Below are 144,179 nucleotides of genomic sequence, written 5' to 3' on the forward strand. Positions count from 1 at the left end.
TTTGAAACTGTGAATATGAAGAAGTGGCTGAGTTAGGGTAGGACAAGATCCTTGGAGAAGAAGTCAAGGAACTGAGAGGTTGGAGTAATGAGAAAATCATCTAAGTACACACTGTAACCACCTAGGATTGGGACAGAAGTGGTATTGGAGTGACTGATAGGAGCCAACGGTGAAAAAATGAAGGGGAATGACAGCAAGATGAGGAGCATGGGGTAACGAGATTTAAAGCTTTGGGTTAGGAGGGAGGAGAGAGGGGGATGATCAGGAAGCAATGTTGAGGAGCACGGAGGACACCCACACACCTAGGCACGGTCTAAGGGGCTGTGGTTAAAAATACAAGTTGCCACTACTTGAGAGGAAGAAGGGGAAGCAGTGTCCCTGGTGTAAGTCGGGTTTCCTTTAGCAAGAAGGTGAAGGGAACCTGAGGCAAAATTCTGAGGTGAAGCTCACAGGGACTGTCATTTGCATAAACAAATAGCTGTGGTGGATAGACTCTAATGTGGCCCTCTTTGATCCCCACCTCCTGTTCATGCCCTCGTGTAGTTTTCCTTGAGTAAGGGTGGGACTTACGATTTGCTTCTGGCCAGCAGAGTACACAAAGGTGACAGGATGTATGTGATTATGTGTAGGTGATTATGTCACATAAGGCTGTAACCAATGTCTTATACTGAGACTCTCCCCATCTGTGGCTTTGAAGAAGCCAGCTGCTGTATTGTGAGCTTCCCTACGGAGAGGGTCACATGTCACAGAACTGAAGGAGCCAACAGTCATCTCGCGACTAAGGCCCTTGGCTCCTGCAGCCTGCAGGGACCTGGATGCTGCTAACAACCACAGAAGCTTGGAAGCAGATCCTTCCCCAGTCAGGCATCCCCTGTGACCTTGCAGGGGACCCGGCTAAGCCATGGGTGGACTCCTGACCCACAGAAACTGTGAGCCAGTCGATGTTGTTTTAAGCTACTGTGGTAATACTGATACGTAGTAATAGATTAACTAATATAGATGGAAATGACGAAATTTCATTGTAGCAATGTTATTCAATATTTTTAACCCCAACTGAGGTTTGTAAGAATCATGTTGTTTTATTATCAAATCACCTACTTAGATCTTCCTTCAAATTTGTTAATAGCAAAGAACTGGAAACCACCTGACTTGCAAAAGAATTTATAACCATTTAATTCAGGTAGTTTACTTTCTTGGCACAGACACCAGCTTCTGAATTGTCCCTTTGAATTTCCCTTGAGGTCTTTACATGTTGGGTCCATGCACCTTAATAATGGGTGAGAATTTTGACTTTTTTCTAAGGTGGGAGAAGGTCAGTATTGAAAGGGGATGCTGTGTCTTCAGGTGCTTTCTTAAGCTGAGATATTTTAGAAAATAGTACAGATAGCAATGGGAGATCTAGAAATGGATTCCCTTAAAACTAGTCTTGGAAAGGCTTCCTGAACCCCAGGGGTAAGGGAACACCAGTGAAGATGAAAGTTTTAGAGGATTCCTGGTAGAAGAGGGACGAGCCCAGGCTATGATGGCAAGGACAGCATGAGGCGAGGGGTGAGGCACTGTGTGAAAAAGGGGGGGACTTGAGAGTTTCTGGGCCATAAGGCATAAGAAGTAACTTTAACAAGCTATTAACAGTTGAATCTAAAAAACAAAATAAACATTCAAGCAGAACAGAAACAGAATCATAGATACAGAGAACATTTTGATGGTTGTTAGATGGGGGCACAGGGAGGATGGGCCAAAAAGGTGAAGGGGTTAAGATGTAAAAATTGGTAGTGACAGAATAGTCATGGGAATATAAAGTACAGAATAGGGAACAGAGTAGCCTGAGGGAGTGGGGGCCCCTGACTGGAGGGGGGCAAAGGGAGAAAAACTGGGACACCTGTAATAGTATAAACAATGAAATATAATTTTAAAAAGTTACTCTTTTTTTTTTCTTTAGGGAGTAAAGTTTTCATTCACTCTCCAAGAGAGGAGAGGGGTATGATGTGGAGAGATACACCAGCACTGAGGGGATGGGGGCTTTGAGCTTTTATTGGATTATAACTGGATTATAGAAGAGTGGGGAGGGGTTGCTGATGTGTGGCCCTTGGGCTACTGGGGGCATTGCAACACAGGAGGTTTTGGGTGGTTTTGTATAAGATGCAGTTTGCTCCAATGTTATCTCTTGCCTGTGCCTATGGTGGGACAGTTAGCTACGTTCTGTTCTTGCTTTCCAGTAATTTCTAGTCCTGGGGACATAAGCTCAGAAGAGTAAAATGGAAGTCATATTTAACAAGGTCATAGGCCTGCTCTGCAAATGGTGCCACAATAGCAAATGGGTCTGGATTTATCCTTTCATTCCCTACTTTGGTTTTAAAATGGATTTATTCTTAATGACTTGGGCCAGTTTTGGTTTTGGGGAGTAGGGATGAAGATCTCTTCTTCTGTAACTACTTCAGGCAGGCTAGGGATGTAGAGCTGTTCCTGCCTGTGGGTCAGAGTATGGGTCATTAAGGGGAAAAAGGTGAAATAGGACAGCCCAGAAAGCAAGACTGTAGCTGGATACAGTTTGTGGAGGGAATCTCCCAGAGCGTGGATGCTCCTTTGAATGAAGAATATGAGATATTTGAGGAGATGTGGCCTAAAAATAAAAATAAAGAAAAAGTCAGCTATAGATTGTCCTAGGAAGGGAGTTAGCCAGGAAGACCAGGACCAGATATTGGCCTTAAGATCCCAGAAAGGGAGAGGCAGAATAGTAGGTAAATTCTGTATGGCTGACATTGCATGAGTAGTTCTCAATAATTCCAAGTCAAAGGATGAAAGAAAAAAAATGAAACATTAGCTTGGAAGAAAACTAGAAAAATTAGGATTTAGTTTGTGGGTGACAACTGAACATTGTAATTTCCATTGGAACACAGTTTCTCTCCCTAAAATCACCTTCATTTTATCAAAGAGACTACATTAAGTCCAGTTTCAATTTGGCCAGATTATTTGCATGAACACAACAAGAATATTAATTGCTCATATAGGCTCTTTCAAATCTGCTTTGCTGGAATTTTCACAAAGAACCTTCATATTGAGCTTTAGTCAGCCCTTCAGGGCACACAAGTCAAGCTACACAGTTGCCATTTGGCTTTGCCTGCAATACCTATAGGTTTGGGTGGATTCCTCAAGTTCTTGAGGTCTCCAAAATGTCTTTAGATTCTTTTCTTGCCATCTTTCAGGAATGTAGCCTTCATTCCTTACATGCAAAGACTGCCATGAACTACGTGACAAAGCAAGGTATAAGGCCATTTCTCTAAGGGGCTCTTATTGGCTTCAAAATTCAATCTTAATTCCTTAAAGCTTTCTGGTGATATCCAGAGTCCAGGCATGATGCTTTTGATCATGACATGCAGACAAAGACTTGGTTAATAAAACCACATTTGGAAACTGGTGCTATTATAAAGAGTACAGATTCATATTGGGTTTGTGCAAATAAATATGTTGTCATGAAAATAATACTCACTCATTAAAAGTTGCCAAATTCTGAAGGAGTTTGGTAGGAAGAAAAAAATATAAATGTTTCAATATTGCTTATGAGCATAAAATTTGCAAATGGTCCTAGGGGAAAAAAACAAGTTTCTTTATATCTGAAAAACAAAAAGATTTAAAATTAGTATATTTTGAACAAAGTCATAAGAATAACAATTATCTTTAGTTCATTTAGTCCCATTCAACCAATTTTGTTTTTCTTGATTATTTGCCAGTATTTTCATGAATCCAGTTATTTCTTAGGATTTTATAAATCTTTACTTTAAAGATATGACCTGCTTAGATACCTGTAATTTAGACCAAGTCAGAGTCCTTTTCATGAACCTATCCAAAGATGTACTTCCAAATGCATTAGAGTAAAATGACTGTTTATAAATGACCAAATTTAAAATAACATGGTTGTAGATTTGATTAAAATGCAATTGACAAGTTTGCTTTTTTGTAAGATATAATATTTCAAGATAACAATATCTTGATAATTATTATGAAATAACATAAAAGAAAAATATAAAGCCCATATTTTTAGATTTAACACACAATCTTAGTATATATAAAGACCAAATAGTATGCAAGGTTTTAAAATGTTGTATAGGACTTATTGGAAGTGTGCATTGAGCATTGGAAACAATTCATAAATTCCCAATGTGTGGGTTAAAAATACCCAGAGTAACACTGCTTGAAGTCCTCAGAGGGATCTATCAATCTTGACTTCTCCAGTGTCATTGACAGGACACCTGTTACCCCTGAGAGCTGCCTGTTTGAACTTGACTCTGAATCTTTGCAAGTTCCTTCCTGGGGCAGATTGAAATTTCTAGAAAAACTATTTTGATAAAAATATGTGTATACAAGCCCTGGCTGGTGTAGCTCAGTGGATTGAGCGCGGGCTGGGAACCAAAGTGTCCCAGGTTCGATTCCCAGCCAGGGTACATTCCTGGGTTGCAAGTCATAACCCCCAGCAACCACACATTGATGTCTCTCTCTCTCTCTCTCTCTCTCTCTCTCTCTCCCCCTTCCCTCTCTAAAAAATAAATAAATAAAATATTTAAAAAAAATATGTGTATACAAATAAAATAGTTATTATTTTGTTTAGAAAAGTTCTCCATCTAATTTCAAGCATATTAAATAGGCCTAATTAGTTAGAAAATTTCTCTTTTTTAAGGAGAGAGAACAAATCTTGAGGTATTCCAGGGGCCCATTGGAATAACTCAAAGTCATTTCTCAGTTTTTAAAACTTAAACTTTGGGAAGGTTGTTAAATATACTTAACCAAAAGATTATAATATAAATTTTTGTAAAAACAATACATTTTTGGTAATAACCTTAAAAGACATTACTCAAAGTTAAAACTGGTTTTAATATTAAAAAATTTTGCCTATAACATAGGATCCTGCTTATTTTATATAAGTGCTTAATATCTTCAGGTCCATAAATATTACACACTAATTATGCCATCTGGAGGCAGGAAACGCACCACATGTAATACACAAACACATATCAAGTAAAGACCACACACATGAAGACTGAACACAAAAAGATTATACACATAATTTGGATTACTAATTATTGTAGAGAAAGCATAAGATTTCCCTAATTTGCTTTTGACAACTTCTAAGAAGACAGGAAAGAAGATGGAAGGTTCTAAATGCCAAGTAAGAAGACCTGTTGAGACTCTCCTTAAAAGCTTTAGAGACCGTTAATGAGTAGTGAAAAGGAAATAGAAGTTTTGGCTCCAAAAAACTTAGCAGCAAGAAAGAACCTGGGCAGGGCTGCTTTGGCCCCCTGAAAGGTCAGAAACCTGGTAACAGTAGTTATATTCTCCAGATGGAAGAGAAATGACTTTAGAACAGCGTATTTTCTGGTTGGTGGAAATTATATATATATTTAGTATGTATTTTCTGAAACTTTTTAAATATAAAAGAAGTACATGCTTCTTGTAAAAATTTCAAATAGAAGTATAAAGTCAACAGCAGAGTTTACACCTTTCCCTACCCAACAGGTACCTAGTTAACAGCTGTGTGGTAGATCCTCAAATGTCCCTTCCAACTCTGCCTAAATCTCTTCCAACAAGAACCACTTTTATAAATACTTAGCCAGTCTCTCAAATGTGATTCCTTGACTATCCTGTGCATCTCTTTAACCCAAGGGGGAGTCTCCCGAATTCAAAAACCTTTGAATCTAGTGATCCAGGGTTGGCAGAAAGGAAGGAAGGAACAGTCATGGCCAGTTTCTTCTCAAAGTAAACCGCTAGCTGTTAGAATTTAATTTTTGTGCCTACAGAGGTCCTCAAAAACAAGGCCCGGCTTATCGCTATTTATAAACTCTTACTGGCAGTCCGTTTTATGCCGAGGTCTCCCGCGCTGCTTGCGTACATTTTTTTTTTGCAAAGGGATGCCCATTTCTCTTGAGACCATATCCTCCAAGCGGCTTTGTGGAGCCTTGCGGAACCCCAAGCCGGGACTCAGGGCGGCGCACCTACCGCTGCTTCTCCGCTGGCGCCTGCGCACAGCGACCCTCCCGTCACTCAGGGGTAGGAGGCGGGGGCAGCCGGGAGAAAGGAAAACTGCGGGGGAAACAGGGCCAAACCCTGAAATTACCCGGATGTGGTCTCCGAGCGCGCATGCTCAGTGTCCTCTCGACAAGTTGGCAGCAACACCTCGGCCCTGGTCGTCGTCGCCGCTGCGGTAACGGAGCGGCTCGGGTGGCGGAGCCCGCGTTCGCACCCTCCTGCTCTCCTCCGGAGCCCCTTCCTGTCTTCCGCTCGGCTCCGCGGCCGCCCAGGGGACTGGAGCGGGTGAGGGGAGCCGGGCGCCCCGCGAGAGAGGCGCCCCCGCGGTGGGGCGGTCCGGGAGCTCGAGGCGGCCCGGCCCGCGCGGGCAGCGGCGCGGCGCCGAGGAAGGGCGGCCTGGCCCGGACGCCTTGGGGCGGGGGCCGAGGAGCGCTCCGGGCCGCCGGGGGAGCGACAGGCCGGGTGCCCTCGCGGAGTAACCCCGGCGGGAGAGCGAACTCCCCTCGCCAACGCCCGCGCCCAGGTAACGAGCCACGTCCCCTCCCCTTCCCTTGGCCGGGCCCGCGAACCCCTCCCGCGGCTTCCCCGCCCCGGGGCGGGCTCCCCGCGGCGGCGGCGGCGGGGAGCGCACGGGAGGCCAGCGGTCCGCGCGGAGAGCCAGCGTGGTCCCTTGTCGGGCCGCTGTGCTTTGCGTCCCTCGGCTCGGAGGTTGGTCCTCCGGTCCCGAGCTCCCGTCACAGTTTGTTTCAGAATGGAGTTAAACTCGAAGAGGGACTCCCGCCGCGGCCGCCGCTCCTCTTTGTTGTTCTTGAGTAGTTTCACTGTCCGCTGGGGCCGACTCCCTGGGTCGGCTGCAGAGGCTGCCTTAGGTGGCTAAACGCAAGTTGTAAGTGGTTTGTGTTCATTTCTTTTCTCAAGCAAATTTTTGTTTACTCTTTGTCCCTTATTTTCTTTTCTTGGTTGTGTCATTCTAGTTTATGTTCTGGCTTTGATTTGTTTACTTGCATTTGAATACTGTGGTTGATGGTGGCATGCAGGAAACGATCTTAGCACCTGACCATACCTCCCCCAGTCCCTAATAAAAAATAAAAGACATAGTGTACCTTATTGCTCAGGACTCCAAATACTGGGTGTGAAATTGGTGGAGGATGGAGGGCTGTGGCCCCACCCCTTCCCCAAGCTAGATTTTCAAAGAAATGGGTGTGTTTAGTTAACATGAACGTTTCTTTGTGGGTTTTAAAAACGCTGTTGAAGGTTGGTAGTTATTTTTCCCTTGAAAACCCAGTAAATTTTTTAAGCGAATAATTTGTTATTTATTTATTTTCAATTTAGTTTCTTAATTCCTTCCGTTTTTGCACCATAGTTTCAGGTGAAACTGCTGGCGACATTTAGGAATAATAAATATGAGATAATGTGGAATCAACTTAATTACTCCGAATTGCCTTTGTGAAGGCTTGTAGTCTTGGTTAATTTTTGTTTAACAACCTTTGTCTTTTGACAGAATTAGCATCCTTTTAGTCTCAGTAGCAGTTTGTCCGGGTGTTTAAAAAGTAGGTTGAGTACTTTTCTTAATAGAAAATACATACGTTCATAAAGTAATATTATTTGGAACATTGCATTTGAACTATTTTTATTGTGGATTTTATAAATTGCCTTTGCCATGTTGCAAAAAACTAAATATATTTCAGTTGAAACATAGCATACAAAGTTCTAGCATGTACCTTTTCTGCCAAGGATTTACTCTTTTGGAAAGTTAGTACATGACACGTCAAGTTGTAAATGATTGCTATAATTAACATTTAAAAGTATGGTTTCTTATGATACCATAATGTCCCTTTGATAACGTCATGATTTTTGTTTTTTGTTATTTGGGTTTACTACAGAACAGATGTAATTCATTCAGGCCAAACCTTTAAGATTTGGAGTATTTTTAGGTCTAAAAGTGGTGATGAATTATGTAGGTTTAAGTTGGAGTTAAAACTAAAAGCTTTCTAGACAAAATTGATATGCCATTTTGTGAGTCTGTTAATAGAAGTGGCCTTTTCTTTGCTTTCCAGGTTTTTGGGAAGGTTGCTTTAAAGAGGTATTGCATCTTGTTTTATTTTTGAAGTGGGAGTGCCCAAGTAGAAACTTCTGTTTAGCTAAGTGCCTTCATTGTAAATCTTGGGCTTGGGGTGTGTGTGTGAGGGCGGGGGGGCGGGGGGGGGGGGGACGACGACGACGACGACGATAAACCTTCAAATCAGTTTCAGGTTTAATGAAAATTTGTGCTGCGAAAGTACCTTTGAAATTTTTCATGATAAGTTTAATGTGGATCATTGGCCTTTTTTGATGGCTTTGCAGCTTGAAGCAATTCTGCTTATACTAGGAAATAGCAAATCTTTGTAAAAACCTATGCTTCACTTTCTTAAACTACATTTTAGTTGAGCTATTTTTTTCATTTGTGTGTGAATTCTCATGCTCACGTGCACGATCCCCCCCCCCACCCCCTTCTCTCTCTCTCTCTGGCATATCCCTTCAGATTCCAAACCCCCAATTAAAGAACAAGTATAAAACTAATTTATGTTGCCCAGTCACACTCCAGCTCTCTGGCTTGAAAGCTGTTTTTTCCTGAGTGAGTTGGTGTTATAGTAACATCATTAGGCACTATTCTAATTGAGCTCTAAATTGCTGAGGCTTCTTCTAGGGCAGTTAACCTTACAGATCAGCTTTGTTCATTATATTTAAAATGTATATTTAGTGTTGCCTAAAATTTTGCCTCTTTTGGTGAGAATATGCATTATTTTTCTTATGTTGAAACATTTCAATTTTATTTCGTTCTCTTCAGCTCATTACTTTTTTCATTTTCATTCAGTGATTTTAGAGTGATTTTTTAAAAATATTAATCATTTGAGGGCTCATTGTTTGGATATCCTTCTCTTTCTTCCCCCTAAAAGATTGTGTAGTGAGGCAGCGTTTTTTTGCTTAAGTGATGATTAAAGGTGACTCTCACGTTTAATCATGTATAAAATTAGTCAGTTTCAGTAGTTTCATTATTTTCTACATTAAATGAAAGTTAAAGGAGTTAGGTTAGCATACACAATTTAATTTTTGTTAAATTATCAAATTCTGGTCTTTTTGCTCAACAGTTAATGAAGATTCAATTTAAAAAGAAATTCAAACAGTTAACAAGTATGTCTAGATTGTCATTTGAATGGCTTTCAGTGTATACTATTTGCATTATAATATGCCAAAACATATGCTTGATAATGGGTCAGATTTGGAATTTTTAGATTTTTTAAAATTCTAAAATGTGTAATTCTGGTGATGGGAAATATGGCTGAATTTCTGTTTCTCAGGAACAAGGTATTTTGGGTTGTGTCACTTTCACACTGTTACGTGGTGTGATTGGCATCCAGGAAAATTTATTTTAATCATGAGAGTGGTTAAAAATGAGGGTAGTGCTTACCTATGTAAAACCAGGATAATAGGTGGTCAGGATCTTATAATTTAAGTCTTGATTATTTGCTACTGCAAATTATATCATAGGTAAGATAGAAAGCTACCAGAGGCCGATTATAGCTAGTTTCTATTACTGCATCTTAAAATTTTTTTATATATTGATTTGAGAGAGAAAGATAGAGACAGAGACATCAGTTTGCAGTTCCACCTATTTATGCAGTGTTTTGTGTATATACTCTGACCAGAGATCGAACTTGCATCCTTGGTGTATTAGGATAATGCTCTAACCAATTACTATCTGGCCAGGGACTTAATTTCAAGTTGGTGATAATTGTAAATGCCTTAGGATCAAGAACTATACTTCAGTGATTACATTTTATTTTATTTTTAAAATGATTTTATTTGTGTATTTTTAGAGACAGGAAGGGAGGGAGAAAGAGGGAGAGACACATCAATGTGTGGCTGCTTCTCATGCGCCTCCCACTGGGGACCTGGCCCACAAGTCTGGCATGTGCCCTGACTGGGAATTGAACTAGCGACCCTTTGGTTTGCAGGCTGGTGCTCAATCCACCGAGCCACACCAGCCAGGGCTTAGTATTTACATTTTAAATGAAAATTGTTTTCAATCTGGAGGATTTATAATTGTGTTGGGTTCATCTTTTTAATAGTTATTTATGTTTTTATTCATAGGTTTAGGGCAGTGGTTCTCAACCTTGGATGCACTTTGAAATTCGTTGGGGAGCTTTATGAAACTCTAATGGCTGGATCCCACCCCCAGAAATAGTGATTCACTTGGCTTGGGGTATAGCCACATCAGAGTTCCAAAGTGGTTGAGCTATTAGGGTCCTCTAACTTTTTAAAATTTCACTTGTGTCGGCTTTACAGTTTTTTTGGTAAGATTTTTATTTATTTATTTTTAGAGAGGGAAGGGAGGGAGAAAGAGAGAGAGAGAAACATCAATGTGCGGTTGCTGGGGGCCGTGGCCTGCAACCCAGGCATGTGCCCTTACTGGGAATTGAACCTGTGACACTTTGGTTCGCAGCCCACGCTCAATCTACAGAGCTACGCCAGCCAGGAGCTTTACAGTTTTTAATACAGTGATATACATATACACAATATAATCATCTCACATCTAACTTAATGAGTCCCTGGAAGATATTGTCATATATGTTTTGCTTCCAGGTCTGTCCCTTCTTCTCTCCTTCTCTCCCTCATTTTCTCCTTTTCATTTTTCAATTTGTTTGAACTGTCTGATGGCAAGTTTTAGGAAGCTATTGGTATACTAGTATCATCACTATCCTAACTAGAACATTGATCTCTTAAAGTACTCTCTAAAATAAAATGCTTACTTGGGCTTCTTTTAGAGGAGCTTACTTTGGCAATTTATTTAGGTGCCAAAATTAACGTGTAAATTCCCAAAGGAACTTGGTTTTCATAGGGGATAGTTTCTTTGGAAACAATAAAATATTCTAGGTACCAATTAACTGGCCACTTCATTGGTTCGTGAGATGCAAGTTACATTGATCTAGCTTTTTTTGAAAAAGTATTTTATTTATTCAACTTTAGAGAGGGGGGAAATGAGGGGAAAGAGAGGGAGAGAAACATCGATGTGAGAAATACCATTGGTTGGCTCTAGCATGCCTCCAACTGGGGACTTGGCATGAAACTCAGGCATGTGCTCTGACTGGGAATCGAACTGGTGAACCAACTCTTGGTTTTCTGGACAATGCCTAACCCACTGAGCCACACCAGTCAGGGTCACATGGATTTAGCTTTTGCTGTCAGGGTTTAACTTAAATACTGTGAGAAAGTTGCTCAACGAGCCCAACTAGTTGGTAGTTCTTTAGAGATCACTTATGCTTGTAGCTTCAGTTCTCCATCTATATTTCCTGAAGTGCCAGTTTAAGTACAGTTGCATCTCTGTCTCTGGAAGAGCTATTTAAAAAAAAATAGAACAAAATATTATTTTTTTCCTTCCCATGCCCCATCCCAACACACATAGATTCAGAATTGGGAATAGAGTAAAGGGGGCATGGGAATCTGTATATAAAAAAAGTACCTTTTTATTTTAAAGGCTTTGGATATTTTAGTATACTTATACTACTGCTTCATTTGTTTTAATACAGTACAGGGCTTTATTTTACAATCATTGGTATACTGGAGTAATTTACTTAAAATTCATCAAACCTTAATTTGCATGTTTAAAATGTAAATCTTATTTATGATTTGAATAAAAAGATTGTTATTGAATACTGGTTTTTGTAGAAAGGTATGTATGTCTTCTGTATCTTAATGTGGATGAATGTATATGCAATTCATTTCTTTTTCAAGTCAAAATATGTTCATAAATGTAAAACTGCATTAAGGATATATATTTAAGGATACTACTGGTGAATTCTAGAGTATTTGATATCAGTAGATGGCAGTCATTGTAGTTCAGTCATCTAGAGGAATGATGATCAGAAGTAGTACTTAATGGAGTAAGATAAACCAGGAGACACACACACACACACACACACACACACACACCCCACCCCACCCCCCCCACCCCACCCCCGATGTGAGAGAAACATCAATTGGTTGCCTCCCATAGGTGCCCCAGCTGGGATTGGTTTTGGTTTATAGAACCATGCTCCAACCAACTGAGCCACTCAAGCCAGGGCTAAACTAGCTGCTTTTTAAATGGAACGCTATTTTTATTTTTACATAAAAGAATGACTGATAAACCATAGTTACGCAGATATGGATATTTGGCAGGTGTGTCCTTGGAAATGAGTGAAGAGATTAGTGGTGATATTAAGGTATGTGATTTAAATCATATATATCATATAAAATCTTATTTTATGTATATAAAATAAGAAAATGTTTCAACATTCGGAAGATCTGTATAACTCATTAAACTAAGGTTTTTCCAAATGACCAATGCATGATGTTATAAAATCATACATAGGTAGGAGATCCATTCAAAATATAATATAGATCAATGGATTTTTAAAAAGCACAGCCAAAAAGTTCACTGATAGGGATTCAGATTTCATTTTGCAACTAACCTTTAAGAATTGCCCTTTGTTGCATTTGGTGTTAAATAAACGCTGAATACCTAGTATGTTAAAAGGTCATTAAAATATTCCAATTACTTATTTGTCTGAGGCACATTTTCTTTCTTTTTTAATATATTTTTTACTTTTAGGTTTTCATTTAGCAATAGGCCTTTAAAAAAAAAATCCTCACCTGAGGACATGCTTATTGATTTTAGAGTGAAGGGGAGAGAGGGAGAGAAACATAGATGTGAGAGACAGACACACACACCTCAATTGGCTGCCTCTCATATGTACCCCAAGAAGGGACTGAACCCACAACCCAGGCATGAGCCCTGACTAGGAATCAAACCTGTGACCTCCAGCCAACTGAGCCACACTGGCCAGGGCCATACTTTCTTCATATACTCTAACCAAAACAACATATCACAGCAGATTGAATGCAGAAGCAGATGACAGTCCAGCTATCTTCTCTTAAGCTAGACATTAGAGAAATTTGAAAAAATGGAAAACAAAAATCACTCTGAATACTGACTTCTTTGTGTGTTTTGGAACATAGTTGTTTTTCATAAGACATATTAATACATAATTGGCTTATTATTTTAAATTGATTTAATTAATATTTAAACATTTTTTAGTTTTAATTAGTAATATGCTTAGTGTCAATAGATGTAACTCACATAAACATAGGCTGTTTGGAATTCTCAATAATTAGGAATGTAAATAAGGGGACCTGAGACCAGGTAGTTGGACAACTTCTATTTTAAAGTAACAAGTTATGGCCCCTTAAAACAGAATAGGCACACTGAGACAAAGAAATATGGCCCAAATAAAAGAACACATCAGAACTCCAGAAAAAGAACTAAGTGACAAGGAGATAGACAACCTGTCAGATGCAGAGGTCAAAACACTGGTGATCAGGATGCTCACAGAACTTACTGAGTTTAGTCTCAAAATGAAGGAAGAAATGAAGGCTATATAAAGTGAAATAAAGGAAAATATACAGGGAATCAACAGTGAAGAGAAGGAAACCAGGACTTAAACAGTTTGGAGCAGAAGGAAGAAATAGACATCCAACTAGAACGGAATGAAGAAATAATTATTCCAAAAATGAGGAGAGGCTGAGAAATCCCTGGGACAATTTTAAATGTTCCAACATCCAAATCATAGGGGTGCCAGATGGAGAAGAACAAGAACAAGAAGCTGGAAACTTATTTAAAAACATAATGAAAGAAAACTTCCCCAGTCTGGCAAAGGAAATATACTGCCAGGAAGTCAAGGAATCCCAGAGAGTCCCAAAGAAATTGGCCCAAAAAGGAACACACCAAAGCACATCATCATCCAGTTACCCAAGATTAAAGGTAGGAGAGAATCTTAAAAGCAGCAAGAGAAAAGGAGACAGTTACCTACAAAGGAATTCCCATAAGACTATCAGCTGAATTCTCAAAAGAAACCTTATGGGCAAGAAGGGGCTGGAAAGAAGTATTTGAAGTCATGAAAGGCAGGGACCTACATCCAAGAGTACTCAATCCAACAAAGCTATCATTTAGAATGGAGGGGCAGATAAAGTGCTTCCCAGATAAGGTCGAGTTAAAGGAGTTCATAATTACCAAGAACTTATTATATGAAATGTTAAAGAGATTTACCTAAGAAAAAGAAGATCAAAAACTATGAACAATAAAATGACACCAAACTCACAACTATCAACAAGTGAACCCACAAAAATGAAAAACAAAAAACTAAGCAAACAACTAGAACAGGAACAGGAACAGAATCAGAGAAATGGAGATCATGTGGAGGGTTATCAGTGGGGAGGGGGAGAATGGGGGAGAAGGCACAGAGAATGAGAAACGTAATTGGTAGGCAGGAAACAGACAGGGGGAGGTTAAGAATAGTATAGGAAACAGAGAAGTCAAAGAACTTATGTGTACAGCCCATGGACATGAACTAGTAGGGTGGGAATGCTGGAGGGTGGGATGGCGCAGGGAGAAGGGGGAGAAAGGGGAGAAAAAGTTAGAACAACTGTAATAGCATAATCAGTAAAATATACTTTAAAGAAAGTAAGTAGTCATTGGCCTGGCTGGGTAGCTTAGTTTGGCTAGAGCATTGTCCTGATATGCCAAGTTGCAGGTTTGATCTCTGGTCAGGGCACATACAAGAAGCAACCAATGAATGCATAAATAATTAGAACAACAAATCGATGTTTCTGTCTCTGTTTCTAAATTGATAAAGAAAAGTAACTAGTTACATAGTTGTTTGTATTATTGACTAGATTCCTGCTTGGTTCCATTGTTTATGTGGTTTGTATTATATTCCATTTCTGAGAATGTCATTAATTTTTGTTCAGTTATTACATACTGGGAAACATTTAGAAGTCAAATTTAAGAAAAGAGAAATTTCACTGGCTTGGTCTGGAAATACGGCTGGCCTCAGAGTGCTGGATCAGCGTCACAACCAGCCAGGATCATCAGGACTCTCTCTTGGCTTTGGTTTTATTTCTTTTAGTTTTAGTCTTAGTAAGGCTCCTGTGTAACTCCTCCCAGCTTCAGGTCCAGCAGAGAACCTTTTTTTTTTCTTTCTTTCTGCAGTTCCATCATAAGTCCTTGAGCTGTGTCATTGGCCTGTCTTGGGTCCTGTCCTATCTTTGAAACAACTGATGTGGCAAGGTGGTGACTTTGGTTAGTCAGGCTGGGGATTGTTCCACCTGCCCAGATGGGGAGGTTCTCCTTAGAAGATCAGATTACTGTTACAGAAGGGGGAATACATGCTGGCAGGACAAAAACAGATGGACTTGGTTGATTCTTCTTTTAACAATCTCTGTAACATATTAAGAGCATGGTAATTTTTAAATAAGATTATTTAAGGTGAAGCTGCTGTACTATTACATTTATTAATTTTAATTTTTATTGAACTTATTGGGGTGACAATACTTAATAAAATTATAGGTTTCAGGTGTACAGTTGTGTAATACACCATCTGTATATTGTGTGTTCAGCACCCAAAGCTGTCACTGTCTATTGCCCCTTCGCTCTTTTCTATGTCCTCCTAATCCCTTTCCATCTGGCAGTCACCACACTCTTGTAATACGACATTTAAATCTAAGACCTATGGGTAAACAAGCACATCTCTAAATTTGTTCTGTGTAGTTCATCTTAAAAATCATCACAAAAGCATTCTGATTGTATTATTCCCATCTCAGGTTTTTATAATTATTAATACCTGTGTATATAATCCTTTGTGTTTTGGAGGTTCCCTCCAGCTGCCCTCAGTGTGATGAACCTCAACTTTTGGATGTTCCTGTTCAGGATCTAGGCTACAGCCTTTTGAACTAAGCCTGCACACCCTTTTCCTCCTGCCTGTAAGCCTGTGATTAGAATTTCTTCCTAGTGCTACTTCACCAGGTCAAGCTTTTAAAAATTAACTTAAGCGCTTTTCTCAAATATTCCCATATTAATAGTTTATTAATCATGAATCAAGAAACTTCTAAAAAATACCTGTAACTTCTAGAAAATGTACATGTTTGTTTCATGTATAATACAGGCTGTAATTCAAAAGCAAACAAACATCTGAGAAGTAAAAACATGTAAACATTGATTAACTAAAGTTTATGAATTCCATGAGAGCCCTTTAGGCTGGCACTCAGACTTTTTAGTATTAGAGGGTAACTTAATTAGCTTGGTTATCTGGCTTTGTAGTCCATAGAGTAGCTGTTAGACCTGTGGTCAACATCAGGTGACAGTAGTATTAAAACACGGTTAGAGACAAACACATGATTGATAGATGATAGATAAAAGAAGAATGCTTTGTCCCTTTCACTGACTTTCTGCCTCCCATTGCCCTTGTCACCATGGGATTATTTATTCTGTCACAGTGACTTTATCTAATACCTGTATGTTAGAGACTTGCAGATAGGCTTTTCTCTACTGAGCGCTTTAAAACACAGCATGCGTCTTAAATTTTATTTTGTCATCATTGAATTAACTTATCCAGGAAAGGGGATATCTTTTGAGTGGCCCTTCTTTTCATCCCTTATAACTTAGTTGATTAAAATCTAGTATGTTCTACCTAGAAATATTTCATTGGTTCCTCCTTTGTTTTCATTGCCCATGCCTCTAATCTAGGCCCTATCACTCTTCTGATTACTGTCTCCTAACTTTTCTGTTTCGCTTTCAAAAGCTATTCTTTATCTTCTCACTATAGTTTTTCTAATGGATATCTAACGCTGTTTCTCCCCCCTTTCCTATCATAAATTTACTGTAGACAAAACATCTATACTCTTGCCTCTCTGCTTTTCCTTGTTATTTTCCTTTAATCTGGCAAATTCTTAATCACATGTGGTAGTCATTGGTACAGTTCCACCAATAATCTGATGGCTCTCTTTTGGCACATAGTAATATTGCACTTCTCTGTCTCCCTCCCCCACTTGAAAATAGGCATGGTCCAGGGTTTCTCAAACTTGGCACTACTGACATTTTGGGCTGGATAAATTTTTGTTGTGGGAAACTGTCCTCTGCATTGAAGGATGTTTGGCAGCAGCCCTGGCCTTTACCCACTAGATGCCAGTAGTGCTCTGCCTCCCACTTCCCCATTCAATTGTGAAAATCAAAAATTTCTTTAGACATTGCCAAATGTCCCCTGCTGGACAAAATTGCTCTGGTTAAGAACCACTGACATGGCCATATGACTTTGGCCAATCAAATGTGAGCAGAAGGGATGGTCAACCTTTAAAACATAGTACAACCTTTAAAACATAGTACATAGTACATAAAACATAGTACATAGTACATGAAAACCCACCATTTAAAGACATATGTGGAGATGGAGTCTTTGTTGGCCTAATCTTTGAGAGGTAACAGTGAGCAGTGCTCCCAGTTTATGCAGAAAATACACCTGTGACTTATGTTATTGATATTTTGGGGTTGATTGTCACCGCTACATCATGCTATGATTTAGTTTACCTGTGAACTTTCCATGCTTTCTCATTTATAGTCCCAAATCACTTTAACAACTACCTATATAGCATCTATTACTTAGTGTAATGTATTTGGATCTTCTAGATCAGTGCTTCTCAGAGGATTAAGTACTGCTCCTTGAGGGATGTTGTGAAAATTAGTTGGAGGAGTTTTGGTGGAGATAACTTTGAAGAATTATCTTGCATCCCACCACACTTTCAGATGCCCCAGAAATTCATGTAGGAGGAAACATACAATTAACCTAGAGCCCAATTCCATTTAATATGTACTCATTTTTTCAGAAATGAAATAATTTGGGTTTGTAATTGAAGTTGTTTTGTTTGGAACTTTATCAGGAATTCATCATTTTGGAAAATCTATGTCACCAATTGCAGTGCCATTGTGCTATTTGAATTGCCAAAACAACACACCTGTATTGGAAGGTTTGAATTTGTAGCTGTCATATTTATGGTGATTCTACACATAAGTGCAGGCATCTATCATTTTTTCTAAATTTGTTAATATGCCAGGGCATTTTTATTAAAATACATGTTTTATAAATCTTTTCCTTTGTATAACAATTAGGGTATTGTTGAAATTTTAAAAATAGGTGTAAATAGGTTTTTGTTTCAAGACACCTAACAGGGTGATAGAAATTATTTGTTACAAAATGTGATGTTTGATAGAGTTGAGAACCACTTTCTAATTATGCACTACTTGTTTTGTGTCTGTAGTGATTTGCACAGGGTAGATACAGTGTTTGTTGGATTGGTCAATTTGTGGTTCCACATTGCTTTTTTGTACTCTGTTGCATTTGATTACCACAGCAAGTCTGTAAAGTTGGCAAGGCATGTATTGCTCCCATTTTATAGATGAAAAAATTGAAAGATGTTAATTTACTTCAGTCATGTTGCTAGAGCTTTAATTAGAACATAAATAAATTTTATTTGCACCAGTCTGGTGCCCTTATCTACTATCATTACATACAACTCTTTTTAAAAAATTATAATGTAGAGTTCTTTAATGTAGGAAAACATCGATATACCCCTATTGATAATTATTTTTTATACAGGAAACTTTTAAATAATGTTTCAGGTACTTGTGGTCCTAGGAACACAGCAAAGATAAACACATATGACAGAGCCCTATTTAAGAAAGCAAGGATATTTTAATTAGCTTTCAGAGACATGTGCAATTAAAACTGTTTTTGAGATGTCATTGGGCACAAAGACTGCTTAAATTTTAGAAATGATAACATCTGATGGTGAGATTATGGTGAAATAGTTATCTCACACTTTAATTACATTGTAAATTGGTACTAATCTTTTGAAATTTAATATAAAAAATGAGTTCAACAAAGAAGTATTTGCACTCTTCAAAACTTGTTGCAAGGAAAAGCCACAGAATAAAAAGCTATAGTCAATCCACAAGCTTTTGCCTGGAATTTTTTAAAAAAGATTTTATTTACTTATTTTTAGAGAGAGAGGAAAGGAGGAGAAAGAGAGGGAGAGAAACATCAATGTGTGGTTGCCTCTCACATGCCCCCCACTGGGGACCTGGCCTGTGACTCAGGCATGTGCCTTGACTTTGTGGACTGTTGACTCTGACTCCAAATTCTTCCTTCCCCGTTTAGATAATTTTTGGTTATTTGAAAAGTGTACCTTAAAATATTTACTGAATGTATGCATGTGCTGAGTATTTAAAGATTTGAGGAAAAAATGCTTCTTTTCTGCATGGAGCTTGTAATTAGTTGCAGAGACAGGCATTTACCTGTGTAAAACAGATAACAATAATGGGAAACATGTGGTAGATACCAAGTGATTGATATACATTCTAAAGACGCCCCATATTCCAACAGTGTCCGGGAGAGTAGAAAGGAGCGGACTAAGGTAAAGAATCATGTAACTTTGTGAGAAAATATGGGGGTAGTGAAAAAGAGAGGAAGGTCAAAGATGCTTTATGAGGCTTTCCAGTGTTGGGTAATGGAATGGATGTAGTGCTTTAGAATTAAAGGTCATCAGAAGAGGAACAGGTTTTACTCTAGACTGATGAGTTAGTTTTATTTCTTTGATGTGGGGGGGCAGATTTTTAAAAATTGTAAGTAAATAGCAAAAGAAAATAAAAGCAAAATAAGCATGGAATGCAACAACATCAGCAAACAAACAAAAACAACCCAGCATGCAAAGTACAATCTCCACTCCAACTTTGTTATTTATTCCTAAACTGATGACCTTTTCTTATTCCATGTGAAATCTTTTTTAACAATAGTTTATTGATTATGTTACTAGTTTTCCCAATTTTTCCCTTCTTTGTCCCCCTTCTGTCCTGCATCCCCAACCCTCCAGCATTCCCACCCTTAGTTCATGTCCATGGGCTGTACACATAAGTTCTTTGACTTCTCTGTTTCCTATACTATTCTTAACCTCCCCCTGTCTGTTTCCTGCCTACCAATTACGTTTCTCATTCTCTGTGCCTTCTCCCCCATTCTCCCCCTCCCCACTGATAACCCTCCACATGATCTCCATTTCTCTGATTCTGTTCCTGTTCCTGTTCTAGTTGTTTGCTTAGTTTTTGTTTTCATTTTTGTGGGTTCACTTGTTGATAGTTGTGAGTTTGGTGTCATTTTATTGTTCATAGTTTTTGATCTTCTTTTTCTTAGGTAAATCTCTTTAACATTTCATATAATAAGTTCTTGGTAATTATGAACTCCTTTAACTCGACCTTATCTGGGAAGCACTTTATCTGCCCCTCCATTCTAAATGATAGCTTTGTTGGATTGAGTACTCTTGGATGTAGGTCCCTGCCTTTCATGACTTCAAATACTTCTTTCCAGCCCCTTCTTGCCCATAAGGTTTCTTTTGAGAATTCAGCTGATAGTCTTATGGGAATTCCTTTGTAGGTAACTGTCTCCTTTTCTCTTGCTGCTTTTAAGATTCTCTCCTACCTTTAATCTTGGGTAACTGAATGATGATGTGCTTTGGTGTGTTCCTTTTTGGGCCAATTTCTTTGGGACTCTCTGGGATTCCTTGACTTCCTGGCAGTATATTTCCTTTGCCAGACTGGGGAAGTTTTCTTTCATTATGTTTTTAAATAAGTTTCCAGCTTCTTGTTCTTGTTCTTGTTCTTCTCCATCTGGCACCCCTATGATTTGGATGTTAGAGCATTTAAAATTGTCCCAGAGGTTCTTCAGCCTCTCCTCATTTTTTTTTTTTTTTCAATTCTTGTTTCTTCATTCAGTTCTGGTGAGATGTTTATTCCTCCCTGGGCCCTGACAGGGAATCGAACTGGCGACCTTCTGGTTCGCAGGCTGGCGCTCGGTCTACTGAGCAACACCAGCCTGGTCTAATCCTTTCATCATTTTCACCTAGCTCCCTAACCGCCCAGCCCTCTATCAGCTATCAATCTGTTTTCTATATTTATGAGTCTTTCTATTTTTTTTTGTTTTATTCATTAAATTCCACATATAAGTGAAATTGTAGGGTATTTGTCTTTCTCAGTACATCCTTTTGATTTATCCAGCTAGTGGATGTGATGTGACATCTTTTTGTGATTTTGATTTTCATTTCTCTAATGACTAATGATGTTGAGCATTTTTCATGTGCTTTATGGCCATTCTTTGTAGAAATGAGTATTAGAATCCTATGCCCATTTGAAAATTGTTACTTACCTTTTTACTGTTGTCAGTAGTCTCTTTTAACAAAGATGGGTGGTGTTAATGGTGTTGACTGATAAACAGCATTTGATACTAGGTGATAGTGAAATTTTCATGTGTGTTAGTGACAGACTATTAGGTTTAACTAGTTGATCAAGAATATTTTAAAGTGCTGGTCTTAATAAGTATTTCATTTTAAAGTTATAAGATTTTACTTTAGGGTGACTAATACAATCAACAAGACTTGATTGAGCATGCCTTTATAAGGAGAAGGCCTAACTTTAATATTTTTGGAATGTCAAAAACAGCAACATTTTAAGTCATTTAAAAATCTAAGCACCAAATTTTAATTATGAGCATTGAGTTTTTGACTTAACTGGAGCAATGCCGTCTTTTCCCAAGTAATTGACTCTACTTTGTAAAATGTGTTCTAATATCTGTGTTCTTTCTTTATTTTTTTTTTTAGATTATCCTGAATACCACATGTCTAACAGTTTTCCTTGCAACGTTAGCCAGTATTTTTTTACTGCCACCAAAAGATCAAAATTGCTCTGGAAGTTGGAGACATATTTGATTTAAAAGAAATAACTTTAACAAATGGACAGTATGTCTATTACGAATACACCAACAAGTAATGATGCCTGTCTGAGCATTGTACATAGTTTGATGTGCCATAGACAAGGTGGAGAGAGTGAAACATTTGCAAAAAGAGCAATTGAAAGTTTGGTAAAGAAGCTGAAGGAGAAAAAAGATGAATTGGATTCTTTAATAACAGCCATTACTACAAATGGAGCTCATCCTAGCAAATGTGTTACCATACAGAGAACATTGGATGGAAGGCTTCAGGTTAGTTTGGTACTAAAGTTTCCTTATAACTCTTGTAGTGGCAGGCTTAAAAAACATCTTGTTTTCTCTTAAGTTTTTTTGGGGTGATTTAATCCTTGCTCCATCTCTTTAGATATTGTACATCTTGTACTAGTACACATTATAGAATCATATGGAAGTCTGTGTATTCCACATAATAAAGATATATTTTTAAAATTGTTTAATGTTCTGACCTAAAAGACAAATGTAGAAAATTTGGAACATAAAAATAAAAGAAGAAAATCCACACCTTTAGCACTTTGGTATTCATCCTTGTAGCTTTTTTTTTTCCTTTTTGGTATTATATGCACATTTTAAAAAACCTGAGTTATACTTGGTTCTCATGTAATTTAGAATTTTGATATTGTATGTTTGGTACTTTTATATAAAAAACAATCTAGAATTCAAGCTTATCTTTAAAACTTGAGTTAAAAAGCTTATATTTTACAAATGCTCTTTACCTTTCATTTTAACAAGTCTCATTTTTCATGTGGAACTACAAATACGTATGTGCTGAATTTTTTTAAAGAAACCCTAAGTCTTCAGATTAAAAAATAATTTTATTTCTAGATTTTAGGCATAATTTCTAGAACAAACTCATACTTTTTTTTGCATTTTTAAAACCTGAGCACAGGCCTTGAAATCACACCTGAGCTCACCTCACTGTGACCATGGCTGAGTAAGTTACTTTGAGCTTCAGTTTTCTCATTTGTGAGATGAGGGTCATAGTGCTGACTTGTAGGGTTCTGAGGGTTAGATCAGAATGTGTTTGAAGTGTCTTGTTAATGTGTGATGTATAACTGATGCTTAACAAGTGGTCCTTTATTTTTCCTAGGTGGCAGGTCGGAAAGGATTTCCTCATGTGATCTATGCCCGTCTCTGGAGGTGGCCTGATCTTCACAAAAATGAACTAAAACATGTTAAATATTGTCAGTATGCGTTTGACTTAAAATGTGATAGTGTCTGTGTGAATCCATATCACTATGAACGAGTTGTATCACCTGGAATTGGTAAGTAGATTTTGCCTTTATCCTTGGAAGCACAAAGGGAAAAGATCTTATAGTGTTTTAATTTTTCTAAGTTAAATTATAAATTTGGAAGAGGCCCAAGGGTGCAACTAATGCTAAATAATAAAACATTTTTAATGCAATAAAAATATTTAAATTTCAACTTTGGAACAAACTTGTATTTTTACTGCTAAAATCAAATAGTTGGTGCTTTTGCCCATTTAGAATATTTTTGAAAAAGAAGATGGAAAATGTGGTAAAATTAAATAGTTCATGTATTGTCAGATAGCATTTACATTTCTATTCTTGAATTAAAATGGCTCATGAAATTTTGACTATAGCTTATATTTCTGTTCTGTGATTTTTAAATGCAGTGGAAAATATTTTCATGGTAATGATTAATGTTTCATTTTCTTTTCCCCTTTAAAAAATGAAGATCTCTCAGGATTAACACTGCAGAGTAATGGTAGGTAATCTGTTTCTTGTAACTTTCTCTGTTTTCTTTTATTCTTTCCCCTCTATTTTTTATTCACTTAGAAATTTTGTGGATACTGATAACATTTACAAGAAAAAGTTTACCACTTTGGAAATGTAGATTTTGGGGTGTGTGCATGCATCAGCATTTAAAATGATTAAATAAGCTGTTGCCTCTTTGGATTTGAACTGCTATTTGTGAGCTAAAGTAGTCTAAAAGTATGACAGGAGAATATAAAACATACAAAGGAAGAATATTTTTTAAATCAGTTAAAACTGGTTATTTTGGAAGAAAATCTCACAGAGCTAGTTTAAATGGGTATAAATACCTGTAATGTTTGGTAATTTGGAATCATGTATAACATTTTTAAGATGCCAGTATTCTAGATTTTCTTCATTTCAATCTAACATTTTTATTTTTATGATAGATAATTTTAAGAATGATCTAAAACTACATATATTAATATTTTTCAGTCTTGTTACATTTTGAGTAGATAAAACAAAGGGCACTGTGCATGCTGGTCACAGAGGATCTAATCCTGTTTTAAAAAGGAGAAAGTGGAGGTGGGGAAATGCATCAAATGCTGTGTGTGTTCTTTGTTTTATTTTTTAGTGTAATATTTAAGAACAGAGATCTGTTAAAACTTTAGCTCTGGTACTTAGAACATGTTGATAAGCTCGAAATTCTGTAAGAACTAGTTAATTTGCAGAGAAATTGATAAAGAGCCACTATCATCTTAGAAAGGTGTGTTATTATTGTGGGGGGAATTAGTGGCTCAGCACCTCTTCTGTTGCAGAATATTAGAGGCGGGTCAGAAATATCTGAAAATTTAGGAGGAGCATGGAGGTCTGCTTGTTTTTATTCTCCACTTTTGTTTCATGTCACTAGTAATAGAAGATCCTAGTCTTAGTGCCTAGTCCTGGTACTTGTTTGTGGTCAGTAGGCTTCTGACAACAAGGGTTAGTAATGGAAGGTGCTGTGGTAGTCTGGGAAGAGCAGCTGTAAGATTGGTTAAAGCCCTGTCATGACAGATGCTGATGTCATGTCAGTTCCCATCTTCACTATTCTCCATCCATGTTTTCGGCGAAGTAAAGCATTTAGCTCGGGGGTTGTTAGGGGTTTAGGAGACTGTAGTGGTAACTATCTCAAGATCTCCATAGGGTGGTGGTTGTGAGGGGATCCAGTTCTGAAGAGTCATTACACTCCTTCCCTACCCTAAAATATTGCCGTTTTTGATGGGATCGTGTAGGTTAATATAGCCTCTCTTTAGTGGCTCCAGGGCTGTCTTCAGCCTTGTAGAGGTGGTTATGTATGTAAAAGATGGCTTCAAAGGCTTATTTCCTCAGAAAACAAAAGGTGTTTTTCACAGCTCTTTCTAGATTTGGTCAAAGAAATAATACAAGACCAGGTAACTAAAAGTTAATACAACAGGTTAATTCCTTCACTTTTGAGTTAGGATTGTGGTGGTAGTAATCATTTCTAGCCTGTCTCATCTCTTCTATGAAGCTTTCCATGACCACATCCACTTGTATATTCACTTTAACAAATATTTAATGAGCATGTATTGCCTGGTACTGTGTTAGGTTCCAGGGACAATAGGACAAATAAGGTATGTTTTCTTTACCTAGGGAGCTCAGAGTCTAGTCTAGGAGGAAAGAAAAAGTAAGTAAGGCAGCGACAGTCCCATCAGACAAGTATGAGGCCTACCTGCTGGTGGTGATAGAGAGTACAGAGCTAGAACAAGCCCAGTGGCTTCAACTTTTCTGTTTCCTGTGCACTCCTTACCGCTCATCGAACATTCTGCAATAACTGTATGACTGCTCTGAAAATATGGTTAACTCATAATAGCTGACGCTAAGTGCTCGTTTTGTATCAGGTACTGAGCTAAGTGATTTACAAGTATCGTGTCATCATTCTCACAGTGCCCCTCGTGGTAGGTGGCATTATCCACACTTTATCAAGGATGAAGAGACTGGTGCCCAGAGAGGTCAAGGAACTTGTCTGAGATTAGATAGCTAGCAGGAGCTGGGGCAATGTTTGCTCACTGTTAGGTATTTAAATGGTAGAAAAGTACTATAGAATACTGTAAGCTCCATGAAGATAGAGATCTTTCTTTTGTTTATTGATGTATCCCAAGTGCTAGAACAGTACCTGGAACATAGGTGCTCAATAAATATTTTTTTAGCGAATGAATTTGTTGAATGCTCATCCATAAAGAGAAATACTTAACAGTTTGGTGTCTGTTTTTCTAGACTTTAAAAAATATATACTATATGTTTTTTTAATTTTATTTTTTTGAATAGGCAATACATGATCCATAAATCAAAATACTATAAAAAGGTATACAGTGAACAGAAGTGCTCCCACCCTTGTCCCCATTCCCCCCCACCTCAGGTAATCACTTTTATTAGTTTCTGGTGTTTCCTTCCAGGGTTTCTATATGCAGAAATACATGTACCATTTCCCTCCTTTATTACACAAAAAGTATATTGTGCACTTTTCTGGACCTTGCTTTTTTACTTACAGTGTATGATTTTTTTAAACATGCATATGATCATACTGTACAATAGTGTTTTGTAATCTACTTTTTTTCTCTTGGCAAAAATATACAGCAGACATCTATCTTGTTGATGCCTACAATTTTACCTAAGAAACAGATGTTTTTAGTTACTTGATTTATAGACCCTGTAGACTGGTAGAAGTCTCAAACTTACCTTTGGGAAAGTTTAGCCAACATATTGGGCAAGAAAAAGTTACGAGACATACTTTTTTGAAAGCAGAATTCAGTTGTTATGATTGCATATTAAGCTGGAGAGTCAACAGAAAAGCAGAAGCAGTGAGTATCAGTTTGACCAACTATATTCTGAAATCAATAGCTTTTTCCTTGTGTAGTAGTAATACTGGTATCTAGGTGATTAGATCCTAGTCACTATAACAGCAAAAGTAACCCCTAAAATGTCCAGAAATTAAGTAGAGACATCAGGATCTATATGAAGAAAATCACAGAACTTTGTTGAAGAGTGTAATTTAAAGAACAGATTGAATATATACAGCCATTCCTACTTTATGCCCCAAATGATGTTTTTTCTTCATATTTTTATAATTTGGTCAATATTAGTGATGAGTGGTTGGGTTCTTTTTTTCATTATTATTTTTATTTTTTTATTTTCCCTGATGTATTATGATGTGTTAAGCATCCTTTTGGTTATCTTTCTGTTTTTGTAGAATTTTCTAAAGAGAAACTCTTGGGAGTGAAATTTATGTGTCTTAAAAATATTAATGTCTTCATGACTTGATTCATAAAGAACCTTTAAAAGATTGTGCATAGAAATTTGAACAGTGAATTGTTCTTGCTGTGTTGAAATATTCTCAGTTTAATGAAAAAAATAGCCACTCAAATAATTGGTATTTATTTGTAAGGTTTTTTTTTTTATTTTTTTTAAGATTTTATTTATTTTCAGAGAGGGAAGGGAGGGAGAAAGAGAGAGAGAAACGTCAATGTGTGGTTGCTGGGGGCCATGGCCTGCAACCCAGGCATGTGCCCTGACTGGGAATTGAACCTGCGATGCTTTGGTTCGCAGCCCGCACTCAATCCACTGAGCTATGCCAGCCAGGGCTATGTGTAAGGTTTTTTCAAAGATTGACAGGGAAAGATAAAGAGCTCAGTATGCTGGTTCTTAATGGAAAAGAGAATGTCTTCATGGACTTATTAACTGTTCTAAGAAAAGAACCTAGTATTAGAATTCAACAGATTGTAAAATTCTGGGGTAGTGTTAGTTCAGAAGCAGTAAGTGGTTTTTTGCTAAAGATAAAAGCACACCCCAAAACAGTAGCCCCAAAACAAATATGCGTGGAGATTCTGGATAGAGAACAATTAACATTTATAAATACAGTTTGAGTTTTCTTTTTTCCTCACAACAAACCCTATTCCCTGGTTTGTTCAAGGAAAGGTATTATGTTACATTAGTTACAGTCTAGCTTTGCTTATTAACGTGTAAGCATACAGGTGACAGATGTTGATTATTAAGTTTTTTCACGTCACATATTTATCAAACATCATTTGATAAATTTGGTTGCTTTTCTAGAAGGAAGTTTCAGTTTGATGAAACATTTAGGATTTTTCTGTGTGGTTCTTAACCCTTCAGGGACATTCAATATACTTCACTTTCAAAGACTGTGTTATTTAACTAATTCTAGATCCTGGAATTGGATAGTTATCAGATCCCACTCATACGTCTACAGTGTGTGAAATTAGCAAAAAGAGATAGCTAAGTACTCAGTCTCAATTCATCTTCTCATCTGGGTGAATATTTTCCCCAGCCATTTGGTTTTTGTCTGCCTCATGTTATGTATTTAAGGTGATTATTATTTCTAGGTTAATCAAGAAACTAAGGAATACCTGTTCAGAACCGTTGTGGAAATTGTTGGAATATAGTCTAGCTTCAAATTTCAAGGAGTCATTCAAATTTATGATAAAATATATCTGACACTACTACCTCTAAATAAACAGCTTTTGCTGATAAAGTAATATGCTTTAAAAATATTGTGGAAAAATTCTGTCCTTTACACTGTAGTTGATTTTAGGTGTTATATTGCTTACAAGATTTTTTTCCGGGAGTAGAAGCTTAAAAGATTTAAAAATGTTTAATTTTCTGTATAGCTCCACCAAGTATGTTGGTGAAGGATGAATATGTTCATGACTTTGAGGGACAGCCATCGTTATCCACTGAAGGGCATTCTATTCAAACCATTCAGCATCCACCAAGTAATCGTGCATCGACGGAGACATACAGCACCCCGGCTCTGTTAGCTCCATCGGAGTCGAATGCTGCCAGCACCACCAACTTTCCCAACATTCCTGTGGCTTCCACAAGTGAGTTGTAGAATGAGATGCAGTCACAAGCTGAATTTCTCTAACTATAAAATCTTTATATGTAGTCACTTGGAGGAAAACTCCTAGAAAGTAAAAGTACTAGGATATCTTTCATTCGTAAACAAGTATTAAATAGATTTTTGTGTTGGTCCTGGAAAAAATGGTTTGTAGTTTATTTAAATATTTTTATGCTGATGTATAGTCACTTGGAATTTAATTAATTACTTTGATTATAATATTGATTTAAATTAATGGTCTGATTTGTACTTTATCACTCTTACATGCAGAAGTGAAAAGCCTCTTGAGCTTTCAGATACATTTTAGAGAAATAGTTAAGTGGTTAACAAGTAATTTTAAACCAACATGTTTACAAAACTCTGTGTAGATGGAATTGTGAGCTTTCTCTTAATCAGTGTTTTTATTTTGATTTATCAGGATATTACGTCATAAGTCATTTTAGTCTCCTGTTGTGCAAACTTAGAAGGGATCTTGACAAACTTGTTTATAACTTGATATCCCTCAAGATAAACATTAAGTATTTTAGTCAGTTGCAAAATAAAGTTAATTCTGTGTATCTAACTCAGATGTTTTTTTCAAATAAGTCTAATTTCAAAAAGGTTTTTCCCATAATAGAGGGGCCACCTTCCCTGCCCCAGGGCTATTAGGTTCAGCTTTTCTTAGGGGGCTGATCAAGGCTTTAATGACTTGGTTCTGTTAGTGCTTTTATTTATTTCCCAATCACCAAATATTGGACAATTTGCATGGAGTAGCTTTTATAGACTAATCACAGAGTGGGGTATTGGCATGTGAATGGTGTTATTTGCTCCTCGTTGCTAAGGATATTGTATATAAGCCCACATCAGCACTGGGTGTTGATAGATCTGGACTGATACTTTGTTAGCTGCTAAACAAAGGGAACATTATTCTTTTTACTTTAATATCAAATCAGATTCAGTTTAGAAAGTTGATCTTTGGAAATAAATGGAGGACTGATTTATATAATTGAGTTTTTGAGTGAAGCATGCCAACTTTCCCACTCTTTAAGTCATTTCACCTCTTCAAAGCAATTATCATTTGGATTTGCTGCATGAGATGACAGTCTCATCAAATAGACTCATGTAATCTCTATGCGAAAATATGTGAGAATAGTCTCACATATTCTAAGAAGGTCATATCGGTTAAGCACTTACTTTAGAACCTGGACCCTTAATCACTTGATGCTTCTGTTAACTGTGTATTCTTTATGTACTAATTTGGGTAATATTGTTCACGAAGAGAGTGGGTAGTGATGGAGAATAAATTAGTCTCCAGCATAGATTATTAGTGCTAGAGCACAGTCACCCAACCTTTGTTGGTATTATCTTGAGGTTGAATTTGTACACCTTTGTTGATGCGTGCAGAATTGGCTTCATTTTAACTGTCCTATTCCCTATGACGACTAGAAAAAGTGATATGAATGAAATGCAGATACTTTTGTCTTGATATCTTTTGGATGTATTTTCATAATTGAGTAATAATTGCGTTAAGTTTTAGAGTTTGTTGCAAATTTTTGTGCATTACATCTCAAAAAGCATATCGATATTTATATATAGTCACTTGGAGGAAATTAAAAGAAAAATTGGATTAAAATGGAGGAATTGGAAGACTTTTACATGAGCTGATTTACTTGTATTGTTGAATTTCATTATATGTACTTGAGATTGTATAGTAGAAATATTCAGTACAGATAACTGCATTGAGCTCCTTTACACTTTATGTTCATGTGGCACCTGTGTGTCTTCAGAGTCTCTTTCTAAACATCTGTAAATTAAAATCACAAGATAGCTTGCAAAAATTTCAGTGGGTGAGTAGGAAATGAAATTAATAAAAACATTGTCTTTAAAAATAAATAATTTGGGGAGTATTTAAATACTTTCTGTAGTTTTTAGTCTTAGGGAAATGTGATTTGTAGAGAGAAGAATGTTCCTTTTCCTTGATACTTTGAGCAGTGGTCTTTTACTCCCCTTCTCTCTGATTAGACTCTCATTCAGATAAGAAAAAATGGAGATATGCCAGTAACAGATAACAGTTATGAAATGTCAGTGCTTTCCAAATGAGATAAATAATTCACTTAATTAATGCTTGCTTGGAGAAATCAAGTTTTTTCCACTTAAAAAAACCCCTAAAAAATGTAGGCCAGTAAGCAATATCAGAATGGTTTTGAATGGAATAGAAGCTAGAGGAGGCTTAGTCCTCTATATTACATATAGAGAGGGCAAGTAATTTCCTGTAAATTTAGAATTTACAGGAAATGTTCTTGGTAAGAAGTGATTCTTGGTTTTTAAAAGCACATGAAAAAAATTTCAAAGTAGACCGATAGTCTGATAGTGGGTTTTTTTGTTTGTTTTTGTTTTTAACTTGAAAATGCTATATGACTGGACAGTGGAGCTTGAAAAAAATTTTTTTTTTAATTTACTCACCTTACCCATCACATTCCATTTAATATATTTGCCTGCTTTTCTTTTCTTTTATCAAACCCTAGCATTATATTATTACTGGTATCAGAGCTGATAATAATGGACTTTTGAAGTCTGAATCAGAAAAGTCCAGAGCTGGATGGAATGGCCTGGGGTGAGCTGATGTGCTTCAAGTTGTTATGATAGGGATTTTGCTGACATTTTGAAGAATATTGTGAATAAATAGGCCACTAAAATTAGCTAGACATTACTTAAGATAAAATAGTTTTGAACTCCTCCAAGTTTTGCCTTTATAGTGGACTTGAGAATTTTTTATTTGATAGGCCATGAATGAGTTCCACTTTTTGCCTATTTTTATGGTGACTATCAGATATAATTTAGTCCTTCCTTTGCTGTATAAAACCATAGGATTGCATCTGTACATGTACCATATTAATGCCTTCTTGTTCCTCTAGGTCAGCCTGCCAGTATACTGGCAGGCAGCCATAGTGAAGGATTGTTGCAGATAGCTTCAGGGCCTCAGCCAGGACAGCAGCAGAATGGATTTACTGGGCAGCCAGCTACTTACCATCATAGTATGTACATGCTTTTTAAAATCTTTTAAGTAGACGAGAAAAAAATAGGCAGACTTTATAAAAGCAAATTAATCCATGTGGGCCTTAATTTTTAGACAGCACTACCACCTGGACTGGAAGTAGGACCGCACCATACACACCTAATTTGCCTCACCACCAAAACGGCCATCTTCAGCACCACCCGCCTATGCCGCCCCATCCCGGACATTACTGTAAGCTCTTGTTTTTGTTGTAGGGGCCTTTTCTTTTTGAGGACTTTGTTTTTTTTTGTTGTTTGTTTTTTTTTCATTTGAAAAAAATGTTTTTACATCTTCTATTCATCTAACAATTTAGTTTTATTAAATAGTGTTTTTCACTATTTTTGGTAAACAGTATTATTTATTTTTTATAATTATGTTGTCATACCTTTTAGAGGAGTGATGTTTACTAAATACATTTATTTTTCTCTTGCTAATGTTTCATTAACACCACATTGATTTCCATTCATTTGTTTGTTTGCTTTGTGTATGTTCTTAGATCTCATATGTATGTGTATATCCACCCCAAGTTGATGGAAACCCCTTGAGTATCAAAACCTCAAGGTTTCCCTCCCTGTATTACTTAGCATACCATAGACATTCAGATGTTGAATCCTTCATTACTCTGCGCAGGTGTGATTGGGAGGGATACCCTTCTGATGAACATAGCTTGTAGTTCAGGCACAGTAGGAACACTGTTCATTTGGCATAGTAAAATCTAGAGTATAAGTCTTTCATATATATTGAGTCTTTTTTCCCTCTAATATAAGATTAATAGTACCAAAGAAACTTAGAAAATACAGAAAAGTATAAATAAGAAAATAAAAATTACCTAGAATTCTGTGACTCAGAGAGTCTACTTTTAATACTTTGGCATGTTTTCCTTCCAGTCATAGAAATGGGTATATATAGATTTGGGGAGTGGGGGGGAGATCTTACTGTGTATATTGTTTTCCAGTTGTGTTACTATTTTTCCATGTTTTAAAAGAATATAATTTTTAATGGCTGCCTGGGCCAGCATAGTGGTTAAAGTTGCTGAACTTGGACCCTTAACTGGCTGTGTGACCATTAGCAAGTTCTTTAATCCTTCAATGCCTTAAGAGTAATAATAGTAGTATCCATTTCAATGTTGTAAGAAGTAAATGTAATAATTCATGTGAGATGTTTAGCATAGTGTCTTAACACATAATAATCTCTCAGTTATATTAGCTATTGTTCCATTATGGAAGTGTCCTTAATTAAATAAACCATACACACTTGATTTTAGAATGGACCTAATGATTTGAATTATTATTATATATTACATTATAAATTATGCCACATTATATGTTATGTGAATAATTTATTTTTAATTTACAATACATTTTGCATGTACAACTGTTGTAAATTTCTTAATAGCACTTGGCACATAGCACAAAAATGTTACTTATTAAATATCTACAAAAGTAATTCAGGAGTATTTGCTTACTATAATTATAGTCTAAACTAAGCTTTTACGTTCTCAAATGTTGCATAAGCCTGACCCAAGCCGCTCCTAAGGTATGGTAGTTATTTTTAAGTAAGCCTTATTAAACATTTTAGCATTGGTGAACTTTTAATAAATAAAATTGGGATTTTTATTGTGTTTTCTTTAGGGCCAGTTCACAATGAGCTTGCATTCCAGCCTCCCATTTCCAATCATCCTGGTAAGTGTATTTCCAAATTGAGTCCCTATTTAGATTTTCTTTATGGTAGTAGAAACACATAAACAGGCTTTAATATAATTACAAAGTAATTTAATGTTTGGATAAGTACAGTTCTCATTATGGCATTAATTAGTAACCAATGTAATCACACATAAACTGTTTATATTTGACTCTTTTTAACTGCCTCTGAAAGAAAATAACTATCTTCAGTTAAGGTATAAAGTACCAAAATGCTGATTTTAGCAATGAATACATAAATATGCAGCAAGAGAAAACTAGGTTTCAAAACAGAACTGATGTAAAATTGTAGCTTAAAAAGCTAGAGAAGGATCTGAAGTAGATGCTGAAAAGAAAAATAATTCACTCTTTCTTAGATGATAAGTTCAGGAATCTCTGGCTAATTGTAATTTAGGGACTGATTAAATTATGCTCAAAGAGTAAATGGCTAAGTAGATTTTCCAGTTCATAGTTTGAATATTAACTTCTTAAAATATAGAAGTAATACAACAAAGTTTAGAAATAAGGTACCAAAGGCTTCTTAACATAAGCATAGGATTTTGATTTGTTTTCCTTTCTTCTATCCCTTCATATCTTTTTTCTTATCATAAAAAGATATAAATATATAATTTCAGCTCATCACCTTTTTACCCTAATTCAAAATACGTTTTATCATAAGAATTTTAAGCATATACCAAATGCCATATTAGTATGGAAGATCCCTCCTTCACTGTACTCATCCCTTGGTGTAGCTATTAACAACTAATGGCCAATCCTTTTTCATTCATACTCTTATGTACTTCCCCCCCCAACTAAATGTTATCTATGACAAAAGTCCATAAAGTTTTTGTGTGTTTTTTAAATCCTCGCCCTAGGTAAGTTTTTTATTACTTTTAGAGAGAGAAATATCCATGTAAGAGAGAAGCTTCAATTGGTTGCCTCTTGTATGTGCGCCGACTGGGCATAGTATGCGCCCGAACTTTCAATTAAGGGATGCCGCTCCAACCAACTGAGCCACACCAGCCAGGGCCCCTCACTTACTTTTCATTCATACCCTTGCCTTTTATTTTGAAGGAAATTCTGTGTGTTCATTTTATATGTAAGTATCTAAGTATATGTTTCCAATAAAGATTTTTTTAAAAAATGTGACTGTGGTAATTATATGATCAATTCAAAGGATACTTTCTAATTCCTCAAATAAATCTACATAATTTTCTTAAACAGTGTTTTGCTATTTGTTGTTTATGTTGGCTCCATTTTTTTCTTCTGTCTTATTAAACAAAACATTGAAGGTGACATCTTTATGCTTATAACTCTTTTTTTTTATTTTATTTATTTATTTTTAGAGAGGGGGAAGGGAGGGAGAAAGAGAGGGAGAGAAACATCAATGTGTGGTTGCCTCTCATGTGCCCCCCTACTGGGGACCTGACTGGCAACCCAGGCATGTGCCCCAACTGGGAACTAAACCAGCAACCTTGTGGTTCACAGGCCAGCACTCAATCCACTTAGCCACACCAGCGAGGGCAACATTTTTATTGAGAAATGTAAAATACAGAAAAGTACATAAAATACGTATACATACAGTCTAATCAATAATGTTAAAGCCAACACCTGTATTGAATGCCACCCAGATTGAAAACTAAATTATTACCCTCCCCACAGAAACCTTCCTACTTCATGCATTTGTCTCAGTCAAAAACTTTCCCTCTCCTTTCCCCAGAGATAACCACTATCCTGCTTTTTATGGATACTGTTTTTCTGCTCTTTGAAAATGATGATGCATCCTTAATCTAGTTTTGTAGTTTGGTTTTACTTGCATTTGAAATGATGTAATTGAAATCATTGTATCAGAATCTTAATTTTGTTTGTAAATAAATATATTGTGATAAGAGGGGAAAATCTAGAATCTTAAGAATGAGACTTTTTGCTGGCTTTAAGGCAGCATCATTGAGAGTCATTAGTGGCCCCTGGCAACTTCATGGGGCAGTGGGTAGTTCTCAGTCTCCCTAAGTCTTAGAGGAAGGTGATCTGCAGGAATGACAGTAGTCAGGGCTCTGAAGAAAGACCTACCCTGGATGGAATGGTGGAGTGGGGTTGGGAGTGGTGGCATTTAGCTAGTTATTTGGACTCAATTTTAGATTCTGCAGTTGCTTTTGGCCTTATGATAGGTTTATTTCATTCTTCTTAGGATAGAACTTATGTTAAGGCCTAATAGCTTCTGGTAGTTAGGGAATAGCATACACTAGTTATGAGGATATGCGTCTGTAGCATCCTGCATGGGCATTAAAGCTTCTGTCTTTGAGCAGAATAGGAAGTAACTTAATGGTTAGGATGATCTTGAAAGGTTTCTTTCCAGTGGTTGCTGGAGGGGATCCACTCTGCACATGCACCTTAAATATAGTCAGCTAGTTGGAACCCAGATGTCTGTGAACTCTTTGGCTATGAATACTAATGGGCTCAAGAACAGTTCTTTTACCTCACTACCATTAGTTTTTCTCTTGTACTGTTAAAAGAATATTTTAACTGATCTCTCTATTGAGAGCTTCCAGTCACATTGCTCTCCTCTCTGCCATTTAATATGTACTATATTCAATATTTCTTTTATTTTTTTAAAGATTTTATTTATTTTTAGAGGGAGGAAAGGAGGGAAAAAGAAAGGGAGAGAAACATCAGTATGTGGTTGCCTCTCATGTGCCCCTACTGGGGACCTGGCCCGCACTCCAGGCATGTGCCCTGACTGGGAATCAAACCAGCCACCCTTTGGTTCACAGGCTGGCACTCAATCCACTGAGCCATGCCAGCTAGGACAGTATTTCTTTTAAAATTAGGATCTAGTTGTTATTTCTCTATTAAAAAGATCTTGCATTGATTTTCCTGCTTATTGTTTGGCCATAGGATCAAGTCCAAATTCCTTACCTAAGCAAAAAAGAAAAGGAAAAAAAGAGTCTCTGATCCTTGTCTGCTTATTTCGCTGGCCTCATCTCTCTGTGCTTTAACCATCCTGAGCTCTCTGTACCCAGGCTTGCTCGGCTGTATCATCCCTCTGTGCTTTTTTTTTCATGTGCTGTTGTCCTCTTATGTCTTATGCTCTATGTATACATAAAATTAAATCTGTTATTCTGCAACAAATTACTCCCCAAATTTAACAGATTGAAACATCAATGACAATTTATCTTACTTCATTTCTGTGGGTCTGGGAGTGGCTTAGCTGGTTTGCCCTGGCTCAGGCTCATGAAGTTGCAGTCAAGTTGTTGGCTTGGGTTGCCATCATCTGAAGGCTTTTCTGAAGTTGGGGGATTCACTCTCAGGGTGACTTACCAACACACCTGGCAAGTTAGTGTTATGGTTGGCAGGAAACTGCAGTTTCTCTCTGTGTAGACCTCTCTAGAGCTTCTGGAGTGTTTTCACATGACAGCTAGCTTCTGCCAGGGTCAGTGATCAAGAGAAAGTGAGACAGAGCCTTGGTGTCTTTCAGACTTAGCCTCAAAAGTTACACCATTTCCATCAAATTCTGTGTTGTAGGGAGGGGACTACACAAGGATGCGAGTAGCAGGAAGTGAGAATCGCTGGAGACAGCTGGATGCCCGTACTGGGCTTCCCTGATGTACTGAACACGGCGAACACTTAAGATCCAGCTTAAGGGAACCACAGTTGGGAAGCCTTTCCTGATCCCCTCTGTGTCCGCTGCTCTAGTACTGTCTAACTCTACTAAATTACAGTTATTAGCTTACATAGCTGCTGTTGTGTTTCATGAATAAATAGAAAAGAAACCAAAGTGAAATATTTGTGTTAGGTATATGGTTAATGCAGTCCCTTAAGGTCTAATTAAGAAATGCTAAAATATTCTACTACAGACTGAGGACCATTTAGACAGGAAATATGCATATACCTTTCAATATGTAAAATATTTTAAGTAATTAATAATCATCAATAATATGTAGTGAATCTATTTTGGGAAGTTATTTTTGAAGATTGTTGCATAAATGTTTTAGGAAAATAGGTAATATAAATTGTAGAAGATGAATATAATTAGTATTGGTTGCTACCTTGGTGTTAAAGATTTTGGACAGGCCCTATACTTGGTGATTTCTGTGCTTTGACTTGGATAACTAGTTGAAAAATAGTTTTAGAAAAGGTCACCATTTCACTTCTTTTCTTATGGGTTCTGTTTTCACTTTTTTAAAAAATTTAATCTTATTTTTTTTCCATTACCATTTAGTCCCCTTATACCCCTCTCTCAACAGCAGTCACTGCACTGCTGTCGGTGTCTATGAGTCCTCTTTCCTTGTTGTTCAAGCCCTCTGTCTCCTCACCTTCCCTTCTCCCCACAGCTGTTACCCTGCTTTTCCTCTGTGAGTCCGTCCCCATTTACCATGTTAGTTCCGTTTGTTCATTAGATTCCCCATATGAGTGAAGTCATATGGTACTTGCCTTTCTCTGACGAGCTTATTTCACTTAGCATAATGTTCTCCAGGTCCATACATACTATCACAAAGGGTAAATTTTTTTCTTTTTTTATGGCTGAGTAGTATTACATTGTGTAAATATCTCATAGTTATTTTATCCCCTCATCTACTGATGGACACTTGGGCTGCTTCCATATTTTGGCAATTGTAAATAATGCTGCAGTGAACATAGGGGTCCTTATGTTCTTTCACATTAGTGTTTTGGGTTTCTTTGGATATATTCCCATAAGTGTGATTGCTGGGTCAAAAAGCAGATCCATTTTTAATTTTTCGAGGTATCTCCATATTGCTTTCCACTGTGGCTGCACCAATCTGCATTCCCACCAACAGTGCAAAAGGATTCCTTCCCCTTTCTCTACATCCTCGCCAGCATTTGTTTGTTGATTTATTGATGATAGCCATTCTGACAGGTGTATTTCATTCTGTATTTCACTCAGGTGTAGCCATTCTGAGGTAGTGTATTTCATTGTGGTTTTAATTTGCATTTCTCTGATGATCAATGATGATGAGCATCTTTTCATATCTGTTGGCCGTCTGTATGTCCTCTTTGAAGAAATGTCTGTTCAGGTCCTTTGCCCATTTTTTAATTGGGCTGTGTTTTTGGTGTTGAATTTTGTAAGTTCTTTCTAAATTTTGGGTATTGGTCCCTTATCAGATGTATTGATGAATATGATCTCCCATCCTGTAGGTCTTTTAATTTTGTTGATGATTTACTTTGCTGTGCAAAAACTTTTTAGTTTGATGTAGTCCCATTTGTTTATTTTTTCTTTTGTTTTCCTTGCCTGAGGAGATGGACCTGATAAGATGTTGCTATGAGCAAGGTCTGAGATTTTGCTGCCTGTGTTTTCTTCTACAATTTTTATGGTTTTGGGTCTAACATTTAAGTCTTTGATCCATTTTGAACTTATTCTTGTGTGTGGTATTAGAAGGTGATGTAGTTTCATTTTTTTGCATATACCTGTCTAGTTTTCCCGACACCATTTAGTGAATAAATTATCTTTGACCCATTATATATTCTTGTTTCCTCTGTTGAGTATTATTAATTAACTATAAAGGTGTGAGTTTATCTCTTGTCTCTCTATTCCGTTCCATCCATCTATGTGTCTCTTTTTATGCCAATACCATACTGTTTTGATTACTGTGGCGTAAGAGGATGGTCTGATATTAGGCAGCATGATTCCTTCAGCTTTATTATTTTTTCTCAGGATCACTATTGCTATGTGCGGCCTTTTGTGGTTCCATGTAAATATTTGAAATATTTGTTCTAGTTCTGTGAAATACATCATTGGAATCTTGATAGGAATTGCATTGAATCTATAGATTGCTCTGGATAGTATGGACATTTTAATGATGTTAACTCTTCCTGTCCATGAACTATCTATGCCTGTTCCCGGTATGTGTGCTTCCACTTATTTATATCTTCTTCTTTTTTTTTTTTTCAGTGTCTTGTAATTATTCTGAGTACAGGCAGTTTTATATCCTTAGTTAGGTTTATTCCTAGGAAGTTTTCCTTTTTGTAACAATTGTGAATGGGGTTGTTTTCTTAATTTCTCTTTCTGTTAGTTTGTTATTGAGATATAAAAATACAGCTGATTTCTGGACATTAATTTTGTATCCTGCTACTAAATCAATTCTAGTAGTTGCTTGGTGGAATCTTTGGGTTTCTCTATGTACAGTATCATGTCATCTTCAAATAATGACAGTTTTACTTCTTCCTTTCTAATTTGGATGCCTTTCCAACTTGGCTGCCTGTACGTGGCTTAAACTCCAACCAAGTGACATAGGGTAGCTGAATGGATAAGAAAACAAGACCCATGTATATGCTGCCTTCAAGAGACCCATATCAGATCGAAAGATACACACAGTCTAAAAATAAAGGGATGGAAAAAGATATTTCATGCAAATGGAAAGGGGAAAAAATGCTGGCATAGAAGTACTTATATCCAACAAAATAGACTTTAAAAGCAAGGCTATAAAGCAAGCAAGGCTTGTCTCTTACTATAGTAAGAGACAAAGAAGGACACTACATAATGATAATGATAAGAGGATGTAATCCTAATAAACATTCACATACCCTGTATAGGAGCACCTAAATATGTGAAGCACATCTTGATGGACATAAAGGGAGACATGGGCAGATACACTTATAGTTGGGGATATTAACACCCCATTCACTTCCATGGATCTTCCAGGCAGAAAATCAACAAGGAGCCAGCAGCTTTAAACAACACACTAGATCAAATGGATTTAATTAATATCTTCAGAGCTTTTCATACCAAACCAGCAGAATATACATACATTTCAAGTGCACATGGAGCATTTTCTATGATAGACCACGTGTTAGGACACAAAACAAGTCTCAGCAAATTTAAGATTGAAATCATACCAGCCATCTTCTCTGACCAGAATGCTATGAAACTGGAAATCAGTCAGTCACAAGAAGAACACTGAAAAACAACAAAGACATGGAAGCTAAATAACGTGTTATTAAACAATATGAATCAACAACAAGATCAAGGAAGAAATAAAGATATTTTGAAACAAATATGATGACCCAACACAATCCAAAACCTGTGGACACAGGGAAAGCAGTCCTCAGAGGGAAATGCATAGCATTCCAGGCCTGTTGAAAAATAAGAAAAAGCTCAAATTTAAACAATCTAACTTCACACTTAAAGGAACTTGAAAAGGAACAAGCAAAAAAGCCCAAAGTGAGCAAAAGGCAGGAAATAATAAAGATCATAGCAGAAACAAATGAAATAGAATCTAAAAAATATAGAAAAGATCAGTGAATCCAAGAGCTGGTTCTCTGGAAAGATAAACAAGATTGACAAACCTTTAACCAGGCTCATCAAGAAAAAAAGAGAGGACCCAAATAAATAAAATCAGAAATAAAAGAAGAGAAATAACAACTGACACCAAAGAAATACAAAAGATTGTAAGAAAATATAATGAACAACTACCTGTTTTTTTGCCATGTATCATGCACACTTTTTTGCCCAAATTTTAGAGGGGAAAAATAAGGATACACATTATACCTGGATAGTACCTGAAATACCTTGTATCTGTTCCTATGTTTTGTAATAATTTGTTACATAAAATTTCTTACAACATAATATATTCAAAAATAAATGCTAAAATTCCTTGCCCTGGCTGGTGTGGCTCAGTGAATTGAGTGCTGGCCTGTGAAGCAAAGGGTTGCTGGTTCTATTCCCAGTCAGGTCACATGCCTAGGTGTGGGCCAGGTCCCCAGTGGGGGGCATGCAAGAGGTAACCACATATTGGTGTTTCCCTCCCTTCCCCTCTCTAAAAATAAATAAATAAAATTTAAAAATATAAAATTCCTTTATAATACAAAAAACCCCCAAGTACATATATATAAATAAATAAATAATTGAATTAAAAATTAAAGTGAAAGATTTTTTTCCAGAAAGTTTGGGCCAAAAACGTGGGTGTGCGTTACACATGGCAACATATGATGCCAAAAGACTGGATGAAATGAATAAATTCCTAGAAATATACAATCTTCCAAAACTAAATCAGGAAGAATCAGAGAGTCTGAACAGACAGATTACACCTAGTGAAATTGAAACAGTCATCAAAAAACTCCCAATAAACAAAAGCTCTGGACTGGCTTCATGGATGAATTTTACCAAACATTTGGAGAAGAAATAACACCTCTCCTCAAACTATTTCATAAAATTCAAGAGGAGGGAAGGCCCCCAGTCTCATTTTACAAGGCCTGCATTATCCTAATTCCAAAACCAGATAAAAACTACAAAGAAAGAAAGATATAGGCCAATATCCCTGAAGAACATAGACACAAAAATCCTCAACAAAATATTAGCAAACTGCATACAGCAATGCATCAAAAAGATCATACATCATGATCAAGTGGTGTTTATTCCAGGAATGCAAGGTTGGTACAGCATGCACAAATCACTAAATGTGATTCCACATAAACAAAATGAAGGATAAAAACCACATGATCAGTCCTGGCTGGTGTGGCTCAGCAGATTGAGGGCAGCCTGCGAACCAAAAGGGTCCAGCGCACATGCCTGGGTTGCAGGCCAGGTCCCCAGTAGGGGGCATGTGAGAGGCATCCACACATTGATATTTCTCTCCCTCTCTTTCTCCTTCCCTTCGTCTCTCTTTAAAAATTAATAAATAAAGTCTTTAAAAAAATAAATTTTTAAAAAGCCACATGATCATATCACTGGATTCAGGAAAAGCACATGATAAAATTCAGCACTCATTTATGATAAAATCTCGCAGCAAAGTGGGAAAAGAGGGGACGTACCTAAACATAATAAAGGCCATATGTGACAAACCCACTGCCAGCATCATGCTCAACAGGCAAAAACTACAAGCATTCCCGTTAAGATCAGGAACAAGATAGGGATGTCTGCTTTCACCATTCTTATTCATCATAGTACTGGAAGTCCTAGCCACAGCAATCAGACAAGAAGAAATACAAGGCATCCAAATTGTTTTTGCTTCTTAAAACTGAGATATAGTCATTAAATTAAGTGTTGCTTTCATATTAAAGTGAAGAGTTCCCTCAGTGTCTTTGAGGTTGTTTTGGTAATTCAAAAATGGATTCAAAATATACAAATTTCCAAATTCAGATTGTGTTTTAGTGCATTGGAGCTATTCATCCATTTAAGAGAGCTCCTTTATGTGTTCATAAAAGATTCTCAGAGTGCATCTCACTGAAATCTAAATAATAAAAACGATAATTTATGAGTCTTGCTCTTTTTCTAAGACTTTATTTATTTTTAGAGAGAGGGGAAGGGAGAGAAAGAAGTAAACATCAATGTGTGGTTGCGTCTCACATGCCCCCTACTGGGGACGTGGCCTGCAACCTAAGTGTGTGCCCTGACTGGGAATCGAACCGGTGACCCTTTGGTTTGCAGGCTGGCACTCAATCCACTGAGCCACATCAACCAGGGCTATAATGAGTCTCTTAAGGGCTTTATTCAAATTTTTAATTTTTAAGAAAGTTAAGCAAATTAAATTTTCTTAAATGAATTTTATTTCAGAAATTAAAGATAATGTCGTGGAGACTTTCATTTTCCATTATAATTAAACAAAATTTATTTGATAAAAAACTGCTTTATAATATGGTTTCCCATTACAAAACATATTTAGCTACATACTTAACATTGTTAACATTTTTTTTCATGTCTTTTTAACCTTTTAAACTAAGTTTAGGCCTTAAACTTAGTCTTTTAAACCTTTTTCCTGGCGAGTGATGAGCGTCCAGTGTAGGCTCCATGAGAGCAGCTCAACTTCAGTAATTTAGGAACAAGAACTAAAAGTATCAACTGTCAGCAAGCACATGTAACAATCCCACTTCCTTTAAGATGAATTGGGGCATCAAAACTCTCTGAACTGAGTAATTTCATTCTGCTGTCATGTTAGTTTTGAGAAGCTGCAGGCTTGTCACTTACATGGTATTTGGTTCTTGGAGCAAAAGAGCAAAGAGAGATCCAGAAAGGCTAAATGAACTTAATGAATTCGTATTACCTGCTCCTGTTTTAGAAATAAGAATGTTCCCTCTTGTTTGGCTGTCAAATTTAGAGTGCAGTAGAAAAGTTGAACACATGGTGTTTTATATCCCAACAGTGCCCAGTTGTCTAGAAACCACTTAGATTCCCACTGATCCTCTCTGTGCTCACAGATAGTAACCCCCTTCCCTCTACTTTCCTAGGATTAATAACCTCTTAATAGATGGTCATTTTTCATCCCTGGTTTCTGACACAACTCTGATACCAGCTTTTTTAATCCTCGCGTGTCTTTAAACTCTTCTTCCTAGTGCCAGCAGGTCAGCTCATTCTAAACCTATTCAGAGATGTAGCTTTATGTAACCATCACTGTTGCATGGTGCCTGAAATATTACAGAAAGAATCAAACAGAAAATCCCTTGGTGACTGGAAAATAAAAAAATAAGGTTTAAGTGCAGGTTGTAATTTTTTTAGAGGGGTGCATTTTATTGACTTCTGTATTATTTCTTTTTTAATATATTTTATTGATTATGCTATTACAGTTGTCCCATTTCCCCCCTTCACTTCCCTCCACCCTGCACTCCCCCTCCCACCCACATTCCCCCCCTTTAGTTTATGTCCATGTGTCATACTTATAAGTTCTTTAGCTTCTACATTTCTCATACTATTCTTACCCTCCCCGTCTTATTTTCTGCCTACCATCATCTATGCTACTTATTCTCTGTACCTTTTCCCTCTTTCTCCCCCTCCCGCTCCCCTGTTGTTAACCCTCCATGTGATCTCCATTTCCGTGGGTCTGTTTCTGCTCTAGTTGTTTGATTAGTTTGCTTTTGTTTTTGTTTTAGGTGTGGTTAATTATTGTGAGTTTGCTGTCATTCCACTGTACATGTTTTTTATCTTCCTTTTTCTAGATAAGTCCCTTTACTATTTCATATAATAAGGGCTTGGTGATGATGAACTCCTTTAACTTGACTTTATCTGAGAAGCACTTTATCTACCCTTCCATTCTAAATGAAAGCTTTGCTGGATAGAGCAATCTGGGATGTAGGTCCTTGTCTTTCATGACTTGGAATACTTCTTTCCAGCCCCTTCTTGCCTGCAAGGTCTCTTGAGAAATCAGCTGACAGTCTCATGGGAACTCCTTTGTAAGTTACTGTCCCCTTATCTCCTGCTGCTTCTAGGGTTCTCTCCTTCATTTTTACCTTGGCTAATGTAATTATGATGTGCCTTGGTGTGTTCCTCCTTGGGTCCAGCTTGTCTATTTCCTTTGTCAGATTCTCCTTTATTATTTGTTCACGTATCTTTTCCACTTGTTGCTCTTCCTCTTCTCCTTCTGGTACCCCTATAATTCAGATGTTGGAACACTTAAAGATGTCCTGGAGGTTCCTAAGCCTCTCCTCATTTTTTTGAATTCTTGTTTCTTCATTCTTTTCTGATTGGATGTTTCTTCCTTCCTTCTGGTCCACTCGACTGATTTGAGTCCCAGTTTCCTGCCCATCATTATTGACTTCCTGCACATTTTCCTTTATTTCACTTAGCAGAGCCTTCATTTTTTCACCTAATTTGCAATCAAATTCAACCAATTCTGTGAGGATCCTGATTACCAGTGTTTTGAACTGTGCATCTGATAGGTTGGCTACCTCTTCGTCACTTAGTTGTTTTTTTTCTGGAGCTTTGATCTGTTCTTTTGTTTGGGCCGTGGCCATTTTTTTTTTTTCTGGCCTGTAAGGAAGCGGTGAGGGGCGTAGCCTTAGGTGTTCACCAGGGTGGGGCAACCCAGTCGCAGGGTTGTGATGCTGTTTGTGGGGCAGGGGTTCCAGGCGGAACAAAGGCACTTGCTCCACTCTCTGCTGGATTTCAGTTACTTCTCCCGCTTCCCACAAGCAAGTTGGGCCCTTCTGGTGCTGAGTCCTGTGTGGGTGTGTTACAGAACAGACCGGAGTGGGTGGCACTGAACAATATAAAAGACCCCCTTTTTTTCCGGGGATTCCTTCACACCTGCTGGGTTCCTGTTGCCCGCTGCCTGAGGAAATACGTCACTTAATACCAGAGATCAGTGAAAAGGAAAGGAATTTATTATTTATTTGAAATAATATAAACTAAAGTTCCCCACAAGTGCACACAGTCCTCCTGGTACCCTCCACGTGGCAAATGGGAGCACTTCCAAAGCCGCGTGGTTCTAAACAGACCTGTGATCCCAAAAAGAGAGACGCCCAAGGGCTGCCGCGTCCCCATTTAAATCCCAGCACCAGTCTCCTTCTGCAGCCTCATTTCTGGCTCCTGCCACAGTTGGCCACAGCTGCCGGCTTTCCGGCAGGTGTAGCCCTGAGGTGTGCAGCCAATTATTTCCAAGCTCTTCTGGACCCTATTACAAATCCCTATTTGGGGCTCCCCTCTTGGCTGCACCCTTTACAGGTGGGTTTGTGCATGTTCTAGGACCCCGTGTGTCTCTCCAACGAACTCTTCTGTGAGGCTGGGAGTTTCTGCCACTGCTGCCTCAACCCCCACAGGTGTTTTTAATTGGTGGTTTGGAGTTTTATTTCCCGGCGCCGGGGCCCTGGGTTGCGTGGTCTGTCTCGCTCCCCAGTTTTGCCTGGTTGTCTGCACATGAACGTGGGACCGCCCATCTGACAGCTACCCTGAGTGCCGTGCCCCTCCACAACCCACCACTTTGCTGGGTCCACCAGCCTCTGCTAGCTGCTTCCTTGGACACTCAGGTGCCTTGGCCACCGATTTGCCATGTCCTCCCCCCACCCTTCCCCCTGCCCCCCCCACCCCGCCGGACTCCGCCCCTCTTACTGGTCTGGATGAATGTGTCTACTTTAACTCCTTGGTTGTCAGACTTATATACAGTTCAGTTTTCTGTCGGTTCTGGTTTTGTGTTTTTAAATTACTGTCCTTATTTTGGTTGTGGAAGGATGCACAGCATGTCTATCTACGCCTCCATCTTGGCTGGAGGTAAGAGTAGGTTGTAGTTGATGACAAATGTATTATTTTTGTTTAAACGTGATTGTACAACTCCTCCACCCCTCCACTCTTCAGCTAACTCTCAGGGAAAAAAGATTGCTCACCATGAAACTACTTCAGTGTGAACTAGGAAATGCATATACTTGCACCTCATTTTTTAACTCAGCATTGTAAACATTCATGACTTCAGGGGCGTTGTTTGTAACAAAATTTACTTTTTGGACTGATTGTGTAAAGACCTCTTTAAGTGCTGTTACTGTTTTTTTGCTGCCAAAACTTTGGATAATTGTTATCATGTGTTAGACCACCTCTTTAGTTTAGCTTCAAGCAGCATACCTGCCCGTTGTTTGCTGAAGCTTCTTGTTCATAGTATAATGTGATGTCTTTAATAAAGAGTTTTGTTATAAGGAATAACTTCATAAATATTTCAGAACTGGCTTTTTCATAAGGCACTTTACTGTAGCACTAGTTTTCATGTCCTACAGATGATTTAAATATATTTAAAGTAATGTTTGCATTCATCATTAGTTGATTTGATCTCTGTGATAAAACATTTGAAATTTTGTTCTTGCATCACCCAGTCTTCATGGTCTGTTTTATTAATTCTTTATTGGAAAGTACTTTCCAACTTGATAACATTTTGAAAATCAATTAGATACCAAAGACTTTACAAAGTTTTTAAAAAATGTATTTTAAGCATCAGTTATACTGCATTTTAAGATTTTGGGGGGTGTTTGGAAAGATCTATTGTTTTGATTATTCTAACTATTCAGATTGTTGAAAGTTTTATTGCTTCAAATGCTACTCCAGTCAGAGTTCATAAAGGGTACATTGAGGTACAGGTAAAAAATTTGTTTATAAGCAGAAATCGTTACAAATCAAACCACATAGTGCCTCATTTTTTCCAATCATTTAAAGTTATTTTAAACCATTTACTGTTGTTCAAATGAATATACTAAATATGTCCTCAAAGATAAAATTGTAGTAGTTAATATGAATTAACTTCACTAAGAGATAGAACAATGACCTTTCACCCAAGAGACAATTGAGAATTCATACTCATGGCAACTATGTAGTTGTAGTGTAATTAACCTTGACTCTGGTCTGAATGAATGGCAGAATAGCTTATGCCCTTACTCTCAATTAGGAAACTAGAAAAATACAATATGCATTGATGTTTCAGGAATACTTACTTGGAGTATGTCTTGAGTCAATATGTTTAAAAAAAACGTTCAGCCCTGGCTGGCGTAGCTCACTGGATTGAGTGCGGGCTGCCAACCAAAGTGTCGCAGGTTCGATTCCCAGTCAGGGTACATGCCTGGGTTGCAGGCCATGACCCCCAGCAACCGCACATTGATGTTTTTTTTTTTTTTCTCTATCTCTCTCCCTTCCCTCTCTAAAAATAAATAAATAAAATCTTAAAAAAAAAGTTCAGACTACGTAGAAAATATGTGCAGTAAAATGAAATATTATGGTAAAATAATTTATTTTAGTTTCTTATTTCCATTCTTTAAATTCTTAGTTGATTGGATTCTTTGAGGTAAGAACCAAATTCTTACCTCAGAGATTTTAAAAATGACTACTGGAGTTTCAAGAATGCTAGTGACTGAGCTGAAAAAATAGAAGACATGAAAAATGCCTACTTTTTAAATGTGTTGTCATTTTACTCATATTCTTTTGGGTGCTTTTCAGATGCCTCTCCATCCCTTCACCCTTCCTTGTAGGAAGAGTTTTGTTCTGCTGAGTGATGTTCGCTCTCACTTATTTCCTGTAGCTCCTGAGTATTGGTGCTCCATCGCTTACTTTGAAATGGATGTTCAAGTAGGAGAGACATTTAAGGTTCCTTCAAGCTGCCCTATTGTTACTGTTGATGGATATGTGGACCCTTCTGGAGGAGATCGCTTTTGCTTGGGTCAACTCTCCAATGTCCATAGGACAGAAGCCATTGAGAGAGCAAGGTATTGATTGTATAGTTATTTTAAAAGTTGAACATAGCACACTGTCTTTTATTCAAAGTTATATTTCTCAGTGTAGATTATTTAAGTGTTAGAATAGGGAAAAAACAAAGGTCATCTTGCAAATTCAGAGTCAGTAAGCATTCCACTTGAATTGTAGCTGTTTGCCATTTAAAATATGATAAAAGGCTGTCTTTTTTAAGTTTATTTTTTTATTTACATAGAGTTGGCATACAATCTTATGTTGGCTATATTAGTTTCTAGTTTCAGATGTACAGTACAGTGATTTGACATTTTTATGCCGTACAATGTGATCACCCTAATCTAGAATCAATTATCTGTCACTATGTATGCTTATCACAATGTTATTAACTAAATTCCCCTTCCCCTGTTCACCTGTCCTTCCCACTCCCTCCCTTCTGATAACTATCACTTTGGTCTCTGTTTCTATGAGTCTGGTTTGTTTTGTGTTTTTGGTTCCACGTATAAGTGAAACCACATGGTATTTGTCTTTCTCTGCCTGACTTATTTCGCTTGGCATAATACCCATGTTGTCACAAATGGCAAGATTTTATTTTGTATTAGTGTACATAATATTCCATTGTATATGTATGCCACATCTTGAAGATTTTGTGTGTATTTGTGTGTAAATGAAGTTTCTATGGTTGAATAGTAACAAGACCTTTTGGAATCCAGTTTAAGAACTAATTTTTATTTCCCCTGATCATATATTATTTCTACACATATTTAAAGGAAATAATAACTGAAGACATCTTTCTGCATATGTTATTTATAATGTTGGAAAATAATAAAAGAATGGTTAAGTAAATTTTGATAAACTTTCTTTTTGTCATTAAAACATAGATAAGAAGTTTATATAATCAAATGTAAATGCTTAAGATGAAATATGGGAAAACACAATTTTAGGTACTGTGTAATCTTAGCTCTTTAAGAAAATGTGTGTGTAAATACATCATCTGGGCTCTATCAAAGCTGTGTCTCTGGCAAATTACCTACTCTCTGAGTCAGTGCTAATAGAATTTCCTGTGAGGAAGGAAATGGTTTATATCTGTGTTGTCCAGTACTGTAGCTGCTAGCCACATATAGCTATTGAATACTTAAAATATGGACATGTGATTAACTGAATTTTTAAATTATTTTTAATTAATTTAAATAGCCACTTTTATCTACTATCAGTTTGGACAGTGTACCTATAAGCCTTGGTTTTGTTATTTATAGAATGGAAATAATAATACTTAGCTCATTGAATTGTGAAGGTCAGTAAGAATTTATGGTAAACATTCCTGACACATAGTAAGCACGGGAGGGGACCCAAAAACACCTGGAATTATCTTCTGGAGGGTTGGTCCCTTGTAGTACAGGCTTCACCTGCTAGGTGAGTGTTCTAGGAACCCATCTGTATCACTATAATTAGCTGGTGTTGTTGCAAGAGACCGCATTTGGCTTCAGTGAAATTTTTTTGAGGACTCGAATGTGTTTGTCCATTTCATGACGGGTGATTTACAAGTGCATCTGTGCTGAGTGTTAAGCAGTTGTTGACCAAAAACAGCATGACTCCCATGTCCCACCCTCCTTATTCACCCGATCTCTTCCCAATCAGCTTTTTTTATTTCTCTGGTGGAAAAAAAAATCCTCAAAGGGAAGTGTTTTGCCAATGTGGAAGAGGAAACAAAAAATGGCAGGCGCATGAAAAGGTGTCCAAATCGATGAGTTCAAAGTCTGCTTTGAGCAGTGGAAAAACATCCTGATAGGTGTTATTACATGAAATGGAGAGTGTTCTTTGAAGGTGACTGAAGTTTAAACATGTAAGAATAAATACACAGTTTTTTATAAATTCCAGTGTTTTTGGGTCCTTCCCTCCAATAACCTGAACTACATTTTAAAAAATATCAAAATAAAATATAATTTCCCTTTTTTTCCCTAAGGTTGCACATAGGCAAAGGTGTGCAGTTGGAATGTAAAGGTGAAGGTGATGTTTGGGTCAGGTGCCTTAGTGACCACGCAGTCTTTGTGCAGAGTTACTACTTAGACAGAGAAGCTGGGCGTGCACCTGGAGATGCTGTTCATAAGATCTACCCAAGTGCATATATAAAGGTTAGTGAGAGTTTCACTTAAATGTTTTAGACTTGGAAAACTATTTGTTCTTGAAAGATTTGAGATGGGGGTCGGAAGGGTAGAAAAATGTCTCTGCATTAAATCTCAGAAGTTGTTCATTTATAAAACATACTTCCTTGGGGCATTTGCTGACATGACTAGTTATTTAGTTTTGTGGTCACAAATTCATGTCCAGTTATTTTATTAGCAAGTTTGTTAACTGTTTTAGAGTAACACATAGGTTTTTGAAAATACTGAGTGAACCAACCAAACATTCCTTTGATATTAAATTGTGTAAAATTTTGGAATTCTGTCTTGGCCAATCTTTAGGATTTTATGAAAAGGAATTCTAAAATTAATAGCTTTTTGAATTAAGAACCTATGAAATGAAAAATTCAACACAAGGTTTTATTCAGGTTGGTTATTTTGTGCATTAAATGAGTTGTATTTATTATATTATTTTTCTAATTAAGTCTAAGGTATTTGTATTAATATGCAAATTCAACTCAGAGTATTACACATTCAACTCATTTTAATTTTATGATACTGTTTGAAAGAGAAATATAGTTGTAATTAGATAGTCTAAACATTTTTAATATCAGAGTTTTCACAGTCTTCCTAAACATCTTTGTTATTGGCTATTGTAAATTAGTGGAATAAACTATTTCATACTCACTTATTTCCAGGAAATTGTTTAGCATACAGATAACATAGCCACACAGTGTCTACAAAAATGGAATTACTTGATTGCTTCACAACAGTCTCTCATTTTCAGTCACTACAGGTCAGTTAAAGGATATACGGATCTTGTTAAAGATTTTATTTATTTTATTTTTATAGAGAGGGGAAGGGAGGGAGAATGAAAGGGAGAGAAACATCAGTTGGTTGCCTCTTGTGCCCTGATCGGGGATCAAACTGGCAACCTAGGCGTGTGCCCTGACTGGGAGTTAAGCTGACTGCCTTTCACTTTGTGGGATGATGCCCAAGCAACTGAGCCACATCGTTCAGGGCAGAGATCTTTTTAAAAATGAAACTTTCAAATATATCAAGTCTAAAGAACATAATAAACTCCCATGTATCCATCATCCAGCTTTTAACAATTGTCAGCATTTTAATGTGCTTTAATCTTTTAATGTGTTTCTTTCTCTATTTTTTCCCATAGTAATTAAAGGCAATTCCAAACATTATATTAGTTCACTCATTAAAATATACCAAAGTATGAATCACCAATTTATAAATATTTCTAAAAAGCAATCACAATGTTACTTATCGCACCTAGCAAATTAACAGTAATTCCCTAATAAAGGTTTTGGCAACAGAGGACCATTTATAGTTTTGAGCTGTTGGAACAATCACATAGAATAGAATAGTAAAATATTACATTATATTTATTGGTAGGTTATCATGGTGTGGAAAAAGTTATAAACAATATACAGAATATCCATTTTTGTTAAAGATGTGGGTATTTGTATATCTTTTTATCATTTTTAATTTTCATTTACAACTGACATATGTATTAGTTTCATGTGTACACCCCAGTGATCAGACATTACATAACTTAGTAAGTGATCATCCTGATAAATCTTGCACCCATCTGATACCATACATAGTTATTAGACTGTTACTGACTATATTCTCTACGCTGTACTTCACATCCCAATGACTGTTCTGCAACTGCCAATTTGTACTTCTCAATGTTTTCACTTTTTCCATTCCCCAGTGCCTCTCCCATCTGGCAACTATCAAAACATTCTCTGTACCTATGATTCTATTTCTGTTCTGAATACTTACTTTGTTTTTTTTTTTAATTCAGTTTGTTGATATGTACTTACTGCCATTTTATTGTTCATAGTTTTGATCTTTTTCTTAAATAAGTTCCTTTAACATTTCACATAATAATGGTTTGGTGATGATGAACTTCTTTTATTTTTGTCTGGGAATCTCTTATCTCTCCTTTGATTCTAAATAGTAGCTTTTCTGGATACAGCAGTCTTGGCTGTAGGTCCTTGCTTTCATCACTTTGAGTATTTCTTGCCAGTTCCTTCTGGCCTGCAAAGTTTCTTTTGAGAAATCAGTTGACAGTCTTAATGGGAGTTCCCTAATAGGTAACCAACTGCTTTTCTTTTACTATGTTTTTTTTTTTAAGATTTTATTTACTTTTAGAGAGAGGGGATACAGGAGGGAGAAAGAGAGGGAGAGAAACATCAATGTTTGGTTGCCTCTTGTGCGCCCCACACTGGAGACCTGGCCTGCAACCCAGGCATGCCCTGACTGGGAATCGAACCAGTGACCCTCTGGTTTGCAGGTCATTGCTCAGTCCACTGAGCGACACCAGCCAAGGCTCTTTCACTACTTTTAAGAAAGACTCTGTCTTTGTTTTTTACCTTTGGCATTTCATGATATGTGTTGGTGTGGGCCTCTTTGGGTTCATCTTGATTGGGACTCTCTGGCTTCTTGGATTTGTATGTTTCCTTCACCAGGTTAGGGAAGTTTTCGGTCATTATTTCTTCAATTAGGTTTTTGATTTCTTACTTTCTCTCTTCTTGTTCTGGCACCCCCATGATGTGAATGTTGGTATGCTTGAAGTTTCCTCAGAGGCTGCTTACACTATCCTCATTTCTTTGGATTCTTTTTTCTTGCTGTTCTAATAGGGTGTTTTTTTTCTTCCTTATATTCCAAATTTCTGATTTGATTCTTGGCTTCATCCACTCTACTGCAACTGTTGAGTTCCTGTAAACTATTCTTTATTTTAATTATTATATCCTTCATTTCTGACTGGCTTTTTTTTTTTAATGCTGTTGAAGTTCTAGGTTCAATGAGCATCCTTATAACCAGTGTTTTGAACTCTGCTACTAGTTCTTTTTCTTTCATTTGGGGCATGTTTCTTTGTGTCATCATTTTGGCAGCCACCCTGTGTTTGTTTCTGTGTGTTAGGTAAACCTGCTACATATGTCTTCCAGGCTTAGTAGACTGGCCTAATTTAGTAGGTATTTTGTAGAGTCCAGTGGCACAGCCTCCCTGTCACCCAAGCTGGGTGTACAAGGTGTGCCCATCATGTAGGCTGCATACACCCTCCTCTAGTAGTTCAGCTTTGATTGCTGTTGGCATGTCAATGGGAGGGATTTACCCAGGCCAGTTAGTTTCAATGACTGGTTGTGACTATTGACCACCAACCTCTGGCCACTGTGGAGTGTCAGCTGTGTAGGGGCCCACTCCACAGAGCAGGACTTACTTCAGTGGGGCTCTGTGCCACTGAGTCTGCCCCTTGGGTGTGTCACTTGAGGAGGTGGTTGGGTAGTGGTGCTCACATATGGTCTAAAGCTGTCCACTGGGTGTGCTGGCTCTGGGCCCTCTCAGGAGGTGCAGGTCAGGGTCAGCTACTGCCTGTGTTCTGCCTGGGGCCACCTAGCATAGCAGAGCAATCTGCAGATGGCTGTTACTTGTGCTAGGTTGGAGGTGCCCAGGCATGGCCATACTGTGAAACAAGGCTGGCTGCTGCTAGTGCCAGGCCTGAGGCCACTTAGAAGTACAGAGCTTGCTGAGGCCAGATGCTGCTTGTTTGAGAGAATTTAGGATAATCTGAAGCATGAGCCAAGACAGGCCATTCGTATAGAAAAGCCACTGGAAACAGCCTGGTTGGGCCCAAAAGTTGGGTGGTGTGGGAATCACCAGGGTGGGGCATATAGTGTGAGCCAGGTTGATGGAGTCTTAGATATGGTGCCCGCCTGCCAGTTCTGTGGGGGTAGAGCTCATCAAAGGAACAGTGGCGTCTGCTAGCACTTCTGTCTGGGAGAAAGCTGCTCCCCAGCTCTCTCCCTGAAGCTGATACTTCAGTTCCTCCCATTATGTCTCTGGTGCCTTTCCAGCTGTTGCTGCCCCTGCGCTTGACCTCAGGGAGAGTGAGTTTGAGTAAGTCCTTGCATGGGCCATTTAAGAGGAACTGCCTGGGACTCTAGAAGTTTCTATCTTCCTTAGCCTAAATCCCCACTGGTTTTTACAGCCAGAAATTATGAGGACTTCTGTTTCTTGCACTGTGAGGCTGGGTCCCCTTGCTCCCGAAATATCCTTCCCATTGTTTATCTACCACGTGTGTGTGGAACCACCGTGTTCAGCATCTCTGCCCCTCCTTTCAGTCTGGATGTGATTTCTTCTTTAATTCCATAGTTGTAGGACTTCCATTCAGCTCTGTTACTGGAGGTTCTTAACGGTGGTGGTTCTGGACCTTAGTTGTAATTTTGATGTGGTTGTGTGAGGAGGCAAGTACCATGTGCACCAGAGTCACCATCCTGACCAGAAGTCCTGCATTTTACGCTACACACACGAGTCTGTAATGGTGTGGAATTATAATTTTTGTGTGTGTGTTTTCCAGTTTTTCCATCAGCAATTTTAGTTCTTCGTGCTTTGTAATTATTTTTCAATGATGTTGGATTTTCTCATATACTTTGTAATGTATTTTGTATTTGTTGGCAAGTTTGCCTTGAGAGAATTCATTTTATTTAATTTCTTTTTTTAATCACTGTCATTGTGTCTCCTTAGTCTGGCACCTAGAGATTCACATTTTAGAACCAGTTCTTTTTTTTTTTTTTTTTAAGCATTTACAAAAAGTTTTATTTGATTGCATTTTGGAAGAAACCAGTATATAAAACAAAAACAAAAGCTGTTTTTCCTCAGTGTTTTTTTAAAATTTACATTGTTTTATTGTTGTTCAGTTACAGTTGCCTGTATTTTCTCCCCACTGCTCCCCCACACACCCTCCAAACCCATCCCCCCTCTTGCTTCCACCCTCCCCCTTGGTTTTGTCCATGTGTCCTTTATAGTAGTTCCTGAAAACCCTCCAATTCTTATATTTAGAAGTTAGAGGAGGAATTTTGTCCCTTGAGGAAGTTGGGGTCCAATCCAATATATATTGAGGGCTTAATTCCAGTTGCATAGGTTTTTTTGATTCTTATCTCTACAACAGTCAAGAATTTTATGCCTTGCTACATTTTTGAATTAGCTGTCAAGGTATTTTACCACACTTGATTCATGGGCAGGTGGCCTGTTGTAGCCCTTAGGGAGCCTGGCCGTTGTTTCTTTTCATATTACTCCAAGAAGTTGAATTTCTGTCCTCTGCACCTTCTGTTTTTGGTCCTTGTATGCCAACTACTTCCTCTTTTTAGTCCTTGCTCTCCACTGTGGATTTTGTTTATCCATCATCAGTAGATGGGCATAAAGGTTGTTTCACTTACTGTCTGTTATGAGTAGTACTGCTCTGGACATTCATACAGAAGCTTTTAGGTAGAGGTATGTTTTCATTTTCCTGGACATGTAACTAGGAGTAGAGGTGCTGCATCACAGGTAACTCTATGCTTAACTTTTTGAGGGACTGCCAGACTGTTTTTCAAAGTGGTGATACCATTTTACATTTCTACCTGCAATGTATACATGAGGGTTTCAGTTTTTCTATATTCTCATCAACACGTGTTGTTATCTGTATTTTTTATTTTGTCTTCCTTGTGAATGTGAAGTGGTATCTCATTGTGATTTTTGATTTGCATTTCCCTAATGGCAAATAACGTTGAACATCTTTCCATGTGCTTATTGGCCATTTGTGTATCTTTGGAGAAATGTCTATTTAGATTTTTTGCTCATTTTTAAAATTGGTTGTTTTATTTCTTTAAAAAATTTTTTTATTTTAATATTTATTTATTTTTAGAGAGAAGGGAAAGAGGAGGGGGAGGGGGAGGGAGAAACACAGATACTCAAGAGAAACATCGATTGGTTGCCTCTCACATGCCCCCAACTGAGGACCTGGCCCTTGACCCAGGCGTGGGCCCTGCCTGGGAATTAAACCAGTGTCCTCCAGGTTTGCAGGATGGTGCTCAATCCACTGAGCCACACCAGCCAGGGTTTTTATTATCTTAAAAATTTTTTTAAATTGATTTTGGGGAGAGGGGAAAGGAGGGAGAAAAAGGGAGAGACATCAATGTGAGAGAAAAACATTGATTGGGTTACCTTGAGTACACATCCCTACCAGGACTGAACCCACAAGCTCGGCATGTGCCCTGACTGGGAATCAGACCCATGATCTTTTGGTTTATGGGACAACACGCCAACCAATTGAGCAATGCCAGCCAGGGCAACTGGGTTCTTTTTTTTTTTTTTTTTTTTAAGATTTTATTTATTTATTTATTTTTAGAGAGGGAAGGAAGGGGGGAGGGGGGGAGAGAGAGAGGGAGGGAGGGAGAGAGAGAGACATGTCAGTGTGCGGTTGCTGGGGGGTCATGGCCTGCAACCCAGGCATGTACCCTGACTGGGAATCGAACCTGCGACACTTTGGTTTGCAGCCCGAGCTCAATCCACTGAGCTACACCAGCCGGGGCTGGTTGTCTTTTTTTATTGAGTGGTAAGAGTTCTTTATATATTCTGGGTATCAGTCCCTTATCAGACATATAACTTGCAAATATTTTCATCTGTTCTTTGACTTGTCTTTCACTTTCTTGATATGATTTGTAGTACAGAAATCGTTAATATTGATGTCATCCAGTTTATCTGTTTTTTGAATGCTTGTGCTTTTGATGTCATATGTAAGAAACCATTCTTTTTAAAAAAAAAGATTTTATTTATTTTTAGAGAAGGAATGGAGGGAGAAAGACAGAAACATCAATGTGTGGTTGCTGGGGGCTGTGGCCTGCAACCCAGGCATGTACCCTGACTGGGAATCAAACCTGTGACACTTTGGTTCGCAGCCCGAGCTCAATCCACTGAGCTACACTAGCCAGGGCATAAGAAACCATTCTTAATCCAAGGTCACAAAGAGTTACTCCTGTGTTTTTTCCTAAAGAATTTTATAGTTTTAGCCTTTACATTTATGATATCTTTTAGTTAGTTTACGTGTATAGTTTAAGATGATTGATCCAGCTTGCATGGGAATATTCAGTTGTTCCAGCAACCATTTGTTGAAAAGACTCTTCTTTCCTTTATCAAGTTATCTTGACACCCATGTTGAAATTCAGTTGACCTTAAATGTAAAGGTTTATTTCTGGACTATGAATTCCGTTTTATTAATCCATATATTTATGCTTATGGCAGCACTACTCTGCCTTAATTACTGTAGCTTTGTAGTAAGTTTTGAAATTGGGAAGTATGAGTTCTCCAACTTCGTTCTTTTTCAAGATTGTTTTGGCTATTGACACCCCTTTGTATTTCCATATGAGTTAATTGATTGGCTTGGAGGCTATCCATTTTTAATATTTTTTTTCTGTGTTTTGCATGTATTTGAAGCAGAGAGAGAAGGTAGTTATGTATACCTACTCACAGATCTTGAGTGGAAGTGTCTGGGTTACTTGTATAATTTGAAGTGAATAAACAGAGCACTATAGTGTTGAATATATACTGTGTGCCAGATGGTAGTTTTGAACTTATCAGATATGAGTTAGTGTTTAAAACATAAGTGTAACATCTCTACTTTGGTACGAATGACCTGTGAAAAGCCCCCAAGGTGTATGAGACATGTCATTACTTGATCTATCCTGTTATGGATAGATTTTTAGGTAATCTTAGACCTTTGCTAGGAAAAATAAAGAACTATCTCGGGGGACATTTTAGTGGAGTAAAAAAAAAATCTCATTTTTGTCATAGTGACTGTCTTAAAGTAAAAAAATAATTTGTTTGCCAAGTATATTACTGTTCTTCAGAAGAGTCGTCTTATTAGCCACAAAGAAAGAGATGCAGGGACATGCTAAATCTAACACTGGCATTTTCTTCATTTGCTAATTTTTGGGGCAGCTGTAACTAAATGTGTTCAGGTTGTCAGATCTCTTCTCACCGAAGATGATAGTACTGAGGTGAGTGGTATGCAGGTAGTATGAACCCCCAGAAGGAATGAGCACAGCATTGGAAATACAACCCTCAACTCCAGTATACACACAAGTACATTTTTCCCTTTTTAATTAAACTGAGAAAAGCATGGATTTGGAAAGCGATTCTCATTTTATAAACCTAGAAGTTAGAACTGAATTGTGGATATTTTCTTCTAAGATGTTGATTCTTTTCCCTGCTTCTTTCATGACAGAGTAGTCATCTCATATTTATGAAAGTCTGATTTAATGAAATGGCATTTTACAAGCTTTAAATGAAGTGAATGTATGAATTCCTTTTTAGTGGCCTTGCTCTTTTGCTTTCAAAAGTAGGTAAGACCTATTTTGTTTAGCGTTGTTTAGTACTGGGCAGTTAGGTTTTTTAACAGCTTTATTGAGATGGATAAAATGTGTGTATCATATTATTCACCCATTTAAAGTGTATAATTCAGTGATCTTTAGTATATTCACAGAGTTGTGCAGCCATCACCACAGTCACTTTTAGGACATTTTCATCACACCAGAAAGAAACCCTGTGCCTCCCCCAAGTGCCCCAGTCCCAGACAACCACTGATGCACTTTCCATATGGATTTGCCCATTGAGAGTATTTCAATAAATGCAACCCTAATGTGGCCTTCTGTAGCTTCTTTTCATTAAGCATGTTTTCAAGCTTCTGTGTAGCATCTGTGTGTACTTCATTCCTTTTTATGGTTCATTAATACTTCAGGTACCACTTTTTGTTTATCCATTCATCAAGTAATGGACATAGGGGTTTACACTTTTTTGATTGTATTGTGAACAATACTGCTATGAACATTATAAGTTTTTGTGTGAATGTATGTCTTCAAATTCTAAAGATAACATAGGAAAAAGCACAGATTACCTTGGGTATGGCGATGACTTTTTAGGTACAACACCAAAGGCACAGTCCATGAAAGAAATGATAGGCTGGACTTCGTTAAAATGTAAAACTTCTTCCCTGGCTGATGTGGCTCAGTTGTTTGGGTGTCATCCCATGAGTTGAGGGGGTCACCAGTTCACTCCCCAGTCAGGGCACATGCCTGGGTTGCAGGTTAAGTCCCCGGTCGGGGTACATGTGAGAGGCAGTCAGTTGATGTTTCTTTTTCACATTGATGTGTCTATCCCTTTTGTTCTCCCTTCTTTCCCCTCTCTCTGAAGGTGAATAAATCAAATCTTTTTTTAAAATGTAAAACTTTTGTTTTGTGAAAGTGTCAAGAAAATGAGACAATAAGCCACAGACTGGGAGAAAATACAAAAGACACATCTGATAAAGGACTGTTACCTGAAATAGAGAAAACTCTTAAACTAGGCAGTAAGAAAACAAACAACCTGATTAAAAAATGGGCAAAAATCTTGAACACACACTTCACTGAAAAGATATAGCAATAGCAAGTAAGCATATGAAAAGATGTTCAACATCATATGTCATTAGGGAATTGCAAATTAAAACAACAATGAGATACCACTACATACCTAGTAGAATGGCCAAAATCCAAAACACAGATAAAACCAAATGCTGACAAGGACATGGAGCAACAGGCACTCTCATCATTGCTGGTGGGAAGGCAGAATGGTACAGCCAGTTTGAAGGGACAGTTTGGTTGTTTCTTACATAGCTAAACATACTGTTACCATGTAATCCATCAGTTGTGTTCCTTGGCATTTACCCAAGTGGACTGAAAACTTAAGTCTACACAGACCCCTGCACATGGATGTTTATAGAGCTATATTTATAATTGCCAACATTTGGAAGCAACCAAGATTGTCCTTCAGTAGGTGAATGGATGAATAAACTATAGTATATTGACACAGTAGAATATTAACAGCACTAACAAGAAATGAGCTATGAAGCCACTGAAAGACATGGAGGAACCTTATCCCATATTGCTAAATGTCTGATTCCAATTCTGTAACATTTTGGAGAAGGCAAAACTATGGAGATAGTAAAAAGATGGGTGATGAGGGATAAGGAGGAGGAAAGGGCGCATGGGCAGAGCACAGAGGAATTTTAGGACAGTGAGGCTACTCTGTATGGTACTTCATTGTTGGGTGCATGTCATTATACATTTGTCCAAACTCATAGAGTGTACAAAACCTGGAGTGAACCCTAACATCCACTGTGACTTGGGGTGATAATGACATGTCAGCGTAGGTTCCTTGATTGTAACAAATGTATCCTCGTGGTGCGGGTTATCAGTAGTGGGGGCAGGGGTAATTGAATGGGGAGATTGTACTTTACTTTCTGCTCAGTTTTACTGTGAACCTAAAACTGCTCTAAAAAGGTAAAGTTAATTAATTTTCTTCTTTAAAAAAGTGGTTGTAGAGCTATTCAGCTTTTCAGATATTTGAATCACTTTTGTGTTTATGCCATGTAATGCCTTCCAAGAAGCCGTAGCCTGATGCAAAGGTTCAGAATCTGATGGACTCCTGGGGAATCTTGAAAAACCAGTGGTTTCTGTTCTGGGCATTGTGGAATTTCTGGTTTCTAGATCTGGCTCTGTCATGTTTTCTGCTGCCCTGAAGTCTTTTAGGTGTAGTAATTTGGCCAGGTAATACATACATACATACATACATACATACATATTTGGTAAATTCCTCTCTTAAAGAGAATGAGATAGTCTAAATTTTGTTATCTGCTGATGTTAGAAGACAAACATTGAGTAGAGACATACCGTATTTTTCAGGCTGTAAGGTTCACTACCCCCTCCCCCCCAATTTGGAAGGAATAATGGTTGTTAATGCTGCTGTTGAATTCTGTTTACATTTACATTGGTGAAATTTTATGTTATTATTAAATATTTTACCACATTTTTTTGCTTCAAAATTTTTTTTCCTCTAAAACCTGGGTGCGTCTTATGGTCCGGAAAATATGGGTGAGAAAGTAGGGATGTGATTTGCTAATTGGAGAAGGCCATTTTCTTTACTGTTGTATGCTCTTATGGTCTGTGTGAGTATCATGGATAAAGACAGAAGTTTCGAGGCATCTGAAAATTAATGGTTTGGATTTCAAACCTGTTGTTTATCTGGTAAAGTAGTGTTCATTCTTTGAATTTTGTTATTGTCAAGGATAAGCATACTTGCTTATATTTGGGTTTTATGCATACAAGGAGAGGGTTTTTTTAAAAGATTTTATTTATTTATTTTTAGAGAGGGAAGGGAGAGAGATAGAGAGACACACACACACACATCAGTGTGCGGTTGCTGGGGGCCATGGCCTGCAACCCAGGCATGTGCCCTGACTGGGAATCAAACCTGCGATGCTTGGTTCGCAGCCCGCGCTCAATCCACTGAGCTATACCAGCCAGGGCAGGAGAGGGTTTTTTTAAAAAAATTAATTTACTGTTTGAATAAGGAGTATGGTCACATGGTGTAAAAAGTTTGCCTCAAGCAGCCTCCTTCCCCTCTGTCCTTGTTCTTTCCTACCACTCTTACAGACGAGCACTCTGCCAGCGCAATATTCCAGTGCTTCCTGTAAGGCAGATACCAGCAAACACATTATTTTAGGAAGTTGGGTTTTCCCTAGAAAAGGGGTGGTGTGATTTATCATCCATAATTTCAGTTGGCTACCAAAAGAACATTCCAGTACTTCCATGAGGCTAAGGATATAAACGGCAATCCCTTTTTTACTGTGCCAGCCCTTCGCATAGCTGATAAAGAACACTGACATTATTTATGAATTCCTTAACTCGTCCTGAAAGGGAAATGGCTGCAGGGGAGGCCAAAAACAAAATGAGCAACATTTATTGACAATTTGCTATATACTATGCCAAGTTTACAACAACTCCATGAAAAATCGTGTGCACATAGTATTCCTATTTCATAGGTAAGAAAAGTGAGGTTCCAGAGAGGTAAATAAAGAACCCATGTAATCAGCAGATATTAGTATAGTATTCAAAGCTCAGCTTTTAAAAAATGATTAGCATTTTTAAACATAGAGAAAACTAGAAAGAAACTAGTTTAATAAAATCCCATTACCCATCACTGAGATTCATTAGTTAAGATTTTACATTTGGTTGATCTGTTCTTTTTTCTTTGTATTTTTTTCTTTTTAAAATTGAGTTTAAATGTATTTTCTTTGTTTCTTACATATTTTAAAACAAGTCCTAGGTTGCATGTTATTTTGCTTCTATGCAGTGAAGTTTGCATCTCTTAAAAATACAGATGTTTCCTTGTATAGTGACAATGGCATTTATTACACTCCTCCAAATAGCTAGAATGATAAAGAAAAGAAGTTGATCATATGACTAAAGTCATTAATTCATCCTAAAGAAAACTCAAAGCAATTAGTTTTGAAAGGGCAGGGGTGATTTATTCACTGTTTATTTTACACAAATGGGTTGTTATTCACAGGGACAGTAATGCTGACCCACGCTGAATTAGATAAAGGATACAGGCGCGTGGCCACCACAGCTGTCCTGATGCTGAAATGTGCCTCTTGGCCACCTTGCCTAACTACCAATTACGGTATACATAAAAACTTAGGAATTTTAATTAATTTTTTTGAAAGCTAAATGAAGCTGTGAGTTATGAATAAATGGTGCATTGATTATTGATGTATGGAATCTTTTCTGATGGACTCACAGCATTAAACTTACACTTTTTTTAAAAGGTCTTTGACTTGCGTCAGTGTCATCGGCAGATGCAGCAGCAGGCGGCCACTGCACAAGCGGCAGCAGCTGCTCAGGCTGCAGCTGTGGCAGGAAACATCCCTGGCCCCGGATCAGTGGGTGGGATAGCTCCAGCGATCAGTAAGTACGCTTTTGGTTTTGTTGTTGTTTTATCTTGATTCACTCATTTGATTAGCTACGTTAAGTAATAATACAAATTAAAGTTCTCTTTACTGGGATAATAACATTTTTGAATTTGTTAAAAAAAAAACTTCTTTGGTAATATTTGCCCTTTGTCTGTGACCCTGTTTTCATTCTTTTTGTGTCAAAAAGGGAGTATGGGATACAGAAGAAAAGGGGTTATTGTTATATTATTGGTCATCTCCCCTTTTTGGTTGATGCTTTTAATTCCTGCCTCACCAGCCAGGGTGGGTTGTTATCACTGATATGCTTGGCTTTATTTTACAAGGAAAGCATATTTCAGCTTCAGAACTAGGTACCTCCAGGTTCTTTTTAAAGTATGCTAAATATGCAGAGAAAACTAAGTGAGGGTGGTATTTTGATAACTTGTAGACTTTTTTTCAATTTTAGGGTAAAATTGAACTGTGTGCCAGGTTTCACACTGATGGGGAATTTTTTACTGCAGAGTTAAACTCCTGACTATAGACTTTTATGATGGAAACACGTGGCACCCATCTTCCACGTCTGAAGGCATAACTAGTGATTCATTCAACCCCTGTTCTTAACCTCTTCAGTGTGGTAAGCAAATCACACTGGCTAAGAAAACTGCAGTGGCCCTGCAGGTTTCTCTACAGTACATGCAAATTCCTCCCATTAGTTTCATTGTAATATTGATGAATGCAGGTTGACATATGACTGTGTGTTCTTACTGGAAGATTAGATGTAGAGTCTCCATTGTGACTGATGTTCAGGAGTTCACAATTTAAAGGTAGATAAGGCATATTCATTTGAAGAATCCGATTTTTAAAAAAAAAATTCGGGCATCTAAACCATTAATTGCTAGTTTTGATATTATAAACAGGTTTTTACTAAAGAATCCAGAAATACTAAATTTCTTCTCATTGTCACTACTGCCCTTATTGAGTAATTGCATATTATCTATCACACTGTGAAATGAGAGACATTATCGGGTCATCCAAGAAGGTTTATGGACCCAGGACCATTGCTGTCCCATTCTAGTCATGTCTTGCTCTAACTAGGCTGTGCAGACAGGCGGGAGGGCTCTAGAAACCACTCTGTGGGCATAGACGACCTCTTAAAAACGAGTTGTTTCTTATCCCTTCACCTCCACTTCTAATGAGAAAAATCGGAGGGGTGTTGGTAGAGTATAGTAATTTACTTTATAATTGGTGGTAGCTAGACTACCCATGTGGAATGTAAATTGTCTTAATCAAAAATTTTCAGTCCCTGTTGATAAAGTTTAGATCTGTACTTAACTTCTTGGCACTTTGACAGAGAATTATATTCTGAGGAGAGTGAAGTGAAGAAGGCTGTTCACATTATTAATGTAAGATGTAGGGAGAATGGGAAGAGATCAGCCTGTCCCCCTGATGTCTTTCAAATCTTTTCTGTTAGGTTTGTCAGCTGCCGCTGGAATTGGTGTCGATGACCTTCGTCGCTTATGCATACTCCGGATGAGTTTTGTGAAAGGCTGGGGGCCGGATTACCCGAGACAGAGCATCAAAGAGACGCCTTGCTGGATTGAGATTCACTTACACCGGGCCCTGCAGCTCCTAGACGAAGTGCTCCACACCATGCCTATCGCCGACCCACAGCCTCTAGACTGAGGTCTTCTACTCCTGGGGCCTGTAATGTTCGCTGTCAGGATGGTGGACTATAAAGTACAATCCTGTTTATAATCTGAAGATATATTTCACTTTTGTTCTGCTTTATCTTTTCATAAAGGGTTGAAAAAGGATGTTTGCTGCCTTGCTCCTAGCAGACAGAAACTGGATTAAAACAAATTTTTTTTTATCCTATTTAGAACTTTTCAGGCATGGCTCAGAGCTTGAAGATCAGGAAAAATACATTCTTACTATATCTTCACCAGTTATGTATGAAGGAATCATTCCAGTGCTGGAAAATTTAGCCCTTTAAAATGTCTTAGACTCTTTTATATGCAGAACATTGGTATGTGTGTTATTCTACAGAATAAATTCAATATTGCTGATTTTAAAGGCAGAGAAGTTCTCAAAGTTAATTCACCTGTTACTTTGTGTGTGAGTTGTTGTTGTTGAGCATCCCTTACTCCAAAATGCTGTGCCATGTGGGTGAGTTAATTTTACCAAGAGCAACTTTCCTCTGTGTTTAAAAATAAGATAGTAATGTATTATAATCTTTTATCCAAAATATTTTTTGCAAGTTAAACTAGTGAAGATGATTTCCATGCAGATTGTCTTGTGACTTCAGTTTTATTTTCGCCAAGGCAAAACACTAACCTCTGTGTATACTGAGAATTCCTTAAAATTATCAAAGAAATACCATTTAAAACGACACTTGTTGTCCCCGTTGGATAACTATTTATTGAGCAGTATAACTCTGGCCTGTTAAAGAGCAGACCTCTTTCTCTAGATTTCTAGCCACAGGGTTGGTTACTAAGAAGCCCAGAAGAGGAATTTCTTTCCTTCATTAATTCATAGGGAAAGGTTTCGTATTTTTTAAAACACTAAAAGCAGCGTCACTCCACCTAACATCGCACCGTCTGCAGAGGTGGCAGTGCATAACCTGAACGATGAGCATTTTGGAAACTGCTAAATTCCGTGTTAAATACTGTGCAGAGTAACGGACACACTGCAGTTCATAATAGGTAGTTTGGGTATTTTTGTACTTGATTTGATGTGTGACTTTTTTTCCATATACTGTTAAATCATGTATGTTATAATATTGTTTAAAATTCAGTTTTTGTATCTTGGGGCAAGACTGCAAACTTTTTATACCTTTTGGTTATTCTAAGCCCTTTGCCCATCAATGATCATATCGGTTGGCAGTGACTTTGTATAGAGAATTTAAGTAGAAAAGTTGAAAATGTAATGACTGTACCACAGACACAATATGTATGCTTTTTTCGTAGCCGGTAGCATAAATAAAACCGAATCTCAACATACCAAGTTGAATTCTAGGTTTGATTTTTAAGCTTTTTCTTTTGCACTTTTGAGTCCAACCCATGGTGAGACACCTTCTAGTAAATGACAGGCAACAGCCAGGACGGCAGCTGTGGTTTCCCCTCACACTCTACTGGGACTTCCCCGTGTGCGCTGTGTGTCAAGTGTAGAGTTCTTGCCTGTTGAACTTTTATTTCACTATAGTAAACACAGGCCCGATGGTCTATAAGAGAAATAGATTGTCTGCAGGATAAGTAGTGTGAAATAAAATCGAGGATTATCTTTCAGATGCTTCTGCTTTTCGCTTGGAGGGCCTTCATAAGCATAATAAGATTCTAAGGTGTGTTATATGTTGCAGAAGCACTTATACACGATAGTCATCCTTATGTCGACCTGGATGAGCAGGTCCTCACATTCTTGCTCAGAGGGTCTTCGTATAACCACCCTAGAAACCACTGAGTTTGTTTATTGCTGTGATTTATACATAGATCTTGATCCAAGCTACAAGGCTTTTGTTTTTAAAATAACTTCTCTACCAATTTATTTGTACTCTTATGTACTTACAAATACTTTTGTTAAAGACCTCATTTCAATCTGTAAAAGTTTGATGATTTAAGCTTTATTGGCAGGTTTTTAAAAAGATATCTTTATTCTGTAGAAATTACTGACTTTAGGTCAATTTTACTGTGAACAGAGTAGGAATGAGAGGAGAGAGTTTTAGAATGACAGATATTTAAAATCCAGATTATTTGATTAGAACCATAAGCATGCTATGATATAATCTATTGCCTCCTTTTCTACTTTAAGAAAGGTTTTCGTGTTTAATGAAACATGAGATCTGAGTAGTCATCTGGGGAAAATATGTGGAAAGTATTTGCTAAGAAGTCTATCTTTGAGGCTAAGCCACCGGTCTTGGTTGCTTTCTGCTAAGAGCCATAAAAGTACATAGAAGTGCTTCTAGTTATTGATTGCTTTATGTTTGCAGCTAGATGCAGCCACATGGTTTTGAGAAAACATCTAGTGCGTTGTGATCAGTTATTCCTGAGAACTTAGTTGTTAAATGGTAATTCCATTTCTTAAATGTAGTCATCTTTAATGAGTAAGACTAAAGAGTCACTAGGTTTAAAATTTTATGGCTACTTTAAAGGTAGAATAGTTTCTGCAGTTCTCAATCTGATAATTATGAGGCTCTGGTTCTGGGTGGGTTTTCTCAGCTCATTCATATCTCAGAGACTTTCAAAATGTTGAATTTCAGTGAAAGCTGAGCGACAAATGAACCAAGTACGCACCTTTGTAGTCAGTCCATCACGAGGCCTCTTCCACGTTCGTCCAGTGCCTTTCAGTGTGCCATCAAAGGGAATCCTTCACGGTGTTGCCTTGATCTTCCAGGAAGTAGATTCTTTTGTGGGATATTGTCTCATTTGTTAAAGTATACTACACCTGGTATGCAAAGATAATGACAATAAATCACTGCCATATAACCTTGTGTTTCCAGAAGCAGAGCGCGTTTGTATTGACTTAACCACTAAATGGGTGGCTTGCCCCCTTTCTCGTATAAACGTTGCGGGGTTACAGGTTGGGTGGTCTGGCTTAAGGATACCCATGCTTGAAACATTCGAGTCAGCTGAACACATGTTAGCTGAGTTAAAATCCATTTTTGCAGGGAAGGGTGTGGTGTAAAGAGAGGTGTTTGTAACAGAAGCTTTGAAGGCAAAATATAACGTCCTGTCTTCCAGATGGTAGATACCTTATTTTAAAAGTTCATTCAGCTATCTTTTTGATTGTGCCCATGTGGACAAGGGAAGTTTTACCTTTTCCCAAGGTTCTCCTTCGTGTCTGTGGAGGTTGCAGAACGTACGGTGAACGTGCCTGTTCCTGGTTTGGTGGGGCCTGGTCAGTGCCTGTCACGCGTCATCTGTTATGCGAAATTAGATCAGTTCAGGTCATTTTTGAGTCTTTTGGAAGAAGCTATTTTATCTAGAGTAGGGCAGAATTCTTTTTGTTCATAGTTTTTATAGTTTAATTTTATCATTAAGTCACTCACTGGCATTTTATTTAATGACAGCAAATTGGGGAAATGGTCAATTTAGATCACTGAGGTAAATGAGTAAATGAAAGCGTTTCCCTGGAAAGTCAGTTAACAGCTCTTGTAGATGGGGCTTGGCAAAGACTGGCACATAATAGAATGAAGAAATACATTCTTATTCCTTCTCTTCCCCCCATTTTCATTAAATTCGTTGGGGTGACACTGGTTAAACAGAAGTATACAGGTGTCAGGTGCGCAGTTTTACAACACGCCGTCTATGCACTGCCTTGTTCCTGTTCACCCCAAGTCGAGTCTCGTGTAGCTTTTTCTTCTGAAGGCAGAACCCATCTTCTTGCAGTTGGCTGTCTGTAAGTAATCGCCTAAATCTTCCTTTGTATGATTATAGAAAATGGGCTATGAGAATCTATTGTGTAAGCCTTTCCACCCCCCGAACCCCCGTTTTTTCCTGACAGCTAGGTGATTTCTCTAAAGACGTATCAGTAAGGATGTAAAAAGTTAGTGGCCTTATTCATAGCATCCTCAGGCCCAGCCCTGTCCCTAGCACCTGGCCCAGTGTTATCAGGTTGTTTACCTTGTATCACTGTGGATTGGGGTTTTTGTTTTTTTTTGACCTAATCCAAACTTGCCTTATTTAAGCAGTAAAACTTTTTTATTTTAGCCATTTCTTTGATGGAATTATTTAATGTGTATGTCAGAGAACATACCGGATATGTTATTTTTTTGTGTGTACCTGGCATTCTTCCTCGACTCCAGGGGTGACTTAGACAGGTAGGACTGCTTGCCCTCACTGAATAGTTGCAGACTGCTGTGGGTCTGGATGTTGAGCTTTTTCACCCCTCCGGCCCCCCATCTTCTCCCTTTCTGACAGTGACCACTTCCTGTGTGTCGTTAGTGTACCTCCTGTTAGTTGGTTCTTCTTCCCTTTCTGATTCATTTTTTCCAGCGGCTTGTGCAAGGAAACCAGATAACCAAACTTATTAATACTTTCTTTGAATACAAGGGCAAACTGGGACAGGACGCAGGAGACTTTCCTGTAATGTATTGAAAGGGACTGTAGTGCTTTGGCATTTGACTGCTTAGAGTGCTTCCTGAATCTTGCTCGGTTTCAGGTAGTTGCGGTAGAGAGAAGTGAGTCATATTCATATTTTCCCCCTTTGCAAGATCTTGAAAAGTTTCATTGCTTCCATTTGCCTGCTGCTCACATAAAAATTGGGGTTGCAAGGATTATTAAATTAGATATCGATAGCCAGAGGCAATACCCTTGTCTAGAGGACACCAGCAAAAAGACAAAACAACCATAAAAACAAATCTTGGGGAATGAATCATTTTTTTTTCATCCTCACCTGATGATATGTTTATTGATTTTAGAGAGGGAGGAAGAGGGAGAGAGAAACATCAATGTGAGCTGAAACATCAATTGGTTGCCTCACGTATGTGCCTCAACTAGGGATCAAACCCGCAACCTAGGTTTGTGCCCTGAGCAGGGGTCAAACCCGCAAACTTTTGGTGTATGGAACGATGCTCCAACCAACTGAGCCACCCAGCCAGGGCAAGAGGATCACTTCTGGGTGTCCCCTTTTGAGCCCTATGTTCTGGCCTTTCTCCTCTACAGATATTTTTGACCTATAGGTGCCTTTATGAGAATTGAGGGTTTGATATCCTGCCCCACGGAGTAGCTGAAGTAATTGCTGATGTTTTCAGGGATTTTAACATCAGACTTGAGCGAAAGAATGAACCTTTTTTTTTTTTTTAACTAGGAAGGATTGAGGAGAAAACTCTGGTGAAGACAATCATTTCTCTCTATCAGTGTGTGCATAGTTTTCCATTTATTTAAGATGCTTTCTCAGTAGGTCTCAGAGCCAGTGCTCTTGTTCAACCTGAAACTGGTGGCTTGGGTCTGGGACCAGACATGTGTACTGTCTAGTTTGTGCTCTGCCACTGATTGGATGTGTGACCTTGGGCAAGTCGTTGTAAACGCCTGCTTTCTCTGGGCCTCAGTTGCCTCATCTGTAAAATGAGGGAGTTGGACTGGGTGGGCTTCTCCAGCTCTGAAGTTTAAGTGACCTTGCCTACCTTGCAGCAGTTTTTGATTTCTTCCTTACCTTTGCTCTGCTGTTTGAGGGGGCTTTTTTACTTATTTCCACATTATTCGAATGAGACTAGGCTTGAGATTTTATTACTCTTCTCCTATGGACAAGAAGTTACATAATATGTTCTTAAGACTTAAATTCAACCAAAGGCCTAGCACCACCTTGGGGGCTGCAATAAATACTTTTAGAAAACGAGAGGGGGAAAAGCCTTCATTTTATTTTCCCATCATCTCTATTGAAGGTTTATTAAGACTTTTTTGAGTCACGACCTTCTGACTTTTGGGTTGGCACGTGTGACACCGTCCCCTTAAGTGCTGTGTGCTGATGATTTTTTTTTGTTCAACTGAAATGGATTGAAAACTTACTGTAAATGCCTGATGATATTAGAGGACATTACTTTGGGTCTTTGGTTTCTTAACTCTTTGCTCAACACAGGGAAATTCCTTTGAGCTGTATTAATGAAAATGGTTTATACAACTCAAGAATATACATAGTGGATGATCATTCACTTTATTGTTGGCTCTTTTTAGTCCATTTGATTAGAAGACTTTTGGCTGGAGCATTTTTTCAGAGTTCTCTTCCAGCCTATCTTTGGATGCACTTGGCTTTTATAAGGACCTTGAGAGCCTTCACTGGGGTTGGGTCGAGGGTGGGGTTTTGGGGAGTCCTGGTAGAGGCCAGCTCTGGTAGCTGGAGAGGAAGGGCTGTAACCAGCTGCTGTTGCTATGGCTGCTTGTCATTGATAGAAGGACTCATGGGCTTGGATTGGCCAAAAGGCTAAACATGGAGTTGGCGAACTTCCTCTGGGTCCTAGGTTCTGGCCAATGCTTTGGGACATGATTTACAGGAAACGTGTGAATGCCCGTTGATGATGCAAATTTGGTGGGCTGCAGAACCCTGTGGAGGAAGCCATGGGGGTTGGGACAGATTTGCTGGTGTATTTCCCAACTCTGTCTCCTGCCCTGAACTCGGAGGAATGCAGCCACACCAGCACTCAACTCAGAGAAGAGCCACTCTTAGCTTCTGCTTTTGGGGAAACTGGTCAGCTAAAGTTCCGGTAGTTCCTTTGTGGCTTTCTGTATACTTTTTCCTGGTTGAAGTCTGTGGCTAAAAAATCATTGAACCTTTCCTGAGAACTCTGTAATGAACTATGTTTTTGATTAAAAGAGAAAGGCAATTAAATCATTATGTGCTCATTCTTTTTCTTAAGCTTGTGGATGTTTTGGATCTGGAAAGCGTTCCTTAACCGCTTAGAGAATCCCCAGACTTGAGAAGAACATTTCCCTTCATTGCTCTGTGACGACTGAAATGGGAAATAGGGCATTTCAAAATGTGCCCATGGAAGAAGAGTCCCCACTTCTTTCTCGCTTCCAAAAGTGGGGAGTGGGGTCATGGTGGTTGGAGGAAATGGAGATGCTCAGGGATTATGAGAACCAAGATATTTAAAGGAGAGTTGGCAGTTGGAAATCAGAGACCCTGTCATTGCCTATCTGAGGGTTAAGGAAGGTTATTTTCCCCCAGCTGCCTCTCGTTGGAGATGGGGGTCCGTCAGCGTGGAGAGCCACGTGTCAGGTAAGGTGATCTGTGGCAGGGACGTACAAAAAGCATGAGCATGTCAATATCGTCTTTCTTATCTCGCAGGCATGACTTCCAGAGATGTTTATGAGGCCAAGAGACCCCTTCCCACCACCTAAAGTTGACAGTATTTTCAGGCTAAAACTTGAAGAGGGGAGCAGATTGGCATTCTCTTGGGGAAAAGCCATGACTTTGTGCAGCACCAGCAAAAAGGGCAGTTGTGTGAATGCTTCTGTGTGTTCTCTCTCTGCCCTCTGCTTTGACCCTTGATGCTTTGTGCTTTATTCCATCTCCCGCCTCATCACAACTCCCACCAATGGCAACCTCAAAAGTTAAGACATTTCCACCTCCCCTTCAGACTTCCCACCCCCATCTTCTCACTGCAATAGGTTGCAGTGCCCTTTGCCCTTAGCCCTCTCTGTTATTAAAGAATAATTCTTTTAGTTCTGGCCCTACTTTTGGGGGTGGCATCCACCACTATACTTTGATGTTGTATTGGTGCCCCCCCCCCCCCCCAGTTTCAGATAGACAAGATGGGTTCAGGGAGACCAGAGACCTTGTCGTCATCAGATCTACCCTAGAAAAGGTTAAAGGAAGTCCCCTACTTAGAAAGGAGATGATAAAAGAGGAAAAGTTGGGCCATCAGAAGAAATTTAAAGCATGATAAGCAAAAATGTGGGTATGTACCATAGACTTTTCTTCCCATCTTGAGTTTTCTAAATTGTGTCTTGATAGTTGAAGCAACAATTGTAACACTGCCTAAGGTGATTCTAAATATACAGAGGAAATATTTAAAACTACTGAAAAAGATACACAAGGAAATAAGTACTACAGACAAATAAAAATGGAATTCTAAAAAGTATTCAAGTAACACATAAGCATGAAAAAAACAAGCAAAAAATAGAAGGAAGAAAAAATAAAATGACAGACTTAAGCTCTAATGTCAATAATTACATTAAATGTAAATGGCTTAAATATACCAATTAAAAGACAGATACTGGCAGAATGGATTAAAAAAACATGACTAAACTGTATACTGTCTTCAAGGAATTCACTTCAAACTATAGGCAAGCTGAAAGAAAAAGTATGGAAAAATACGTGTCATGTAAACAAAGAAAAGCAGGAGTGGCTATGTCAATTTTAGATAAAGCAGATTTCAGTTCAAAGAAAATTACCAGAGACAGGGACATAATATAATGATCAAAAGTTCAGTGCATCAAGAAGGTATAATAATTCTAAATGTGTATACACCAGATAACAGAACAAAATATGAGCAGAAATGATAGAACTGAGTGGAGAAATGACGGTTGTAGTTGGGGATTTTATACCGGTTCAAACTCAACACCTCCATCAACCAGTACATCTAACTGACATTTCTAGAACAAGACATCCAGCAGCCGCAAAATACATATGCTTCTCAAGTTCAAATACAACATGTATTTCAAGATAGACTTTACCTTAAATTGGCCTAAAAATCAATAAATTTAAGAGAATTGAAATCCTACAGAATATTCTCCACAGCAGAATGAAACCGGAAATCAGTAGTATAACAGCAAAATCTCCAAACACTCAGAAACAAAACCTGTTTCTGAATGATTCATGAGTCAAAGAAGAAGTCTGAATGGAAATCTAAAAAAATACACTAAAATGAATGAGAAGTGAAAATACGCCAACATCTGTGGGATACAGCTAATGCAGCGCGGAAAGGGAAATTTCTAGCATTAATTGTAAACGTTTGAAGAGAAGAAAAATCTCAAACCGATACCATAAGCTTTCACTTCAAACACCTAGAGAAACCCAAAGCTAGAGGAGGGAAGGAAGGAAAGTTGGAACAGGTATCAATAAAACTGAAACAAAAATGAGAAAATCAGTGAAACAGAGAGCTGGTTCTTTGGAAAGATCAGTAAAATTGACAAAATTAAAAAAAGAAGACAAACCACCAATGTGGAGAATGAGTTAATATCGCTGCTGACTGGAGCCATCGAAAGGGTAAGGGAACGCTACCAACAAATACGTAAATTTGACAAGTCAGATAAAATTGACTAGTTGTTGAAAGAATACCATGATTCATCCCACATGAAGGAGATGATTTGAACAGCACTATAGCTGTTAAGGACATCGAGTTAATTTTAAAATTCCACAAAAGGAATCTGCAGTCCCAGGTGGTTTCACCAGAGATTCTGGCACATTGAAGAAGAATTCATACCAACCACCACAGTCTTATCCAGAAAATAGAAGAGAATACTTCCCAGTTTATTTTATGAAGCTACTCAACCCGATGCAAAATCAGACAAAGGCAATATACCAAAAAAAGAAAAAAGACCAGTATCTCTCATAAATATATACACAAAATTCCTTAAAATATCACCAAACAAGACCAGTGACATAAAAATATACACAGTGACCAAGTAGGGTTTATTCTAGGAGTGTCAAGATGGTTAAATGTTTGAAAATTAACCTAATTATTTTAGCAGAACAAAGAAGAAATGTCTAATTGTAGCAATCGACACAAAGCATGTGACAAAATGCAACACCAATTTATCATAAAAACTCAGAAAAATAGGGAAAAAACCTACAGCTAGCATTGTGCTTAATGGTGAAAATCTGGATGCTTTCCACTTAAGATTGGGAACAAGTCAAGGATGCCTGCTCTATTTTTTAAAAAAAGATTTATCTGTTTTTAGAGAGGGCAAGGGAGAGAGCTATCAATGTGTGAGACAGACATTGATTGGTTGCCTCTTGCACGCCACCAGGTGGGGACCTGTCCCGCAACTCAGGCACGTGCCCTGACTGGGAATCAAACCAGCAACCTTTTGGTTCACAGGCTGGCACTCAACCCACTGAGCCACACCAGCCAGGGCTGCTTTCACTGCTCTTACTCAGCACATAGCTCTGGAAATTCTCGCCTGTGTAATAATGCATTAAAAGGAATACAGATTGGAAAGGAAGAAATAAAAGAGTATGTGCAGATGACATGCTCGTCTTCATAGAAAGTCCCAAGGAATGTATTTTTAAAAACTAGAACTAATAGTGAGTTCAGTGACATCATTGAATACAAGATTTACACACAAAGTCTATTGTTTTATTATGAGCCATGAGCATGTGGACACTGAAAGTACAATACTATTTACAATCACTTAAAAAAGACAAGTGTAAATGAAACAAAACAAGCATAGGACTTGCATGCTTCAAACTACAAATACTGGTGAAATAAAGATCTAAATGAATGGGGAAACATGCCATGTGCTCATGGATTGGAACACTCAGCATAGAGCTGTCAATTCGGATTGAAACAGGTTTAATGCAGTTCCTATCAAAATCTCAGGAAGGTGTTCAGCACTGCCCTGTGCTGGGCACAGGGTGTGTGTGTGAAGGACCTCAAAGAAGCCCAGGTATAGCTTCCACAAGGGGCTTCTAGTCGGGTAGACTCTTACCAGTTGAAAGAAGCATGGGACACATAACTGCCCCGAAGTCTTCTGTCTTCCAAGTGAACATCGTCAGCAACCTCAGCTGCTTCTTACATGAACAGGCCTCTAGACTTTGCTCCATTCCTGCTTCTCAGGAATAAAGATGTAAATTTATTGCCAATGATACCTCAGACAAGGGTTTAATCTCCAAAATATATATAAGAACTTACACGACTGCACTCTAAGAAGACAAGGAATCCAATTAAAAAGTGGGCAAAGGACTTGAACAGACACTTCTCCAAGGAGGACATACAGAAAATCCAAAGACACATGAAACGATGTTCAATATCGCTGGCTATCAGAGAGATGCAAATTAAAACCACAATGAGATACCACTTCACACCAGTCAGAATGGCCATCATAAACAAAGCAACAAACAACAAGTGTTGGAAAGGTTGTGGAGAAAAGGGGACCCTAGTGCACTGCTGGTGGGACTGCAGACTGATACAACCACTATGGAAAACAGTATGGAACTTCCTCAGAAAACTAAAAATGGATCTACCTTTTGACCCTGCAATTCCACTGCTGGAACTATATCCTAAGAACCCTGAAACACCAATCCAAAAGAACCTTTGCACCCCAATGTTCATAGCAGCACAATTTACAATAGTCAAGTGCTGGAAGCAACCAAGGTGCCCATCAGTAAATGAATGGATCAAAAAACTATGGTACATTTACACAATGGAATTCTATGCAGCAGAAAGAAAGAAGGAGCTCCTACCCTTTGCAACAGCATGGATGGAGCTGGAATAAGCCAGGTGGTGAAAGACAAATACCATATGATCTCACCTTTAACAGGAACCTAAACAACAAAACAAAGAAACAAGCAAAATACAACCAAAGACACTGAAATAGAGGACAGGCTGACAGTGCCCACAGGGGAGAGTAGAGGGAATTTCAGGGGACATTGGAAAGGGTTCACGGGAACAAACTTAAAGAACATGGTCAAAAACTAAGGGGAGGGTGGTAATGGGAGGGAAGTGGGGAGGGGTGGGAGGGGGGGCTGGATTGGGAGTAAAAAGGAGAAAACTGTATTTGAACAATGATTAAAATAAAATAAAAAAAATGTAAATTTACTCCAGATCAAAGCAGCATGTGATCAGTGCCTTAGATGAAGGCCAACCAGGGCCACTAGCCTTGTGAGGAGGAATTTGGAAGACTTCCTGGAGGAGGTGGCCTTCAAACTTGGCCTTGAAGACTGGGGAGAATTTCAACAGGAAGAGCTGACTACGGGAAGGGAGTTCCAGGAATGACACAGCAAGGGCATGGATGTGGAAGTCTGTGGGGCATTTCCGGGAAGGGCAAGCAGCTGGGGCCACGGAGCCCCAGGAGTAAGTGAATGAAGGAGAAGCAGCAGCAAGAGCAGGAAAGGAGGGTTGGGGCTGGACAGTAATGAGGCTTAAGGACCATGCAGAGGACTTTGGACTTCAGTAACGTGGTGAGGTCAGTTTGACTGACTTTAAGTTAGAATGTTTCTATTATTGCCCAGGAGGGAGAGACTGTATTCCAAGTTAATGTTTTATTTTAACACCTAACATGAAGGAGAGAGAGAGAAAAATAACACAAGCACTTACTCTTGGAGTAAACACAGTCATTACCCTGACCACAAAAGTATCCCCGATGGACTAATTAAAAGGGAGAGGAATCCAGGGTGAAACCAACACATCCCTGCCGCAACATCGCCTCCTAAACGCTGCTGACCTTTTCCTTGCAGTGACAAACCAAACCCTGAGAGCCTTAGTTGAACTGAGAATAAGACCATCAGCAAACTGGCCTTGACCACGGTTATGGGTTGAATTGTGTCCTCCAAACAAGGTATGTTGAAATCCTAACCCCTGATACCCGTGAATGTGACCTTACTTGGAAACAGCGTCTTTGCAGATGTAGTCAAGATGAAGTCACTAGGGTGGGCCTAATGCAGTAACAAGACAGGTGTCCTCATGAGAAGAGAAGAGAAGAGACACAGGCTGACGCGCAGGGAGAGGGGCCTGTGAAGACTGGGGCAGAGGCTGCGGTGAGGCACCGCCGAGGCGCGCCAAGATTGCCAGCTACCAGCATAAACGGGAATTGCAAGTTTCAGGGGGCGCACTGCCCTGGGACACCTTGCTTTTGGACTTCTGGCCTCCAAAATCGTGAGAGAAGTTGCTGTTTTCAGCCACGTGGTCTGTGGCGCTTTGCTAGGGCAGCTCTAGGAAATTAACCCAACATTTATTTGCGCGTTCATTCATTCATTCATTATTTAACCGCGTGCGCACTGCACGGGGCTCCGTGCTGGTGGCCCCACTCACCGCAGGCGGGGGGGGGGGGGGCAGCACAGGACGGGTGCAGGGGGTGGCTTCGGGCCGCGGCAGGCTGGGTTCTCTAAGAAGTTCATTTGGGGCCAGGCCAGGCCGCAGTGTTCCTACAGGGGCAAACCCTTTGAGAACGGGAGCCTCGGTGTGGACGGACACTGGCGGCGGGTTGAGAGTGAGCCTGGGAACTCTCCCAGGACAGGCAGAGCTAGGACGGGAGGATTTGCCCGTCACCTCCTGGGCTCCTGGAGGCGCCTTTCCTCCGCACGTGGAGGAGCAACAGACAGGACTAGTCACACAGGAAGAGGGTAACCTGAAGTCCTCCACTGGGTGCAAAAACGAGCAACCTGTACACTAGTCTAGTAGCTGACAGCACCTGGAGGCCTGGGTCTGGGGGGCTGGAGAGTCTCCGCGTTCTAAGACAGGAAGTTCCTCGTCGTTGGTCGCACCTTCGACAACTTCTGGAACTTCGTTAAGCTTCTGTTTCCTTATCTATAAAACTTGGGCAGGCACGCAACACGTTAGGGTTGATGTGGGGATAAACTGAGAGAAACGTGTGTGAAGTACTTCCAGTGTGCCTGGTGTACCAGAAGGGGTTAATAAAGCTTAGCTATCGTCATCATCATCACCATCATCATCGTCAGACCGTTCATGGAAAACCGGTGTTTGGGGGATGCCCCTTACCTTTGAAATGCACCAGCCTGGCTATCAGTGTGCTCAGAGGAGGGGGCCTGTGTTTCATCCTCATTTGGGCGCTGGTGACCTTCTCTCCTCATTCCTGAACAACCCCCCATGCCCCCCTTGCCCGGCGTGTCTGGGGCAGCCGCAGCTGGATTTCAGGTGCAGGGTAAGCAAACCCTTTGCCCGGTGACAGCATGGGGCAGAGGATATCTCCGTCCCCTGGGGCGGCTCTTTTTCAGCACCGGCTCCGAATTCCCGCAGAGCCGCCAACAGCAGCCGGTGCGAGGAGGCTGGCAGGAGTGGCCTTTACTGGGAATCGTACAGGAGCCAGGGGACAAGTGTCCTGCGGGGAGACTGGCGTCAGAGGGGTGGTGCGTCCGGGGCATTCAGCTGGCGGGTGACCTGGGCCGGGTTTGTCCCTAGAAGAGTCGGAAGCGCTTGGACGCGGCGCTGTGGGCGAGCTGGAGGAGGACAGAGGTCCCCGAGCCGCGGACAGCTGAGCGGCCGGATTAGGGTTAGGGATAGAGGCGACCGAAGCAGGAAGGAGGAGGCAAGGGAACCTGGAGAGGAAGGGGGAGGCACCGCGGCTGGCTGGCCACTTCCCGCGATGACCACCAGGGGTCGCCGTGGTCCCGCGAAGGTCTGGAGCATCAGCCCTTCGCGGCTCCGCCTTTCTCCCTCCGGTCCGCAGCAGCACCGCCGGGGTTAGTCGTCCAGGTGCAAAGACGGCCCAGCCGGGTCCCCTGCCCGAGTCTCTCTCCCAGAGGAAACAAAGCCCGCTGGCGGGCGAAGGTCTGCGCGGAGTGACACGGAGTCTCCTGACACCTAGACTTCACCCTATTAAGGATCTTTAATTCGATGTTGCAAGGACTCCTCCGAGGTAGACAATTGTCATTTTAGTCCACAAGAGCCTGGGTCTTGCAGTGACGTTAAGCCAGGCCCTCGCTGGCCCGGAATCAGGAAGGTGGCGGAATCTGAGCCAGGGCCCCGCTGGCTGGGCCCGGTCCAACCTGGAGGTCTGAGGGCCTCCTGAGCCCCTTGACCTCCTGGGGCCCAAGTGGGCTCAAAGGGACCAGAGGCCTCTGGTTGGTGCTGGTGGCTGTGCTTTCAGAGCATCTGGTAGGAAAGTTGTTTTGTTAACCTACCCCCCTCAACCGCCACCCCCCCCCCACCCCCCCCCCCCCCCCCCGCCACTCCCCAGTCTCAGCTCTCCTAAGCTCCTGTTCCTGAAAGGGAGGGGGGGCGGGGGGGCGCCCCTCCCAGCAGGGGGAGCTCCAGGCCAAAGAGGAAATTCTGGAGCCTGGCCCAGGAGGCATGAAAATGACCACCATCGTTTAGTGAGCACTTACTGTGTGACAGGCAGGTGTCGTAATCCTCTAGGAAAGTTTATAAGGGAATATTATCACTGTTCTGCTGGTGAGGAAAGTGAGGCACAGGGATCTTGTCTCTCCGGGACTCAGATGCCTGAAAATTCAACAGTTTGGGAGGAAAATGCTTCCTGTGAATGGTCTTAAAGAATCAGGAAGATCGCCACCCTCCTCCCCCCGCCATCCTGTTACTTACAAATTATTTCACTGAAATAAGCAGGACATGTCATGGTGAGTAAGTAGCAGAGTATAGGGGTGGCACCAGGAAAATTTATTTATTTTTTTTTTTGTATATGCTGCAATGGGACCAGAGCATTAGAGAAACTGCTGGACAAAACTAGAGGAAATGGCTTCTAATGAGGTGAAGTCTGGGAAAGAACGTGCTTACTGCGCCCCCTGATGGGGAGGGCTGGCAATGCCACCTCCCTGGGAGAAATGTGTCCCCGCCCGGATGATGGGAACACTCCCTTCCTACTCAGAGTGAGAGAGCGGCCCCCCGCCCCCCATGATGTGGGCCAGGGGCAACTAGACACGAAGCTGGAGGGGACCTACCGTCCTATCTTTCTTTCACATCATTGAAAAGGCCCATGAGGGTCCCCCCAATAGGTGATTGTGCCGGCAGCTGTAGTGTGTGGTGTGTGGTGTGGTGGAGGCGAGGTTGGGAGGGGCTGGTAAGGGAAGCAGTGGTTTTGCCCGGCTCTGAATTTAGAAAATTCTTCCAGGGAAGCTCTCCTGCTCCCCCAGTAACTTCCTTCCAGGCTTAGAGCCCTGGTTCCACAGCGGGAGGGCATCTAATGGCCCCTGACCGGTGAGTTCATCAGACACTTGCCTGGGTGGGGAGGATCCCTGGGCAACCAGAGGAGGGCTGGCAATGGTGTCTACCCTGCTTAAGAGCCGCCTTTGCAATAAGAGCTCAAGCTGCCACCAACTGCTGCCTCGGGCGTGAGAATGGCCTTGGTGCACGGCCACTGGAGCCCTGGCACTGCCCTTTTGGGTCAGCAGGTGGCTGTTGGGGGACACTTCTGTTTGAGAATGCAGGGGGCAGGGACCTTCAAGGCTACAGTGACAGGAGAGTCGGGTGCCCCAGTTGGATTGCCAGCTCCTGGTCACAGGTGCCCTGTCTCAGGCCACTGTTCTGGTGGCCATGTGCTGCCCGGCCTGGTCCTCACCCCCATGTTGACTTCCGCTTCTTTCCAAAGAAAGAAGCTGCCCCTATTGGGGGCCGTCCCCACGCTCCCTGACAGCCACAAACAACGCAGTGCTGTGTGCTGGGAGGTGTTTAAAAGAACTCTTTTCAATGACGTAAAAGAAAGAACACGAGCTTTGAAGTCAGGCCTGGATGTAAAATTTCCTCATCTATAAAGCAGTGGTGGTGGCGATGGTGGGGAGGGAAAAGTACATCGTGGGGTGTGGGGAAGATGAAAGGAACGGCCTGTTACATTTCACAAACACGGGACAGGCCCCTGAATCTTCAGGAAGAGGTGTCCATGGCAAGGTTCAGCTTTGGGCCCTGCCCAGTGCCTCTGGTCCCCAAGCCCTTCTGCTTGGCATTTGGGGGCACTGTCCATAAGGTGCCACAGGCCTTTGCCTCACGTGGGGCCCAGAACAAAGGCCCCCTCCCCCCTGCTGCATGTCCAGTTTGGGATTATCGATCCCACATGAAGGGGAATGTGGGAGGGAATTTAGAGAGAAAGGAAAATGTTTAAAATACAGGGACTAATACTTTTGAGGGAAGTCTGGGAAAGAAAAAAACTATAGAAAGGAAGGAAGGAAAACAGTGAGGACTCAAGTTAGACACAGAACTTCTTACAGGTGGACCATTCGCAGGTGGAGGTGAGGGGCTCAGCAGTAGTCATCAGTGAGAACCCCAAGGCTAGACGGCTTGAGTCTAATCCCAGCTCTTCCACCTTCACCCGTCTGGGCCTCATGCTCCTCATCCGGAGAATGGGGATCGTGCTCCCTCACAGGGCTGTTAAAAGGGTTCAGTGATTCACGTACATGAATCACTCAGCCAAGTGCCCGACTTGCAGTGAATGCTCTGTGAGCTGAGGGAGGCAAACAGGGAGGGCCCATGGATACATCCCACCTAAACATTCTTTTACTTTTTAAAATTCTCACCCGAGAAACATCGATCAGTCGCCTCTTACTTGCTTGCTCCCCGACTGGGGACCGAACTCGCAAACTAGGCGTGTGCCCTGATCAGGAGCGGAACGGTTTTACAGTACAGCGCTCCAACGGAGCCACACCAGCCAGGGCCCGCCTAACCATTCTTGTACAGGTGAAGACACGGAGCCCGGAGAGCCGCGGTGCCTGCCAGCACTGAGCAGATGCTCCAGCCTGGGCCTTGTGCCCACCACCTGATGATTTCTTTCTTTGCCAGGATGCAGCACAGGAAGGACTATTTCCGCAGAATTCCTGGAAGTCTTGGTCTGACTGTAGCACAGCCCTGGGTAAGGGCGCCGTGGCCTGTCTGCACCAGTTAGGGCGCCAGGGACGGACAATCCAACCTCAAATAGGTTAAGCAAAGGAAGAAAACAAACAGGAAATTGCTTATGTAACCAGGAAGCCAGAAAGTCTGGGGTGCTCGGCAGACACAGGTGGACCCAGGGCCTGAAATGATTCCATCAGGATGCTCCGTCTCTCCATTGTGTTTCTTTAGATGCGCTTCACTCTCAGGTAGGCTCTCCTCATGGCGGGTAAGGGTGCCCCCCCCGCCCCCTGCAACTACAAGCATACATTATGCTAATATTTTGAGAGGTAGGTTTTATTATTATTCAGGTATGGAGAGGCCAGCAGATCAGGAGGCAATAGACACTGAAAAGACAGTATGGTGCTCCCAGTTCCCAAGAGGTGGGGACTTGGCCATGCAGGGCCACACAGGGAAGCCCCAGGCTTGGTGGGGAGGTGGAGTGTGCAGCGTGAAAACATGGGCCAGAGGCTTTTGTATGGGTTTTGTGGGAAGGAATGGGCCAACAGCGTGAGTACGCTTTGGACTGCTAGGTTGGAATTTTTCAGAGCAATCTGGGGTCTGCACCTAGGTGTCTGATATCCGGCCCCGGGGCAGCGAGGGCAGGGAGACAGTGGCCTGGAGTCTCAGAGCGGACAGAAGAGGTAAGGGGGAGATACAGGCTCTGGACAGGTTAGTTTGCAAATGAAGGCCCTGCTTGCAGTAGAATTATTTGCTTCTTCCAGGAATTGGCTCACTCTGCGAAGCCAGTCCTTCCATAGCTGGCAAGGCCTCAGACGTCAAAGCATCAGAAATGCAGAAATTTTAAAAAATGAATACACCTCACAACTAGTAGTCACAGTCAAGAGTTTGTGTCTCAGCATCTTCAGCCCATGCCCGGGAGAAGCTCTGTTCGGCCCACTTGTGTGATCCGCTCACCCCCACATGCCGGCGAGGACGTGGACAGCCTGAACCTCATGCGCTGTTGATAGAAACGTGAAATGGGCCAGACACCCTGAAAACAGGCGATTTCTCCAAAAACTAAGCAGACACCCTGTGACTCAGCCGTGGCACATTTATCCCAGGGAAAATGGAAGCTTATGTCCACACACAATTCTGTACACGATGTTCATAACAGTTTATTTGGAATAGTCGCCCAAAAGGCAATTTCAAAATGTCACGTACTGTGTGATTCCATTTATACAACGTTCTTGAAATGAAGAAGCCGGAGGGCTGGAGAAGGGACTCCCGGCTGCCAGGGTTGGGGGCGGGGCTAGCAGACGGGGTGCCGGGAGGGCAACTTTGCGGGGCTGGATTAGTTCCCTCCCTGGAGCGGGGAGACTGTTACTGGTTCGGTACTCCGGACGAAATGACGTAGCTCTGCATGCGTTGTGTCAGTGTCGATTTCCTGGCTCTGACGCTGCACTGCATTACCAGAGACGTAGTCATGGGGGAACCCGGTGAAGGGTGCGTGGGACCTCTCTGTCCTGTGTTTGCAACCCCCTGTGAGTCCACAATTATTTACAAGTAACAAGTAAACAGATCTTAAAGGACTCTTAGCTCAGAGGGGAGATAAATCTCTGTGTGGGTGCCCTGGCTGTGTTAGGCCAGTGAATGATCACAGTTGAGTTGGGGGAAAGGCCGGGTCCTGGCTCTGTTTTTCTGCTGTGTACTAAATGTCTTTGTCCCTCCCTGCACTCCGGCGGCGCCCAGGACTGCTGGGTGATGAGCTCTGGAGCTGACTGACCTGCTTACCCTTAGGAGTGAAGAAATGAAGACCGCAGATCTTTGGAAACAAGATTGGTGGCATTTTATGTATTCAACGTGGCAATCTGGGGAACACTTACGATGTTCAAGGAGAAAAAATAGGAGACAATTTTATGAGCCCTGTGATTGTATTCATATATAAAATATCAAACATACGGATAATACAGTGACATGTGTCAGTTACTTCTCAATAAAACTGGGGGGAAAGCACCTGGATTAAAACGGGAAGGGAACAAGCGCAACTGGATATACCTACGTTTTCACGGCGGTGAGGTCAGGGCGGGTCATCCACCTCTGCCTTTTTAACTAGTTATGAAGTTGTTTGTGGTATTTTTATTTATGTGAAATTGTGTTTTATTTTTATAATGTATACTTCGAGATACATTCCTCCTACTTTGTCTCTCAGCAACCATGTCATTAGCTTCTTGTGCATCCTCCTTTCATATTTCCTTCGTGCAGATCCAAGCAAGCCTGAGTAATATTCTTACGTTCCTCATTCCACCATAAAGGTAGCATTCCAAGTGCACGGTTTCCCTTCCTTTTTTTCCACTTAGCCATCTTTCCATATCCCTGCATGGGCTTCCCCGCCTGAACAAACAAAGAAAGGGAAATAAACGAACAAGCACAAGTGTGAATGACCCCGTTGCCAAAGGAGCAAGCGCATGAGCAGTCTGCGTCTAGGACGCACCTGGTTGGTCAGAGCAGCCAGGCCTTCCTCTCCCCTCACTCCCCGGTGAACACAGGACTCACACCCTTGGCCATTTACCCAGCAGGCATTGCACTCCAGTCCAGGCAACTGGGCAAGTGTCTGTCTCCATGTTGGTTCATCAGTTTTGGGGATGGGCGTCTGCCAGCTGCTGGGCATCACCTGCTGTGCACTTGTCACTTATGATCTTGCCCACACCCCTCACCCGGTAGACTAATTTGTAACAATGTGAAATAAGTTTGTTTATAACTAAAGCCCAATTCTCCCCCCTTCCCTCCCCAGGCAGCCTGCCCTCTCCTGCCTGCTCATTTGGCTGCAAGAAACACCCCATAGGTCTCCTGGGACAGGGAAGAGCTTCCAAGCCCTTCAGTGGGGGAGCTGAGAGGGCCCCTGGCTTGGGGGCTGCCCCCTTCCAGTTGGGGTGCAGCCCCAGCAGGCAGGCCTGGTCCGGGGCTTCACTTCTGAACTCTTGAGGTGCCTGGGTATGGCGGGCTCCACGCATCCTGGGGGACAAGGCTGGGTTCCGGAGCACCGAAGGCAGGAGGCCATCAGGGACAGAGAGAGGATGGCCCGATAGCTGGGAAAGTAGCAGAAGTGACAAGCCAACCGTCTCACCAGCGGTGACTGCCCCCTTGGTGGCTTCCTGCCCTCAGTATGGCCCAATTTGGGTTTCCTTCCTGTGCCTGGATGTGGCCCCTGGGAGAAGCCAGACAGCCTGCCCACGCCCATACCAGATGGTGCCCCTGAGACACACCATCGGCCCTTGGGGCGGGAGCGCCCTCGGCCCCGGCCCACGGATCCTGGCGGCTTATGTTGGAGAGCTAGAGGGCAGCCCCCAGCCTCAGGGCCCCCACTCTAGAGCCCCCTCCTTGTATTCAGTGGAGGGCGGCCTCTCGGAGCCTCAGTTTCCTTACAAAAATGGGTAAAGTGCCACCTTCCCTCTTGTCACGGGATGCAGAAGAAACAAATTTGATCAAATGGCAAACTCAAGGGCTCGTGGTGAGCAGGGAGGTGACGTGAATGGGTGGAGCAGCTGGGGAAAAACATGCTGTTTTTTCCTCTGGAGCCCGAAGCCCTCTGGGCTTAGCTTCCACTGCTTCGCCTGGCGATGGCGACGGGAGTGACGGGAACCCCTGCGCCGCCTTCCTCTCACCTGCAGAGATCGAGCTGTGAGCCTCCCCGGGGAGGGCGAGGCTGGGGAGCACCCAGGGGTCTGATGCCGCATGGGAAGGGGCACAGCTGTGGGGTGGCAGCGGGCTGTTGCCAGGCAGGAAAACAAGCCCACGGGGCCAGATACAATTTTTCAGAAGTTGGAACCTGTATCTTTATTGCCGTTTCCTAATGCTGAAATGTTGGCAAGTGATTCAAAAAACTGTAAGACGTCTCGGGCCAATCAAAACAGCTGTGAGGGCCAGATCTCAGCCGCGGGCTGCCAGTGCGCTGACCTCACAGCCAGGCCTCCTCAGGGCAAGTGCGGTCTGCTGGCGCCTGCCCAGCCCTTGCGCCCGCAGCAGGGGGGCCGTGCGCTTGCCCTCCTCACTCCCCACTGTTGTTCGAGCAGGCTCGGAGAGACTTCATTCTGCGCTGTTTCGTGGGAGCAACAGAAACAGCTGCCATGCTCGGCTGTGGCGCTCGGGGACCCCGAGCCAAGCCAGTTGATTCTCTCTGGGCCTCAGTGTTACCCTCCGTGAAATGAAGGGGTCCAACTAGGCTCTAGGGCCAGCCAGCTTCAGACGTCACTTAAAGTCTTCCAGTAGCCATATGAAAAAGTGAAAAAGGAATAGGTAAAATTAATTTTAATCATACACTTGATTTAATGCAAAAAGAAAAACATCTGTTCAACAGGTCATCGGCATAGAAACTATTGAGATATTTTACGTTCCTGGAGGGAACCCAGTGTGTGTTTCACACTTATGGCACATCTCACATGCTCAGTAGCCACACGCAGCTAGTGGCTCCCATACTGGACAGCACAGCTCCAAGGCAAGAAGTGATGGTGATTCCCCCATTCCCAAGTGACAGGCCAGGTCACCTGCATGGGAGCGAGAATCCTGCCTTTCACCTAGTGGGTGAAGGCTGTGCATATATTTTCTGCCCCCGCTAAATTTTTCTTTCCACTGAAATAATGTCTTCACAGTGAGGGGCGGCCACACCATGCTCAGATTACCCAGCATGCACTGCGGTCTGGCCCAGGTAATCTGACAGGTGTCTGCTTCCACTCTCCTTCCCTCAGCTCTGGGGACAGTTCTGAGTAGGCAAGACCTGCAGGGGGGAGATGAGGAGGCCACTGGGACTTGCAGCTGAGCCCTGCCCGTAGCCTGTGAGAGCTGGGGGGAACACCTCACCTGTCCCTCACCCCAGCCCCGAGGGAGCCAGAGGCAGCTGCAAGGGGGAGGAGGAGGAACTCGCGGTAGGGAACAGAAAAGACACCCCACCCTACGCCCTATCAAATACAAGCTCCCAGTCTGCAGCTGCCCAGGCAGGGAGTCGGAGGAGGGAGAGCAAGATTTAACTGGAAGTTTGCAAGTCCCGGATTCTCTCACTGGGCTGGGCTTCTTCATCACTAAATGAAGGCTATTTTTGTTTCTCAAAGTAATCAGAGGATTTGCTTTAAAATGTCCCAGCAAAAAGAAGAGTGTGTGTTTCGGCAGAGGTGGGACTTGAGAAAACAAGCATGACGGCTGATAACTGTGGAAGCCGGGTGAGTGCTCACGCTTGGGTTTATTACACCGTTTTCTTTCGTTGTGGTCATGTGTAAAAATTTCCATCATACAAGTTTTTAAACAGTGACCGAGAGGGCTTTTGAAAATTAGGAGTGAACAGGAGAGCCACATGGGTAGGCTCAGAGCTAGCCCCGTGAGCATATCTCAGTGGGTAAGTCATGGGCAAAAACTAAAATAAATTGTTTTCCAAGCACACCACGTGAGACCCACTTGTCTAGTTACTGTTTCCGGGTGGTCAGATTTCCATGGTCCCTCTGCCGACCACCGCCTTCTCCATCCTGGGGTCATGCCTTCGGGCTGAGGGTCCCCGTGTTCACCCAGCAGGCTGTGGGCTCCCCGACTTTTCGGTTGATTGGGTGACACGGTAGTAGCTCCTTAAGACGTCCAGATGGGTATCCTGAAGTGCAGACGACCTCGGGGCGCAGGACGACCCCTGTGAAGATACCGAGCACAGCAGCGGCCACTAGTCCCCAAGGGTCATTTGACATTTTGAGATGAACTCATGGTCTCTCATAAAGAAGCTGGAACACTGAATCATGCCTGGGGCAGGGTGGCGGGGTGGGGGTGGGGGTGGGGGCCACACTTCCACGCGAAGTGCTGTGGGACACCTGGTATAATAGTTAAACCTGCGCTAGGGGAACAGCATGTGTGTGAAAGGGACCTTGCTGGCCTGCTCCAGGGCAGCTCCGGCCGTGTGGGTGGATGGACTTGCCCCTCAAGCCTGAGTCCTGGGCCGATGGGCGTCTGACGGCCGTTGCTCAGGAGAGAAAAGCCACTATCTGTGTTGAGTTCGTATCTGGCACCGAAGCCCAGGAAGGAGGAGGCCTCCTCAGGCGGCTCCGCCTCTCTGAGAAACACGCCTTTCACTTACAGTTTTGACTTTTCAGTTCTGAGCAAATTAGCTAATATGCTTTGAAGACTTCCTGCTCCCTAGGTATTGTTCAGCGCTCTGCGTGAACTCTTTAATCCTCAAGGCAGGCCCTGTGAGGAGGGATTATCAGTTCCCTGCTGCACAGACCGGCCGAGGTGGCTGCTAAGGGACCTGCTCAAGGACACACAGCCAGGGAGTTGTGAGCAGACTCAGTCCAGCGACCGCTGTGTGATTGGGCTTCTGCCAACCAGGCTCACGGAGGGTACAAACCAGAAAATGCCCAACGCGTGGAGGGCTCTGGGGTGGGGCTCCCGGCCGCGGCCCGGTCCTGCAGAAGTCCAGCAGCGGTCGCATTTCTAACGCTGTGCGGCTGTGGGACGCTCCAACAGGCGCACGGCGAAGTGTGGCCCTTGCCCGGCAGGCCTTCTTGGGTGACCTGGGAGAATAATTAAGACTAGTCTGTGAGGAGGTCAGATGTTTCTTTTGAAGTGTGGGAGAGGAGTTTTCGGGGCTCGACTGCTACACAGGTGCTCCCCCATCCCTTTATTTGGTTAGCAAACCCTTCCTTTGGCGGTCCTGCAGGGACGCTCTGGAGGAAAGGACTGATAATGTCGAACTCTTTTGCGTTTACAAAGTGCTTTCCTTACACGACTTTGCTCTTCTCTCTCCATAACACAGTAGCAGGCATTTGGGGCCCGTGATGGAGATGAGGAAGCAGAAGTTTGTGGTGGCCTGAGCCATTGCTTGGCAGCTCAGCTAGGACTCAAACCATAAGTTCACCCTGGCCAGGCAGCTCAGGGGTTAGAGCATTGTCCCCATACACCAAGGTTGCAGGTTCGATCCCTGGTCTGGTCACATACAAGAATCAACCAATGAACGCATAAGTAAGTGGAACAATAAATCAATGTCTCTCTCTCTCTTTTTCTCCCTCACTCTCTAAAATCAATCAATTAAAAAAATCCATAAATTCAAAATCGAATTTTCCAATTAAAAAAACACAGAAAGGGAGGAGATGCCAAGCCGATGGGATTTTAGAACCGTGTGTCTTAAGGATGTCTCTCCAGCCCAGTTCTGGTCCTTCCTCGTCATGCACATACCCTTCCCTCCATTCTCCCAGGCCTTCTTGCTGATGAGTAAACAAGATCCTTTATAGTCACTCACCTTGGACTACGAGGGCAGCGTTGTAGCTGGGCTCATCAGGCTGTGCAGCTGTAAGTCTGGAACCGCAGGCTTCCGGTCCAGATTTCAATATGGAGACCCTGCCAAGCTGGATGGTGAGTTAGGGTTAATTAAACTTGAACTGTCATTGGAGTACTTAGATCCAGCACGTGGACGTAGAACCCACTGCATCCTCCTTCCTGAAGGCTGACAGGGAAGGCTGAGTGGGCACACGGGTGGGGTGGAGAGGGGGCACGATTTGTCAGGCACAGGGTCACCTGGCCCCATTCCGCTGGCCAGCGGGAGCCCAGGCAGCTAGAGGGCCCCTTCCGAGAAGGGGGAAGTCCTGGCTGCCCCTGTTTGACTTCCCAGAGCTCTTCTGTGAGTTCTTTGGCTTTTTGCCTCCCCCTTTGCTGTGTCTCCTTGGCCTCTGTCCCCTCCCCTGCCACCAGCAGCCTGCATGGAAACCGGGCCGCCCCGACCAAGGAGTCTACACGCCTTTTCCGTTGACAGAGAGCACCAGTGCGAGCCTTTGAGGCTTTTGACAAGGACTCAGAAAGCTGGAATGGACCTCCCCAAGGTCGCGCAGAGCCAAGACGTAACCCCAAATTTTGTGTCACGAGCCCACAGTCTTTCTGCTCCCGCTCTGAGAAACAACAACACTCTGTCCTCAACTGCTAACACCTGTGATGCCTTTGAGTGCATGCACTTGCCAGGAATTCTTAAATTTTTTATTTGCAAATACATCTCTCCCCCAACTGGACTCTGAGCCCTTTGAATCAACTCAATATATGATAAAACAAACAAAGAAACAAAAACACGGCAAATGGAAAAATAAAAGCTATGTGGGGTCTGGGGTAGTTTCTGTTTGAGCCCCCCCACCCCCCGCCCCAGATCTGGGGAGTACTCATTTGTTTGCTTGTCTGAGGATAAAAAATAGAAAAAATTACATATATGTAACTCATGCGCAGAAAACAGAATTCGGTTGCTGTGTTGGATCATCCGTTTCCGTAATTATCCTTGCTACTTAAATTGTCCCGTATTTGGCCAGCTGAAGTTCTGCTGGGCCCCTGTGTCTTTGATAGCTTCTTTTCCATCCCCTGTGACAAGAGACTCCATCCTGTACCGTTCTCATCCCGGACATTCCTCCTTGAAGCACTGGCTTCTTTCAGTGGGAAATGGTGAGCGATGTGCACACACACACACAGAGTGGTCAGCTGGGTCCTCTCAGCTTCATTCCCTGCTAGTTGCCCAAGCCAGGGCTATAGAATCACCATTCCCTGAATTTCACTTGTTGCTGTCCGAAACATTTATATTCAAAAGTCAGTTTGACTAGAAAGTTCTTGCGTCTTATTTTCTGCGTATCTTAAATATCTTACCCATTTTCTTCCAGCATAAAAATGTTGCTATCAAGATGTTTCTCAGGAATTGAATTTTCTCTCCCTTATAAGTTACTTGGTCTTTTTGTCTGGATGTCCAAAGGATTTTTCTCCTTTTTATTTTTAAAGTTCAATATTTTACTAGACTATGTCTTGGTATCGGTCGTTGTGGTCAATTTCTCCAGTTAAGTGGTGTGTCCTTTCAATTCCTTTCAGAATTTTTGTTGGTTTTCCCCAAAGTTTCTGGAAGAAATGTGTTACTATCTTCCGACCATAGTTACAGATTTGCCTTTTCTGTTTTTGGTTATCAACATTTTTCTTTTCTGCATATTCGAGGCTATTTTATTATGCACATACAAATTTAGATTTGCTGTGTCTTTCTGGCCAATTACACCTCTTATTATTATAAAATACCTCTTTACCTCTAATAATGTGTTTTGCTTTCAATTCTATTTTTCTGATATTACTATGGTTACCTCAACTTTCTTAAAGTTTTTGGTTGTTACATCTTTTTCCATATTTTAACTTTTAACCTTTCTGTATCTTTTTATTTTAGGCATGCTCCCTATAAGCAGCTCATATATAATTGGGTTTTACTTTTATCATCAATCTTTATCTTTTTAATTGGAGCATTTAGTCCATTTATATTTAATACAATTACTGATTCACTTGGGCTTAAATGTTATTATTTGCTCTTGTGTCCCAATGAGCCTATTTCCATTTCTTTTTCATCTTTTTAACTGCTTTTAAAATTATTTCATCTTTTCCTTTCTTAGTTTGGAAATGATATTTTTATAAATACATAATTTTTGTGGTCAAATATGGATATTACAATACTTCCTTGAGTTATCAAATTCTAAAACAAATGAGTACCCTCACCTCTCCTTAGACAATATGACTACCTCAGGAAAGCCCTGAGTCCGTTCACTCCGCTTCCAGTGTTCGCGCTGCTGTTGTGTCCACTTGCCCAGCAGCCCACGGGGCTTTCCCGAGCAGCGTGGACTCTCCCCCTGCTCTCTGGGTCACCGGTCAGCAAATGCACCCGGACTCTGAACACCTGCCTTATGCACCTGAGTTTCTGCTCTCTGTCGGATCTTGGCCCAGTAATTTTTCACTCTTATGTTAGCTCTCTGTTGCCTTCCATAATTTTTATATTTGGTCCAGCTTTTCCCATTGTTTTTGGTAAGAACAATTGGTCTGAGTCACCTGTTCCGTCATAGATGGAAATGGAAGTCTGGTCCTATTACTTATACTCTACAAGATGAAGACCCATCGAGCAGATATGGGGGCAGGTAGTGCTGCTAATAAAGCCGAAAGCCCGTGGCTCTTCAGCACCTTGCGTGTCCGGGGAAGCTGACTCACAGGCCCGGCATGTGACGGGGTACTGGGGGCGGACGTGTGTGGCAGCCAGGCCTGGGAGCTGCACGTATTGCTTAGCTGTCTGAGTAAACATAACCCAAAGGACACCTGAGGTGACCTGTGCTGTCCTGAGAAGATACTGGACCGGGGCCCAGGGTCACTGGGGCCTACCTGGCCTCTGCAGTCCATATGAAAACAGCCACTTTGTGCCACCGTCGCAGACATGAACACAAGGAGTGCTCAGTGCTAGCTCAACAGCCTGCAGTTCAAAGACAAGAGTCTGGGCCAACCGTCAGAGTCAGCCCATCCTGCCTGAGGCTGAAACAAAGGTGAGGGACAGGCCATTCTTGGAGCTACTGCACAGACTTGTGAATATGAAGGAAGCCACCGTGGCAGGCGGGGATCTGCCTGACCTTCACCAGCAAGGACACAGCTTGGGTCTGGAGCGCCCATACCTCACACAACGCTATGTTCTTGGTGTTAGGGGCTGAACTGTGTTTCCCTAAACTTCGTATGTGGAAGTCCTAATCCCAGGCATCCCCTCAGAATGTGACTGTGTGTGAAGACAGGGTCTTTAAAGAAGTAGCTGAGGTTAAGTGAGGCCATGTGGCTGGTCCCTAATCTAATAGGACTGGTGTTCTTATAAGAGGAGAGAGAGGGACCAGAGGTCCATATGGCGAGAGAAAAGGTGATGTGAAGACACAGCAAGAAGACGGCCCCCTGCAAGTCAAGAAGAGGGGCCTCAGGAGAAACAGGCCACCTTGATCTTGGACCTCTAGCCTGCAGAACTGTGAGAGAATAAATGCCTCATTTAAGCCTCCAAGTCTGTAGCACTTTATTTTTGCCAGCCTAGCAAACATGTGCACTTGGGGTGAGGTCCAACCGTGTCCAGGGACAGGGAGGTGATGGTAAGAAGCTCTGTCTTTCCTGGAAACAACACCCCTCCCCCCATCCCCACCTGGTCCCGAGGCATCTGGCTTTGGAAAATGACTCCCCAGCGCTCCATTCGTGTTGGGCTTGTTAACCACCCTTGTTTTATCTTCCTTTAATGAACAACACCTTCCAAAGGAGAGGATTCTAGCAGGTTTCTGTCTCAGAAGGCAGAGAGCCCAGGTCTCTGGGGTTTCTGTCCCCAGGGGGGCCTGGCACCAGTGTTCCCAGCTCTGCTGGGCACCAGAAGGGCTGTTGATGATCTGCTCCTGGGTGGGGTCCCCACACTGCAGAGAGCGGGGGACACCTTGCCGCATCCTAGGCTTGTTCATGCCTTGCATGAACCCACTGTTTCCAACTCTAAGCTTCTTGCACTGCTGTCTTTCTTGTTTTACCCCTGTGGACAGTGAGGCTCTTGGGAAGTCTGAGAAACAACCCAGTCCCAGCTGTGGCCCTTGTCCTCCCGGTCACGGTCACGACAACCCCGCCAGTGAGAGAGGTCAGTGAGTGCTCTGAGCTTCAGTCACCCAGAGAGGAGGCGGGAGTAGGCAAGGTGCCAGCTTCCCCCCCCCCGCCCCCACACTGTGGCAATGACCTCACCTGCCCGCAGCTGCTCCCAGGAGACTGTGTGTGTTCAAGTCACATTTCATTTGGTTCATTCCACAACAGCACATACATGAAGTTCACTTTTTACTTACTGACCAAAAAGTGCTAGAGACTAAGATTTCAGGCACAAGTAATGATGCTGGTAATACACAGTCTGTTTAAACTTAGCTCCTACTGTCAAGTGCATACCTTCTCCTTCTGGCCCCAAACCCTGAGAGACTGTCCCACAGTTCTTCCAGCAGAAGCCTTCATTCTAGACACCCGCGTCAAACACTGAAGTGATGATTTTTAGAAAGGAAACCAAAAGTTTTAGGATTCTCCCAGGGTTGACTTAAATTATTTGGCTTATCATATTACTGAAATAAGTAGGAAAACAAAATTATGTAAACTGTGGGTTCTTGGTAGTGTTTACCTAAGTCTAAAACTGAAACCAGTGTACAAATAAAATACAAAAAGTCCCTGCAAAACCACTGAAACTCAAGTGAGCACATTTAACAGTGATTTTAAAAGATTGAGGCGATTGACATATAACCTTGCGTAAGTTTGTTTATTTTTTTTAAACAGTGACTTAAAAAGAAATCACACTTACTTTACTGTGAACTGCCACGTTGTTCTCCTGAACCCACACACGGAACAGTGACTCAGTGGCGCTGGCCCCGGAGGTGCGATGACACGCTTCTTCCACGTCTCGTCTCCGCTGCAAGCACGGCGCGCGTTTCACAGGCGCAGAACGCCGTGATGTCCGTGAATACGAGTTTCTCCTCCGTTTGTTTGAAAGACGAACACTATGTAGTGCTGAAATCTCTAGAAACAGGTATGAAAGTCTCTTCTATGTGAGGTGGAACATGTTTTAATAAACTTTCGAGATTTTTGTTCCCGTGAAGGTTAACATTCTCACAGAGGGGGTCACGGAGCCCCTGACTTCTGGCTGGTGCTTCTCAGGGTGTTCGTGGGACCCGGTTGTAGGACGCCTGGATTTGAGGTTCTGCCTTTCACGCGAGACTCTCTCTCCGGCCTGAACTGACCTCCAGGGCCTCTCCACCCCGTGGGCGGAGGTCTCCCTGAGCCTGCAGGGACTTGCCTTGTGCTGTCTGCTTTTCCCGCGTGGGGCCCAGTGCACTTGGGTTGTGCGATACAACCCAAACACAGAGGGCTGTAGAACCGCCCGGGAGAACGCCGCGCGTGGCCCGCGGGCCCCAGCTGTCTGCGGGGCGGCCCCAGGTCCCCGGGCTGCGCTGGCAGCGGGAGGGGCCGCTGGCCGCCCAGCTGATCCCGGCTGGGGTGCACTGGCTGCTCGCTGTGCCTCCACCAGAGGAAAAAATAGTTCGGTCCTTGGAAAACGAGCGACTCACACGACCGGAATAGCAACGGCAGACATTTAAAAACAGAAACACCTGCCTCTCGGAGTTGTGACAGGAAATGAGATTTCAGAAATGCCACCGTGAAGCTGGGGGAGCAGCAGCCTCCCCCGTCTGGCCGCGGCTTCTGGCGGCCCGCTGGGCCCCCCCCCCCCACCCCGGGAAAGCCCCAGCCCCGGGGCCTGCCCGGGGACTCTGCGACCAGGGGCCAGCTCCGGGTCAGTCCGTCCGGGCTGAGCGCGGCCTGGCTGCGGCTGTCCAGCTGCTGGCCCTGCCAGACTGGCCTCCGAGAGGCTCCTCAGTCCCCAGGGAGAACCCCAGGGAGGGGAGGGGAGGGGGCCGGGCGGCCCGTGCGACCCGCCCCGCTGAGTCTTCCTTTGACCGGCTGCACGACCCTCGTGAAGGATGAGGTCTCAGGAGGGTTCTCCACGGAGCTTTCAGGAGGAGGGGAGCTGTGTTCGGTCTGGGGCGGGGGCCTCCAAAGTGGGGCCTCCAAAGTGGGGCACGCACATCTCAGGGGGCGTGGCCGGTCCTCGAGGTCAAGGAAAAAAAATAATAGCCCCTCCATTTAATGTCTTGCTCCAAAGAGGAGAGAGGAAGCCGCGCACCATTAGCCGCGGCGAAGGCTGGCGCAGGCTGGCTACTCGAGACCGTCGCGCGGGAGGACGGCCTGTGCGGGGTGGGTGCCCAGGGAAGGGAACTGACAAATTCTATTATCCTTAAAAAAAAAAAAAACAACTGTCACAAAAACAACGAATGGCTTTAAAACACCGCAGAGGAGGAGCCTGGGTCGGAGGCAGCACGGACGCGGACCTCGCCGGCCGCCGCGCTCTGCTCCGGGCCGGTGTAGCCCGCCGCGCTGCGTAGAAGTGACAACTGTGCTTTAAAACAAATCCGACCGGGAGTGGCGCTACTGAAATTGTCCGGAGGACGGACTAAAAGACGACTCTGCAGTTGTGGTCATCCATGCCGAAGGGTGTACTGTGCCACTACCCAGGGGCAACGAGACAGTGAAAAATAGTGTTCACCTCATCCTTTTAAACCTTCTTTTCGGGTGTTTTACATTGCACATAGTATAACAAGAGCACGTAGACACAATGTATAAAATGAGATAAACAGTCAGAACACGTGTGGCCGTGTGAACAGCCCGGTCGGGGTGGGCGACACAGGAAGCCACGGGCGGCGCTCCAGGGCCAGCGGCTCTCGTACCTAGATGCCTCGGGGCCACCGGGGCAGGTCGTGTTCAAGCGCAGGTCACGGGGCCCGGCCCCGGGGTTTCTGTTTCGGGAGGTCTGGGAGGGGACGTGACAAGGGGCACTTCTCACAGGTTCGCAGGTGATGCTGCTGCTGGCGGGGGGACCAGACTGCTGGTCTGTAGAAACGACCGTAGCACAAGGGGAAGCAGGCTGCTGTCTCCGCCTGCATCTCAGTGAAGACAAGCGCCCCCTGAGGACCAGCGACTCCCCTGATCGGCCTTCCACACTGCCTGGCAGTTGCCCTGGGAGATGGATCCCTGAGCCTTAGGCCTGGCTTTGCGATCACGTCCAGAAAGGGAGGAACTAGAAGGAATGCTAAGGAATGGGCCAGGGGAGGGCCTGGAGCAGGGGTGGGAGGAGGAGGGGCTTGCGGTCCCTCTACTGTCCTCCTCCCCCCCCCCGCCCCCAGCACAAAGGACACAGGGCTGGGAACGCTCAGGCTTTGGTGCCAAGGAGACCTGATGGAGCCCCTGGGCAGCCGCTCACCAGCTGTGGGCCTCCAATCTTCAACAGTGCATGTGCGGTAGGAAATTGCATGTTACAGGAAAGAAAACGTATGTTTCTCATTGTCTTGCAGCCTTCTCAGAAGGCGGGTCTCCGCAGGTGGGCTCAGGGGGGTGGCAGGTGAGTAAGCCTGGAGAAGCTGGAGTGTCCTGTGAGGCAGAAGCTGTGGACAGCGGGGAATGGGTCACACACTGCTCTTCTGTCCCCTACACATCAGCACCCAGGGCAGGGACGGGAGGCGGAGGCCAGCATCTCCCATCCAGTGGCAAAGGCTAATACAGAGGTCTTGGGCCAGCCCGGGGTGGGGGCTCTGCTGCTCTGAAGCTCCCTCCGGAATACATTCACACCCAGGTTTCTTCTTCTCCATTTAAATGCATGATTAGAGGAGACACCTGAAAGCCAGAAGCTGTGACACCTCAAGGGATGTAGGTTTCAATGGGATTTCCAGCACAGGCTGGGCAGTAAACTCAGTGTTCCTTATATGGGGCCCCGATCACATCCCTGGTCGTGCAGGCCGCTTACTTCTGAGGGAAGGCCTACTGCGGTCTCAGTTTTCTGCACCTGCCTCTGCTGGCAACCCATGACAAATAGAATTCCAGTCCCAGGCACGCAGCTGGTGGGAGAGGGGAGGGAGCTGTGAGTGGTCCCTGCCTGGCCCTGGCACAGGCTGTGCCTGGGGCTGACGGGATTGGGCAGGCTCGGGGGCCCTGGGCAGGCTCCCTCCTTCCTCAGCACTCCTTCTATTGGGCTCGAGCTTTGTCTTCAGGGTTAGGGTGCCTCCTTTACCACCACAACTAAGGGCCTGGAAAGGGCTGTGGTGCCTCTGATATGGGTCCAAATCCTCGCCCCACCCCCCAGCCTCAGTTCCTTGTTCTGGAAAACGGAGTGATGGGGAACTGACAGTGTATGGCCATGAGAAGGAAGCCAGTGTGTGCAAAGTGCCCAATGCATGCTCCCTTGTAGCCCTACTATGTGCTGATCCAATCTGACAAAATTCCAAAAACACCTGTGAAAGCTAAACTTGGAGAATCTTATCCAGGCCTTCCTGGGGCATCTGAAGGTAAGAGAATTAACTCACTCATTCATCCATGCAACAAATAAATATTGAGTGCTGACTGCACATCAGACAATAAACTAGTAAATATCTACGAGCAAATAGAGATAAAAGCCAGGAGGGCTATTCATTCACGCAGAAGGGCCTCGGGGCTCTGGTGGGTGTCCCTGGGGATGGTGCTGCTGGGCATGTTGAGAGGGGCAGGCAGCTGGCACTGCCAGTGGCTTGAAGCCCATTTATTTCTACCCCAGACAAGGCAGCAGAAGAACCAGAGCTGCTGCAGGCCTGAGGGCCCACCGTGAGACAGAGGGGAGGCGGATGCTGGAGGGGCCAGCCCACTCCTCCTTCTCACTCTGAGCAGGTGCCAGCCTGCTTGGTTCCTATAGAAGAAGCCCTTTCTTCTGTGCATACCTATCCCCTCAAGTCTTCCCGGTACACCAAAAGCTTCGGAGTCAGGCCCTTGGAGACAGAACTGGATACAAATGCTGCTCCCTTTCTGTGCCCCGAGAAAGTTATTTTAGTTCTCCAAGCCTCAGTTTTTCCCATCTGCAAAATGGTGAAAGTTGCATCTCCTTGTTCACTCCACTCAGGAAAACCAAGTGAGATGGTAAGAGGAAGTGCTTTCAGGTCCACAGCATCTTGCACCCCATGTCTGCCATGTGGCAGATCAAAGTGGCGGTCCACAGGGTGGCAACCTCCTCAGATGGGCTTCCACGTCTTACAGACCAGGGATCCATAACGAAACCCCTGAATGTAAGAGTAGCATGGAGCCGTCTGACCTGCCAGCCTCCTTACGGTGAGGCGGGGTCCTCACAACTGGATGTGGGGGGAGGAAAAGGAGCTGAATATTGGTGCAGCTGTGAGCTGGATGGGGAACATCTGGTTCCCCCTCAGCCAGGGTTCGGCAGGGTTAAAGCCACAGCTCCTGTGAGGTCTGAACAGCCCCAGTGGCTGCTGCAGATGCAGTGGCTGCACAAACAATCCAGTGGCATCTGCCCTGTTTCAGGTGGGCCGAGGGGACTGTGCTGTGACAGCAATGGCCACACTGCAGATGACCGTGACCTGTCTGCATCCCCCACCTCCCTGCTTGGGGGCCACGGTGGTCTTCTGCTTACTCAGGTCCCCACCCAATCCTTTCACCGGAGCCGTTACCCCCAAAGCACAGCCTGTGACCGAGGACCCCTTACAGCAAAGGTCTGGCCCTTCGTTTCTGTATGTGAGCCGAGAATGGTTTTCATGGTTTCTTTTTAAATACATTTAATTACATTATTACAGTTGTCCCATTGTTTTCTCTCCTTCAGTCCCCTCTAGCCTGTACCCCCTCCCACCATCATTCCCCCCGCTTAGTTCATGTCCATGGGTCATACATATAAGTTCCCTGGCTTCTCCATTTCCCATACTGTTCTTACCCTCCTCCTGTCTATTTTGTACCTACTAATTATGCTTTTTATTCCCTGTGCCTTTTCCCCCATTCTCCCCCTCCTCACTGATAACCCTCCATGTGATCTCCATTTTCTGTGAATCTGTTCCTGTTCTACTTGTTTGCTTAGTTCATTTTTTTTTTTTAGGTTTGGTTGTTGATAGTTATGAGTTTGTTGTCATTTTACTGTTCATATTTTTTCTTTTTTTCTTAGGTAAGTCCCTTTAACATTTCATATAATAAAGCCTTGCTGATGAACTCCTTTAACTTGACCTTATCTGGGAAGCACTTTATCTGCCCTTCCATTCTAAATGATAGCTTTGCTGGATAGAGTACTCTTGGATGTAGGTCCCTGCCTTTCATGACTTCAAATACTTCTTTCCAGCCCCTTCTTGCCTGGAAGGTTTGAGAAATCAGTTGATAGTCTTATGGGAATTCCTTTGTAGGTAACTGTCTCCTTTTCTCTTGCTGCTTTTAAGGTTCTCTCCTTCTCTTTAATCTTGGTTAATGTAATTATGATGTGCCTTGGTATTTGCTTCCTTGGGTCCAACTTCTTTGGGACTCTGAGCTTCCTGGACTTCCTGGAAGTCTGTTTCCTTTGCCAGATTGGGGAAGTTCTCCTTGATTATGCTTTCAAATAAGTTTTCAATTTCTTGCTCTTCCTCTTTTCCTTCTGGCACCCCTCTGATTTGGATGTTGGAATGTCTAAAGTTGTCCCAGAGGTTCCTAAGCCTCTCCTCATTTTTTTGAATTCTTGTTTCTTCATTCTTTTCTGATTAGACATTTCTTTCTCCCTCCTGGTCCACACTGTTGATTTGAGTCCCAGTTTCCTTCCCATCACTATTGGTTCCCTGTACATTTTCATTTATTTCAATTAGCATAGCCTTCAGTTTTTCATCTAATTTGCGACCATGTTCAACCAATTCTGTGAGCATCCTGATCACCAGTGTTTTGGACTGTACATCTGATAGGTTGACTGTCTCTTGATCACTTGGTTGTATTTTTCCTGGAGCTTTGATCTGTTCTTTCATGTGGGCCATTTTTTTTTGCTTGTTTGTTTCAGCGCACCTGTTATGCAGTAAGGTGAGGAGCCTTAGGTGTTCACCGGGGCGGGGCAACCCACGTCCCTGTGTTGTGACGCTGTATGTGGGGGAGGGGTCTGAGAGGGAACGGTGGTGTTTGCTCCGCTCTCACTCTTCCAGTCACTTTCCCCACTTCCCGCAGGCAAATTGGACCCTTCTGGTGCTGATTCCGTGTGGGTGGGCTTGTGTATGTTCTAGGACCCTGTGGGTCTCTCCAACAAACTCTCCAGTGAGGCTGGGAGTTTCTGCCGCTGCTGCCTCGCCCCCCACAGGTGTTTTCAATCAGAGGTTTGAGGCTTTATTTCCCATGCTGGAATTCTGGGTTACGGGGTCTGTCTTGCTCCCCAGTTGTTCCTCCCGGTTTATCTGCATCCGAACGTGGGACTGCCCAGTCTGCCAGCTGCCGCCTCCCTGGTCTGCCAGCTGCTGCCTCGCCCACCTGGTCCTCCAGCCACCGCCTTGCTGTGAGTCCTCTCTGCTGAGCTGCCTATCTCCACCCTTCCTATCAGTCTGGATGAATGTTTCTTCCTTAACGCCTTGGTTGTTGGACTTCCATATAGTTCGATTTTCTGGCAGTGCTGGTTATTTTTTGTTTTTAAATTTGTTGTCCTTCTTTTGGTTGTGTGAGGAGGCAAAGTGTGTCTACCTATGCCTCCATCTTGGCCGGAAGTCTGGTTTTCATGTTTTAAATTGTGTGAAATTCCTCTCAAAGGAAGCGTGATAATTTGTGGCATGTGAAAATCACATGAAGTTTAAATGCCAGTACCTATAAATGGTGGTGTGTTCGTTTGTTTTGTGGTCTACAGCTGCTTTTGTGCTATATCGGCAGAGTTGTGTAGTTGCGACACAGATTGTATGCTCTAGGAAACCTGAGATGTTATCTGGCCCTTTGCAGAAAGTTTGCTCATCCCTGACTTAGAGCAATGTTCCTTCTAAGAGCATCTGGACTTTACTTCACACTCCTGTCTTAAGCAAAAGAGAGGCAGCTCTAATGGTGGAGTTTAGGCATCTATCAATGACGGAGTCTTCCTCTGGCTGAACTTTCCAGGGGAGGGCGTGGTGGAAACTAGAGCCAGGGAACAGAGAGGAGCAGGATGCAAAAGAGAAGACTGGAGTCTCGCATGCCTGCTCCAACTAACTAATAATTATGTGATTTTGAACAATTAAAAAAAAAGTTTTTTAAGTCCTGGTGCTTTATCAGCCATCCAAGATCTGCCCTCTCGACCTCAAATAGGAAGACAGCAGTGTGAAATTCCTTAAGACCTAAAGAAAGGGTCTCAGATGCAAAAATAAGCCAATTCTAGAGCATCCCGATAAAGCCCACTCTTCCTTGCAAGGCCAGATGACAAAGGTGGCTGTAGGGGCAGTGACCCTATTGTCACCCAAGTCAAGATCCTTGGCACTTGTGCAAGTGACATTTTAGGTCATTCCCACATCACCCAGGAGGTCCCTGAGAGGCCTGTCATTTTGCTGAGGCACAAAGCTGAGCTGCTCACAGGCTACCGAGTAAAACTAGTAGATGGCCCAGCATCCTGCCCCAGGACCGCTGGCTGTTCTGTTATAAGATGTAGGAACTAATAGAGATTAAAAGCTTCCTTTGTAAATAAATGCTCTGTGTTCATGCTTGTTGGCTCTCTCGACAGTCACGGTAAAGTGTTCATTTGCAATCAGAAGACTGGCCTGTGGCAGCCATTCCTAGGCACTAACATACATACCTTTAGGAGCAATCCCAAGAAGTGGTTTCCTTTTATTGCAGTCTCCGTTTCCGGTTCCTAGAAATAGCCGATTTCAGCAGCACCTGACGACCACAAATTACCTGAGGGCCATGGACGGATGGCAACCACATTTTGGACATCAAAGCACATTGCTGTCTGAATTGCAACCACACCCTGCGGTGGTCCCACAGCTTGCAACCAAACTTTTACTTGATGTTTATTTCCATTCCACTGACGGAACATGTGCTCTTAAAAATGCAAAGCCACACTCAAACGCAACATGCCAAAGGCAGTTGCAACAAATTGCATCACCTGGACTTTTTTATTTATAATAGCTAGCCCCGTTGGCAGTGCACATTGGCCAGTTGTGCGCTATTTTAAACCCGTCCTGTTCCTTTTCTCCTTGGTGCCAAGGGCACACGAAGTTGCCCAAATGGAAGGGATTCAATCAGCATTGGAAGATTGCACCCAAGTCCTGCTTCCTAACCCCCAGGGGAGATCTGAGTGGGAAGGAGGACCCCACTAGCTGAGGACAGTCCTTTTTATGTGTCTGTTTCCCCAGGCTGAGTGCGGGGCCCAGCTGACAAATGCTGGTGGGAGCAAACAGCTAAGGGCGGCTGGGCAGCAGGGAGGGACGTGGGAACAGCAGGGGCTGCAAGCACCTCCAGAGGATGCATCCTGGCTGAGTTTTCAGTGGCCACCTCCAGAGCCCCACCCCTCCGCCTGGCCAGGTCCAACTGTCCTTGGCAAAAAGGGCTGCAGGTGGGCCCGCTCATCACCCTGTCCTTACCAGAACCCCCATCCTGGGCCAGAAATCTTTTGGAGCCAGGCTGCTCTCTTTACTGGTCTTCCAGTCAAGGCTCTAGCTTCCTGGGCAGAAAGTCCCCTTTATCTCTGCTGTCTCCCCCTGGTCACTCTCAGAATTTGTACATTAGTTCCTCTACTAGTCTCCCCTCCTTTCTGAAATGGCATGTGGGTCCCGTTCTAAACTCTGGCTGGATGCTCTGGATGCTCTGCATGCGGACGCCTCCACGTGACCAGCCCCCTGCATGGCTTTTTTCGGAAGCTGGCTGCACCACCAGACTGCATCTCAGCTCTGAATGATGCCATTCCTCAGAATCATACTGGTGTGTCAGTTGGGATGAGGCTCCTCTCTGAGTCTGAGTCCCTCCTAAGGCCTCCAGGGTGTGTCGTGGGGTGGGGGGAGGGGAGGCAGAGAGGTGGGATCAAGCCCACACCCAGAGAGGCCCCACGCAGCTCTGTACCTGCTAAGTGGGCCAGGCCGGCCTTGCTGATAGTAGGACAGTGTGTAGAATATCAGACTCTGATTACTGTGAACACCGCGGAATAGACACGTAGTATTTATGAATGAAATCTTTCTTTACCACAGGTGATACAAGCTGTGCGCTCAGAGAGCTTTAAGCAGGTTGGCACGGGGCGAGGTTGTTGCAACCGAGTGGCCAGCGCGGGCTCAGCTCCCCAGTCCTTGTCCTGCCACCAGAGCCTCTGGGCGCCCAGTGGGCAAACTCATTCCCCTCCCCGTCTGCGGAACTGGGTAACTGCCCTGCTCCCCAGGACTGCTCAAACACGGTAATGTAAGGAGCCCTTTTGGAAATGAACAAGAAAGTGTGGCATTGAGTGAGAGCACCAGAGGCCCTCACTTCGGAGGAGTCTGGAGGTGCAGGAGGAGGGGACTCTCTCCCTGGCCTGGGCCTCAGTGTATCCCCCGATGAACTCTGTCAAGGTCTCCCCGGCCCATCTGTGCCCTCTTCCCCTGGTCAAAATAGAATGCCACTCAAGCACAGAGCTTTTAGTTCCTCTTTTACTTGTGTTTAGAAGCAAATAAACTATGCAGCCTATGAAGCCCTTGAACCTGACACTGGGGAAATCCAGGCACCAATTCAAGTGAGAAAGGGGTTCCCAGAAGCCCAGGGAAAACCATCAACTGTCGTGAAGCTGGAGGATTTCCTCTTATGACAAAGCTTCACACATGGTGAGAGCACGAAAGGTGTCTCCGGCCTGGATCCCACCTGCCCGAGAAAAAGCAAGCACACCAGAGGTGTGCGACATGGAGCATCAGCTTTACTCTTAGCAGGTTATGTGAGGACTTAAGTTGTTTAAGATTATCTCAGTATCAAATATGGATGTTGCTCAGAAAATGCAAAATGTTCACTGATCAGATTGAAACGCAGGCTTTCAAGAAATTCCAGGCTTGCAGCTAAGTCTACAAGCCTGGCTTCGGAGAGCTTGACACCCACACCCGCACCTCCTCTCAAGAGTCACCGTGTCAGGACCTCAAGGGGCAGATCCAGCACCAGTGTGTCCAGCTCGCTCCCAAGTGACTCTAATGTTCAGGGGAGAATGAGCAGCTCTGGCTCAAGGGTGTGTTTGTTCTTGAAACTCACAGGAGGAGGGGGAAAGGTCTGAAGCGGGTGTGGTCCCCGAGTAGACGAGCCAGTGATTCTGGGCGGCTCATCATCTGAGAGGCAGAGTGACAGACCCACCTGGAGCTTTGCTGGACTAAGCCAGTGTCAACATCAGGCCCCGGAGGATGAAGTCCACCAGGGGTAGCGCCCAGTGGCTTTGGCACTGCACAGTGGGGACACACTGGGTACAGGCCTGGAAGAGGACCAAGGACTCACACGTAGGTGGCCTTTTCGATCCAGCCGCCGCATCTTTTGATAATGCAGAGTAAACCATATAAGGAGGTCTCTCAAAGCCCGGTAAAGAAAGACAGCACTCCCCAGCATCTCCCCAAGTCTGGGGCGATGCTTCGGACCTCCAGTTCCTTCAGGGAACCAGGGTCAAATGGGAAAACCACTGAAAATGACTTTCCAGAAAGGTGCTGTCCTCAGATACCATCTTGGCACCCAGAACACAGGTCCTTGGGCAGCTTAGTTCTTTATTGTTCTACAAACACAGTACCTTTCACCAAACACATTCCAGGGTGGCCAGCGCAGAAGCCGGAGGGCCTGGTGAGCTATGAAGCCAGCCCCTGGGCACAGTGGTCTGGGGGCTGGCAGCAGAGATCTCTAGAGCCCCTGGGCAGTGTAAGAGACAGCTTTGTGAAGGGGCCCCGACACTCAGGGATCTGGAGTGGCACCTCAGTTAGAATGTAAGTGCTCATGGGCATCTGAATGGATAAATGTTAAGCAACAAAGGTGTCTTAAGGACGTGGCTTTTGGACCTCATCTAAGAATGGGCACTGGAGGTTGAATCAATCTCTAATGAATGGCCAGGTATTTAATGAATCATGACCACGCAATGAAGCCTCCGTAAAACCCAAGAGGACAAGGTTCGGAGTTTCTGGGTTGGTGGACACAGGGAGACTTGGAGTGACGTGCGTGGAGAGGAGAGGAACAGCCATGTGGCTGTTCCTGTTCTATCCTTTTATTATAAAGCATTGTTCTAGTACGTAAAATATTTGCCGAGTTCTGTGAGCCTCTCTAGCAAATTAATCCAACTAGCAGAGGGTGTGGGAACCTGACTTACAGGGGGGAGAGGGAGCTGTAGGATTGAGCCCTTAACCTGTGGGATCTGATGCTGTCACCACGCAGTGACAAGAGAGTATTTCTGAGATGCTGTAAATTACAGTGGGCTGGAGCATTAGCCTCTCAACAATTTGCTGTGGGCCAGCTCACACGGCTGCTCACGTTCCTGAACATATGTTGCAACTTTGAATTAATTTCCAGGTGGCTATTTCTGCAACTATCTAATAGCTAGGCACCACCCAACTCCAGGAACCCCACTTCTTGCTTACACACGAGTTTTCTGGATTGCTGTCTACAACCAATCCCAAAGAGCAAACGCTTCTCTTCCTTTGGGACTCTGCTCCCTTCCCAGAACTATTAGTCCCGCTTCACCTTCTCCCACTCCCTTTCTCTACAGATAAGGTAAATGCACGCAGAGCAACTCACATCTTCCCCACCTGATGTGTAAAAATGCTTGCCAACTCCAGGGCAGAGGGCTCGTCGACTTTTCCACTGGGCGCTGCAGCTGGTGGTTTAGACTCCAGGCCCAGGACCCGGTCTCCCAACCCTCCAACCTCCAGCCCCACAGCAATGGTTCAATAAACACTTTCCTTTATGACTTTTGGCCATGGAATTTAAATTTTTTATTTAACAACAGTGTCAGAATTGAATTGAATTCTTGGACACCCTGCTTATGTCTGAGTTGGTGGTGTGGGAACCCTTTGAAACCTCCAACACAGTACCCGTTGAAACTGTGATCTCAGAATGCGGAGAAACTCACAGGTCAGTGCACTGATTGAAACCGCTTTTTGGGGAAGACGTGAAAATGCAGTAGAAATGAGATAGGAAACCTGTTTCCCCTGCCCTCAGCAAAATGGACATAATAGTCCCTACTCCCCCAAGGCTGGGGTAAAGGTTAAGTAAGATTATGCACCTGAGTTAACCGGTAGAACCCAGTCTTTTTACTTTTACTTCCCATTGCTCTTCAGTAGTTTGTCAGTGTTTTTTGGGGTCATGCTGGGTTTTGAAAAAGAACCAGAACAAGAGGGATGCTACCTAGGAAAGTAAGTTATTTATTTTACAGCATCTCTAGGTCTCGATCTGAGTTGACTTTTGTGCAGTCCTTGTAGGTTTTTATTTCCATTTTACAGATAAGGAAAATAAGACTCAAAGTACATAATCTGCAAAGCACAGGATTAGATGCCCTCTATTGAAGCCAGACATTAAAGGAACTTTGTACTGAAATAGACTCCAAAGCTGGAAAATAAATTTTGTAGGCCTGGCCCAGGAGTGCTTTGCAAAACTGAATGACCGGAAAAAGCCAGGGACGTGACTGAGAAGTCAGATGTCAGAGGTACTATAAAAGGTGACACACTCAGTTCCCCTTCCGCGCTCTGCGTGGGTTTAAGGACCTCAGGGACACAGACCTGGAGTCCGCCGATCCCATCTTTGACTGGGAAGGGTTTCCTCACCCACCAAAGGGTGGTGGTGGGAGGGACAGCAGGCCGTATTCCTGGGGAAAGTTAAAAAAAAAGATAGGGGGCAAGTTCGAGAACAAGGTTGAGGAACTGGAATAGGTCAAGATAAGGCTTGCCCACTAGTAATGAAAGTAAAAGGACCTTTTCTATTAACTTTGACCACAAATAGAATCTTTTAAGTGAGGACTATTTTTGAAAAAACTACTAGGAAGTACCTGCTTGGAAAGAGAAAACATGAGATGGCAGCTTTTCAGAATATGAATCCTGAGAACCTTCATTCACGTACAGAAAAGACACACCTAAGACATGTCTGGCCTGCAGCTATCTGGAGCTTCTAGAATCAAAAAAGAAACGTCCTGAACAACACCGCTAGTTGACTTTAAGAATATGCAAAGTTCCCAAGTAAAGATTCTGTAATACACAGAACAACGAAGGAAAACTGCTATTTAATCCAAACACAACCAAGAGCTCACTCATAGCCCATTCTTGGTTTTTATTGATAGCCAGATCAGGGGGTGGGGGCGGGGTCCTTCACTGAGGTAGTAGACTGTTTTAAGTAGCTTTAAGACTTGCTTTTAGATACTCACAGAATTATTTTCACACATACACAATTCTTAAAACTATTTCCAGTTAAGTTCTTGTTGTAGATTTCGGCAACGTGGAAGAAATTAACTAGCTAATCCCTTGTTCTCCTCTGTGGTTTCGGTCCTCCTTTCAGAAAAGTTTTACTTCACTGACAGTACTCAGTAATTTCTCAATAGTAGGCATGGCTGTTTGTTAACTCTACTATCAAATTCTTTTAAAAGCCACCTAATAGCAAACCTCAAAGACTTGAAATCGACATAATTTACAAATGGTTGACATTAGTGAAACCCACAGGCTATCAAGCATTCCCTCAGTCCTTTTTGAAGTCTGAGCTCTCTAGTTTTAGATTTATCTTTAAAGTACAATGCCTAGTTTCCATACTTCAGTAGTTTACATCTGTGACTCAAGTAGGCATGAAACCACTACCCCATTGAAGCCTCTTCTTATGCCTTGGTAACTCCCCTGAAACTGCAGGAATAGGTTACGTCAAAACTTCCCTTGTGTTTGCTTTTGCTCTTGGGATCTGTCGTGAAATACATGAAGTCTTGGTGCTTGAATATTTTTCAGTTTTAAATAATACCACATTCTTGTAGTTCTAGGATCATGTTTTTAAAAAACCCAAATTTTCGTTTTGAATAGAGGCTGTTAACCTGTTGGTGAACTTTCTAATCTGACAGAACCTCCACACCTCTGGGGCATATGCAGGTTGTCTCCACACTTTTGAGGGATTTTTTTGTGCAGCCCCTGAGATCATGACACTGACTTTCCCCATTTTGATGCTCAATATTAGTATGTGCAGTAAAGTATACATAGGATGTTGCTGATAGGCTCTGAACAAGATTTATAACACCTCGGTCCTGTCTTCTTAAACTAGCAAGCTTATTACTGAGGCAGTCTTTTCAGTTTGTTGTGTGTATCATAGCTCCGTTTTAAGGCTTACCGTACTTAAGTGCACTCTCAACAAAGACTGCAAATTTAAAAGGTGCTTAAATACACTTATGAAGATCGCAAATTTATAATTTGAAATGCAGAAGCAGCAGGAACTCATTCGGGAAACAGGTTACAAACTTCTCCATTTTCCCAGAGACCTCTAAAAAAACACCTGGAGGGCCTGGTTTCTCGTTAGCCATTTCTCTCTTTTGCTTCCCAACCCCCAGGTATGAATTAGCCAATGGACTGTTTTTACTATTTCAAGTATCTACCCTCACCTCCTCCAGATGGACGTTCTCCTGCACAGGTGTGAAAATGCTACCTTTAAAATGTAAAAGCATATACACACTAATGCAGAGGCAGCACAGAATATCCCAAATGGCAGGAAAATTTAACATTTTTTCATAATTCTCAATTACTTCACAAGGTCAACTGAAGACACATAATGGAAAATAATTACTCTAAAATATCCAAGTAGGAAAGTATAATAGTTTAAAGAGAATAGCTATTCCTACTCTTTATTAAATGGAATCTCCTTATTAGGTTTCTCAATGTCCCTATTACATCAATGTTAGTGGAGCTGTTACTTAAATCACTAACAGAAAATGGTTAAGGTATGAAATAGCTATAAATGGTATTATTGCAACCACTAAATTATGTTATGGAGTATGTATCATAAACAGCCCCAACCCTCACTATAAAAAATTTTGAAATGAGACAAATAGGAATTTGACGGGGGAATAGGTAGCAGATTGAGAACCAGTGTTTTATAAATACACTGATAATAATTTGAAGTGTAGTAACATACCTATACCAATTTCTAAACCTAATTATTGTATCTAGCCTTTTTACTCTTGCTAAAGACTTATTTTGCAAGGGGGTTCCTTTGTTGAATAAAACCCTTTATAGAAAGAATTACTTATTACATATCATAATTAAACTGCTAGCCAAACCAAATGTTTTCAGGTTAGCATCTCGTCTACAAGGTTGTAAAATGGAATATTGTGGAGTCCTTCTCAATAGGTTTGCCTAATTTTTTATTTTTCCCATTGCAGATTATGCAGTGTGGTGCTTTGATTCCCTGGAGACGCAGGTCCATAGAGTTCCTAGAGCCCCTCCCACTCGATGCTTCCATAAGCAAGAAAATTAACTCGGGCACTACAGGAAAGGCAGATCCAGACTTAGAATTCGCTAAGTGTTTATCTTGGCTAACATTAGTTTCAGACAAAGTTTTGGCTTCTTCTGCCAAAGCCTTCAAAGCAGATTATTTTCAAGGTCCTCTGAAATATCTTGACCTTATACTGGGTAAAAGTTAAGAAATTCGTATTTATTGGTCACTCATTTATGCTGGAATTGTATAAAACACACCCGATTCATTTGACTTTGATACTTTTGGAGGCTAATCCTAAATTAGCAAAATAATTCTGGCAAAATAACTCTAGGGCAGTGATCTTGCCCATCATCAAATCGATATACTCCAGTCTTCTAGCAGGGCCTAAGAATCTATCCAAAACCAATAATAAAAAGGCTTATTCTGGGTGTGTAATAAATACCTCTAAGTATTTAGAATGAATAGAATTTCTGTTTCTTTAGAACAATCTTAAAAATACCTTTATTCTTGCTTATTAACAAATAGCAATAATTTACTCCAACCAGCGTCATCAAATCGATTTCACCGATGGAGTAGTGTTTTTGTCAACAACAAAACCTTTCAGAAGGTAGTTAGCAAATTAAATCCAGGAATGGCAAAAGTAGGTTTACAGTTGTGAGTGTGTGAAACTGTTATTCTTGTATTATACAGAGGACGAGCAAAAGTAGTTTACAGTTGTGAGTACTCGAAGCAGTTAACACAGCTATTGCGATCATCACGACCTTGTTGTCTTTTCTTCCACACGAACGACTGTAAACCTACTTTTGCTCACCCCTGTACCTTTCCACATTAACTACTATAAACCTACCCTGGCCCATCCTGTACGTGTACCTACATATTGGGGGGGGAAGTTTCATATATTTGATGATTAAAAACAAAACAAAAGATTTCAACAAAGGATACAGACTAGAGTCTAAATTGAATTCAGGGTTTTAGTTAACATAACCTATACAAAGTCATTTTCTATTTTATTTATAATTAACTTAATAGTAATTATTTGTGGCCAACTATACAAACGTGCAACTGAAAAAACCTAAAACTAGATAAATCTCTAATTTTACTATAATGTAACACCATTTAAAGAAAAGGCTAAATTTGGATAGGGACACATAAGTGGCACATTCAACACTAACACCACACTAAAAAATACAAGGAACACGGGTAGCTGGAGGAAGAACTTTGTAAAAGAAAATAAAAGGAAATACTCAATTTTGGATATAGGTATCTTCCAGTCTAAACTAATGATCACATGAAAAACACCAATGAGAAAACATTTAAGTTAATGGAAACAAGTCTTTATTAAGTAACTTTTAATATCAGAAAAATAAAACTCTTATAATTCTCTTTACAGCAAATATATAATATCAGTGCTTTGGCCATCTTAAGTTAAAGGCCCTTTATCATAAAATATATGGTTTTAAACTTTACTCAAATTGAATTTATAATCCCTATGACTTCCCTACATATACATAACAAAAGAGTGTAGTAAAATTAGCAAATACTAAACTATATTGATAATTTATCATTCTTAGTTTGTGGTTTTAGAAACAGTACACGCACCTAATATATATGTCAATTCCTTGGCTTATTAGTTGCAGTGTACAATGCAACAAAATACAAAATACATGCTTGGTGAACATTCGTTCGTATCTACAAGACGGCAGCTAAAGGTTAGGTTTCAATACTGACATTTAACTATCCTACAAGCAATTAGCATTACATCATAATATGCCATCAAGGCAATTTTTGTATACTGAAAAAATCAAAATAAAAACCGTTATTTGTAAACTTTTATACGAAATGTAACTCTTCAAGTGGAAATAAAAAATAAAATTTGTCTATTTACTATTCAATACACATAGGATTTCAATTTTTGTTATACTGAGAAAAAAAAGCTCTTTTGTGTTGGGAAAATAACGCTTCAAAAAAATAATTAGTAGAAAAACCCACCAGTATAATGTTTTGTCCTGTCGATGCCAGCATAGATTTGGGAACATAGTCAGGATGACGTCATAGACATCCACAGGTGAAATGTAAAAGTGTATCTTAAATCTTTCCTTGTGATTGGAAATAGTTTTGAAATGAAGTAAACTGATTGGAGGTCATCACAGCTGCTTTTGTGAATTATGCCAAGGGCATTATTATCCCTCTCTCCCTACCCCTTCCCTAAATTACTAAAAAATAAAAATATATTTATCATGTGCAAGACAGATATGGATTGAACATAAAATGTTTCACATTTTGATCTAGAGTCTAAAAATTAATCAATAGCTTGATTAGACTAATGAATGGAATGTTCACATCCTCAATTATTAGCCAATACAAGTGAACCCCAAAGCCCTTCCTGAAATGCGAAAACCCAGGTGGCCATTTCCACATTCACTGAGGGAGGCAATGGGTTGGAATTCACCATCAACACAATTGCATTCCTGATCCACTGATCATACCAGCTGGGCGAGATGAAGGTCAATGTAGCAGTTTTTTGTCCCAAATTATAACCAGTGATTGAGTAAACTGCCATCAGCCCTATTATTACCAGTAATTCACAATGCATTAAAAAGTTACTTATAATCCTGCAGAATTAGGCGTAAGTTGTTGTAAAATAAAAAAACAAACAAACCTGTTTTGTCAAAACTGGCAGTGTAAAAGAAGGCAGCCCTGGAAGTGTCTGAATCATCTGTAATGCCAAGTACCCTCCATAAACTCTTAATGTGGTTAGGCTTTGGGACCCATTGTTTTGAAATCTTAGACGTATATACTTTTCTCATAGGCTCACACAACCTATGTTTATCTTCACTCCATAGAGTTGAACTTCAGCTTTAGCAATTCTTATACAAGCTATGTCTCTGGGTCTACAGGATAATATTAATAACTCAAACCAAACTAATAGACAAGAGACCACTTAGGTTTAGTGTTACCATAGCAGCCTTTTATAAGTTTACTAACAACTTTAGCCTAATCCCAATAAAGCCTGATAACAGTCATAAGAATTCATTAGGAAGTTTACTGGGGGTACCATTATACCCATGCCTTTATGAGTCCATATAGAGATATAGTATTTATGTATATATATATAGTTAAGAGTGAATCTGGATTGCCTGAGTAACAGCTGTCTGGCAAACTGGACATGATGGCGTTCTCTTTTCACAGATCTTGTTGGCACATTCCATGCAGAAGAGGTTGTGGCCACATGGAACTAGGGCAGCAATAACTTCATTCTCAAAACAAATCACACAGTCATGCTTTCGCCTTGATTCTGGAGGCGAGCTAGAGGTGGAACCACCATTGGAAGAGGAGTAACTATTGGTACCATTAGAAAAAGCAGGGATGTATATGGGAAGGCCAACATGGTTGCCTGTACTAGGTGGGTCGCTCCTAACCCTCCGAGCAAGTGGGTGTTCAATGCTCTCAGGAAATGTAGGAGACAGACGAGGAGTAGATGGCTGACTTCCTCTGCGCTGAGTCTTCATGTTACCAGAAGGATCACTCCCAAAGCCAGAGAGTGGGTTAACTGGTTCAAATGGAGTCCAGATAGTTTGCGCGGATGTTGGTAAAGAGTCAAAGGCAGGAGAATCAACTGCAAGATCTTCGGAGCCTACAGATGGTAGTGTATCTCCAAACCAAAAGTTTCCTGTGCTAAATGGGCTTGTTGGACTGAAGTCAGCCAGCCTATTGCTTCCGAAGTAGGAATCTGTGGAACCGCTTCCCAGAGAACTGGAACTATCATTTCGGTAATTGGATATCATTCTTGCACGGCTAGGAGGAACTGGATTGGAGGAGAGCCACGCAGAGCTAAGAGTGCCACTTTCAAAGCTTACATCGGTACCGTTGTAATGGAAATCATTCTCTTCATTGAGCTCAATGTAGTTTCCTGTACGCATGGCAATATGCATTTCTATTTCTTCTCGTGCTCGGTCAACATTTTCAGGCATCCCTGTCACTTCAAAGACAGGCTCCTTATCTCTGCTCGGAGTTACTATGTATGTGTGGGTCTGCTGCTGAATTCTTTTAATAGTTGCTCCTTTGGGTCCAACGACTAGCCCTACCACACGGTACGGGACCCTCACTTGAACAGTGGTTTGGCCGGGCAGATTGGGACTTGCCAACCCTCCCAGGGCAGGGCCATTCTTGTTCCGAGATGCACGGATCATGGAGAAGTGCTCTGCAGCTGAGAGGATTTCTCTTTTGGCCATGGCAACATCTTCTTTCCGCCCAGTGACGACAAAAATGGGCTCTTCACCACGAACAGGTGTCTTGATATACGTGTTTGTCTTGGCTCTCAGTGCTTTAATTTTACAGCCTGTTAGAAAGAAAATATGTCATAAGAATCAACATCTACTTCAACAATATTGATAAACAAATCACAAAGTGCTCCTTTCAAGCTAAACTCTGCTTCCGGGCAGCTAGAGTGCTCTATACAGGCAAGCTAATACCATGAGGGGTCTGACCTTCAAAACTGAAGGCGTTTACTACTCTGCGGGTATTGGTGGCAAAGAAAAACCATCAATGTACATGCCAGACATTTAACATTGATTTTCTCATTTAATCTACACAATAACTTCAAGCACTAGACTATTATACCCCTTTTACTGTGAAGGAAAATGAAGTGCAGAAAAATTGTATCACTTGTCTAACTTTATACAGACAGTAAGTGGCAAAGTCAAGGTTAAACCTATTGACTTGAAATCTACTATCTTTTTGTTAGTCCAAGAACCTCAAATTTCATACAACTACACCATATGACCAATGTTCTTTAGCTGATTTCCACTTAACTGTCTTATCATTTTAACATTACTCTTTCCTTGTAAAGGTCAATTGACGACAATGGCAAAGTGCTCGCGTCTAGTAGGTCATCTCACTTTTGCTTATATCAGCTGAATTTTAAGCTTACTAAGAATCAGTTGTGTTTCTCCTCATCTGTTTATGATAACTGTATTCGTGTGTGAACTAAACGAATAAATAAGTGAAATATGAATAAAACCATTATATCTGTATGAGAATTAAGTTGATTATTTTTGAAAGTTTCAATACAGATGAGTACCTTAAAGGAAAAAAAAGGTGTCATTGAACTATATATGGGTGAGACAACTGTGAAAGCCTAGGATTAAAAAAGTAACATAGAATTATTTTGCACTCACTGTAAAATTCTGGCTAAATTCAAAAGAAACACTGGAGATTGTATGGAATATGGGCATTGGATGTGGTCTTATCGAAGGACAACTCTTAAGTATATTTAAGTTAAAATAAAACATCTAAGACAATATGTATAACTACACATGATTGTCGAGTAATTCTCTGGAATAATCACTCATACCAGTGCCAACTGGGTAAGATCAGAAGGCTTCAAACTGTAACCTAAAATGTAAAATATACTACCACAGTATACAGTTTTCAAAGACCTTAACATGAAGCTTACTAGAATAGATTTATTCTCATGAATGTATCATGCTATTCCTAGTTCCTCCAGATAAAGAAGTTACATGCTGTTGAAGATACTCATCACAATCTGGGCAGGTCTTAACTTTCCCTTCTTCTTTTTTTGTCCCGCCACCCCCCTGCCCCAGTACACTGATAATGTACTAAAGTTAAGTCTTTACAGACACCATTTTTAACCTGCATAACTTACAACAGTCATTCCGCAATAGGTCCCCTTGCCTCCAGTCTTGTCTCACTTCAATCCCTTCTCTACATTCCCTTTAATCAAAGGATGCTTTCTTTAAATAAGCACAGATCACATGACCACTTCTTTACATAGTGTTTTAATGGCTCCCTTTTACCTTAAGGTAAATAAGGCACACAAAAGGCCCTCTTTACCTGGCACTCCAGTGAGTACCTCTCTCTGGCTTTATCTTTTTTCCCCATTCTTACTTCTTAAATTCTGCAGGGTGCACCCCCTTATTAAATTTGTACCCATGGGCCCTTGCTTCCATGACTAAAATGCCCCTCTGTCCTTGCCTCTTTACCTTGCAGTTCTGACTCTTTAGCTCCTGTTAGCCCTTAAGATTTTAGTTTAGATGCCTCATCCTCTAATGGGCTTCCTCTCCTGTAGGAGTGGTTTGACTGTAAAGTACCTGTCATGGGGTAGCCACACCAACATCTGTTGAAACAAAGATCACTGTTTTTCTATATAACAATATTGGGCCTTTCTTATACATACTGCTTTATAGCTAAGCTTTTGTGCTGGGCTTTCCCAGACTTGCATGTTCTGGCCCCATACTGCTAATCCAACCTTTTCAAAAGGAGTTTATTATTCTGACTTCAATTACAGCATAGTCCACCTACCATGGAACTTTCAGATCTCAACCACAAATGAAGATCTTGTTCCTCTTTCCAACAAACTGTACTAGAACTTATAAATGGCTGCTTTCTCACTGCTGGGTCCTAGGTACCTATCATGAGAACCCCTTTAAGAGTCAGGTTTATTCTACCCTGAAGACTATATTCATTTGAACAGACTAAGGGGGGGGGGGGGGGAGAATGGCTGAAAGTAAAACTGCAAGGAAACCACTTTAGTGCAGTGCCTGGAAGAGGTAACAAGAGCCAAGGGGAGGGGTAGTTTGGGGGCTATGAAGAAATTACTACCATGCGTCAAATATATGCTACTGTAAAACAGGTTTTTTCAATGAAGAGTGCTGCTATACATTTATATCTATAATGAACTACCAGAAGATTAAATTGATAGTGCTACTTTTGAGTATAGGAAAATACCATATCTGCTTTTGCTCCATGATATAAAGTCAATTGGAAGACTAGAACAATAAAAACTTATCTTAGCACGGTAGGTGATGCTTGGGGCCAAAAACAGAGACCACTTTCCACTGGACAGTATGTGACTGATGGAAAGACATCTAAGAAATTCTGAAAGGGGTGATATGAATGTGAAGCTGATAAGTGCTCACATCAGACATTCAAGGGAGTTACTGTTGTTATTGGGATATATACGTTTATGCTCTGGGCTACAAATAAGGCAAGAAGGCAGTCTGCTAGAATCATATTCCTGACAGAGTGCACCACACACACACACACAAAAAAAACCACCAGGCAATTTCTATTAAGGACAGAGGAAGAAATCATTAGCTCAAGGATTGGCCTTTTGCACCCTTCCTAATCATCTTCATCATTAGGAAGTTGAATTTTAAAACTTTTCTAAATAAATACTTCTGAGACTATAATCAACTGTCAGTTGCATCTTAGTAAAATACTTTCTGTTTAATACCTAGTAGGCATAATATTAACTAAGGAAATATGCCCAAAGGCGCACAGAACACTATCTGGACTATGGATGGGTCTAACAAACAGGCATTTAACATATGGCTCATTTAGGCAGACAGAAAATGAGCGTTATGAGCATGTAACTACTTTTGGGATGGGGGAGTAGGATAGGCCTTACACACTACCCAAAAAAGGGTCATGTGCTTAGGCTCTGCACATCAGGGGACAGTGGTAACAGGAAGATAGCAAACTCAACTCCTTTTAAGCTACTGCCAACAAAAACAGAAGTATGTCTTCTCTCTCCTAAATTTTATAGGACAGTTTTAACATGGTAGCCTAAACTCAGATTAGGAGTTTTTTGAACTCCTAATCTAATCAGGAAACACTCTGGCTGGGGCTGTGTTTCACCTTGAAACCTTCCAGCTCCAGCTGGAATTCTGGTCCTCTCACTCCCGGCATGGCAAAGGCCCTGCCTTGCCTCTGCAATGGCAAGAGGGCTTCTCCCACCAGCTGCCTTGGCGGTTAAGAGGAGAGGTCCTTTGTTGCTGGGAGAGGAGCTGCAAGGAAGAGCTGGAAGGGTGGTATCTGCATCTTTAGTGTTTCTCAAACTACGGTGGGTTTGCAGTGTCACCTTAATGGGTTGAAATCATTAAAAAAACAAACAAGAAACAAACAAAAGCCCCAAAACAAAAACTCAATGTGTTACAAATATTTCAGTAAAATATGTGTATGATGGGCTTCAATGTAAAATGTTCTTTTGCTTGGGGGGTGGGGTCACAATCAGAAAAGTGTAAAACTCTGGGCTGGATCCTCTTGAAGGCCCCTTTTTGAATCCTTTCAACATGTGGAATGATGTACATATAACACAAGAACCAGATATAGAATTGCAGTCTGCAATGTAGATGTAATTATGGCCCAAATCAATTCACCTAAAAATAGGAAGATTATCCAGACTACCTTGGTGGGCCTGACCTAACCATGAGTCCTTTAAGGTGTCTTCTTCAGCTGGTCTCAGTAGTCAGAGAGATGTGCTGAGAGCCAGATGGAAAATGGAGCCTTCAATCCAGAAATCTTTTTCTGTTCTTTAATTTGCTTATTACCTGCTTTAGTTTCCTAGTGCTGCCAAACAAGTTACCACATGGCTTCAACATACCAAATTTTTTATTTTATGATTCTGTAGGTTCCAAGTGTGACATGGGGCTCAACAAGGCTAAAAATCAAGATGCTGGCACAACTGTGTTCCTGTTTTGCTGGAAGCTTCGGGGGACCTATTTCCCTGCTCCTTAAGGTTATTGGCAGAATTTAGTTTATAGTTACAGGACTGAGCTCCCTACTTCCTTGCTGTCAGCTGAAGGCCATTTCCAGCTTCTAGAGGCCACCTGCATTCTTGACTTGTGCTCCTCTCCCCTAGTCTTCAGAGACAGCAACAGAGGTTCTCATGCCCAAATCTCCCCCCTTCTCACATCTCTGACTCAGCTGGGAAAGGGTTTCTGCTTTTAAAGACTCATGTAATTACACAGGGCCCACCCAGATGATCTCGAATGTCCTCTCCATCTCAAGGTCCATACTCCACATACACATTCTGTTTCTGGAGGACTAGGGTGTCCGCATCTTTGGGAGAAGGGAATTTATTCTGCCTGCTACATTACCATTTTCCTTTCCTCCAGTTATTTTCCCTTCCTCCCAAGTCCCTGGCTTTTGAACCAAAGAAAGTATCTATCTGGCCCATGGAAAATTTAAACCCTAACCCAGGGCAGTGGCTACACATAGGGGGCCAGAAAAAGTATGGGGATCACAGACATCAGAATAGAGTGATGGGATTGAGCCAAAAACCAAAATATAGGTAAAGAAGAAAGACATAAATCACTGTGTTGACAAAGAGTTTATGGCGAGAGCCGAGTAAAAATTGGGTGGCAAACTGGCCTCCGTTCCTAACTAAACCATTCCTCCTCCAGTCCAAAAACATCCACCAATTGTGAGAAAATGGATCAGTCCCAGTAAGGGCATATGCCTGGGTTGCGGGCTGGGTCCCCAGTTAAGGGTGTGCAAGAGGCAGCCTAATGCTTAAATTTACCTATTCATATATTAAATTCCCTAGAAGGGTGCAGGTGCTAATTCAAAGTGGTTTGAATTATGTAAGCTCATAATCAGGAGAGGAAACAGTCATGTAAGCAACAGTGATATAATTGCTTTAAAGAAAACACATAGAGTGGGAGCACAGAAAAGGAGAATGCTTTATTGCTTACAGTAAAGGAAAGAAGGCTATACAAGCATTTGAATTTAGGCTTAGAGAAAGGTGGGAAGAAGCAGAGGGGGGTTCAAGCGCCAAAGCAGGGACTCAAGAGTACAAGATGGCAGTCAGGATGCTACACCTGGCCCACTCTTGTGGGAACTTCAAGTGACTGGAGGGGAGAAGGCGCCCCAAAGTGAACATCTTCAAGGTCAAACAAGGGTTAAAACTCTATCTTGTAGATGCACAGATTTATTTACCTTTTTAAAGAAAGAAGCCCCAAATATTTTATGAAGTGTTGCTGACTTTTGACAAACAAAACAAAACACAAAACTGTTTTCCAGAGTTTAAATTCATTGTATTTTTAACTCATTTCATAAATTAGCTACATATTATTACATGATGGGGCAAAGTAGATTTAGAGTTGTTTGTATAGAAAATATAATAATTAAGAAAAAATACAAGAATAAACTGTTTTGTATACTCAGAACTATAAACCTACTTTTGCCACACCCAGTACATAAGCGGCTGAAGAAAGCTAAAAACTCTTACAAACACCAAAACCACATTATGTATTTTCACGTTGAGTCAGCCTTTGGGTATGCCTTTCTTCAAAAATCCCCCCCACAAGCAGTTTTGTTTTGAAGGGGAAAGAATCCTATTAGGAAATCAGGGTATACACATGTATGCACACACACACTTTAATAGAAATGAGGAAGGGGAGTGAAACTCCTTGGCCTAATATTAACTCCCACCTCCCTTCTCCCCATTTAGTGGCCATAACCTGCCTTCTCCCAGATTGCATCGTCTCCCACACATGCCTTGTTGCTCTTCTATCTCTGCTCAGGTATTTCCCTACATGACCCGGAACACCCTCCTAGCACCCCCACCCCCTCACATCTTCTAAGTAACAAACACAGCCATTTGGAAAACATGAGACTGTATGTGTGAACTCCAGAGTGATACAAACATAGGTATAACTCTTATTACCACACTACCACCGTTGACTCTTCCAAGGTCCATTTTAAAGGAAAGAAAGTAAGGAGCACAAAACTGATTATCTGCAGGACTGGGTTCAAATCTATCACCAGTTACTCATGGTTTCAATACATTAGGGCATTCAACTTCAAGGCCCTTTCCAATGCTTTACTTTTTGACCCAATCACCTCTTCTTTAAGATACCACCCTTTTCCACATACATGTATCTACTCTTTCTTTCCTTAGGAAAAGGTATGTTGCGTAGTGGCTGGCAACACGAGATTTTGGACAGACCATCACTACCCAGCTTCGTGAACTTTAAGAGGTCACTGAATCTCTGTCTTTCATGGGTGAGGAATTATGATTAAAGACACTCTCACTTGGCTGTTTGCAAGGAATGAATAAAATAATGTATTAAAAATGCTTATTATTCTACAATGCCTAGTGAAGGGTAGCTTTTTAGACTATCTACCCAACCCCATCACTTCAGGTATTTATTTCATCAGTAGACTGAGACAATGTGCTTAACTTGTAACTAATAAAAATTTGTAGCCTTACGTTTCAGTTTTCCAAACTCTCCTACTTATAGTCTCATTTAATTATAATAGTGTGCTTTAGGGAGAGCAGAAAAGAGCTTAACTGAATTACTCAAGATCTCCCAGTTGAAAGTCAGATCTCAAACCCAAGCTGCCTGAATTCTATACTCCTCTTATTAGGCATACTATTTTTCTCTAAAAGCAGTAAAGAAACACATTATTTCATTTTTCATGATATATTAGGATCAATGAAGGTGGGGTTATATTACTTAATGATTTTATATAAAATTAGGTCCTCTACATCCTAGAATAGTATAGACAGACTATCCAGAAGCTCCTTTAACTTTACAAGGAACCCAATTTCAGTATTATTAATCCAACATTTAAATAAATAATTTAGATTAGCAATGCAGTATATTCCTAAATCACAATATAGAAATAATAGCTTTCCTTTCTAGGGATCAAGTGTACATCCTGTATCTCTTCTAGTCAAAATTTTCTGATTTTTTTTTGGTTAAGAACACTGTCTCACTTTAGGTATCACTATTAAAGCACTTAAACAGCTTCATTTAGGTGATTTTAGTTTTGATTATTACCGGTATTCATCTAATACCTCAAATCAATTAGCACCCACTGCCCTTAAAACAAAAGTACCAAACAACTTGAGGTTGACTGACTCTTTAGGCAAAGGGTTAGAGATAAAGCAAGAGAGGAAAACCCCAATTACCACAATATGGAAATTAAATAATAAAATGGTAAATTTCTAATCCAACAATTCAGTTCAACGAAACAAACAGAAAGCATCTATTTTGTTTTAGGTACTTTGACATTAAGGATGCAAAAATGACCAAGATCCAGTTCTGCCCTCACTGACTTGTATCAGCTTGAAACACCAAAAGGATTTGGTGTCTACACATGTTCATGTACAGATACTGGTCATCATTTTTTTATACTGTTGGTGGGTGATGTTGTTAAACTCTCCTATATCCTCGCTGACTTTATGTCTGCTTGCTCTACCACTTATTGAAGATAGGCATGTTGAAGTCTCTAATTCTATTAGTCTTGAGACTCTGAGCAAGTTACTTATTATCTCCATAGATCTGTTTCCTCATGTACTGTGGAAATGATAGATCAAATAAGATGATACACTGCCTGACACACTTAAACACTTGTTATTAAAAAAGTAAAATGAATCAATTTTCTGTAGGAAGTTAAAAACATTTAAAGAATACAGCTCCTAGAGATAAAACTTACTTAAATTGTGAAATTCATGTTAAGATATTCTAAACCTCACAAAGCTGGGAGGAGATACGTTGAAGTCGATTAACTGGTAATTTGAAACCTGACACTTCTGCATGATTTTAGGAACTCTTTGTGGACAAAAATAAGAACTACATGAGATGATCTAGTTTAATCTCATTTTATAGATGAGAGAAAACTGAAACTCAGAATTGCCTACGTTACTAATGACTCCTAAATACACCACTCTCTCAACCTGCGTTACTTGCGTAGCTCATTGTGAGTACAGAATACCCTGCATGTACAAGATATTTCTAAAAATGGAGGTTAGGCTAAATCTAAAATCCCCTCTTTATTTTACCTTTTTAGTTTAACAAGAGCATTGAATAATTTTTAAAAGGGTTCATATTTTGCCTTTCTTTCACTAAAGGTGCAACAACCAGAAGAGGGATGAAAGGCAGAACAATTTTCCTACCTGGGGGTTTTTAAATTAGGGTTATGCCCTTTAGAGGGTGCTAGTAGAAACTTCAGAAGTACCTGTTTGAGTACCATATAATGAATCAGGTTCATTTGTTAAGTAATTCTCTTCCAGAGTAGCTTAGCTCTTTACTACTTACATTTCAAAAGCTGATTTTAAATACATTTGAAGACACTGTAAACTTTAATATAATGTAGATAATTTAGTTAGTGGTATGCCAGGGACAAACTTATTGACTGACAATTTTTGGTTTCAACTAGTTACCTGCTCCGAGTACAAATCTAGCAGAAAAACAAATTATAAACCTTACCTTATGCCTCATATACTTTCAATTCTATAGTGATAACGACTTCTTCTCAAACACACAGGCGGGGCAAAGCAGGAACCGGGGAAAGCAAGCAGATGGAACAGGTCCCCCCCCCCCCCATAAGAGTAAGAACAGACTCTGCGAGGTTAAGTGATTCCTTCAAGGTCAAAAGCAACAAATGGTGAAACCAGGTCTCCCAGTTTTCTAACTGCAAGTTCAGTATCCTTTCCTGCAGTATACTACAAGGTGTAGGTGGAGAGGCAGAAACAAGCTAAAGGGGAAGGGAAGAGTGGTACAGAAAGCGGGACAGAAATAAGGTCAGTCCAAAGTACAAACATTTATACTGGTAATCTTTTGGGGACATTCTCTAATTGTTTGCACAATTCCCCCCACACTCTCCTCTAACTAACCATACTAACCACTTTCTGCTTATCTTCAACTACAGCAGCAGTTTGCATTAGAGAATTCTATCATTTTAAGGCCCAGTCTTATTATTTCATGATATAACTTTGCACATGGTCAAATCAGGCTTCCCTGCACACAATAAATGGTAGCCTTTGCTTACTGAACAAAGGCAACCAAACCATGCCCAAGTGAACCGTTCTTAAGTCCCAAACACTAGTATGAAAGAGTTGCTATAGTTATGGCGTGTAACTTAAAATTTTCAAAATGAGTCATGAAATAAAGACTTGAACTTGAATTCTATTCAAACAGCATTGGTCTGTGCATAAATCAATTTTATAGTTGGGTTTGGTAATACAGCATTAGAAAGTTATTATAAAGGCTTAAATATTAAGATTTAATCTTTACAAATGTCTATATGGTATCTAATGGTAACATGGGAAAAAGTTAAAAGTAAACCCACAAATTAAGCCATATAAACCATTTGGAAAGCATTAAGATGCAGTTTAATAAAAACATCACTTTAGGATACCTGAACATCAATGGAGTTCTTAAGTTGATTATCCATAATCTATCTAGAGTTTCCTAAAGGAGTTTTTAAACTGCAAAGTTTTTAAGCTTTCCTATTTAGTATCTAATGAACATTATCTGTTTTTTTCTATTGAGTTTATTTTTTCAAATAATTTTATTTATTGATTTCGAGGGGAAGGAGGGTGGAAAGAGAGAGAGACAGACAGACATCTGTTGCTCCACCCATTTATGCATCATTGGTTGATTCTTGTGTGTGCCCTGACCAGAGACTGAACCTGCAACACCTTAGTGTATTAGGATGACTCTTTAACCAACTGAAGTACCTAGCTAGGGCCATTTTGAGTTGAATTTTAAATTACAAATTCTACATGGCATAAATTACATGTCAAAATATCCTTTAACATTCCCATAGATTAAAAAATAATACTGTGGCCCTGGCTGGAATAGCTCAGTGGATTGAGTGTGGGCCTACAAAGCTAAGGGTCGCCAGTTCGATTCCTAGTCAGGGCACTGCCAGGGTTGTGGGCCAGGTCCCCTTTGCGGGGCACATGAGACGCAACCAGACATTGATGTTTCTCTCCCTCTTTCTCTCTCCCTTCCCCTCTCTCTAAAAATAAATACATTTTTTAAAAAGATTAAAAAATACTGTGATAGTTATCATAGCTGTTCACTAATATTCTGGCTCTCTCTTGTGGGCCAGGGTTGTAATGCACCTTTTTGACCACTTGAAGTTAGGTGTGGCCAGATGAGTCGCTCTGATTAATGAAATATGAACAGATTTGGTAATTGTTATTGACAGGGCTAACATTTAAATACTAGCACGTGCTCTGTTACTGTTTCTTATCCCTCTGGCACAGGGGAAGACCAGCCAACACTTGAAATGGTGGTTGCTCCACTGGCCTGTGTCCCTGAATGATTAAAATGAGCAGAGCCCTTGTGAATAAGAAATAAACCTTTGTTGCCCTGACAGGTGTGGCTTAGTGGGTTGGGCATCGGTTCGAAAACCGGAAATGTGACTGGCTCACTTCCAGGTCAAGGCACAGGCCTTGGGTTGCGAGCCAGGTCCCCAGCCTGGGGCAAGGGAGAGGCAACTGATGGATGTTTCTCTCCCTCTCTTCCCCTCTCTAAAAATAAATAAAATCTTTTTTTTTTAAGAAACAAACCTTTGTTGTTTTAACACTGAGATGTTGGGGTTCTGTTATCACAGCATAATTTCAGCCTATCTGGACAGGTGCGCAACCTCTCTAACAAGAATTCAGACACCAGATGGTTCTAGTTCTATCTCCTGAGAAGAATAAAATGGGTGAAACTGAACAGGATTAAACATAGAGGCTCAAATTAATTTCAGATTTAACTTAACAAAAGCAGTATGTGCTTATTACTTGTACGTATCAATAGATTTGTGCATCATTCAGAATCTCTTGATTATACCCAGCTAAAGGAGAGGAATCTCAAGCCTGTGGAGTTTAAGTTTTAAGTGACTTCCCAGATCACGAAGAGAGTTACTGGCACAGAGTAATCAGAATTTAGGAATTTTAATTTCTGGTTTCTGGCTCCTTCCAATATTCTACAGACGAGCAGATTGTTAAGGGCAATTTGGAGTAGTTTATACAATATGAGTTTTTACATTAAAACATACATTCTAAAACATTTTCATATTCAGTTTAAGGAAAAGTTTTTATATTCTTTAATTTGTAGAAATATCAAATTGATTAAAAACCAAACCCACAAAATATTAAGTACCGTGCTTATAACTAATGGCACCTTTCTTTGAAAACTTAAGATATAAATAAAAAAGAGCTACCTAAAATTCCAACCCATAAACTTTGAAAATTTTTCTAAACAATAATCTCTAACCATAAGATGTCTCAAACACTCGACTCCCTAGATCATTTTTAGGTTGTTGGTAACTGGAGGTAAGAAATACACTCTTGATTTACCACTTGATTTTCCATTTCCTCCCTAGTGAATCAAAATAGTTCATTAGCAGAGTAAAGCAGGAAGAGAAGGCAGTAGACACCCCACCAGTTTGCAAAACAATTATAACTGAACCTTTCCAAATGGTCCTAGAGCTAATACAATTATCAACTAAGTTTAAAATTTAAAGCCTAGGAAAGTTGCAATATTTAATTTTCTAAAGCTAGTATGTACACACACAAATTAACTCTCTGAACTAAAAATGACAGTGCATTTTTACTTAGACATAGACCTTGAATATTAGAATAATAACTCTGACATTTGAGTAGTAGAGGTATCAAAATTTTATTACGTTAACTTGGATAGTGATATTTTAAGTTATGCATACTAAAAACATGGTATCCCTACTCGTGATTATGTCAGATATCGACCCAACCTATTATTGACCTTCTGGAGCAGGATGCTTCGGTACTGAGGCAACAATCTAGAGTGAGACCTTTATCTCTAAAGTCAAACATACCAATCAAAGAGCAGGTTACCTCTCAGAACTTCAATTTCCACATCTGTAAAATGGGGGATAATGGCCCAGCAGGGTTAAATGGCACCAGCAAAGCATCTAACATACCTGGCACACGGAGAAGGCCAACAATCCCCCCTCCTCCACCTCCACAAAAGAGACACTGTGCTTTCGCATTATTCTTTTTTAAATTATTTTTTCTTTTATTGATTCCAGAAAGAGGGGAAGAAAGGGGAAAAGAGAGGGAAAGAAACATCAACTGGCTGCCGCCTCCTGCACATGCCTGACTGGGACTGAACCCACAGCCCAGGCAGGCACCCGGACAGCAAATTGAATCGGGACCTGTCCCTGGCGGAATGAGGCCCAGCCATGGCCAGGGGGACTTTAGCGTTATTTTGAAACTTTCTCCTCATGAAACGTGTATTTTTTCTTGAATAGGGAGTATGTGTATATCAAGACTAACCTTTTTTTTTTCTCTTGGACAAACATGCACATTTTCAGTTGTGCTGAAACTTTATTTCAGTTGTGTTAGAACTTGGTTCTACCCTGTGAAACTGGAGACAGTAGCTTAATAAAGAAAATCATTTCCAAAAGGGTCTCAGTGACAACCAAAGTAGGGTGCAAGGAAATCCATTGGAGTGCAGAAAAAAAAATAGAACTCCAATTTCCATTTAACAATGGAAACTCATTCTTCAAAATTGTTTTGTTTTATAATGTATAATGTATCAGCATATGTAATAGTCATACATAAATATCAGACAATGGGAGTACAAATTTAAATTCTTTTGACAAAGTGTACAAGGAAAGAATGCTGGAGATGACTCTCCTAGACTATGAAGCTAGAAAACACACATATAACAAAGTCACTAATGAAAGTAGTTGAAGACACTATTTTCTTAAACAGTGATAGTAAACCTTGGGTTATAAGTCTTAAAACTATATTCATGATGCCGATATTTATTTATAATGTGGCTAAAAATGGGTATATGAGGCCTGTCAGGAAAAAGTCCAGCCACTGTTAACAATAACACTTTTTGTGACATCGATGTAACCTGGCAGCCAAGGAGAGTGGACTGGAATACACATGCGTGAACAATGATGACTTCACTGTACTAGTCAGTGGGGGTGGTAGATACCGTTGAGTGAGCATGAGTACTGTGTGGCCGTCACATTCAAAATGACCAAGCCAGTAGAACAGTGAATCTGCACCGAAGTTTGTGTTAAGCTTGAACATTCCTCTGTGGAAACTATTCAGATGAATCAGAAGGCTGCAGCTATGAGCGACCGATGATTGGCAGCTTCATCAGGACAACATGCCTGTTCATGTATCAATCTCATGCAGTTTTTTTGGTGAAACATCAAAAATCACCAAGGTGACTCAGCCCCCCTACAGCCCAGACTTGGCGCCCTGGGACTTCTGGCTTTTCCCAAAACTAGAATCACCTTAGAAAGGGAAGAAATTTCTGACCTTTGAGGAGATTCAGGAAACTACTACAGGGCAGCTGATGATGACTGGGAGAACTGTGTGAGATCCCAACGTGCCTACTTTGAAGGGGACTGAGGTGTCACTGTCTTATGTACAATGTTTCTTGCATCTTCTTCAATAAATGTCTCCATTTTTTAGATTACATGACTGGATACTTTTTGGACATGCCTTGTGGTACTGTTTTACTTTAATTCATTTTTTAGTCTAACTAGCGGGATATCACTGACTGCAAATTGGAACCAAGTCCCTTGACTTAAATCTATTAACCACTGTGAATGTGTCTTGCAAATACTATATATTTTTAAAAGTCTTAAATCTGTTAGGTTTATTTTTGATGCCTATATTCTAAAACTTCTTTGATTATCAATAAGCTCCTTTAGTTTCTGGCTTTCTTTTATAGTATTGTTGGTTTAAAAATGAAATGTAAAGTCTAGAAAATTGGACCAATTTAACATGTGTAAACAACCATACACTACGGTAGGCGGGGAGTATAAATATGAGGTCAACACTGACAACTTTCATCACTAGCAAATGCAGTGGTTTGTTTTCTTGAAAGACACTGGAACCAGAGGCCACCTAAATGTGTTGCTAGTCTATATGACTCAGAATTCCATTTGTCCTACTCTTTGCTTTAGAGCTGAAGTCTTAAATGTCTCCATCTGTGACATAATTATTTCCAAAACCAATTAAGAGATGTCAAACAGAAAACATGACTTCAGGTAATGAATAAAATGGCAGGAATAGATAATTCCTAAGAATGAAAATTTAGTTCATCTAAGGCAAACAAATTAAACGATCTGCCCTGTTTATTCACTTGGGGGGAAAGAGAAATTACCACACTATAAAAGGATGCAAATATTAGAAGTTGCTCAGTTCTCCTGCAGGAGTGGGAAAGTACTTTATAGGCTTTATTATGGTGCTGCTGAGGAATGGGGGTGGCAGAGGGGTCAATGATCCACTAGTTAAATGGTTCAGAACAGCAAAGGGCAAGACTTTCTGCTCTTAAGATAAGGTAAGATAATGATATACTTTTAACAGTACTGTGAATTCTGGGAAAATAGTAAGCACAAAAGAACAGTCAGCAATTTGTCTCCATGTCCAAAGACACAGATTCACATTTCCTTATTAATTAATAACCAATAAAAAGAAAAACTGAAGACTTTACCTGCAACTTAATAGATAGTACTAAATAAAAACTCAGAATGAATTTAGTTTACTTTCAAGTAATGGATTTGTATAAAGATAATAGTTCGTGCAATTAAAGACCATTTTATAGTGCTCTAAAGGGTCTAGTAAAGGAAAAATTTGTATTAAACTAAATACACAAAAGATGTCATTCCCTTGTTCCTTAGTCAAACTGGCATGCAAATATTCTCCTTTGTTACCCTAAACTGTCGCCATAAGCACACTGTTGTAACTTGTGCTAAGGAAGTGGCATCCTATTATGGTGATAAGGATTTCTTTTTTTCTGCCTTACCATACACATTCCCAGCCCCTTTTCTCCATTCCCCTTCATAGATCTTAAGTATCAAAAACAACCCCTCCCACCGCGAAATCAAGGCAACTTTCCAATCATACCTAGAGACTATTCCTCCACACCTTTCCTCATTGTTCCTCAGGCTTCCTTCCACCTCCATTTGACAAAGTCCTGTCCATGCTTTAAGGCCTCCCAGGGTTGATGTTCTCAGATGCATGACTTTTGTTTGTCCCACATTACAGTTAGTGGCACTAACTGCACATTAGTTTAGTGCCATTCCACTGTTTATTAGACTACTAGCTTTCAAAAGCAGCAACTCTGAACCAATCTTACATCCTCATCTGCTATAAACTCAATGCTTGGCAAAATTCAAGCTTGATACATAGCAATTCCTCGATATTTTTAACTGAGTGGCCAACTCATTCTGGATCCATAAATTGAGATGTTATAATTTTACTCTATTTAAGGTGAAACGGTTCTCTCCTGGATTAGTAACTTAAGTATTGCAAAAACTCAAACAAGGCATGCGAAAGTTATTTACCAAACTATAATGCCTCTGAGTACCAATCAGGAGGTCTGAAATAAGCTATCTCCTCTATCCAGATTTCAGATAGGTTTTTCTTGTTAAAATCCAGGAGCTAAGAAATAAGCCAGCTCTGATATCTGAAACCACGAAGTCAACAGACCTCTTATTTATGTGTACTTTAGACCACTTGGGAAAGATGAGATCATTTAAGCAGCAGCGCCATCATTTCTCTTTATTTGACCCCAACACTGCTCTCAACCTAACAGCAAAGAAACATGCATCGACCAGCCCGACCTATACTGAAATAAGGCAGCTGCAAGTAGTATTTAATAAAGGGGAAAAAGCTGCACTACAGCACCGGACCTTCCCTAAAAATGTCGGATACAGAGGTACTCTGGGCATCCCCTTCCCCCACCTTCACAAATCTACTGGAATCTGAGACATAGGTCCTTTGTCTGAACAATGTGGGAGGAGTCTGTCTGCAGTACTGGTGTGCTGGCAAGTGTGGAAAAGAATTTACAAAAACGGTATAAATGCATAAAGTTCCTTAACTCAATTACCTTACTGGTCAATTTTTCTTCATCGTGTATATTAAAGTGTACTAAAAGGTAGCTAACGCGTCTTTTCGAGAGTTAAAATGCATCGAAGAAATACAGTAAGATCAATCGAGAGTTAGGCTGCACTTTAAAAGCTAAGTTTCTGAATAGCGGAGGGGCGGGGGTGGTGGTGGTGAAACCCACCACTAGAACATCCCCTATCCTCTCGAATGAACTCTTTCTTCCACAAACCTCCATTTCTGTCAATTTCTTCATCTGAACAAGCTATTGTAAAAGAAGCTGAGCGCTTTTACAGACACTGTGGGGGTAAACTTGCAATCTCCGCCCTTTGCGTGCACAACACCGAATGCACAATCGACCCGACCTTTTACCACCTCACTGAGGTTTTTGGTGCCACGCCAGTCTGGTGTTCCACGAATACAGCCCCAGTAAAGTGAACACGGTTGGACTGGGTGGCTGGAGAAACTTAACACCTTTTATCATGCAAAACGAGAGGAACACCGAGGGTTTTCGAAAGGTGACCCATCTCCTCTCGTCGACCCTCGGTTCCTCCCCAACCCCTTCGCAGCGGACTTGGGGAACTCTCCAGGTTCGCCTTTTTGTTCCCAGCTCTCCTCTTTTGCCTCTCCACCCACGCCCGGGGCCATGCCCAGATAAAGCCCTCTCCCCGCACTCACCCTGGCGACCGACAATCTCAGCGACATGCTCGGAGCTGGGCACCGGGACGCACTCAGTGGTGTTGACGCTCTTCCTCCGCAGCAGGGCCGTCTGCTCCCCGTTCAGGCCGGCCGCCGCCGCCCCGCAGCCGCCGGGGCCGTAGGCGTGGGACAGCATCGCCGCCATCATGCCCTGGGCATCGTCCCCTCCGTAGAGCACCCCCGCCGCCGCGGCCGCCTCCCGAGCTTCGAAGCCGGCGGCGGGCAGGAGAACGGACCCCAGGGACCCGCCCGGGATCGGCTGAGTTTGGGAGGTGGCGGCCGCGGGCGGCGACAGCAAGAGCAGCGACGGTCGATCCTCCTCCTCTGCCTCCTCCAGCTCCTCCTCCTCCAGAAGATCTCCGTCCAGCTCCGCTTCCTCCCCCTCCTCGTCCTCCTCTATCTCCAGCTCGGCCGTCTCAGGGGCCCCGGGGCGGCCGGGCGGAGTCCGCTCCTCCGGAGACAGCCCCGCCGCCCGCCGGGCCTGGCCCTTCGCCGCCGCGGCCCTCAGCGCTGGAGCGCCAGGCTCCGCCGGGCTGGGGTCGTCGAGGCCTAGCGCGGCCAGGTGCTCCCTTAGCAGAAGCCCGTCCCCCTCGAGTTCCGGGCCGCCCGCGGGCGGCGGCAGCGGCGGCGGCGGGGGCGGCTGCGGCAGGGGGGCCGGGGCCGCCGCCAGGGCCAGGGCCGCGGAGCTGCCGCTCGGCATCGCGGCGGCGCGCTGTCAATGGCGGCGGCGGCGGCGGCGGCCGGGTCAGGCGAGGCGGGCGGCGAGCCCCATGGCGGACAGGGCCCGGGCCCTGTTCAGCGCGCAAACACCTTTCCTCTGGGGAGGTGGCAGGGCAGGCGACCCGGGCTGGGGAGCGCCAGGTCCGCCGGGAGACCGGAGAGGGCGGGGTGGAGGGGCTGGGGTAGGAGGTAGAGGTAGGTAACTAGGGTGGGTGGGTGGGGACCGCAGCGGGGCGGGCTGCTGGAGGTGGCAGCGGCTCCCCTCTCAGGGTTTCTTTTGTTTCATGGCCTTAACCAGCCCCCGGCGCGCGCGGCGGCGGCGGCGACGCCCCACGCCGCTCTCAGAATGAAGTCCGCGCGTCTGATTGGGCGCTTTTAATCTCTGGGAGTCCGCCCTCTCTTCCCCGCAGCCTTCTAAGTCCTTTCCCTAGCCCCCACCCCCCCAACCCTCTTCTCGGGCCCCGCCCCGCTCCGCCCCGGAGCTCTCTGATTGGGTGACTGGGAAGAGCTCGCCCCTAAGGCTTCTCCTTAAGTCCTCTCCCCTCCCCCCTCTCCTCCCTCCCCTTTCTTTACTGGCTCACGAGAGGGACTGTGATTGTTCGATTTACACGTCACTCTTTGTGACGCCCCCAGGTGGGGGCGGGGAAAGGAGGCGGGACGAAGGAGCGCTGTAGCTAAGGCTGAAACTGGAGACTAAGTAGGGGATTTTTGCGCAGGCGTGTACAGTAGAAGCGGAGACCAAGGTTTCTTCCTTTGGTTCCTCTCCCCAACAGCCTCTGGTCCACCTGAGTCGGGGTTTTTTTTTAGCGTACTGAGGGAGCCGCCTTGGAATGGAGCGTAGACTTGGCCCGAGGGCGTTGTTTTCCTAGTTTAAGGAAGAGATTTCCTTTTTTCATTTTAAGGGTCTAAGGAGAGTCCAAGGGAGGGCCAGTGGGGTGTCCTCCTATGGAATCGCGGGGGTGGTTTCCTGAGCCGCGTGGCTCCTGGGCCTTCCCTGCACGACCGGTGAACGCTCCTCCCTTGGGGCAGGGCCCCGCCCCCACGTCCAGCTGGCTGGGCTTCCAATGTGAAGCCGGCTGGTACATCAGAAGCCTTAAATGCTTAACTTCAGTTCTTAGGGGCTATTAAAAAAAATTAAATCGTTTCCTCCTTCTAGATATCCTTCCCATGGTACTGCCCAGGGAAGTAGTCTCCCCAGGTTAGTGTTAACTCTAGATACAATACGAGCAAATAGTGTAATGTTAAGGTTTCCAGTGGCCTCATTGAGAAAAGAAACTTTTAATAAATAGTGCAATAATTCAAAATATTTTAACGTTCAATCAATATGAAATTATTAGTGACATCGTATAGTTTTTTTTCAAGCTAAGTCTTTGAAAACTGTACTTTATGCTTATATGCGCTCACAACACATCTCAATTCAGTTCGGTTCACTCTAGGCATAGTATCAAGTACTGAAGAACTTCTAGCAGTTCCAAGCCTCTTGGTTTTTGAGTTGTAATTTGGGACTTTTTCTACCTTGGATTTATTGTGTCTTGCTGCTTCAAAGTTAGAGTGAACTTGGGACGAGCACCAATTTTCTGAATTGTCTAGGATACCCAAGAGAAGACTTAACTATGTCGTGTGTGTGTGTGTGTGTGTGCGCGTGCGCGCCTTCATGACCGTGTTCCCAACCCTACAACTTATGCTACTCCTCCAATTAGAGGCCTAGAGAAATTTAGGTAACACTAAAATCTTTCCTGTTGTTAAGTGTCCTGGTCCTCATAAAATTCTGTATGTTTCTTCTCTAACAACTCATTTGTAGCAATAGGCTCTGGAACGGTGATTTCAACCCTGATTGTACATCAGGATGAAGAAGGGCCGGTAGAAAAGATAAATGCAGAGCCTGGAGAAGGAAACTCTGCATTCCCTGGATTTAGTAGATGTGGAGGGAGGACCTGTACGTGTCTTTAAAAAGCTACACAGGTTCTGAAAACTTATTCAGGGTTGAGAACACAGAGTTTGAGTTATGGGTTTAAAAAGGAATCTTGCTATTAATTCTACTGAAAAGTGTTGTCCCCACCCCCTTCCCAGTTAGGCATATTTTTTTTGTTTTTACTAATTTTACTACAGTATTTCTGCTTCAAGAACATAATATTTCATGGTGTCTTATAAAGGTACTGAATCTTTTTTTAATGTACCAGCAACTAGCTTATATAATTAGACATTTACTTATTGAATATACAAATACTCTTGCTGTCTGATATTTCAGTTTAAACAATAACCATTATTTGACTGGTAGATCTAGCAAAGCAAATCAGGGAGAAAGAGAAAAAAAAGGTGCAGTGGCCACTTCTAGAATATGTTGGTCATCGGGAGGAAATGGGTAGTAGAATTACAAATGAAATCTCAGATGGTCCTTTCTTCATCTCTTTTCATGAGACTTGTCAATTAATGTTCCCTCCTTGGTCTTATGCTCTCTTTGTAAGGACCCAAAGCAAAAGCTATAGTGTAGTGATAGTTCACTATACATTTTTTTTTTGAGAGGGGGAGATGTAAAGAATAGAATCATGTAGATAAGATTTATTCAGCTAAGGTTTTTAAAAATGCTAAATGGTGTGATTTAGTTGTTCATAATGTAAAAATTGTTTCCTGCTTCATTCTCACATAATAAATGAGGTTTCATAAGTTTCCATATACAAATGCATACATTCATGTATTAATATATATTTGATCAATATTGTGATTTTTGAACAAATCAGGAGATATTGAAGCTTGCACACCTTTCCCTTTGGGTTCACTGTCTTGTATTAAATCTTGTTTATGGAGCAAATTTAAGATTTGCTTTTGCTCTAAATATATGACTGGGATTCTTTCATTTAAACCCAGTAAACAACACCATCCCTTCTGCCCTCCTCCAGCCACATGACACATAATTTGCACCTGAGTGGGATTTCTCTTTCATTCCTATTTTGCTGTTTATAGTTTAGGTTGATACACTGAGGCAGGAGGGTTGCTTTAAGTATGTTAAAACAGAAAACCACATTAGCTACAGAATTAGCTACATTTTTATCAACTACTAGGCTAACTGCAGAACTAGCCTTTTAAAACTGATTGTAATGATATTAAGGTTGGAACAATTGGAAACTAAACGAAGCTTAACAAATGTTTGTCCTAGTAAGAAAACTGAGATAATTAGACAGCAAGTTTGAAGCAAAGCCATAAAGACTGCTAGAAAAGCGTGGTGAAAGCTTCCGCTGACAGCCTCACCTAGAACCCAAGGCTAACCATCTGCTTCATTTTCAGGCAGGATTAAGTTTCCCTGGGGTAGGATGTCCCCTGGGATCAACAGTTCCCAGCTCCAAGATAAGTCTTCCTACAGCATGACAATAAACATGTCATTCCATTTGAAATGGCTCCCAATTGCATAAGAAAAAAGTCTCCTACCTAGAATTCCAGACTTTCCACACTGTGGTAACATTTTTCCAAGTGCTCAAAATTGTTACATAAACATACTTACATCCCTCCTTTATTAACAAACAGAAACTCTTCCTTGATGGCACATATCCCCTTGTCACCACTATTTCTTCTGTGCTCCAAATCGTCTGTTCCAATAGCCATCTGCTGTCCTTACTGCACTTGTCAGTGCACTGGGCTCTTGCCGCTTCGCTGGAGTTATCCTCCTGTTGTGCTGAATCCAGTGAGCACTTTCTATCCTTATCCGGCTTAACCGATTGCTCCTCCAAGCACTCTCTTCCTTTGCCCTTCCCTCTGCTTTTCTTCCCACTTCTACAGTCGAGTGCGTGCCTCAGTCTCCTTGACAAATTTAGTGTCTCTGTCTCTGGGTATTTATCAAGGATCTACCTTGGTTCTGCTTTCTGTTTATTCTATACTCTGGGCCTAAAAATCTTATCTATTTTTAAGATTACAGTTATCTGACCTAAAAAATCTCACCTATCCTCAAGATTTCTGTTACTTTGTTAATAATTCCCAGATCTGCATTGTCATTCCTGATCTCTCTAGTGACATCCAGACCTATAAATCCCAGTGTTTTATGAATGGCTCCACTTGGCCATTCAAATAAAACCTCAATATGAGCTTAGCATTCCAAACCGAAACGTCAGTTAAAATTAGCTTTTTAGCTCAGTATTAGACAGCACTACTGTCTATTCAACTCCTTTAACCAAAAGCCTGGTAGACATTCTGGACTTCTTTCATCTCTATATCCTGTAAAGACTAAATCCTGTGGGTCCTGCCTCTCGAATCTACGTACCGCTCTGCTTCTTTACCACCGTGACCATAGTCTAGGCCTGTCACTCAGACCGTGAACTATTACGGTAGCCCACAAAACAATATTCTTACATCTAGTCTTGCTCTCCTCCAAGTTGTTTTCCATTCTGCAGGTGGAATCATTTTAATTCAAATTTACTCCTTCCGCTTCCCTGCTTAAAACCCCTTTTCTTGTCCTTAGATGACATCTCAATTTCTGAACATAACTTCTAAAAGGTCTCCTGTATCTGGGCCCTGTGTACCTCTTTAGCCTCTCATTTTATGCCATTCTTCCTCAAGCACTCCTGGCCTTGGCCCTAGAGGCCTTCCGGCAGCCATTCAAACCTCTATCCCCACCCTGACCATCTCTACCAATTTTAAAGCCTCAGTTTAAACGTGACTTCAGCCACTATACTACTTTCCTAATCAATACAACAATCAGGGCTAGTCCTTCTTTCCCTCTCCCCAGGAAAACGCACATGAGGGCAACATTTTGCGTGTATCTTCTGAATGCCTAATCAGCCCACTAAAGTCTGTCCATTGATCCGTCTGGCTCCATAGACCTGTGACACAGACCGGCTACATGTTCACCAACCCCTTTCATCTACTTCCTGCGCGCACAGCCAGACTACGTTTCCTGGCCTACATTGCAATTGGGAGTAGCCATAAGACTGTGCTTTACCAATTGACACCAATTCCCGACCCTTAAAAACCCCTTACACATTTTCTTCTACATTCCTTCCCCGACTGTGATGTGGATGAATGTGATGACCACAGGAGCCACACGGTAAAGATGGCAGAGCCACAAGATGGCAGGAGCCCGAATGACCGTGTGGATATACCTGTTCTAGACTTTTTGTACGACAAAAGTATTTTTATCAAGTTGAAGTATTATATATTTTTGAGTACATTTATTATAGCAGTTAATCTATCTTAACTAATATAATATGTTTGGTTAAAAATAGCTGGTTTTCTTCTAATTAAGACGAAGACGTAGGTAAACATGCCTTGTCTCTGCACAACTACAGACAAATCACAACTAGACTACAAGACAAACATCACTCAGAAATGTCAGAAAATCGAGCTGTGTGGAAGTCCGGCAACCAAGGATTTGAAGAAGCCACATTCGTCCAGATGGGGGGAGGGGCGGAGACGTGTGGGGAAGGGTGGAGGCCTGCCGAGAGGCGCAGAAAGATGGAGAGGCATGGGAATGCAGAACGGGTGGGCCCACGTGCACGTGTGGCGGATAAAAATCAGGAGGGATACCTCAGGAGCAAGAGACCCCAGCCCTAGAACAGACCACCCAGCCCAGTGTTCCAGTGCCATGAAGTTATGTCCCCCTAACTTCTGGCTGTAAACACCAGTGGAGGTTGGGGTGGCAGAAGAAACTGCAGGACTCACAGGAGAGTCCTATTAAAGGGCATGCAATGAACTTAACACACAGACTCTCTGGCTTTGGGATTCAGCACCAGGTCAACAGCTGAAAAGGCATCAGTGGCATATGGGAAGAAAGTGAAGTGGCTGGCATCAGTGCTGGGAGACAGCTTCCTCAGCAAAACTGCAGAGGCCAGGCAGTGGCATTGCCCCCTTTCCAAGCCCTCCCCCACACAGAGCCACAGAGCAGCGACATGAGTTGTCCCACCCTGGCGATTACCTAAGGTTTCACCCCATACAACTTACAGGTGCGCTTTTCTACAATAGGCCATGCTACTAAGACCGGGAGTCAAAGCAGCTCTATGTAATACACAGAAACAAACACACGGAGGCTGCCAAAATGAGGAGACGAAGAAATATGGCCTAAGTAAAAGAACAGAACAAAACTCCAGAAAAAGAACTAAACAAAAATGGAGAGAAGCAACCTATCAGATGCAGAGTTCAAAACTGTGGTTATCAGGAGGCTCCAGGAACTCATTGGGTACTTCAATAACATAAAAAAGACCCAGGCAGAAATGAAGGTTACATTAAGTGAAGTAAAAATCTACAGGCAAACAACAGTGGAGGGGTTGAAGCTGAGAATTAACTCCATGATTTGGAACATAAAGAAGAAAAATGTATTCCATCAGAACAGCAAGAGGAAAAAAGAATTTGAAAAAACGAGTATAGTACAAGGTGCCTCTGGGACATCTCCAAACATACCAACATCCAAATTATAGAGGTGCCAGAAAGAAAAGGAAGTACAAGAAATCCAAAATTTATTTGAAAAAATAATGAAAGAAAACTTTCCTAATTTGGCAAAGGAAATAGACATACAAGTCCAGGAAGCCCAGAGAGTCCCAAACAAGTTGGATGCAAAGAAGACCACACTAAGACACATAATTATTAAAATGCCAAAGTTTAAAGAGAGAATTATAAAAGCAGCAAGAGAAAAGCGGGTAGTTACCTACAAAGGAGTTCCCATAAGTCTGTCAGCTGATTTCTCAAAATAAATTTTGCAGGCCAGAAGGGAGTGACAAGAAGTATTGAAAGTGATGAAAAGCAAGGACCTACAACCTAGATTATTCACCAAAGCTACCATTTAGAATGGAAGGGCCAATAAAGAGCTTCCTAGACAACATAAAACTAAAGGAGTTCATCATCACCAAGCCGTTATTATATGAAATGTTAAAGGGGATTACATAAGAAAAAGAAGATCAAAACTATGAACATTAAAAGGGCAACAAATTCACAACTATCAACAACTGTATCTAAAAACTAAGCAAACAAGCAGAACAGAAACAGAATCATAGATATAGAGATCATTTGGAGGGTTATCAGTTGGGAGGGGGAAAGGGGAGAATGGAGAAAAAGGTGTAATGATTAAGAAGTATAAATTGGGCCCTGGCTGGTATGGCTCAGTGGATTGAGTGCCAGCTTGTGAACCAACGAGTCACCAGTTCAATTTCCAGTCAGGGCACTTGCCTGGGTTGCAGGTCAGGTCCCCACTAGGGAAGTGCACGAGAGACAACCACACATTGATGTTTCTCTTCCTCTCTTTCTCCCTCCCTTCCCTTCTATAAATAAATAAATGAAATCTTTTAAAAAAAGAAATATATGCCCTGGCTGGCACAGCTCAGTGGATTGAGCACGGGCTGCAAACCAAAGTGTTGCAGGTTCGATTCCCAGTCAGGGTACATGCCTGGGTTGCAGGCCATGACCCCCAGCAACTGCACATTGATGTTTCTCTCTCTCTTTCTCCCTCCCTTCCCTCTCTGAAACTAAATAAATAAAATCTAAAAAAGAAAGAGAGAAATATAAATTGGTAGGTACAAAATAGATGGGGATGTTAAGAACAGTATAGGAAACGGAGGAGCCAAAGAACTTACATGCATGACTCATGGACATGAACTAAGATGGGGGGAGATTGCTGGAGGGAAGGGGAGTACTGGGTAGAAGGGGGCAAAAGGGGGAATACTGGGACACCATTAATGGCTTAATCGATACAATATATTTTTTAAAAAGTCTCTGGTTTGTAAGGAAACCATAAAATGATTAGCAGTTGCCAGGGATTAAGGGGGAGGGAAGGATAAACAGGTGGGTCAAAGAGGATTTTTAGGGCAGTGAAACTATTCTGTATATAACTGTAATGGTAGATACATGCCATATATATTTGTCCACTCATAGAATATACAGTACGAAGAGTGAACCCTGCTATAAACTATAGGCTTTGGATGATAATGATGTGTTAACTTAGCCTCATAGATTGTGACAATGGTGCCTCCCTGGTGTAAGATGTTGGTAGTGGGGGAGGCTGTGCATATGGGTGGAGTCAAGGCACAGAACGGCACTCCCTGTACTTTCTGCTGTTTTGCTGTGAACCTAAAACTGATTTTTAAAAATAGTCTACTTAAAAAAAAGCAGAAAAACCTCTTTTACAAATTTATAATATTTAGTTAGAATTATATGTATACTCTGATCACAGACTGCCTGGGACTATCTCACTTCATAGCACAGAGCCTGATAATGTTTATTTACATGAGGATCAGTCTGCGAAAATGACACAGCAATCTTAAATGTATATGTACCAAACAACAGGGCTTCAAAATATGTGGAAAGCAAACCAAAAAACAAAAAACTGATAAAGCTGATACGAGAAATAAAAAATGCACAATTATAGTTGGGGTCTCCAACATCCCTTTCTCAGTAATTGATGGGACCATTAGACAGGAAATCAGCAAAAATATAGACCTTAATAATATCATCAGCTAACAGAATCTAACGGATACTCATAAACTTCTCCACAGAACAGCAGAAGAGAGATTCTTTTCAAGTGCCCATGGAATATTCACATACATAGACCGTATCCTGAGATGTAAAACAAATTTAGAATAATTGAAATCATATGCAGTATGCTTTCTGACCATGACAGAGTCAAACTGGAAATCAATAGCAGAAAGAGAACAGAAAATCTCTAAATGCCTGGAAATTAAACAACACAATTCTAAGCAATTTACAGGTAAGTGAGAAAGTCCCAAGGGAAAATAAAATACATCAAACTGAATAAAAATGAAAATGCAACATCAAAATTTGTGGGACACAGTGAAAGCGGAGTAGAGAGAGTAATTTATGACACTAAATGCTCATATTACAAAAGAAGAAAAGTCTTCTTTATACACAATACAATATACAAATGATATATTATAGAACTCTTCACCTGAAGCTTATATAATTTTATTAACCAATGTCACCTCAGTAAATTTAATAAAATAAAAAGTCTCAACTCAATGATGTAATTTCCTATCTCAAAAAGAAAAGAAAAAGAAGAGCAAAATAAACCCTAACTAGCAGAAAAAAGGAACTAATATACAGCAGAAATAAATGACATTGAAAATAGGAAAGCATTAGAGAAGAAAATCAATGCAAGAAACTCTTCTTTCACAAAGAATCGACAAAATTGATAAACCTTTAAAGGACATTTTTATTTATTTATTTATTTACTTTTAGAGAGGGCTAGGGAGGGGGGAAGAGAGGGAGAGAAACATGGATGTGCGAGAGATACACTGATCAGTTGTCTCTCGCACATCCCCAACTGGGGACCTGGCCCACAACCCAGACATGTACCCTAACTGGGAATTGAACTGGTGACCTTTTGGTTCACAGGCCAGTGCTCAAACCGCTGAGCCACACCAGCCAGCACAAAAGGATAATATGTTAGCAAGACTAACAGAGAACACAGAAATCACCAGTATCAATAATGAAACAAGCTAGGATAGATCCTTCAGCCATTAAAAGAAGAATACTACAATTTTATGTTCATAAATTCAAAAACTTGGAAGAAAATAATCAATTTGTTAAAAACTACAAGAATACCAAAGTTCAACAAAGCTGAAATAGACAATTTGAATATTTCTAAAACAATTAAGGACACTGAACTCATAAATATAAAAGAAATCTCCAGAATTTTATGATTTCACTGGAGAATTACATTAAATAGTTAAATGGTAAGATCAATTTTATACAATGTTTTCCAGAAAAACAGAAGAGGAGGGAATACCTTGCAATCATATTATGAGGCTAGTATACATACCAAAACCAAGGACAATACAAAGGAAACAAAAAATTGGACCAAAATCTCTAATGAGCCTCAACACAAAAATCTCACCAGAATACAAAAAAAAAAAAAAAAATCGAATCTAGCAACATGTAAAAAGAATCTTACATCATCAAGTGGTATTTCCTTCTTATATTTAAACTTGGTACAATATTTAAATGTCCATCAATAGAAAACTTATGTTCATTTCAGCATTATTCATAATGGCCAAAAAGTGAAAACAACCTAAAAATTATCAACTGATGAATGAATAAATAAAATATGACTTATTACTACAATGGAAAGGATGACATACTGATATATGTTACAACCAAGATGAACCTTGAAAGCATTATGCTAAGTAAAAGAAGTCAGTCATAAAAGGCCCTATGCTGTTTGGCTTTATTTATATAAATATCCAAAATAGGCAAATATATAAAAATCAGAAAGTAGATTAGTGGTTGCCAGGAACTAGGGAGTGAAGAGAAAGGAGGTAACTGCTGAAGATTTTATTCTGGGGGTGATGAAAGTATGCTGGCGATGGTTCAAAACCTAGTGAATACATTAACTGTGAAATTCCACACTTTAAAAAAAATGTGACTTTTATTGTGTGTTAATTATATTTCAGTATTTCAATCTATGTAATCTCCCATATCAGCAGTCTAAAGAAGACAAATTATAATTTCCTATCAATTGATGCATAAAAAGCACATCACAACATCCAATATCCATTCATGGTAAAAGCTCCCAGAAAATTAGGAATGAAGGAAACTTCCACAACTTGATAAAGAATATTTACATGGCGGGGGGTCGGGCTGGGGTGGGGGTAAAAGGCAGAAAACTGTACTTGAACAACAATTAAAATAAACTAAAATAAAAAAGAATATTTACAAAAAAAATCTATAGCTGACATTATACTTAATGGTAAAAGAGTGAATGCTTTCCCCCTAAGACTGGGAACAAGGCAAAGATGTCCATTCTTATCACTCTAAATCATCAAAATACTGGGAATTTTAATCAAAGAAATAAAGCAAGAAAAAGAAGTAAAAGATACAGAGATGGCTTGTTCCTGTTACTTAGACCTTAATTGTAAATCCCTCTGCTAATCATGGAATAATCAAACATAAACAGAAAGGGGAAGGCAATCTCAATTAAAAAAAATTCAGAATTCAACATAAAAGGAGAAAAATGAGCAGAATTGTCCCCCAAATTTATATGGAACTGATTTAAAATGCTTTAATGTAACTTATCACAAAAAGTACAGTCAAGAAAAGTGATACATAGGCACCAAGAAGTTAAGAAAGAAAGAATTTAATTGACTAAATAGAGAGTTAAGCTCAATGACACAGAAGGATAAGCTATATAGCACATACTACATAAAATATACAAAACAGGAAAAATTGATTAAAAAGAAACTAGAAAAACTGAAGAAGTGCAAATTATAGAAAACAGGGAAAAAGAAAAATAATAAAATGAATCTGGAATAAGTAAATAAATAGCTGGTAGACAGCCTAAAGAAAATCTCTTTATAAGATTAAATAGGAAATCTGATAATACATTGTAAATAAACAACATGTTTTGAATACATTTTAAGCTTGTGTTTAACAATAAAGGATGTAAAAATTTTGATTAATAAACATAAGTAATTACATTCTTTAATTTCTGCCCTTATTTACTTAAACATTTTTTATTTATTGACTTGAGAAAAAGAGAGAGAGAGGGAGAGAGAGAAGCACTGATTTGTTGTTCCACTTACTTAGGCATTCCTTGGTTGCTTCTTGTATGTGCCCTGACATACAAGGAGGTTACACCAACAACCTTGGAATATTGGACAATGCTTTCACCAACTGAGCCACCCAGTCAAGGTCTACCTGCCCTTATTCTGGGTGACATGACTTGGGGTTCTTTACTCTGCTGGATTTTACTCCATTTCTAATGGTCTACTTGTCTTTAAAATTGAATCATTGTGAAGTGTTGGTTTTTCTAAATTTGGAGGTTCATCAGTTCAGAACTCAGCATCTCACTAAGTTCTAACCCACACCATAGGTCTTCTGGAGACAATGGGAAACAAAGGGGAATTTGCTACTTCTCAGCTTGACAAATCGCTTACCCTGTTGTGCCTCAGTTTCTTCACAGATAAATGGGGATTCATGTATTCAGCAGGTAAGTATTTTACTTCTACTCTGTCCCAGGCACTGTCTTAAGTATCTGGAATATATTAGTGAACAAAGGAAAGATTTCTGTTCCTGTGGAACTTACACGTTCTAGCAAGGGGACACACACAATCAGTAAATATAAGTAAATTATACGGTATGTTAGAAGGTGACAGTGCTTTGAAAAAAGGAACAAGAAGGGTGAGGAGGGTATGGACTGCAGAAGCCTGGGGCATGGTACGGTTTTAAACAGGGTGGTCAGGGGAGGCTTGGCTGAGAAGGTAGTGTCTGAGCAAAGACTGGAGATTAAGGAGCAAGTCAAGCGGAAACTTGGGGGAAGCAAGGTCCAGAAAGAGCGTTGTATCTGCAGCAAAGGCCTAAGTTGGGAGCTGATCATGCAGAACTTTGTAGGCCATTTTGAGGTCTTTAGTTTTACCCTGTGTGAAGTGAGCAGCCATTGCTGGGTTTTAGGCAAAGAAGTGATATTTTTTGAAGGTGTTGAGATTTTTTACTGTAGGAAGCATGAATGGGAGCTGGGTCATAAAAAGCTGTAGGATTCGGGACATACGAAGTGTCTCCGGAAAATGTCCAGCCATTGTTAATATAATGAGAATGGTTTGTGCAACATCAGTGTAACCCGGAAGCTAAGGAGAGTGGACTAGTATGCACATGCGTGAACAATGACAACTTCACTGTACTAGGCAGTGGGGGTTGTAGACGCTGTTGAGTGAGCATGAGTACTCTGTGGCTGTCACATTCAAAATAACTGAGCAAGTAGAGCAATGAATCTGCATCAGATTTTGTGTTAAGTTTGAACACTCCTGCATGGAAACTATGTGGATGATTCAGAAGGCCACGGCTATGGGCAACTAGTGATTGGCAGCTTCATCAGGACAACGTGCTTGTTCATGCATCACATCTTGTGCAGTTTTTTGGCAAAACCTCAAATCACCCAGGTTACTCAGCCCCGCTACAGGTGACTCAGCCCCGCTACAGCCCTGATTTGACACCCTGCAACTTCTGGCTTTTCCCAAAACTCAAATCACCTTAGAAAGGGAAGAGATTTCAGACCATCAATGAAATTCAGGAAAATACGATGGGGCAGCTGATGGCAATTGTGAGAACCATGTGAGGTCCCAAGGTGCGTACTTTGAAGGGGACTGAGGTGTCATTGTCCTCTGTACAATGTTTCTTGTATTTTTGTATCTTCTTCAGTGTCTCTATTTTTCATATTATATGGCTGGATACTTTCTAGACAGACCTCATAGTTTTGAAGACAGTGCCAGCTTACTCCAAAGTTTTGACCTGAGCAGCCAGGTAATGCCATCGGCAGCGAGAGCTGCAAGCAGA

The 144,179-nt window shown here is 41.5% G+C and overlaps 3 protein-coding genes and 2 long non-coding RNA genes across 7 annotated transcripts; 2 read left to right on the forward strand and 3 right to left on the reverse strand.

Annotated features, from left to right (window-relative positions):
- Positions 1-1,967: 1,967 nt before the first annotated feature.
- Positions 1,968-7,680, reverse strand: LOC123825977 (collagen alpha-1(I) chain-like). The gene is made up of 4 exons (XM_045849637.1): positions 7,672-7,680; positions 6,107-6,746; positions 3,488-3,611; positions 1,968-2,620 (listed from the first exon to the last, which is right to left on the reverse strand). The coding sequence occupies exons 1-3, from the start codon at positions 7,678-7,680 to the stop codon at positions 3,583-3,585; spliced, it is 678 nt and encodes a 225-aa protein (XP_045705593.1). The 3' UTR covers positions 1,968-2,620; positions 3,488-3,582.
- Positions 6,403-65,651, forward strand: SMAD4 (SMAD family member 4). 2 transcript variants are annotated; one of them, XM_045849623.1, is made up of 12 exons: positions 6,403-6,541; positions 21,568-21,947; positions 22,801-22,975; positions 23,409-23,438; positions 28,108-28,320; positions 31,232-31,351; positions 31,447-31,563; positions 33,003-33,053; positions 47,765-47,948; positions 49,892-50,060; positions 62,530-62,668; positions 64,124-65,651. In XM_045849623.1, the coding sequence occupies exons 2-12, from the start codon at positions 21,699-21,701 to the stop codon at positions 64,333-64,335; spliced, it is 1,659 nt and encodes a 552-aa protein (XP_045705579.1). In that variant the 5' UTR covers positions 6,403-6,541; positions 21,568-21,698; the 3' UTR covers positions 64,336-65,651. The 2 variants fall into 2 exon arrangements, with proteins under 2 accessions (XP_045705579.1, XP_045705580.1); XM_045849624.1 differs by lacking the exon at positions 6,403-6,541 and adding an exon at positions 6,745-6,904.
- Positions 65,652-78,514: 12,863 nt separating this feature from the next.
- Positions 78,515-84,093, forward strand: LOC123826244. The gene is made up of 3 exons (XR_006787024.1): positions 78,515-78,680; positions 81,548-81,843; positions 82,360-84,093. It is a non-coding gene; the product is annotated as an uncharacterized LOC123826244 (long non-coding RNA).
- Positions 84,094-85,247: 1,154 nt separating this feature from the next.
- LOC123826224 lies at positions 85,248-94,501 on the reverse strand. Of its 2 annotated transcripts, XR_006787018.1 has the most exons (5): positions 93,702-94,501; positions 88,842-88,947; positions 87,951-88,116; positions 87,020-87,242; positions 85,248-85,833 (listed from the first exon to the last, which is right to left on the reverse strand). It is a non-coding gene; the product is annotated as an uncharacterized LOC123826224 (long non-coding RNA). The 2 variants fall into 2 exon arrangements; XR_006787019.1 differs by lacking the exon at positions 87,951-88,116.
- A 15,886-nt stretch (positions 94,502-110,387) lies between these two features.
- MEX3C (mex-3 RNA binding family member C) lies at positions 110,388-131,110 on the reverse strand. Its single transcript, XM_045850258.1, has 2 exons — positions 130,185-131,110; positions 110,388-113,414 (listed from the first exon to the last, which is right to left on the reverse strand). The coding sequence occupies exons 1-2, from the start codon at positions 130,903-130,905 to the stop codon at positions 112,192-112,194; spliced, it is 1,944 nt and encodes a 647-aa protein (XP_045706214.1). The 5' UTR covers positions 130,906-131,110; the 3' UTR covers positions 110,388-112,191.
- Between the last annotated feature and the right edge of the window lie 13,069 nt (positions 131,111-144,179).

Source organism: Phyllostomus hastatus, unplaced genomic scaffold (assembly GCF_019186645.2).
Source record: "Phyllostomus hastatus isolate PE091 unplaced genomic scaffold, TTU_PhHast_1.1 phas_contig_80, whole genome shotgun sequence".
Taxonomy (NCBI): domain Eukaryota; kingdom Metazoa; phylum Chordata; class Mammalia; order Chiroptera; family Phyllostomidae; genus Phyllostomus; species Phyllostomus hastatus.

Coding starts and splice junctions, on each gene's coding strand:
- MEX3C (XM_045850258.1), bottom strand. CDS start 130,905: ATGCCGAGCGGCAGCTCCGCGGCCCTGGCCCTGGCGGCGGCCCCGGCC. Junction 113,415..130,184: donor TGAGATTGTCGGTCGCCAGG/GTGAGTGCGGGG, acceptor TCTTTCTAACAG/GCTGTAAAATTAAAGCACTG.
- LOC123825977 (XM_045849637.1), bottom strand. Junction 3,612..6,106: donor CGCTCGGAGACCACATCCGG/GTAATTTCAGGG, acceptor TTTGTTTTTCAG/ATATAAAGAAACTTGTTTTT.
- SMAD4 (XM_045849623.1), top strand. CDS start 21,699: ATGGACAGTATGTCTATTACGAATACACCAACAAGTAATGATGCCTGT. Junction 31,352..31,446: donor GCCAGCTACTTACCATCATA/GTATGTACATGC, acceptor CTTAATTTTTAG/ACAGCACTACCACCTGGACT. Junction 33,054..47,764: donor TCCCATTTCCAATCATCCTG/GTAAGTGTATTT, acceptor TATTTCCTGTAG/CTCCTGAGTATTGGTGCTCC.